Genomic DNA, 144,179 nt, shown 5'->3' with positions numbered 1-144,179 from the left:
ATAAAACCATGACCAGAGGTCAAAAGTGTCCCTTTCTAGATAGGCACTAACTATGGAAAAAAGTGTTGCGTAAAATAAGGTTCAAAAGAAGCGGGAACTACAGTGCAGCGCATTTCAGATTAATTATACCTCAACTTAGTGTGAGGCAGACGTGTTTCATGTGCAATATGATCAGCTTGGGTATCACTGTCAACATGTTTCAAGGTCACCGACTAGTAAACCAGCATGGGGCAAATCTGTCTGGACTGATAGCTGGACGGTTGATTGCACTTGATCTGAAGTCTAGCTGTTTTAAGTAGCAACCGCGGGCTGAAAGTTGGAAGATTTATCCCCCACTGAAACTGCATGAAATGGTACACATTTTAAAGCACTGCACCTCAAGAATAAATAAATAAGTACAAAATCATGTAAACATTTTTGAACATGTTTTATGAACATGAAGGAAATGTAGATTTAGTTTAGAACAAAACAAATAGCCACAGTGTACATCAAATGTAGTCAGCTATCTGTCGAGATAGACTAACCCCTATTCTAATTTGCCATAATCTATGAATGAGGCGATTGCGTTTAAATGTGTTGTGATACCCAAGTATTTAATTGTACATGCAGAGCGTCTGTCTTACGCAGAGCTGTGGTACCAATATGAAATGCAGTGTATAATGTCAAGCAGCTGCTACCATAACATTTGCCTATCTAGTTGGAGGGAGAGACACTACCTGTATTTAGTTACGGTGATTTATTGCTTCGGTAACATTAGGCCATCGACCTTTCGTTACACAAACTAAAGAAAAATAAGACTTTTGAAGGGTCAAAGATTAAAACATCAGCTGTAAGAATTACAAAGCTAAAAATCTACGAAAAGAGGGACGCACTCACAGCACCATACTTATATTTAAACTTGCTCTGGTTGTCTCTATACCATGGTGAATATATTTGCAATCCTAGGAATCACATACTTATCCCGATTTACTTTAATTCAATAATTTTTTACAATTTTAAGTGTGTTAAGCAGCTGTTGAACTCTGTTATCTGTTTTTGGTAATGACTACTATCAAACTGTAAACTAATCAGTTGCAATGGCCCTGTGTGATAAAATAAATATCATTAATTAATCAATTTGCCAGGAAGCCATTCATCATTGAGAATTGTATCCCGTTGTTTGCAATTCATAATCATCTTTCCATGGAGCGTCCAAAGTACACAGGAAATACAAATGCCCCCGCTTGGGAGTAACGCCGGTTTGCTATGTTGTTCGAACACGTTCAGTCACAGTGATACATCGTCTTGCTACATTTTCTCGCCATATTCTGAACTAATTAATTGCTTGGGTGTATTAAAGGGCTCAGTGTTGAAACATCCATCGTGCAGAACATCTCATGATTGGCTCCATTGTTTTGGTTTCACGACTCAGACTTGCCAATTTTATGAAAACGTGACATCGCTGCCGGGAAAAGGTCAGAAACCTGCATCTAATGTATTTCTCATCTCACTCTAACTTTTATTGTAAACACGATTGGAACTAATTTGGGATAATTGGATGGTGAAGTAATGCCGATTTAAAATGCAAATGTAATCTTATCTACTTTTCTTTTAAAGCTACAGTCTTAAATAGTCATGTTTTAATTGAGTAATTTGTAATATCACAACATTCAGCTATAGGGCACCTAACACTTTTGAGAAATTTGGAACATATAAAGATCTAATTATTCAAAATTAGTTCCAATCATGTTTATTCGTACTTTCTGAAACACAAATGGTTCTGATATCCACGTCTTAGATTATGAAATAATTATTAGTGTTATCTTCTCATCGATAAATCCCTTTGCATCACTTCGTCTTGGGTTGTTTATATAATTTGCTTCGATAGATGCTGCACCCATTAATACTATTAGCATTTCGGTAAGTTTTTATATGTAACCGGGCATCTAAGGAAGAATGTGCGCCTCGGGACTTTCAAATTTTTACAATACCTTTCTAGTCTGCCACTTGCTGGAGCTAATTGTAAAGATCTGTGGGCACAAAAAGTGTTCACCGTCTCAGTTTGAAATTCTTGGGAATCGAAAATTTTATTTTTCCCATAGAGTTAACTCAGTGATGGCTGATAATTTGAATTCTAATATCGGTTAATGTTAGGAAAGCTAGTTCTCTTGTACCAACTCTGCAAGGTGACCCTTGATTTTTATTCTTGATTTAGTCATTTAGGAAAGTTTGAGCAAAAGCAGAAATCTTTCACTTTCGAGGCGCATACTACATGTACATTAACTAAAGTTCCCATCGGTTTATCATTGCAATCAAACCCAGGGCGTAAGAAATGTAATGATAACCTATGTACTGAACAAATGACCTGTTTATATACCAAATCCTTCACAAAAAACTCCGATGGCTAATCTATTGCTTTTATTTATTTTCAATATAGCCATTACGTAGAGCACTGCACAGGTGTGCCCGCCCCTCAGTGTCTAATATTGTGAGCGAGTATACAGTTATCTTAACAGGTTCGAAAAATTGTGTGCCATACACATTGTTCAGACTTTTTAGGAGCATACATGAAAACGGAATACAATATTCTACACAACACGAATTTTTAAGATGATTTACCTTTTTCAGACAACGTGTGTCAAACTCGAGAAAACCAAGACTTCGGTGATCGGTAACGCACAGTTGGTTTACCAGACAGCGTGGAGCCAACATATTCCCTAGAACACTAGGCAGCCTAGATTCTAATTAAAGCATTACCAATAGAGCGCGAAGAAAGTTTACCCGAAGGGAAACCGACATCTCGAATTCAGCGTATGTAAAGCGGTAGGCATTTTACCGCCGGAAGGCACCATGCAGCATTCATGAAAACAACTTTGAAGTATGATGTCTTATAATGCAACACCGTAGGAGTGAAAATCTGACTTGAAGCAATCAATGGCAATATGAACTGAACAAAACAGCAGTTGGTGAAATTCCAGGCTCCACAAAATACGAAGCCAAAGGCTTCGTACAAAGATTCGGGGATAGAATGAAGTAGAGAGAGAGGTGAGGGTGTCTGCAGTCGTTCCCCTTAAAACTTCCATACACTTTTGACACTGCCCGGACGAATGTTTTAATCACTTGCCATCGCTTAGACTTTTCTACCAACGCAAGGGTAAAATAGGCTATGGTTAACTTCCATTCCTACCCTTTATTTCATGTTCAACAAGTCTTAAGCGATTTAAATATATCCGAAAAATCCAAAAAGGTTATGTGGCATCATATGTTCCCTCTCTCTCTCTCTCTCTCTCTCTCTCTCTCTCTCTCTCTCTCTCTCTCTCTCTCTCTCTCTCTCTCTCTCTCTCTCTCTCTCACACACACACACACACACACACACCCCACACACACATGTATATATACATATATAGGCCTATATATATATATATATATATATATATATATATATATAAAGAATATATATAAAGAATATATATAAAGAATAAACGAAGAAATTCTTTAATGTACCTTCTTGTTCTAAAAACAATCGCCCTGGAGCATCAAAGTTCTTGCACATCTGGGAACTAACATTGCTTTGACTAGACTTCTGTGCGAAATTCATCTTTCATCCTTTGCACGTGTAAACATCAAAAGTTTCAAGACTTGCTTCTTATAATGTAGTTTCTTAACACCTGCTGATAAGCAAAAACTGTGACTGTGTCAGAGTGTACTTAACCTTCTTAACCTTGGGCATTGTTCTCTCACAGCGCGTTGGCCGTTTCCATAGCAACCATTGCTAAAGCTGTAGCTTTCTTGGGTTCTAGGGTTTCATGAGAAAACGTTTCGTGTTCTTTTATATCCAACTGCAGATAAATCCAACGTTTTGTGTTTTATGAGTGTCTTGGCAGGCATACCTCGATAACTATCAGACCACTTGTGTGATTTTACTTGTGGCCAGTTCTCGGTTGGAATGAAAACAGGTGATAATTGTATTGACAATTTGATTGCCTTCTTTGCCAGACCGAAAGACCACAGTGATATTTACATTTCATATGTTAAATTAATACATTAAAAGACATTGCGTGCAATATACAGGACGTTTTAATTACTTTGTTTTATTTTCTGTTAATAATTGAAAGAGTATCAAGGGACTTGGCTTCGACTGACTAAATGTAATTTTAGAGTTAACGAAGTACAGTTCATAGTACGGTCGTAAATCTGCTTCCAAAAATTTCAAGGCAGTAAAATGTAGGCGTTGCTTTTACCGATACTCGAGATTCATCTCTAAAAAGCTATGCTACTATTTGCACGTTCCATCAAGGTTACATTGATACCTTTTTGTCACATAACTGAAACATATAACGAATTTTGCCAGTATCTGTAGCTTTTGATATATTTGAGGTACGTCTGAAATAATAAAAGGAAAATTGGTTTATTCTTAAAGCGTAATCACCTTGCTATTGAATAACAGTTCGCTTATTTATTATAGTATTATAGAATCCATATAGAATCTCCATGAATCTACATAAGTCATTAATATTATTAGAGATGAAATTTTTATCTTCTTACATGTTATCTTGTACAAATTTTATACTTTTACAGGGCGTATAAAGTTTTTTTTCTCAAGATTTGTGATCAGTTAGTAGAGACAGCGTTTACCATCAATTACTAGTAAGAGGGATTCGCTTAAGTTGGATGTAAGGTAGAATGCCCCTCGGTGACAAGTATTCGGACTATCACTTCGTTCAATACTATTCTGATCTACCACTTCCTATTAGCCTAAAGGCTGATTTTCGAGCTCTTTGTGGAAGAAAGTGTTCGCCATCTAAGTTTTCTGAAAATCAAAAATTATATTTTCCCCTCAAAGTTAACACACAGATGGCGGCCATTTTGAAAATCAAATATCGTTAAATGTTAAATGTTTCTGTAGTCCCAGACTCTTTTTGGTGACCACTGATTTTTATTGTTGAAAGCTTCACTGAGGAAAGTTTGAGCAAGAGCTGAAGTCTTTCACTTTCGAGGAGAATATTACTACCTTAATTATGGTGAATTTCAAAATAGATTGGAATAAAAACGTGCTTGGGTGATAAGAAAAAACGTTTTTCGCGATAGAAAATAACACTAACTGCATTCATCGCAAAGGTTCTCCTTTGATAGATTTTGCAACAATTTAACCCAATACGACGTCCACTGTCCTCACTCACAGAACACGGTCAGTGTACGAAATACCAATCGTTGTACCCACCCGTACACACTGTACCGAGTAAAAACCTATCTTTAGCGTTCTGTGCAGTATCCTAGCCGGAAATGTGATAAGGCAATATAAGAATGTTCAAGCTATCAGTTTATATGTGACTTTTCAATGGGAGCGCAGCGACACTTACGATGTTGACTGTGGCACAGCGAACGCCGTATTGGGTTAAATTGTTGCAAAATTTATGGAATGAGAAAGTTTGTAATGAGTGCAGGAGGCGTCATTTTCTATCGCCAGAACCGTTTTTCTTATCACCCAAGCACGTTGTAATTCCAAGCTTTTTTGAAATTCACTGTAAATACATTACATACCTTGAGCACCCAACGAAAGCTTTTTTATTCGTATCCACATGTTTGTGTTCGCTACCCTTTACCCCTTACGTGTCTGGTGTCTTAAGTGGATATACACCGATATTTTCACGCTCGATGCAATTCATGACTTGTTTATATCACATCGTGACATAAGGAAACGCTGGTATAGAAAACTACATATATACAAATTGCGGATACTCGCCTTTCCTTGCCATGGGTCGGGTCAAACTTAATCAATTATATGAGCTAGAATGGTCTGTTGACAATGCTAACTTTGCGATTAGAATTTATGACGTCTGGCTTTTAGAAGTAAATGGCCACTCGATTCCTTGGCAATGACCCGCTAAGTGGCACTGGGAATTTGCAACGTGTTGTAAGGAATTTCAGTCACAGCTAAGCAACACGATTGACTGCGGTGTGTACCTATCACAAACATCCGCTGAGCGACTTTCGCACTTTGTAACCAAGAAATCTCATCTCAAGCTGTGCCATTATCTGCTAATTCACTGTTCGACTATCAACGATAATGCGTCGCTGCATTTCTGTCTGGCGACATCTACATGTAAATACAATGAGCGTAATCGTTGAACAACGGCATTATGGGGTAACTTTGTTGGTCGCTAACACATGCTCGATTGCAAAGCCATGCAGGGCAGGCAAGTCCTGAAAAAACACTTCTTCCGAAAAGGGCGAAGTCATAGCTTTAAGAATTGACATGCCAACGTTGGAACACGAAATTGAAGATGTTTCTAAAACACATATTTGACAATACTTATCTATCTGTAGGTGAGAGGAGGAGGGAGTGAGAGGGAGTTTTCTATCAATTATCATAATTCCGCAATGATCATCTTGCAATGCATGAAGTTATTACAGCTTTACAAACAGACAGACAGACAGAGGTATAGGTATACAGGCAGACAGACAAGCAAACGACAGACAGAGATGTAATGAGTTAAAAATAATAATATATATATATATATATATATATATATATATATATATATATATATATATATATATATATATATATATATACAATAAATATGTAAATTAATAAATTAATAAATAAAAATGAGTAAATAAATAAATAAACAAATGAATAATTAGATATTTCCCTCCACGCATGTACTGGCTCCTCCCTTGATTTACACTCCATTTGGTACTTAGCTCAGGGTATTCTACTGTAATGTGAACTGGATAAAACAAATGCTGCAAGGCAATCATTCAAATAATCTGCATATTCAAACAGTGGCGTTCAGCTAAAACTACAGTGATCGAATATAATACATACCCGCAAAAGATATGGATTAAGAGTTCAAGGCATTGTACATATTTGCAATACAGAAGGCTTTGTGTGAAATGTTAGTTTCATGATGGAATTTGTGCCGTGCCTGCATAATAATATGTTAAGCCTTTTTTATAAAATGTTATTGGGTAACCGTTACTCTGCTTTTTGCATAATGATTAGATGAAACATACCCGCAAACATTACGGTTTTGTGTTTAGCATTTTTTCCAAAAATGACGACTAGGACGCACAGACATTACCATTACTTCATGCAGACTATGGTGAGACTGGTGACGTTTAGTTTGAGTGCAGTACCTAACTGCAAAACACATGCCTGTCGCAATGCACCGAATTGGTTTCCTCTCATTCATACACCGATTCCAAATGCACTCACAAAATCATAGAGAAGTGAAGGACAGTTGTAGGTACACAATTTCCGTGATATTCGCATATTTCCTAAGCATATTACAAAGAGTCACAAAAGCACTTCAAAATTAAACCCAGCCACAGCAATGCATATCTGCTATTTGAAAGATTGTGTATATCTCCAACAAGCATTATTCGTGCTCGATCAGTACGGTTCTCGCGTCACAATGCTTTGATAGCAAACAATCTGCTCAAAATTAAACCAAGCCACAAGAATGCTTATCTGGTATTTCAAAGTGTCTGTGTATTTAACTGGCATTATTCAGACTCGAGAGGTACGGATTCTGCGTCACAATGCTATGACAGCCAACGATCTGCTCAATCGCTCTTCTTCTAGCCTTCGGTATCTTATTTCAAATGGGAAACCGAAACCATGCTCCTCATCCGAAAGAGTTTACAGTTATACGTTGTCGAATAGAGTACACGTCAATGCATCAACACATTCAGATGTCCTCAATATTCGCGGACTCAACATTTCATAAGCTAAGAAGATCGTTTATAGCAGAGAGATTTCAGACAATTCTAGAGGCAATACGCGACGTAGGAGCAGTGAAATTGACGGCATACCCACCTTTTTTTAGGATTGTATCTGAAGCGAGCCGACAGCCTCGTTAATCCGAACCGAGGGACACAGCAGCCGTTCTAATACAGAAGATCCAAACAGGCGTCTGAAGCACTAGTCTGCCCGACTGTTCTGATATACGTCAGACTACCAATACAATTTCCGAGTGAATCTTTCAGGATAAATCTTGAGTGCACATGCTATCCAACTAGCGTTATGCATGTGTAGGAAAATGGTCAGGATTACGAGGAATGGAAAATGTCTGCTCACAAACACAACTGAATAAACAAACACTCAAAGAGACAATGGGTCATCAAACATGACCTGTCGCAGCCTGCGTTGTATCCAGTTCGTGCAATTGCATACATAATAGTGTATCTATCTACCTATTCAAGGATTTATAAAATGTATAAAAGGTTATATATATATATATATATATATATAATATATATATATATATATATATATATATATATATATATATATATATATATATATATATATATATATATATATATATATATATATATATATATATATATATATATATATATATATATATATATAAATACACGAAAAGTGATTTGCTTGTCAATGCAGGCAAAGTATAGTGCTCAATGCATTTCTGCAGGGCGGTAATACTGAGAATCTAGGAACTTGTAGTTGTCACTCTAAAGGCTGTTTCATGCGCTAAGCAATCATCAGGAGAGAGGGTTTGACGGGAATGGGGCTGTTTATATTGTGTTGCGGGTTTAAATAATGATACAAGGTGACCAAGGATATGGGTGGTTATAATGGTAGGAAATAGGCACTATACTTTATTGTCAGGCAGCCAAATAAAACAGACATCGTAATTCACCTTAGCTATTACCAGCTCGTAAATTATCTTGCAAGACTGGGGATATTACGGGGCCCTTGAAATTATAGGTACGGGCTGTGCTCTTGAAGGTTAATAAGACAAAAAACAAAGATAAATTATGTCGAAGGGGTCAATAGCCAAGAACTTGATATCCTACAGCCTGTTAATACCTTCCACAAGTGGTGGGGGGAACTGACGTGATGATATATATTTGTAAATTACGGCCATGGTATACACTGATAAGAACTACATTTGTTTATGCAGGAGGTTGTAATCAATATTTGGGTAGTTTGCGCCACGAAAGTGAAATATTTAAACTTTTGCTCAAATTCAAACTTTCCTTTAGAAATCTTTCAACCATTCTGTTTAGAAATCTTTCAACCATTCTGTTTCAAAATCAACAATAAAAATTGGGGGAGATCACCGTGCAAATTTGGTACTAGAGAAACTAATAAACCGAGATTTACCGATATTTAAAATTCAAAATGGCCGCCATCCCTGTGTTACCTCTGTGCAGCAAAAAAATCGAATTTCGAAAAACTTAGCCGATGAAAAGTTTTCTTACACCAACAGCTTCAAAATGAACCACCACAAGTGGTATATTAGAAAAGAATTGCAAGAGTCAAAATATCTGTCCTCGAGGCGCGTTCTGCTTTGACACATTAAGACGAAACAGTCATCTGACTCAGGTGAATTAACGGTAAAACCGCTGAACTAGGAATCACATGTCTTCATAAATTAATTAAACGCCGTTTCTTTCACTAGTTTTTCCGACTACCCGCCCCCTTCGGCCTCAAAACTTTGACACTGTATACTCCTGATTCTCAAGTGCAACAACAGAGCTATCGGGTACATTAAGCAACTTGTTTGTTTTGTTTTGTTGTTTTTTTTTGGGGGGGTGTTCGGTTATGAATATCATTGTGACCATATACTGGGTTGAATATTGATCAATATAGTATAGAAAGCACACATTATTTGTGAAAAAAACGGAGTCGCACACTACAGGCGCAATTCAGATGACCCCTCCCTTTAAATTATATATCTGTGCTAGACAACAAAATGATCAGGTATTACTTTATGACAAAAGTACAGTGATGCGATCTGTCAATTTGCCCATTGTCCATTAAAGGGTATTCCGGCTGGGATTCGCCCATCGATCCATACATAATTCAAGTTCATAGCAAAAATCATGCAAAATCACCATTTCCTCTGATATGTGCCATATCATATTCTTTTCAAATCGTGGAAAATATCGAATGGGTTTTCTAGAAATCATAGCCGATGAGCTGAAAGTCTTTTTTTCATTTCACCATAATTTCTATCAGCTACTCCGGCAGATAGTATATAACGGAAATGAAACATTCAACTGTGCCATATTAACCCTTTCGGCTGCATATTCCCTGTTTTTATTTTCAATGAGCAAAAAGGCTTTCAATTTTGAGGCAAGTAATAACTTAATGGCATATTTTGTATCTACAAGTTTCCCATTGTACATACATATGCAAATGGTAGTGCGTTTCGTGACAAGAAGATCAAGCGTTGAGTCATGAAGGTGCTAGAGTGGAGCATAGTACTCTTTGAAACAAGATTCGCAAATCTTACATATGAACAGACCAGGGCACATTCGACTCTTGGTGTTGTAGAAAATCGATTCGGAGTTCTTGGCTGCAAGTTTTCTGATCAACGTGTACGGTGTTCATCACAAGTCAGCATCACAGACAGGGAGTCAGTATACCCGTTTACCTGTCACGTTCTGTGTTGCTGATCACGAGAATGGCTGTAGGCACACTTTGGATCCTCGAAAGTTGTTTGTGTGTTAGAATCTAAGACACGATGTCGCCACTTTTCGCCCACACAAACCGGAAACGTGTGCACCACTGTTTGAATTTGCTTTCAAGAAGCAAGTTCACATTCTCAACTCTTGCGCTCCAAGACGTATCCTCAGCCATGAAAATCTTGGTGAACGGTCATAAAAGAACTTGCCATATATATATGAGGTTGGTTCACACACTATTTATGGAATTTCGTGGCTGCACCCAAATCATCTTGGCCAATGTAAATGACACAATTGACAACAACTACATTGTACGTTTTGTATGTTTTCCAAGAATTACAACCAAACTATCTTTTTCACCGAATAGTACATTTTCAGGGACAATAGCTATCGAATAAAATTGTCCTCACCGTGGAAAACCTTCACGGTCACGAATTGGTCGTCATAATCACAGGTAACTTGTGGTGTCACTCACAACAAAGGTGGTTAATATTCATTTTACGTTTTCGTCGGAATGTAACATTTTATGTGTGTGTACAATTAAATACATGTAGTTTAATAGATACCTACCTACACATTCATACATACATACATACATACATACATACATACATACATACATACATACATACATTATTGTGTTTTAAAAGCTGCAAGTTTGTAATTTGAAGACTCTAACTAGCATGTAAGGGTTAGGTAAGTAGTCTTTTTAAGTCAGGTTCGCTTCATCTCATCCTAATTGTAACATATCGTGCAATGAATATTTTACCTTGCGAAATCACTTTTCGTTTTGTTATTCTCTGGAAAAAATGACAGATTACACAGAGAGTTGCATTGTTATTATTCAAAAACGGTTCGCTTGCACGTAGAACAAGCTATTGTACCAAAATCTCTTATTATTATTACAAGACAATATTTTCCTGCTGGAAGACAATATTTCCAGAAACACGGATTGATTTCAATCAATGTGCTCATAATTTCTTAATATTCACAAGACAGAATTTGGTGTTCCACAAAAACTTACAAATTCTTTTATTCAACCCTCTCTTTTTTCCTTTGGAGAAATATTTCCAAATCAGTAAATCAAACTTTATACTCCTTCTCAATGGAATTAAATATGGAGTGATCAAATTATCGAACTGACGATAAGATTGCAGAGTTAATTGTACAAATTATATATATATATATATATATATATATATATATATATATATATATATATATATATATATATATATATATATATATATATAATTTTAAAATAGAATGAAAAACAGGGACCACAGTGTAAATGATACTTATAGAGAAACAAATTACCCTATATATAACGACATTTTAAATTCAAATGAAGGAGACTAAAATTCTCCAATATTCACCGTAAAAGCTTCAAAATGAGCCCTCATAAGTGGTAGGCCACAAACGATATTTTAATATTTGAGAGTCTGACTATCTGTCCGAATGAATAATCATAACAGCGCACACTCATGTGAAACTTGAACGTTCCAAATACTGGCCTTAAATGCAAAACGAAACAAACCTTCAACATGCGCCTGACAATTATTTGGCTTTTACAGTATATTTCAGGTCAATAAAATAGCTACAATATAAAACCTGCAACGAATAATCAAAACGTGCCAGCTTGAACTTAATAGATCATAATATTTAGTTTTTTTATTTTAAAGCGCTATCTAATGCGTAGTCCCGTGGTATTTTATTGTAATATATCGCAACAGCGAGCAATGTAATAAAATTGAAATGAATGATATTTATGACTGTACAACTACCTTTTTACGCAAATACACGTAGGTATACTTTGAAAAGAAATTCAGCCCGACAAATATTCCAAATTATTATGCAGTCCCTGTAATTTTTCCATTTGTATTGCTTAATTACGTCATCATGCGTAGCTCTAGGGTATGAAAATATGTATGTATGTGTCCGTAAGACATACAGCTGCAGCCTCGCTTGCTCACACATGTTGCGATAGAACGATGTTAAATAAACACGTTTTGAATATTTGTACTGAATCAAAACATTTGTGTAATCGGATACTTAATAAGCTTAAACAGTATTACGAGGTCAAAGCAGATCTGTGTATAATATGGCTAATGCAATATTGTACGATTTACCATGAGCCTCATAATTGCCACCATATGTAGATATGCATGTACCATTTAGAGCAGCGCTTGTGGAATTAAATCGTACGTTATCCTCATCATCTCAACGTAAATTGACATAATTGGCAAATTTTCACGGGGTTACCAATTGCCCATGAAGAAGCGGAACGCATGTCAGTTGAGCCTTTGCGTCTATTTTCAGCAAATGTCGGGGTTTTAGCTCACGTTTTCACACACGTGAGCTAATGTCGTACCAATGTCTGTCTGGGTGTGAGAGTCTGTCTGTCTGTCTGTCTGTCTGTCTGTCTGTCTGTCTGTCTGTCTGTTTATACAATATCTCAAGAACGCCTGAGCGGATTCATATCAGATTTGGTAGACATGTGCCATATGCTAATGGCAAGAGCAGATGAGAATTGGGTTAGTATAGCTTGCATATAATAAAATTATATTTTTTTTTTTCATATAATGGTTTCCTATGGAGACAGTAATGACAGTATCGACATATATTAAAGGAATACTGCACAACATTTCATGAAACTTTACACTGATGACAATCTCAGAGAATGATGATGTGAGTGTCATGTCAATTATCTGCTCATTTGCATATTGCAATTGCATATTGCAATTGCAATGAACTTTTGTAATTACTGATAAAACTCCGAAATTCCTACACCAAATTTGATGATACCTACTACAAATATTGACCTGATAGATCTTATTTTTCTGAGGAGCATTGAGCAGTGGCAAGTTAATAAACAGCTAATTTGAATATTTAATGAAATTTGAAAATAGTCATACAACTCTGAAATAGCTGCAGATACTGATCCGACAAATATCTGACTGTTTTGTGAAGCATGTAGTAGTGTGAAGTTAATTAATGGTTCATTTGCATATTTAGTGAACTTTGTAATTAGTGATATAATTCTAAAATTGTGGCACCAAATTTGGTGAAACCTGCTACAGATATTGATCTTATAAATATATAATTTTCAATCCAGAGGTACATGACTCAGGCCAGTAAACTATTTCGAAGCAAAGCGAACATAGAATATTATTACTATTTATGCAGGGGATTATGTTTTGATGGGGCCGGTTGATGATTAAAGAATAACACAAGGAATCAGGGTTGATTAAACGATTTGTTGCCTGCCTCGGACTGATGATAATGACAGTAATATTATATAGGGCTCAGCCCTTGGTGTGGTGCCAGGGATTTTTAAGATTAGCAGTTTCATTTCCGTCTGAAGATGCACAGTGGACTGTGACGCTTACATGGTCAATAATACAATTGATTCATGATAAGTATAAGAAAGAATAAAATATGATTTAATGTTACTTGCTTTATACATTAGTAAGACCACCACGCATTGCGCAAACAATAAACGTAAATACGAAATTTATTCTCTGCACTGATCTTCGATGTACTCTTCAAATGTAAACAACAACATGCTGCTGGTATTTCTCCCGCGATCTACATTTGTGTATGACGTGCAAATTTCGTTAACTTCAGTTGTCTGACATAATACATCCGCACGGAATGTTTTGAGTTTTTTGTGATTCAGTTTTGTCGCAAATGTATAGACGTTTGTATTTGTACATCTATACGAGAGTACTTTCATGCCTCAGTGCTAGTTTTCGCTACATCATTGTACAACAGCGCGGGTCAAATGCTATTTGCCATTTTATCTCGGTTTGGTCAGGTATCAAATACTGATCCAAGTACAACAATACATGAAGGAACACCTACAGGGAGTAAAATGTGAAAAAATATGCATTTCTGAAAAAAGGGTGTTAGAAAAATATGTGACTTACCAAATATCTCACACAATACTGTGCAATCTATTCTTGGTGTGTAGTGTGCTCTAAGTAATAGTAACTATAGTTGTGGTATTATTGCCTGGTTAAATTTGTTTCACATCAAGTTCATTGACAACACCAACAGTACTGAAAAAATTATAATCGATTGAGATAGTCTGCAACATATTTTGGATCCTCCAGAATAAACAGCGGCACGGTACATCTGCCAGGATTGCTCATTTTTATGAGAGGATTTGTCTATGTGTATCATTTGAGGATTTTTCGAGTGGCCCATTTTTAATTCATGCATGTTTAGAACCAGAGACTGAATTTTAACTTTGAGCAACACTGATGCCATGCCATATTGAGGTTCATGGCATTTCAGTTTGGACTTTCCACACAAAAATGCTGCGTCTGGTCCTCACGCTTAGCCTCAAAAAGTCGAGTTTTGAATTCCACGTTTCCATAGACTACGAAAATTATAATCCGAACAATGAAAACACAAGAGTGTAACGCCAGTAAGTTCGACAGGAATGACGTGAACAATTTTCAGAAACGACAAACTCGAAGCTGGTCACATAGCTATTGGTTCCATATGCATTGCAAATAGTCTTGCCTCTCCCCAACAAAGCCTGGCAAGCCAATGGAGCGTGACCGGGCGCCGACGAATCTCTTGGGCAGAGCATCCTGTGCGATGCCCGTCCTCTGCAACTAGGGTCGTGCGTAGTTGGCTGACACGACGTAACAATATTCATGCCTTTCAGATTCAGTTGTATTTTGCCTCAAAAAGTGACTTTCTTTGAGGTAAATTTCTAGGCCTCTACTATCTCTGAAATCGTGTATAACTTTGTGGAAAGCAGACGAAGACCAAGTCGGAACGTTTGGCATTTGCCCCCCGCGACCGAAGGCTGAACATTATTGACAATTTGCTCACGGCGTATGATATTATTCATTACGTAGTTCGAAGTTTAAAAACGGAAAAGTTCAGGAAAACCCCTTTTATTAAAACAAACAATGAACTCTTGGCTTGTGCATATGATAAGTATATTATTCCTCAATGCTTTTCTTCGTTCAGCTCGGACAATACTCATGATATAATGACCATATCACCATTCGTCTTCAATTCGTGGTGACACGGTCATTACGTCACCCGGAGAAAAATATTAGGAATGATATCCGATTACAAATGTTTTTACCCACGCCCAAGTGCAGTGAGCAGTTTCCAAAAGACAAGAATTAATGCTGCCATTAATTTTCATTTTTAATTGTTTTCCTGACCTTTAAATTGTTCTGATGACATTAATTGATTTCAAAAGGTACAATTTCGTATTGTGTACATTGCCGATGACCTTTTAGTGATATTTATATTGTACTGACAGATGATCATGTACGTACATATATGGCTTTCCATTGTTTAACTGAGAGTTGACACTTGTCACACACCCTTGCATCAATATCAATCAATCTTTTCGGCATGGCTTAGTGATGTCACGTCAAACTAATTGATTGCATACATTTGCAAAGGGCGGTATGATAAAGACATTGCTTAAAACTTTTAGCAGCGTCCAAACGTAACCCAGTACTTTTTGGTAAATTTGTCATTTCTGGAGTTCATCGCAAAATGTAAGAGATAAAGGCCTTTAAGCTTGGTAAAATGTGAATTTGTGTGTGACAGATAGACATCTAAACAAACGAAAAGACATAGATAGATAGATAGATAGATAGATAGATAGATAGATAGATAGATAGATAGATAGATAGATAGATAGATAGATAGACAGATAGATAGATAGATAGATAGATAGATAGATAGATAGATAGATAGATAGATAGATAGATAGATAGATAGATAGATAGATAGATAAATGTAGATAGATAGATAGATAGATAGATAGATGGATGGATGGATGGATGGATGGATGGATGGATGGATGGATGGACGGACGGACGGACGGACGGACGGACGGACGGACGGACGGACAGACGGACAGACAGACAGACAGATAGATAGATAGATAGATAGATAGATAGATAGATAGATAGATAGATAGATAGATAGATAGATAGATAGATAGATAGATAGGGTTACGATAATAAAAGGTGTGATTCGCTCGTCACGATTCACTGATAATTAAATTGTGAGTGTTGGATCGTGCCAGTGGATAATGATCAGTTAATCAGCAGCTTGACATTTGAAATCGTTATCTTCCTGTCAGTGTCCTCTTCTTCCATCATGATGGATATCACGATGAATAAATGAAATGATAATTACTGATGGGACTACTATTCGCTGTGGTGTGTGGTGGCAAATTAGTCTCCAATTATAGCCTTGTTTGAGGTAAACTGCGGGCAAACCAACAAAGCTGTCCGTTCAAAATGGTTTCTTGGAAAGCGGCCAATTTTTTTCAGCGCAATCAGGTTTTGCTATTGTATTCTAATTAGGGGCGGGATTTTCTCATTCTCTTAGTCGGTGAGAGAGCAGTGAGTAGGACTTCAATGGTTCACATCGTGCAAATTTTAGCACTTGAGCGCCCCGGGACTTGCGACGGCAATATAATTAATTGCGTTTTATGTTTTAGTAAGTAGGTTTTGAGGAAGCGGACAGATTAAAAAGTTGGGATTTGGGAGAGAATAATAGTAGCATTTTTGAAATCCTATCACAGTGACAATCAGCCATTATTTTTACCTTCATACTTAATTTTGTACGAAGTACATCACGATAGGCGTAGGACTTACACGTAGGACATCTCTGCGGATAATTTCTCAAAATCATTTGTTTGGTAAATTACCATACCATCAGCATAAGATTGAACGTATTCGTTCCCAGTTTGACACGATCCGTCAAAGTCGACGTCTTATTTGTGACACTTTCGCGCGCTTTGAGTGGCATTGAATGCGTGGTGTATCACCCCCACTTTGCATTTCACGTTGGCAGCCATTTGTGCAGGAATTCCACCGCCTGATCGTTCATCGTTAATTTTCTCTCTCTCCGCAGAATAATTTGTGTTCCTCTGCTGATTTATTCTTTGAAAATGATCAAAATTCCATGGCCCATGGACATGGACAGTGCTTCTACTTGAGTGACCGATACAAATACACCGCTTTTACCTCGATTTGACTAATATTCCCTCTAATGAACTATTATTGCCTCGATTTGACTAATATTGCCTCGATTTTTTGACTAATATTGCCTCGATTTGACTAATAATATTGCGATTTGATGACTAACACAATCAGCCTTGAATTGACTATTTACTATTTACTGAATTTGACTTCGCTATTGTAAGACCATGAAGTCAGTGTTTGAACCTCTTTTATGCTGTTGAGCCAAACGTTTCGCTCGGATACGTACACCCAGTCTTCAAAAGATCGAAAATCCACTTGTTACTTTGTTTTGTGTGCCGTAACAATGAGGAAACTATTCACAAAAAAAACGAAGAAAAAGAAGCGCGCTGTCGATGTAGAACGGCAAAGTCGGTAAAATAGGGCAACAGCGTTACAGATCGTGATGGCGATCACGCCAATCGTTCATATTATCTCCGACAGTGCCAGCTAATCTGCAACTGTCTTCATCTTTCACGTTTTTGCGATGTCAAATTACACCAATCGAGGAATTGTTCGTCCCCGTCGCCTAGCAACGCGACATGGCCGCAGCGAACGTAATAAGAGAATCATACTTAAGGATTCATTCATGCCTGACAACGTACTGTCGAAGCCATCAAATCAGTCCATTTTTCACACCTATTCCAAATGTACGGTTTCCACATGTGATGAAGTGTTTATGCGGAACACATCAGTTGCTGGAGAGAACAAAAAAATGAGCAGGAGTAATTTAAACTCACTTTATGGAATGATCCTACAGTATGAATAAATATGCTGGAAATACGTGTGCTAATCGAACTTTTGTCGGTATCTGAAATTGCAAGGTTTGAAATTGCATTCTGTAATATGGGAAAACAAGACCTTTGATACTAGTGAGGCTTCGATCGAACTTATACACCCGAGAGAAATATCAATTTCTGTCATCTATCACTTGCGTAGCCAAACTCCAGTATTAAATATGTCGAGGACGTGATAACCGCCGTCGTAAAGTGGGTCAGTGATGTCTTGAATGACATATTCCATACCTTTTTAAAATTCGATACTGTCTCTCATCGATATTAAACAAATCAAGAAGATCGATGCTCTCTCTCTGTTGTTTATTACGCTGATTGGAGTCAGGCTCGGTCGAGTCATGTCTTTTCGTTTAATCAGGCACAACACGAATCGAATCAATAAAGTCATTTGCAACTCGGTGCAATGCGCTGGCGAAGCCGTATGACGCCCTTCCCCTTCGGTGATTAATATCCTTAGCCGTGACAAAATACCAGAAATTGAACTGATACTGCAGATTGTACGCGCGTGTGAATCAGCCGCTGCACCTAGTAATTTTAGCTTTCATAACACTGGCTGCATAGAATTTGGAGGGGAAATTGCGCTGTATGATCGCGTCACCTCGTTGATACGTTCAATATGAGCACACACTAAGACCGAAAAATAAATAAATAAAATGTTTATCGTCCTTCGGTTGGTTCAAAAATGATGCGGTCAAGCGAATTAGTTTTTCTTCTTCTTTTTCGATGGGACAACCCCCTTTAAGGGGGAATTCAAACATGGCCGCCATAATGTAACATGGCTGTCACTGAAATAAACTGAGGAACATTTCAGCACATTTATTGAAACTGATCCATCACATTAATTCACATGTTGATTTTATGTTTCTTCTGCTGGTTCCGTTTTCACAAATTCAGTGTACATTGGTGCCTGCACTAGGATGTATACTGAGATTGAACCCTGGACTTAAAACAAGTCGTGATGCGCACGTTTTCAGGTGACGCGTGCGATGACGGAAAACAAAGCACTTTTTTGGCCTAATATATCACAGTCATTTGACCGGAACTTTGTTTGAAATAGAAAATGTGGTAGAGGTGGGTACTGACATACAGCGAACGTACTTTATTACATCGCTCAACAAAGTTAAATCTAAAGTGGAATACAGCTCAATGGAATCTATCAAAACAGATATTTCAGAACGTTTTACCTGGCGTTGTGGCTCTTATTATTAGAGCTAGAGAACTAGACACTATATTCACAAAATTCAATACACCCTTCTCTCATTCATTCAATTTAGCTACCCTCTCGAACTGGACACATGTTGGGTCCGTGTATTTTACTGTCGGTGGTGTCGTATGCGGTATTCTATGTGAACACTTATACATGTTGAGTGTGGCCTACAACCACAAACGCCGGAAACACAAAAAAAAGACCAGTTCATCTCCTATCGAAGAGAAAGCGTAGTAGCACGACCTAACAAATGTGTTACTGATGAATAAGGGGAGAACCATTTGATTTCGGGGGGGGGGTATGGAGGAAATGGGTATGGTAGCAATTTTTTTTTCCAGTCAGAGTGACAGCAATTTTTTTTTTTCTACTGTCAGACCTGCATCAATTTTTTTTTTCAAAATAGAGTAGCAGTGCAAATTTTTTTTTATTGGTTATCAAGTTTGTAATGCGTTGTTCATAACTATACCATGTCACTGGTTTCCTATACATATTTTATTCTGTGCAAGTAAAAAGAACTACCACTATACACTTCTGCTACCTAATTTTTTATGTACAGGAGGAAACTGATAAAATATCCCTGCGGGGCTAAATGGTCTTGGGAAGTGCTGTACTCCAGACCCTTGTCCATTCCTTTCCTTTAGGCCATCATAGAGGTACCAGGACCCAGAAGAAAATATCTTGCATGTGTAATGTGATCCATTCAAAAAAGTAACAGCATGCAGAACAAACCTGTGTATTCAAAAACAAAAAATAATTTAGAAGCATAGGAGTGACAATAAAAATGGTGAGATAACAAAACAGCTAGCAAACACTATGCAATATTGGCATACTCATAATGTATTGAAATATTCAAACAGGTAAATTTGTTCATGTGTATTTGTTTAAATGCTTGAACTAAATTCTGAATATCAGACATATGTGTTATTCAGCAATGCATAAGAGTAACAGTAAGTTTTCACAGAATCCATGACAAGGATGGAACACAAATAGTAAATATCAGTACAAATGAGAAATAAAAAACTTACTTGTGGCCAAATATTTTCAGGGATAAAGGAATGTCACTCATCATATTATTCCTTGAGAAATAGTCCACACTGAGAGGCAACAGAAGTGGAATTCCATGCACAAATGTTCTTTCATTCCAGGATCGGGTACCTGCACAATACCATTTCTCTCTGGCGTAACAGAAAGATGCAGTGTTTTATTTTACACACTTACAATATATAATTGTGTTATACAGATAGATGACATACTTTGCACTGACATTTTTTCTTGAAACAGTAGCACTACATGTATTAGCTTGTGATTTTGTTGAAATGTTAATATGTACTCACACTTCCTGGCCATCTTCATCATATGCAGTGTCTCTGACTGCAGCAGAAGTATAAACTAGATTTTCTCTGAAAGCTACATTGCATGAGGACTGGTTTCGAAGAGCCCAGTCTTTCAGGGCCATTTCTAAGAAGTTGTCACTTGTTGATGGCTTGCTATAACAGTAAAAATGAATACAATTTGAATAAGGATTATATAATTACATGCAATTTAGATTTTTCTTGATTTTCTAACATTTTTACAAACTACAAGCGAATGCATGTAAAACTATAACATGAAAATTTGTAAATATATTAAATTTATATGAGCAAATTTTATATATTTTTCAGTTGAAATATTCAGAGACAGGATTAGACATCTTTGATACATTTACTAAATGATTTAGATTGAACATCAAAAATTGAAATCTTATGGCATATTGAAGATATATCGAAAAGTCTCTCTGCAAATATCCTTCATAATGCATACCTTAACACGATTGCGCTGAATACATTTCTTGATATCTTTTTAGGACAGTTTGTTGAATTGCACTCACTTTGAAGAGTGGTTGACAGTAGAGGTTTCAGTCTGCTCACAAACAGGTCACCCTCATTACCATATAGTTTACTGTGCCATCTTGCATGGATGCAATCTTTGATGTACTTTTCATCAAAGAAAAATCCTTCACCAAAGTCATACTTTGGAACATGGGCATGTATATAGGATCCCATACAGGGATAGTTGTTAAAGCGTTTGCGGAGTTCTTCTGCATACTTCTTTGCAGCATTTCCTTTTCTCTTATTTGTATAGTCAGAGTACTGTTCCATTGTCATGGTTAAAGCTGCTACAGGTGACATTTCAGAAAACAAGGCATCTTCTTCAATGTTCACACTTCTTCCATCGCCCAGGGCTTCATTCAAGTGACGCATGTTTTTCTCTACTATGTGTGACTTGGAATCACTAGGTGCATACCAATGCCTTGACTGAAACTGTAAATTATTTATCATGAATGTCTCTGCCATTCGATGTTGGACCATCTTTTCATGTCCACTTACTCCAGGCCCTGAGTCAGATGACTGAATGTCAATAGGTCGATGATTTGGCATGCCATATTCTGAGAGTAGAGAGAGAGTTATTCTTAGTGTACGTTGAAGGTCAGCATACTCCTTGGTGATACATTTTTCATTTGCTTGTGAGCATTCAAGTGATGACACAATCTTCCCTGTCTTTGCCTGGCATTCTTTAATGTGACTAAGAATGTCAGATAAAGGTTGATCTGCAACGAGTTGATCAATACTGCTTACTGCATTAGATAGTCTCTGTTGAAGCACTTTTGCACGCAATAGCTCCCTTTCAAGATGACCTCCACCAATTCGTACTGCTTGTAAATAATCATCCTCCAAAGTCATCAAGTCATACTGTATAAGGGAATCACTTGCTATGCAAAAATGCATCTGTGCATTTTCTGGCAAGTGACTGAATGGCTTGGTTAAGTCCATTGGCAAGTCATGTCGGGATCGGTCAATGCTACGGATCATGTGCATGTCATTGTGCCAATTAGTTGCTGAACTGGGATACACATATTTTGGTTTGCAGATGACATTATGAACACTGTTATCAGTAGGGACAAATTTTTGTCATTGCTCTTAGTACCTGCAGAAACTTCCTGAAGGTCAACAATCATGACAACACCTGGTGATACCTCCTTAACTGTATCTGGATAATCTTGTGAAGGAAGTTCAGTTTTGTTCTCCAGTAAGACTATTGGGCGATGTTGAGGACGGGAAAACCCAGTTGATGTACCACAGATGACCTTTGCTTTGTCATCAATGGCACGACGTATGATATGTGAATGCTTCGGTTTCACAAGAGAAACTCAGTCGCTCAAAGTATTGGCCTGAGCTCTGTTGAAATGCTGATTAATATGTCTCTTAGCTAAATTCTTCTGTGGTTTCAAATGTGCCCAAAGACTCTTCCCTCTGTGCTGCTTTGCTTGAATGCTTCTCACATTTTTTGGTTTTCCCCATGAACGAACTGTCTCCGTAGACTTAATTTGCCTTGTAATTCCAAGTTTGCGAAGACATCTATTTGCAATGACCTTCAGATCTTTGTTATGAACTCGGTTGTCGTGTTCCAAATAACCTGTATTTATTTGTCCATGACGTCGCTCATGAGCTTGCAAATGTTCCGCAAGTACTTCATAAACAGCCTGTTCAGCTCTTCTATCAATTTTATATATGCCCTTACCCTTTCCTCTTTGAGAAAATATTGTAGACTTCCATTGTTTGACCTTTTCACTGCAGACTCTTCTCAAGTAGGGCCTGTGTTGGAATCGTAATTTCTCAACTCGGGCACGCTTAGCAGAGATGGTGCTTTCTAATTCATCAGAATCAGCTCCTCTCATTTCTGACAATTTTCTTTTTTTTCTGCCTTCAAGTTTCTTTAGTGCCTCTTCAGTGTTTTCTATTACACTCTTTAATTGTTGTTCAGCTTCGTGCTCACTTCTTTCTACCACAGACTCACTTTCAGTAGCGTAATTGATCATAGCATCTCTTGTTTTCCTGACATGATCTTCATGCAGATTAGTGATATACTTTACTTGTGTGTGAGGCATGAGCATAGACAGGATGCATATCACAACACTCCTGTCCCTTTGTGTAGTCAGAAGACTGTACAAACTACGAAAGTGACTCTGAAAATCATTCAAACGTGTCTGATCATCTTTTGAGTGGACTTTGTCTAATATCTTCACAATTAGCGTATCCAATCCTTGACATAATCTTCTGATGTTATCGCTATTTGTAGATTCTAACAGAACCACCATATTACCAAATTGTTTGATGTTAACAACTAGAACAGGTAAACCGTTTTTGGATAGCAACAAATCTCTGAATTCCCTTCTGGCATCGTGTCCTCCACTCTTTTGATTGTCAGCTGAAAATATAGCTCTGTATTCCAAAAAGAGATCTTCTAATTCGATACATTTTTCCATGGCAAGCGCATGAAGGCAGCATTTCAGGGCAACATTCTTTTCATATTCCATACTTCCAAAAGTCAAAGACATAATATTCTTGTCCAATTTGTCAAAAACATCATCAACTGATGAAGGACAAAGGGAAGGTCGTATCAACTGCAGGTTTAAAATGTCTTTTACACTGCGTATATAGCTTCTACTTTTGTTGTGAGAGGAAGACTCTCCCTTTTTAAGATGGGGCTGTTCCTGGAAATGTGAAAGAACACATTTTTCAAATCAGAAATCAAGTGGCAGGAACACAAAATACTGACTTAATATTTTAAGCATTGCTCTTTTAATCATTTGTTACTCTTCTTCCACTCAATTAATATGTATTCATCTACAAATACAGGGATTTTAACATACCTATATATCAATGGCTGATTTCTGAATATATACCCTGTAATGGTGATAATGTTATTTTGTTTTATGGCTCTAGATAAATGAATAAATAAATAAAGTCACTTACAGCTTGCATCTTGCAGCAATGTGTCTGCAGAACCAGTATCGGTGAAAATGCTATGGATTACTGTTGAATTGAAACAATTAAAAATGTTAAAATATAAAATGGAAAAAAAATTCCCAGCATTTGGGTCGGGAGAGCATTGTACATTTATCAGCATATAAATCTGAGACAGCTTTACTGCAGCTGTACAGAATAAAACTTCTTTATTAATATTTTGACATTTCTGCAAACCTAAAATGGGACAAAGTCTCTCCTTTTTACCTTTTTTTCATGAATTTCATTTTTTATATCAAGAGCTGCACCAGTTGTTTGAGTACTTGAAACATGCTGATATACTGGCAAATTGTACACAATCTCTTCTCTGCTTATTATAAACAGACAACACATTCACTGAGAAATATTATGGAAGGGCTCTACCAGATATTCATTGTTGGATGGACTGTTAAAATGGATAAGACTGGATAGCCAATTTTACATACTGCTCAGACCACATGAGGCTGAGATCTCAGAGTGTTGATTCCTTGCATGTAGATAGGAAACTGTCATGTACACTGCTTTGGCGTTGTTATATTTGTGAATCATCAACATCATAACAGGAAACAGCTCATAGTGCAGAAATTAATCAACACTCTGAGATTTAATCTTTAAATTTTTAACCAATTGTAGTTTTTTTAAAGTGAAATGTTTGTTTTACCCTGAGACTAGCTTTCTTTATATACGGATCCCTTTTGTCATTTTATTTTATAATAAAGCTAAATTGATAATATCGCTCAAATTTGATATTTTACATCTGGTGAAAAATATCTCACTTTGTGTTCAGTGCCATTGTGATATTATGTCTGGTCGTGTGATTTTTTTATTTGAAACTGTTGAATTATTAAAGGTTTAGAACATCATTGACAGTATTATATTAGATATTTTAACTATTTTTATCCATTTCTGATTTTTTACCGACATCTTGGCAATTATGTATAAACAGAAGAAAAACAGAAACTTGTAAGTACTGCTTCCAAAACAGATGATGCTCCAGGTCAAGTTAATGTGCCTCTCCCAGAAGGATATCAAGCCTTGCTGTCTACTCATGATGGTGGAAAAAATATATCTATTCCTGAAGGCAAATTAGAGAGGAAGTACCATCATGCATACTACACCACACCATGCAAAGTATCGCAAGTTTTTTCCAACCAGTTTATTCTCAAAATGTGTGATGCCCATGAGATGGAAAAGAAAATGTTAATGACCAAAAGGCAATTTGAAGACTGGGTGATGAATGAGAAGAGAGAAAAATCAAATATCCTGGTACAAATCGCTGATGAAGATGAGTTCCAAAGAGCTATACAATTGGTAGAAGCGGTATCTGGCAAAACTGTGTCAGAATACCATAAAAGTCAAAACATCCACTACCAGATGAAGACCATTCACTGCAAGTATAGCCACTTACTGCAGCTGAAAGAAGGTGACAAGCTTTCGGCCTTCCATCAAGAAAAACACCACCAGTTGTGGAGGGACCTGAAGGAAGTTTCCAACCAGGCTGAAAAACTGGATCAACTTTACACCACTTGTCTCACAGAAGTTGACAAACTTAACAGAAAGTCAGCATCCTACAAGGAAAGTGTGGTGTTCTATCATTCCATCAAAACCAAAGTTCAGGAAGTCACACAAATGGTACGAAGGAGAATGTCTGCTGTGTCAGCCATACAGGCGGAATTCACACGATTGTATGGACGAAGCCAGGAAGCTGCTGCACAAGAGACAAGATCGAGGAATGAAAAGAGAAAGAAAAAAAGAGCAGCTACTGCAACATCACTAAACAAAAACCTTCACGTGAAGGCCAAGCTAAGGAGAGAAACAGCGAAGGACATAAACTCACCCGATATTGCAGCACTGTTTAAACGACAAGACCGTAGAGGGAAAAGTACCGGTAGCAATGAATCACAAAAGACTTTCGGAATCTGTGTCTATTCAACCAGAAAACCTTTACCCTAAAAGGCTCACACTGCAACATTCCATTTCTCAGTGGAGACAGTTGCATTAGATTGGATTAAATTAGACAATGGATTTGATTAGATTAGGTTAGGTTAGACACATAGATTAGAGTTGAGTAATTGTTTTCTTTTCAACTTTTTATTTCTTTTAAAACAGAGACAAAACAAGAAAATCAAACTATACAAATTCTAGAGTGGCATTAAAGGAACAATGTCGGTCATTTTCATGAATGTTGTTTGATGCCAGATACTATCTATATTGTTTAACATGTTGAAAGATAATAAATAAATGGGTGACCGTGCATATGTTTGACCCCAGTTTTAGACAAATTAAATGAAATTATCGCGAAAATGAATTAATGGTCATGACATTGAATTTCAAGCTACCATAGTTGAAGATGGTAAAAATTATTAGCTCATGCAATTGGATTACTTTTACACACGGTCGATTCCTTCAACAGGCCGAAGTAATTACTCTACATTCTATAGGTATTTTGTCGCCAGAAATAAGACAGATTTATGAGTCGTTGTGTCAACGTTGGCTTTCAAATGTATTAATCCCGATACACTGAGCCACGCTGCCTTCTCGAGTGTTTCAAGCTATTAATTCTGTTCATTTGGTTAATCTGTAATCTGGTTTAACGGGACAGAAAAGCGTGTCGAAGAAGTATTAATACTCGTATACGTAGTGGCAATAAACTTTGAAGAGAATAAACAGTGCAGCGTTCTGATTACTGATGAAGTGAAGAATTCAAGTACGATGATTAATGTGTACAGATATAGACTCTAATAAAAATGTATAGCTGCGTGCTCAAATGCAGAGAATATTTACATCGACCGGAATGACTTACATTTTGTAATATAAATATTACTTAATGGTGACATTATTATTTTAGTCACGTCATATTTCTTTAGGGCTTGTCTTCTTAATGTCCTATTTCAAAGACATGTGTACGTTAAACTTTGGCACCCAAAGTAACTGGTAACGACGCACACTATGTTCGCCGTATACATATTGCATATGGCTCTAACGTATGGGGATTGGAGCCAGAAAACACGTGGTCAATCGTCCTCATCACGCCGGGAAAAATGGCCTCGTACCGCGACGGTCAGGAGGCCAAGCAATTCATGATATTTCTATTACATGTAAAGCCAAAGGTCAACTGAACAAGATTCCGAAAGACCACAAGAAACCACAAGACGTGTAGATTTAAAACGATATTTATCCGGACTAGTGCGGGAAATAAAGTAGTTCCGATCACAAGTTTCACCAGCCAGGATAACAATTGGCAACAGGCTGCGCGAGATTAAAATGGTCGACGAATTCACCGGATGTCCCTATTCTGTAACAGTGCATGAGAGAGCGTTCACATTGACGCGCGAAATAAAAAAATGTTACACAGCTTCAGTTGTAAGATGATAGTATACACTAATTTAAATGATGACAGAGGAGGTCCTTCAATGCAGGATATCCATATACCTAAATGTGTTTTATACCTGCTATGAAAGCAAATTCTCCGTGGGTGAAATCGTATCCATCTCAGCACACCGATATTCACAGGCAACAACATATAGCGATATTCGCATGGCCACGGCACCTCTGTATGAAATGAAACACCCAGAGAAATTAATTATTTCGAAATTAATTTTTTTAGCATCGTGGGTGTAATCCAATCTTCGTGCTCAATATGAAATTAAGTGGCATGACAGACGAGATGTGATGAAATATTGATGCTACACTCAGAACTAGAACACTTGCGATGGTATGACAGACGAGATGTGAAATATTGATCAAATTGAACACTTACGAGTGAAACAAACCTTAGGCTATGTACGTTCCTTACCTTTTCATGGACTGATTTAAGATCAAGAACGAGTGGAAGGGAAATTAGAAACTGAGCTAGAGAAACGAGCAGAAAGACAAACTCTCAGACGATACAGAGACAGAATTGGGGACACAAAAACAGACAGGCACTGTGTTAAAATCTGAGGCAGAGAGAGAGAGAGAGAGAGAGAGAGAGAGAGAGAGAGAGAGAGAGAGAGAGAGAGAGAGAGAGAGAGAGAGAGAGAGAGAGAGAGAGAGAGAGAGAGAGAGAGAGAGTGATGACACGGCGAATGAATGGAGACTTTTTTCTACAGTCTTCACATACAATGGCTTTAAAATAATAGACTCGGCACGCTCACAGGTTATGACAGCGTATGCGACATATACGACTGTGGCCATAAACGAAGGTGTTTTTTAACAAGAATATCATACGGTACTAGTAGTGTCGTTGATATAGTGGTCTCATAAACATTATCTGCATCATTAAGTACAACTTAGCTTGAGTAAGGTTCTCTCATGATTCGCCGCAGTCCTTAATAAACCTTTAGATTTGCTTTATTATCCTTTAATACAATATCTCTTCTCCTTTAGTAGTACACATGGGCACATTAGATACTAGACAAGCCTCCTTGATGGGAAAGTTAAAATATCAACGAGTTCACGAGGCGACTCGCATATTACCGTCTCTCTGTCGGTACATTGTTTTAAACGTCGTGGTAAAGATGTGATTTGGTTCAATGTCATTAGCATTGACATCGTTGGGTAGCTAGAACCATGTAGGGTATATGGCTACATCATAGCATCGTTTGCTTTCGTTTTTTATTCGCCACCAAGCCTCAATATATGGGTCTTTGTAAGCAATTATGTGACGTCAATACGCAGAGCGATTTGTGTAGTAGGAATCGAGTACACCAAAACGTCTCACCGCTGTTGACCAGTGAATAAGCTTGACTGTAATTCATTGCTTTTCAAAATGCAATTATATTAGCGGAAAGAGCACTTTTTCGCATGACCGTTATTCGCATGACCGTTTAAATTCCATGCGCTTCTACTGTGATAGGGTTTAAAATGTACTTGAAATCAAAGTGAGATCAGAGACGATGTTCCCCTCCAGTACAGTGCTGTGGTTAGCTTTGTTAATTTTCTTCAATGGTTGTCTATTAGTAAAACGTATTACCTTATGTGCTATGTGAGTCCGCTTAAATATCTAAAGTATGTATAGCTAAAGACGTATTGCATTACGAAGACACATGATTTAGAGTGTCATGCGATATATCACTTTGCGGTGTACATAATTAATCTAATAGTTTCATGTTACTAATCTGAAATGCATCACACTTGTGACCGTACTTGTTTGAATTAAACGGTCGGGTCGTCTGACATTGCAAGCGGAGCGAAAAGACAAGAAACTCGGAAGATGGCGACTATCTGATATCCATGCCGATATTAAAATATGGAAAGGGGTTTTCCGAACATTAACAAGTCAGATTGCACCCTGGTGAAGCTAGCATTGAGGAAGCAGTTGGTCGCAGATGACAAGACTTATCGATAACACGTAAAAATCATATGACAGCATGGCGAAAAACAGCGATCAATCTGGATCATACCCGTGTGCAGAATGAGGGACGCTGTCTTGCGAGGTGTGTTTTTGTTTTCACAATAAGATTAAGAGGTTTTGTACCTCTAACGCGCTTGCCTTTATCTTGCACTCACTCACTAGTGTGAATAATTTTATACCTCTTTTCAATTTTCAACTACCAGTATTGTATTATTTAATTTAATTGTGACTTATAAGCCCATTGGGCTAGGAATTTCGTGGAGTTGCAAAGCACAATAATATGCAATTACTTCTACCATCCATCGATGTCAGATAGGCACTATCCCACGCAGCAGTATAATTTACACAGTGACATTGAAGTCTGTGTGACTTTTAATGAAAAATAGGCAATTTGAAGATTCGCCTTATTAGTAATTGCATTTTATAAACGTTCTGATTACCCTGTGGTAAGCCAGTGCAATTTTTCTATTAATTCTTGCAAATACAACGTCTGGTAACAGTGAAGGTGAAAAAAAAATTGTCAATAATGAGAAACGCTTCCCTACACATCTCTTTGTAGGTGTTTATCAGAAAACACGAATTGAGCTTTGACAGTACAATTTCTTTACATACACGCAGAAATGCTGTGCCGAAGAGGGTTGAAGTTCTGCCAAATTATGATCTATGAGACACAACACGAGGAAGGTTTATTGAATTCCAGTTTAAGATTCTACATAACATTCTACGTAACAATAGTGTTCTGTTTAAATGACACCACCAAGGGTTCCATCAAATAAATGAACTTTTAATAGTAAAAAGGAAGTTGAAACATTGATTGCCAAACGTCATATTTATCCTGCAAAGCTTGAAATCAGAAACCAAATTATTTGCTTTTCAAAAGATTACTACAAAAGATACAGTAAGTAGAGGAAAAATCGACTTAACACAACAAGAAATGGGGTGGTATACAACCTGTGTGAATTTATTACATGTAGTTGGAAAATCGTATTCAATTATTTTTTTCCCATAAGCACATAGTCTCTGAGACTTATTGACTGACATTTATTGATATCATTGCATTGTAGTGTTTGTAATAGACCTGTATGTACCCTCCAACTATTGAGATTTATATTGATGACCTCAATAAAAACTTGTTAAAATGTTTTTATTTAAATAGCTCACTCGTCATGACTGTTGATGAGGAACCTGTTCTTTCACTTCCGTTTGGATCATTGAAGCCTTAAAACGAATGCATCACTGGCTCTGGCCACTAGACGGCGGGATAACATGACGACACGTCATTCTATGATAGTGAACACATCAACGGCGTGCGCCAGGGAAACATTTTCCCTATTCAGTGTAGGGCTTCTGTTCTTCAGAACCGTGTGACCTTTGACATTGTAAAAGCTCGTCAAATTCAGATAATTGGATTTGGTTCCAAGAAAACATCAGTAGAAAAAACATCATCATCATTAATTAATGAATTAATTTTGTGTGTAATTCGTCGCCGAGGGATATTTTTAAAAGCCTCACCTTTGCAACGTCAGCTGTGCAAATAAAATATGTAGATGCTATGTTTGCAATCACAACACTGTTCCATCGCTGGAGTAAATGAAATTAAATTTAATCAGTAATCCATTAGTGGAGTAAACATTTCAACGATTTCCCAGAAGAGTTCACCGTCTGATCTCGACGGGTCAGTCAACCAGGTCATGAATCATTCATGTAATGTCTAGGTTGAAACATGAGGATAAACAACAGTTTGTCTTAACAGCACTGTGACATTCCGCATACTTGACCCCTGACATACAACATTGTCATTTATTGTACGTAAACGACAGGAAAGTATACCGATATTTGCCTCGCAAGTTCAATGAAACTTCAGATGAGAGGCGGTAAACCCTTCAAGTTATTATAGGGGTGCAGATTTTATAGATGTGAATTGTAATAAATTGTATGGCAACGAAACAAAGTGTTTTGGAAGATGGAATTTGTTTCGGCCTGTTACCTTTCAACTCTTCCGTGACAGTCGTAATGATGCAGCCGCACCATGGACTTACGAATAAGCAAATTCTCATCACCAGAACACTCTAATTGCCAAACGTATATTCCCTAGGAAGCTAATGTGCTCCTCGAATCCAAAAAACAATCAATTTTCGGTAACTTTTCTTTGGAGACTTTTAAGAATTCTCATTCATGGAAATGACGAATTGATATCATTGGCCACTGCGCACAGTTTGGGATTAAAAGAAAAAATTTATTTGAAAGTCACAGCGGCCGCGCTTAACCCTTAGTGTACATTAACTGTACGCAGAAAACTTTCAATACTAACTAGACAAAACCGTAAAACATTTCACTGGTTCCACAAGCTTGGAAATGAATCCATTCAAGCAGTAAAACAGAAGCATATATCGATGTTAAGTATCAGATAAACTCTCCCTGAGGGTCATTCCATTCCAATCATGCATGTAATGTGTTCATCGCCGAGATATTCCAACATTGGGTCACTGCAGGCACGGGTAAAAGTTAGAGAAAACCTTGAAGGCGTGTCAATTATCATGTTTGTTACAAAATCTTGCCAATGTCAAGTTTCATGTCTCGACGCCAAGGGTATATATTTATATCAAAGTTGTGATTATATGTTGGCTAGGAATTCGACTGGTGTATGTTGCGATGCCGCATTCAATCGCCAGCCTCGTTTCGTTGCTGAGTTATCAGGCTCTGACGTCGAACGCTCGAAAAGGTCGAGGTAGTTGCAGCCACCAAGAGGTGTGCGACCTTCAAACTGAGACAAACTTATCGTATACGCCAGCTACGATTTCGGGAAAAAAACAAACACATAAACAAAAAGCGAGATTATCTCATAGGAAACGAAACCCCGGTTGAAACCGAAAAACAGTGAGACTGACGGATCTGAGGTTTCTCCTAAATAGCATGTTTACTCACTGTGTTCATCAGAACAAAGATATTTGCTGGTGTATTACTGGTTGAAGCTTTGTCCCCGATGTACGACGGAAGGAATTGTCATAATCATAACTATAGTCGTCCTGCTCTCAGGAATAATTGATAGAATATATAAAATTCCAATATTACATATATTAGGTTCCTCTGCAGTTCACAATTGTGGAACATAATGAATCCATAAAATTTCTCGAGGAAGATCATAACGATTTTGTTTTGGTTTCTGCACACGCAAGATTCAAAGTGTGACTATATATATAGTCTCTTTCGGTATCCTAGCCGAAAGCTGTGAGTCATTTTTTTCGACAACTGTAAACATGGGAAACAGCGATGGGTGGAGATACAAACTGTATGTTTGAGGATTGCAGACGACCAGACAGAGATACAACAAACCATGAAAAATATTGGAGGATAAAAACTACGGACTGCAAATATAAATGAGAGGTACATGGTTCATTGCCGTCTGCCAGAATGTGAAATACAGTGCACTGAGTGTCCTAATGATGACACTCAAAATCTTTCTATTTTTGCCATGCGGCAGGAAACGGACAAATTATTTACAGTTAAAGACAGTGTGCTCGGTACGTACATAAGGCGGGTATCGTAATAATTACTAGTCCTTATTCCAGATTTGTCGAAAAACTTTTGCAATACTCCTTCTTTGTACAATAAATCTGTCCTGTCAGTTAATCGAACCTTCCCTAAATATTAGAGAGCCGCTAATTGCTTCTGCATCGTATCCGTGTGACCAAAACAGCGACTCAACGCACACCGCTCTGTATTCCTTGCTATCATTAAATGATATGCACAGTAGATCTTCATTGGCATCTGTCAATGAAATTGATTATTTTTACTGTCAGTAAACGTACGCATAGACGTTTACATGGAGGTTGAATTTTATTATGAAATGTTAAAAAGATTTGTGCCTACCTGATATTGTTCAGAGACAAATAGACACTAAGTTACCGAGATACGCAACACCTGCGCGATCTTGCCTGACCTTTAGTGTCCTTACCCGACGACAGGGGTCATGTAAACATTTTCTGCTATAATTTATCCATCCCTCAGCAGCAGGAAAAAACTCTTGGTGCAGCCGTGGCACCCCCTCCCCGAGACAGATTTTGAGATAAAAATCATGCAAATTCGCAATGAATCGCACGTATCTGCTAGATTATATTTATGAGAAACTTCCCTGAAATGACATACGTATATAGACGTTCAGTTCGACACCCGAGATAAACAATTTTCGACAGCAGCATGTACATAATATGATCGCGTGAACAAGTGATGTCATGTCGAGAATTCAGAAGAGCATTCCCTGTTGACACATCAGAAATGAAACCTTTACTGACCTCCGATAAAGTGCAAAATCCAATAAATTACCAGAATCAGCCAGTACATCCAACCAAATCTGCTGCATAGATACATAATCCTGTGTATTAGGAATCGAAACTCAGTCCAGAGTCGGTTGATTTACGAGAGACTGAACGCATGATTGTCGACCAACCTATGCTATGTTGTGACATGTGAAGCGTTGAACATCAACCTGGCTTGGCTTAACAGATAAGATTCTTATCATGGTAAAAACCAGGATTCGTTTCTCGACTACAAAGAATAAAGCTTTTGAATATGCTTTGCGCGCACGTCAACAATGGAGCTAAGCGCGATATCAGACACAGAGACACACCGTCACAGAGACACACATGGGCAAATACATAAGGACGACACAGACAGAGAGACATATTATATATATATGTATCATATATATATATATATATATATATATATATATATATATATATATATATATATTATATGTGTGTGTGTCTGTGTCTGTGTCTATGTGTGTCTGTGTCTGTGTGTACTTACGTATATATATATATATATATATATATATATATATATATATATATGAGTGGAATGGTAATTGTTAAATCTATATTCAAAATTTGATATGTATCAAATTTTGATACAGATATATATATATATATATATATATATATATATATATATATATATATAATTATATAATTATATATATATATATCAATTTTGAATACAGATTTAACAAATTGCCATTCTCCTCATATTTATAAATCGTATCTTGGATTCCTCGTCAACTTGAGAGGCCATTCAATGTTATGCTTCAGGCGTACAATGCACGAACTCAACAACGAGAGGATGTCATCACGTTATGGCGTAGATTTAATCCTACTGCGACGAACAGACGGACGTCATAAATGTCTATTATGTAAAATAACAGCATGTAGGAACGTTACATCGACGCCATAAAAGTGTCTTTTCAAGAGTACTTAAACACGTTGAGAGAGAAGTTACAATGGAACCTTGTGATTAAAGAGCTGATAAGATTTGATTTAAGCTAGGTCAGCATAATTGACCCGGGTCCTCTGATCCTTTTCAAATATCATTGAATCAATGGCTGAATTATGAATGTAACACATTACATGGTGTTGGTGTATAACATGAGACAACAGCAAATAAGCATTTCCATGGTATATCAAGCAAAAATGGCAGTTTAGATTGTAGTTCACATCACACAGCCAAGCAGATATGCAGTTAACGATCGCGCCATCGAAGTCTAAACTAGGAAACCTTTCGTTTTACTAGGACTGCATTCTGCAATGCTACAACAAAAAAGCTCCTTTCACAGCCACTAATTTCCATGACGTGTCGGATAGTTTCAGGAAAATTTAAAGGTAGAATTTCGAATCCCAGGGCCTGATGTCAGCTGCTTCTTCGCCCCTCACTTAAAATAGGAACTTATAAATTAAGTTGTGATCTTGTCCGTCGTTATTACAATTTGTTTGACGGAGGAACATTAATGTGTAGTGCTAATGCCTTCCTTCAACCAACTTGAATCTACATCACTGCGAAGGCAGAATACAGTATACCAATGGACGTATCTTCGGAGAGGCCGAGTCTTAGAAATCCATTCTGCTCTATACGTCATCTTGCACTGTAATTCTTCTTAATTTGAAAAGATACGAATTTCTCCCTGTATATTCGTTGTAAGAAAACGTTCTAATATATTTCCGATAAAGTTCCAAGACGAGGAAGACTGTAAGATGCGATAGTGTGACGGTACTCCGGGACCTCCGACCCCAACCGGAGCGCCCTCAAATGACATAACATATTAATCTTATGGCAAGGGAAGGTTCTTTTTACACAATGTAAAATACCACAGCACAGTTGTATAACTTAACTGTTGTGCGTGCTGTCCACGATAGTGCACAGCATCAGCAAATATATGGACTAAATGACAGGTTGAATAAAGCAGTGCATGACTAGCAGTGACTGCTCTGTAGAAACAGCGTTATGTGCGATCCAGGTTTACAGTGTATACGAGCGGCCGATTCCCGCATCTGTGTTGTTCACAAGGGTCATTCAATTTGACTTTCACTTCCTTACAAAAACACGCCATTAAGGTAGAACGCCCCTGGGGGACAAATTGTCGGCCTCTCCAATTTCTACAATTCTTTATTGATCTACCACTTGTGGGGGCTCATTTTAAAGCTCTTGGAGAAAGAAATACTTTCACCTGCTCAGTTTTTCGCAAAAGTTAACTTTTCTCTTGTATAATTAACACAGGAAAGGCGGCCATTTTTAATTTAAAATATCGCAAAATGTTGGGTAATTTGTTTCGCTATTTTAAAACTTGGCACGGTGAACCCCGATTTTTATTGTTGATTTGGTAAGAGAATGGTTGAAAGTTCCATTAAGGAAAGTGCGAGCAACAGTTTAAATCTTTCACTTTCGAGGCGCACACTACCTTAAGCCATGTCGGAGTTTGTGTCTCACTTCTTTTTGACCAATGATTGTGGCCGAGTAAACATTTGGTGAATTCAAAATTAGACTGTCATTTCCGATGCCAATCTTCGCAGATAACATGCGTTCGTATCATTGTAAAACAAGAAGATTTACTGCAGAGAATGTTGGCAAATGTTTAACTCAAGGCTTTTGACTACCTTCCACTGCCGTACATATAGTTCAATGGGCGCTGTACAATGGCTATTACATTGCACAGTCAAACGATTTCGACACGTGTCATTTCTTCATTCATCCCATGCAAAAGTCCGATACAAAAAAACCCGCACACTCTCGATGACCCCGGCGCCCAATTTAACGCAAATCATCCCCAATCCGACAACAAATATAATAAACATAATATCTATAAGGCAAGCAGCAAAACTTAAGCTTAAGGGGTGAGTGCTTCCCGATGACGTATTTTCGTATATCTGTTACAATACTTTCCTCAGTCCCTGGTCTACTGCTTGTGGGGGATCATTTTAAGTTCATGGCTGAAGTTATCCGCTCCAGGGTTTAGTGTAACTCGAAAACTTATAGCGGCCAATTCGAATTTCAAGTGCATGTCGGTGAACGTTGTGTAATCTGTTTCTCTAGTACCAAGACATGCGCAGTGACGCGTGATTTTTTTGATTTAGAAAGAACAATTATGGTTTACATTTTCCTCGACGACGACCTAAGTTTGAGCAAACCGTCTAGGTCTCTTACTGGCAGTTTCGGGGCGCGTTTTTATCTCAAATGCAGTTAATACTTTTAGTGTAAACCTACAAACACATTGAATGATGTAGGATTGAAAAACGGGAAACCCTTGATGAAATCAGTATCGTACTACGGAAAGTGAGGCAATATTAATGACGAAAGTGTTTTGTTTTCGCTTTCAGTTTCACGGCATGACATCGAAAGATAGTGCGCCATTGTGAAATTAGAATGTTCAGTAAAATGGAAGTTAAAGAAAAGGTATACACACTGCTGAATGCGCCTTAATGAGTTTTATTGGTGTTTTATTTCCATGCAGGTCCTTCGAAGGCTCGCCCGTTGAACTGTGTCTCAGTCCAACGTTCCACACCATTGCACCGGATGTACATGACGAGCAAATGTTATTTGTTCATTTGAAAACGCTCGCGCGTTGATTGAAAATTGAGTGTTCGGTGGCACATTTTCAACGGCGCGAAAGTTACAGTCACTATTATAGCACATTGAGGTCAAGTTTTTGGCGTCACCAGCCCCCGATCGGTCTCGATAAACAACCATTCAGGCGGTTTTCTGAAGGTAGAGTTTGCTTGGCTATGTTTGTTGCTGTTACAGTTTGATTTGAAACTGCATGCGATGATATAGTGGTTCGCTTCTGAACTGTGGCTTAGCCGACTTGGGGAGCAGAGATGCGAAAGTGCCAGCGTCGACCTCTAGATTGTGCCACCACTCATTGTTTTGTTACATTACCTCAGGGAAAGGAACTTGCGTGGACATCACGAGTGGACGATCTCTCCCTGCGACTCCGGATGACCCCTTTCACAAACCATGTGCTAGGGCGATCAATGGTAAATCCGGTCGCTGTGATAGGAGTCGGTACTGTGTGTAGGTGTGTGCCTATTGTTTTGGCCTTATACTGTACGAATGTAAAACGATCAGATATATCCGGTATGGATTTACTGGTTATATGTTTTTCTTCAGAAGTTTTCGGAGGCAGTATTCTTGTAAGACTATACCGGTCCTTGCTTGCGAGTTTTTTTATCAGCGGTTTGCCGTGTTTTGCAGATCAAAACTCGTATAAAAATGAAATGACCGGAATGGTGGATCGCTTGTCACTTTCGTGACGTGCACCTCATCGAAAATGAACATGTAAAATAAAAAAGCAATAAAATGGTAATAGCAAATTTTGTGAACCCCCTGACAAAAAAATTCAAGTACTCTTCTAAATTACATGTTTTGCTGTTTTGCTGTATCTGCAGTGTTACACAATATATATCAACGTGTACATATTCGCAAGAATTAACTGTACCACGCATATTCGAAGGCAAAAGTTGGCGGTTTAATAATTTAATAACGGCGTGCTCTCTATACGCTTTCTTTGCTGGGTTTGCATGACTTCTGTTTAACCTTTACACAAAAAAATGCACAAACCTTTTAAGGAGTCGAACTCAGGGCCTAGACTTGGTTCAAGTCTGTGATTTGTTAATGTTTGAGTGGAGTGAACGCAATGTTTTGTATTTTGCTTTCATGTCGAAACGCGCGCTTGACTTGAGTGGACACTATGAGTTGGGTGAAAGCTATACAGGGCAGTTTCACTCGGTGAATCTCGGCAGAAACTAACTCACTACACTGCGCAGACTCAAAGGTAATGCATTCAATGGCTGGGAAAACCTCGCCTAGGCTACCAAATTCCGAATAGGTTTGTACGAAATAGGAGAGACACAAGAGAAACTATTATAAATGATTTTTTTTTAATTCACCGACTTGAACCAAGTCTACTCAGGGCCCGACAACGTTGTTGTAAACTTGAAATTCTGCACCATAGAACGATGTCATCTCCAAGTGTCCACTCAAGTATTGTGCGCATCTTTCCTCTCGGGTTTCAGTAACCTGTTTCCCTAATATCTGCCTGGGTATTCCATGGATTTCCGCAGCGTTCTATTGAACTGATCCCATTCTTCTCGTTTACAACTGTCATTTGATAACTGAATGCGGGAAAGGGCAGCCTTTCCAGGAAAATCGTAGCTGGGGGAAGTATCTTGTCGCAAAACCAGAGAGCTTCCCTAACCGTCGTGCTTCTAATTCGTCGGAACTGGACAGAAAAGTCCAGTCTATAAGTCTCGGGCATTTGTAATGATTTTGAAAAAAGGCAAAATGATATTAAAAGGCATAGTGATGAGGTTGATGCATTGGTTTTTCTACATTTACACTATTTCGGACACTGAGAGAGGCATCCTCAAAATTTGGAATATTCGCAAATTTATATCAGCAATTACCCGCATGGGATGGTGGTTCGTAACTTTGCAGTAGCTTCGACAATTTACGCTGTGTAGTAGAACAGATTGTATCTCAATATCCCTGGTTTCCCGCGCTGTTTTGAAACGAAGGGTAGCCGGATTTATACCTAAAATGCTTGTGGAAAGACAAAAGTTAATAATTATTTGACTTTTAGTACTTAGAGGTGAGGGAGAGACAACGGGTCAAAATATTGTTTACGCAAGCGTTAAGGGGCAATGGGCGCTATAAAGAACCAAAAAGTTAAGGGGCATAAAAAAATTCACAAAACTGTGTGACGTAATTCTTGAGTTTCGTTTTTAAAGTCCTATATCCGCTGCAGGTTTATCTACAACTATTGTCCGTCAGAGCTGACATTCTGTGTTCGGCAGGCAATCATGGACGACCACGAGAAGACTGTCTCGCAGACCAAAGGCGATAAATGGCGACTCAATTTGGAGCTGGGTGTGCCCCCAGGTAAGCTACACGGACTACTATGCTTCCGAGGCCTATGTTAGGCCAGGGAAATATAACGCGATCTGAGCGCTTTCGTTCGTAAGCTCGTTGAAAGTGACAATACTGAAGCTTGCTATGCGTAAGGTGTCTATGAGTGATCAGATTTGAATCGTAGCTTTCTGCACACTTTACATCATGGTTACGCTGTCGATCTTGTACATTATTATATCCTGTACCGGTTGCTCTGTTAAATTACAGTATGGTTTGACAGGCATTGTCTTGGTTACGTCAATCCAAAGTCCCTCCACACGCGGACTGCGGTACATTCACAGTCCCTCCACCCGTAACTGCATGCGTGTACATACACCTGGCTTATAGCGGGTGACCGAGAACCTGTGCTGGGGACTTTTTTTTGGAAAAAACCTGTGCTTGACTGCAACAAAACTGTTACACTTGTGTTTCACTTTGCTATGCTACTCTAAACACTTGTGTGTGCGTGTGTTTCACTTCTGGTCGACCCGCTTCAAACGAGCCGCTATTATATGTTGTTCAAACACTTGTAACCTGGCGTAGGGGTCGAGGGCTGGTTTAATATATGTGCCCGTGCACGTAAGCAAACAATAGCTTCGTATCTAAACCAGAAGTTCCGATAATCGGCGAAGACAAAAGCGGCTCCTGAGGTCAGGCTATCTCTGGAATGCTAGCGGTCAAACTGCCATCAACTCAATCACTGAGTAGCGTCACTAAAATGCATGCTGTCTTTCATTTCCGAGTCGTCTTGATGTTCGTATCCATCGACGCTGATACGATGCCCGAGTCACCCTCGGATGTTTAGTCGCGTTATCTCTAACTCGTAATCTGTAAAAAAACAGACAATTTTTTCTGCTCGTTTTGACTATTATATTGAATTTTGACATTTTTTTTCTCATTTCTGTACTTTTTATTGTACACTGAACAATAACCGCTTACATTTACCCAAAAGAATCCTAAATATCTCAAACGCTCCGCGACGAATACAAGGCCGTATCTGCTCAACTAAACTAATGTGTTCTTCATATTTCAAACTTGCATTGCACGACCCAACAATCGAATGGGTGGGGCTAAATTGGTCATTTTTGTGAGGCAAATTTATAGTTGCCAGTGTACGAACAAACCTCCGGTAGATTGACCTGGGAGACATAGGAAAACCACACGTTATGTAATGGGGCCATTACATCAGTTTTTTCACACTATGAATTGCTGTGCGGTGAGTCTGGCAAAGCACACAACTTAATGAATGCTGGTAAAGACATTAAAACAGTTACAGTAAACATATATACACACACAGAGGTAAAAAAATATTGCCACTCTCTACAAATTGGAAGTCAGAACGTCTGAATTGAATTGAAGCCATGGAGACTATACAACTGTATGTTGTGTTGATAAACAAAAGCACAGTTCCGATGGCAGGGGGAAGTGTAACCAGTTTCATTTCCCCTGTAAAGTAGATAAATCCATTTATTTATGTTAGATAGAAAGCCAGCGGTCAAATGAGGTATTACAAAATCAAAACAGTCTCGGTGGCCGTATGCCTCGTTCGACAAATTGCCAAGGCTATCGTCAGGTACGAAGTCTGTCGTACTGTGGGCCGTATTGGGGCATTTTTGCGCCTACATATTACGGTCATATCCAAAGGGCTCTAGTAAATCGGAAAGTTTGAGCTCACTTGTCAAGGAGTAGTGCAGTGTACGCAATAAGCCCAGTGCGCACACTTACACAGCTTTCACAGACAAGGACATCAATGCATTCTCCATAAAGACCTACATGAGACGATTTGGCAGTATGTATGCAATCGTTACTGCACTGATAATTTCGACATCTTTTACGCACATGATTATCAAAAGGGATTCATGAACACGATGTCAGCGGAAACGATATATTCGTTACACTGTCGATTGCACGATTTGGCCCTAAACGTGACACGAAGTCCTGGAAAGCCGGTAATCCGCTTTCTGTCCGGTTGTTCTCAAAACATCGCGTTGTGAAAACATCCTATTTTCTTGGTAGGGGAAACTGAGGTGTCAATTGGTACTTTTTTTTTGAAAAACAAACTGTGGCCTACAGCTTCCCCTGATAACAGAACTCACTTTGCACAAGCGAAATGTTTGTCTAGGCTTCGCTACGGCATTCGACTTGTTGGAAATTTGTGCTCAAGAGAGAGCAATCGAGACGATTTTAAAATACACCCATTCAATGTCATCACCTCTTATTGCATGAACTTGAGGATAAACGTTTTCTTTTTCATATAGATGTACATATCAACAAGGGCGAAGTTATGATGAATACGTATATTTTTTGGATCATATTGTATACACAGTTTCAAGTTGAGAACATACACTGTTTGAAAACAAAGTTCAGAAAATCTGGACATCCGCTCTGTCTATCTCTTAGGCTGTATTATATATAAAAATGTAGACATATTCATAAAAACGGACTTTTGCTATTTGAAGTTTCAAAAAAAAGCGAATTCTTTCTAGGGCAACTACTATCGCCTCGATGTAGAGCGCATCCACACATTTCCAGTCACCATCGTCTACACAACGATTTTTCTTATTGATTTTGTCAAACCTTGAAATTTTTGAATCGAAAAAGTGACGTTCATGAACACCTTTTGTGTGTTTATGTACACTATTAGGTAACGTTTTACTGTGACGTCATACACCTATAGTATACTTTCAGTCTGTTTATACCCCTTTAAGGACACTTTGCGAGCTTTTGCTTTCGACCAACTTTTGAAACCGTTGGAGCAATGTAACACGCTATGTGCTTGGACTCGAAAGGAATAATCATCCCGCGAGAATTCTGTAGAGTTTCGGGTAATTTAGAGACTTGAAAGGCGAACATCTATGACTGCAAAACGACCGAATAAAAGTTGATGGGTTGACTTGATTCCTTCATGCTACCCGGCGGTCCACTATGATACTCCACGATTTACTCAACTTCGTATGTGCTCTGTGCATTTCACACTTTTGGCACTATTGGAATATCAACTGGTCGCTTTCGTAAGTGTTTTTTTCTGTTCTCATTGACGGTTTATCCCTATCGCTGCCTCAACAGCGACCCAGGCGTGCGTTTACTTAATAAGGATCGAAAACGCAACCAAGCTGTTTGTTTAATGTTTTCCCCTCGAAAAGGCGGCAGTACAAAGAATTGAATAACGAAACATCAGTAAACGAACACACAGTTAATTACCACCAACCAAATATACACTAGCTATATATGGCAGCATGAAAGTCATACTACGAAAAAAGGACAAAACTTTCGAATACAAGAACATTCAATCTACACTCAAATGCGTAGGAGTAGTATTTGATCTATGTCTTTAATAAAAACAGCCGCATCACATTTCATGAGACAGAAATGAAAATGATATGAGAAGACACAACAAAATATCACTCTGGCTGAAATTTTGAGACGACTTGTGGTTTTTTGTCTGTTTGTTTATTTTTGCTCTGTTCTGTTTTTTATTTTTATTTTTATCGGAATTTAAGATTCAATTATTCGTTCGAAAACTTTCACAAGAAATAACATCTTAACACAGTTAATTTAATAACGATTTATGAGGATATTCATACAAAAAAGAAATTTATTCGACACCAAAACACAGTGACGAAAGCAACACATGCATTCAAACTCTTCGAGTACACAAAAGACAAACTCACGCCACCCTACCGTGACATGCAACTGTCTCATCAAAGGCAAACCATGCTGACACAGTCAAACAGAAACTAACAAAAATGATTTACTGAGCAAGGCGCAATGTTCAGCAAAACACAAGAACGATGATACAAACTACAGGATATCAAACAGATCGTCAGAGGGACAAACTGCACAACAAGAGAAACACAACTTCAACATAAACAAACAAACAGATAAACAAACAAACAAACAAACACAAACTACAGTCCTAGGTTTCACAATAACACGTAGCCCGTTAATAGGAAAGTCGGAAATCCTTTACAAATGATACAGATTGATTAGCGACACATACACTTACAAACGCAAGAATTATCCAACAAACAAAAACATGCGCATTGTACTCTCGACAAATTATCAATACCATTTTGTTAACCATAATGAATTTCAAAAGACGTAAGTAGAACCTGCTGTTTAATGATTTCGCAATGAAGTGCACCGTGGCGATCTTAGAAACGTAACACTATGGTTGTTCTTCTCGCCTTGGCTCAGTTAACTCTTAAACATCCTACATTCTATTCACAAAGTCAATGCAATACACGAAAAATTTTAATGTGTGGAGTTTTGCTTTATATATTTCATCTGCCAGATTTTGAGTCCATCGAGAAGGCGGTCAGTCTCGACACTGCATAAAAAGCCAATAATACTTACTGTATTTGCATGGATTATTTCCTGTATTTTAGCTGAAGAGTGCATATACAGATGAATACAGTCAATAATCCATTGCTTGTACTCAGTAAGCCTGTACACGTGTATTATTCAATAATACAGTCGACTCATTAATGTGAATTTATCTGTATTATTGCGTTTTCATGCAGTGTGAGTCCTAGTTGAAGCCACGGACAACTGTTCGGTTTTATTGGCCAGGGACTTTGTACTCAGGAGTTTTTACCCGGGAGTATGTGAATCTCTTCCGCTAGTGGGACTTACTGGCGTTCCCTATGTATGTAATTACAGTCAAAGTTAAACACTGATAGGGTCAGAAGATTTTGTGTGTGCATTTAGGTGTAAACAATTTTTCGTAGTTAACACGCAATTTCACCGAAAAGTGGTGAATGAAACGGCAACGATTTACGTTGTCCTGTGAAAACACAGAACAATCATTTTGGACCCCTCTCCGTAATTACCGCTCGACACCCTATTGCAATCGCGGAACCAAAGTCGAGGTGTTACTATTCGTTTTTTCAAAGGGGAGTTTGTTTGTTTTGTCTCGTAGACTCGCCTTGGCTTGCTGAGAGGAACCTGGGGATCTTCAGTGTATTGACTACACCAGACGTTCAGAGTTCGTTGTACTACATAGACTTTATTTCTCTGTAGACAAGCTTGACAGTCGCCATCGCCCAAGATACGCTTCTCCCATAGTCTAAATGTCTTGGGTCCGCTGTGTTCCTCTCTCAATGTTCCAATCTCACTTGTATTGTTTCAGAATGGGATTTTAAATTTATCTTCAAGGCGTGGCTTGGATCATACGATAGACATGAATTAAAGATAAAATGATACATCCAATCATAAACGTCAGTGTCACAATCAATATTCAAACGTCACTGTGACACATGTTCTTGTTTTTGTCTTGACTTCAGTAAACACCCTCGTAAAACGGAATTAGCATAATTGTGCGTTTGTCTAAAAATATGGTTTGTCTGCATATCGACTTATAATTGGGATCTTGTTGTTTTAATTAATTATTTTACTGGTGTCGCTAGGTTCATTAACCTTTGTGTGGAATAAACCATCTCCGTAACTGAGGACCCGGCTTTTTTTTTCGATAACAAGCTTTTGCATGCATTAAAGTGTGACCAAAAGTAGTGTGTGAAGTTTAAAGGTTTATGGATCGATGATAAACCAATCAAAGCTTGCAATTCAGAGAATACTTTGATTGTGAACAAATGTAACGCATATTTTTTTATTCTACACATATGATCTTGCTAATTCATGAGTACGGTTGTACGACGGTTTTGATATATTGACAATGCACGCCTCAACATTTTCAGCAAAACTCACTGTAAAATGTTCAAGTGTATAGACTGATACATCGGCGACAGAAACCGACACGCGGAAGGACTCGTTTGCTCCTTAAAACGTGCCTTGTACATGTTAGCTTCGATTTTAAGGCAATGACTAAAGACGATTAAGGTTTTTGTTTTCAAGTTATGGTCACCGCAGCGCCCAGTTTCGGCATCATCACCCAGGGACTGAAATTCAAAGCGAGTGGGCACCCTGCCGTACTCCACTGCGAGAACATCTGAGACTGTCATCATACCCACGCTATTTTTAGCAGTGCAGTGACGATATATTGATCATCCACTCCTCAGTGTTTTCAGAAGAACAGACTGTGAATGTTTAGGCAAACATGAACTTCAACAACAGACACAACTAAGTTTTGGCGAATATAAGATGTATAAGAATATTTGTGAAAGTACATTGTATCGTGCATGATGAAAAATGGTGCCGTGCATCGTATCGCGTCGTTGCGTCTCGCCTGTGAAAAACATATATTTTTGGTGTGTCGATATCACCACATGACAGGGTGAGACAATATTTGTGCAATCGGCTATCTTATGGTAGAATACACCTCGTTGACAGATATTCAGACTCTCAGACATTTACAGTAATGTGTCTGCCCATAACTTCGGGCTGATGAAGAAATTGAGACAGCGCGTTTAGCCGCGATCTGCTACCCAGAAAAAAAAACATATGAAGTGCCACTATGCTTATTTTGAAATTATATAATAATATTGATATTGAAAATAGAAAACAGAAATAGGAGTATATTTCAACATTCAATAAATTTTAATACCAGAAAAAAAATCTTTTTTGAAATTCCTTTTTTTAAAAACTCATTGCGGAAAATAGGTTGGCCACGATTTTTCACGGATTGTTCATGGCTTTAATGGTATTGCCCAAATTATAATGTCTAGGTTATCTATATAGAGAGAGAGCACCATTGACGATGAGCTCATGGTACGTCTCGTGTGTCATCGAAACACAAAAAGGAGAACTCTATCGTATGGTTTTGTCTCCACTGCTGGAAACCTTCACCCTTTGGCCTGCCTGCCATCTAAATATCCGCTAGCGAGTCTCACTTCTTCCTCCGAGCTTGTGGAATCAGATTAACACGTTTGAATCCTATCAAGAAAGGTTGACTTGCAAATGTTTATCGATTTACCAGTTAAACGTTCAAGCGTCATTTTCGATTAACAGTTTTCAAAGCGCTTTCGACACTTGAGCGACAACATAGATCTGAACTGTGATGGTGACACAGACTTTCAAACAATGCGGCAACTACGTCACTTTCATTGATTTGAACAGATATGCCCGGCAGAATATCTCTCGGTGGACATTGGTACTGCAAGGAGTTACATCATAAAGCAGCATTAACTGAACTGAATTAATGTCGAACACGCCTACGGGACAGATATTCGGACTCTCACATTTCGTTTCTGATCCATCACTTGTGGGGGCTTATTTAAAGCTCTTGGTATAACAGAGTTTTCACCATCGTAGTCTTTCGAAATTATATTTTCCCCGTAGAGTTAACATAGGGATGGCGGCCGTTTTGAATTTCAAATATCGGGAAATCTTAGGTCATTTGTCTCTATAGGCCCTAGTACCAAAGTTCGCACGGTGACTTCTGGTTTTTATTTTGATTGGTAAGAGAATGGTCGAAAGTTTCACTGAGAAAACTTTGAGCAAAAGTTAAGTCTTTCACTTTGAGGGGCATAATACGTTAATGCTTTGTGTGATTACTGAAAAGATAAAGAAGTTTCCGCATCCCATACTCGCAAACTGAAATTACGGAGACGATTCCTCGATAAAATAAGCTTCGATCAAATTTCCCAATATTTTCTCACCGACTTCAATCACTGTACATACATACATACATAATGCGGCGCATATGTATTAGGGTTGTCATTGTTTCATTTGTGAAGTTTTTGCTTTTTTTTTTGCTTAGCGGTCTTATACATTCTGACCCGAGCGACACTTACCGTACATGACCTTAAAATGAGACCGGACGTGCCGTCTGATAGTCGACCCTGGCAAATACCTCACGACTATTCGGGGGTAATAAAATTTGATCGAGACATCGCTTTGACCAAAGAGCGTGGGAGTTTCAGATGAGGTGTCAGAACTACATTTCGCTAAATACACATACGGGGTCAAAAAGACCGAGTACTTTTAATGACTGCTTTAAAAATAACTCCCAGTGCATGTGTGGGCACTGGAGTGGAAATGTGTTTTCAATGATCTCACACTCATTATTTACCAGTTCGCTTATCTATCTCATACCTACGAAAGTCTTTATCCCAGACTTACATGTAACATCTCCCTCATACATGTCGCGTTCTGTGTAAGAACGTTTCTCGAAATTTAATAACTTAAACTTTTGAACAAACTTTTCGAGAGGGAATTTTAAACTGCACTCTTTCAAAATCAAGAATAAGCATCAGGGGTCAGTGAGCTAAATTTGATACTAGAGAGAAAAGATACCCAATATGTACAGATAAACTGAAATTTGAAATAGCGGCCATCCCTGAGTTAACTATATGGGGGAACGTTAAAGTTTCGTTTTTCACAAAAACAAGCAAGTGAAAACTTTACTGGCTGCATGAGCTTCATATCAAGTGACAAACCAAATGGGGTCCCGGAGGCGCATTCTACCACAAATCATAAATATATTTCACACTGAAAGATCATAGCACAATTGCCACAAAGACGAAGACATAAATCTCTCACTGTTTTATTGTATAGTGTCATAAAAGGGTGTCCATAAAAAACCTGCGTTTAGTTGATATCATAAACACAAGCCCTTTTAGAGATCAAAATATAATCATTCTTTTACGACGTAAAATATGGGAAACCGAAAGTTGTTTCTTTAGGAATAAAAATTAACAGTGCAGAAAGTTGTGTGAGGAGAGGTTAAAAGATGGGTTTTAAATTATGTATTCGTGCCTATTATTTTGTGTTATATCGAACCGCGCGTTGCAATTCGCAAATTGTCATACATCAGCTAAGGTTAACAAAACTTTAAATTAAAAGAAATTGATAACACGTCTGATGATGTAATGTCATCAAGAACCAACGAAAGATTCGGGACTGGGCTCATCAAGATGAAACAGCTAATTGTAATCACCAAAGTCATGGTCAAGACTGCTCTAGATAAGTGGGGCATGGGAAGAAAAACTAGCTAATCTTGTTCACATGGCGTGGTCATGACGAGAAATTGTACCATGGGCCCGAAAAAAAATCAGACATCGCCTTATGTTGGTCATATTATATGGTATCCGTGGGTCATGTGATATTTATCACCAAAGGTCAGGACAACAGCAACATAACAGTGTTATTGTTACAACAAATCCTGATGGGCTTTGTGGCAAATGGTTTATGCTGTGTGCGCTATTGCTAAGTATGTAAAGGGGCACAGTGGAGCTAGAAGTCCGAATTCGTAAAGTGTGGGACCAAGTCAGTCATGGATTTAATCATCCTATATATGTGTAAATTCATTACAGTTCTTCTAAAATTTTCACTTAATCTTGGTTTATTTGTAGATGAAACTGTCTTCATGCAGTGTAAAATGTGTTATATCTTTCTCTGGAAGGTAACTTACTGATTTTACATCATGTACAGTTTATTGAATAACGTTTGTAATGCAGGATATATCATATTCAATTAAAGGGACAATAGCCATTAATGTTATTGTTTTTGTTGTTAACACGATTTGAACTAATTTTGGATAATTGGATAGTGTAGTAAAGTTGGTTTGATCAGCAAATGTAAGCTCATCTGCAGCTATTTTTTGCAACACAAATGTTTTTAATGGTAATTAGTTATATTGCAACTTCCAGCTAAATAGTGACTAATACTTGTGATAAATTTGAACATTTAAAATATCAAATTCTCCAAAGTTAGTTCCAATCGTGTTTGTTGTAGGAGGTAAAGTCCAAAAGTAAGTTTAAATACAATTGACCTCGCCAACACTCCACGTTGTGTAGGATCTGTTATGCCATTTTTGGCAAATGTATGTGCTATTACTGAATACAGTTTACATAACGTTAGAGCTCGTGTCGACAAGTTGAACTGAAGTCGTTTCGACATAATTTTAGTGGGAGAAAAAGAAACTTTATTTTACAAACAAAACAAAATAACGAACAATATATTGAAAAAGTTATAGCAACTTGTGCTTTATCAAAATGTATGCCAGCTGTATTAACTTTTGACAGTGTCAAGAGATTGGGCATAAAACAGGTTTACTATCGGCAGAGTAAGAATGTCTTAGGCCAAAGATAAAGATACAGCGTCCCCTGGACTAGCTCATATTATTAATCCTACGCGATTTGCCAGGGTATTTCTGCACCACTACATACCCCCTAAAGGCGTACTTTGACCTATTTGTCTCAATCAATGTCGTGCTTCATAAATTAACTACATTTATATGAGAGTTAATGAAAAATGAAATTTGTATTACTAGTGCTTGGGGTGTTATTTGTTTTTGCGATAAGAATGCTCAAGCTCAAAGAGCAAAGATTGACAAGGCTTAATCCCATTCGATCGTTTCGTAAATATAAGGTAAATGTATTGTAAATGTATTGTACGCATTATCTTTTAAAGTTGAACAGAGATATGAAATATGAAATACATTTGAAGGTGAATCTGATAGGTCAAAATTCAAATTCGTGGAAACTGCAAGGGGATAGTACCTATGTAATTACTAGTAGTCAGTAAAGATGCTATCCAGCTATGAAAATGCCGTACAGACACATCGAGTGATATCTCAAAGCATTAATGGACACATTTTGCTCAAGTTTTCAGTAGCGAAACTGTCAACTATTCCATTTAAAAGCAATCAGAAAAAAAATCAGGGGTCACGGTTCAAATTTATTGCTAAAGAAAATTGCCTTGTATTTACCGATATTTGAAAGTTAAAATGGTCGCAATTCCCATGTTAACTTTGAGGGGGATTAAAATTTTCAATTTTCACAAAAATAAACCATGAAAATTTTAATGTACTTTAAGAACCCAAACAAGTGCTAGATCAAGAACATAGACGCTTTATAGACATCGGTCATGGCCTATGAAATGATTGGGGTTTTTTTTCTGGTCTCAGGTTAATAGTAGCCGCTTTTCTCATCAGCATAAGAACAAAACGACCTCGAGGGTGAAGACCAAGTGTAGACCGACTCAGTTGCTAGAGAAGAACCTCCCTTTCTTTTGAAGAGCCACTACCACAACGATTCAAGCTCTCCACTGCCCTCTCCCCACTCCCATAACAGTTCAAACTCCCCACTGCCCTCTCCATCCCCACAACTGGCACAGCTTAATCTTTCCTAAAGTTCCATCAACCGCAGTTTCCCTCCCCCAACCATTTTCCGTTACCCACTGCAAGGAATTTTCTCCCCGCTCACTGTAAAACTTTAACCATTCCCTGCCCACAGTAAAATTAGTAAACCCACTGATTATTTTAAAATTTGCCCGCCCAATGATAAAACTGCGCACGAACACCTTATTGCACTAGCAGCTTCGTCGTTCTCACCTGTGTCGCGTTTCATTTTTATAAGTGTCAAGGTACGGCGCGCCAAATGTTTCAAAAATATTTATCGTCATAGAGTAAAAATAAACTTTCAAATTTTCTTTCTAAACAAAGTCTTAAAAGTGTATGAATGATAAAGAGAAAGGTTCCGTCGTCCATATCATTGCATTTTATTAATGTACTTTTTCATAAAAATAACATTCATTTGAAAACATGTGTCACTTAATATTTGAATGTGTCTGTACAGTACTGTACTCAATGTACACTTGAGGTGGTAAGCCAGCGGCGGCGGTCCCGTCGCTAGTACAGTATCCCCTCGGTTTACAGTGTAGGGCCGCCTCTCCCAAACCATAAACAGTCTGTGCCCAAACCATGGAGTCCTACCCCAACAAAACGATGGCTAGCCGTTATATAGCCCACGGTTACGTGTGTGATTCCATACATAGCGGCCGCCCTGTGGTTATGTATAGTAAAATTGCATACCACGCAGCGGCCGCTACGTATCGAACCACACGTAACCGTGGGTTTAGCCTCTAAACGGAGTGTGGCAAAGGCAACAATATTCAGGCGAAAACACTCCGTTTAGATTCAAGGCAACGTTTTCAGTGGTACATGTAGAACGCGAACGGGCCCGACTTGACAAACACTGATCAAGCAGCCGCTATTTCTCTGAATACTGTCTGTACCTCTGGGTGGCAGGGCTGTGAGTTGGCTGGTCCCCGCCTCAGTGACAAGCACAAAGAGGCAGGTAATGGGAAACCGCCATGTATCGAATTACGAAATCTGATCGGTTAAATCATGGAGGCGCTGTCATTGGCTGTTCAATTTTACTTTGAAGTAAGGCTAAAATTATCACAGCGAACGTGGCTAGAATTAATCAAGGATTTAATTAACATTCTTACAAGTTTTGAAATATTGGCAGGTACCAGACTAGACTAAAAAGCAGGCGATAAAACATGATGCACTATGTGCGGGCATGCGCAATTAACAACTTCCGGGAGACCGAAAACTGTCTCATTTCAAAATGGCGGTTTGCCTGTATCTGCGTCTTACTACGTGCTGCGTGTAGCTAGTCCCGTGAGACGCAGTGATCAGCGAAGGCTGTGAGTTACCGGCGTTACACGGCCAGGCCGTATAACGCCGGTAACTCACAGCCCTGCCACCCAGAGCTATGTATAGGCCACTGCACAAATATCGTAGCTCCATATATTGGACTGTGTGGAAATAAAGCTTTCTGCAATGGGGATCGACATGTCGTGTATGTGCCGGTCAGGCCCTGCGAGTATAGTGAGAGTGTATGGCGTTGTGAAGGCCGGACACTCTCGCCATACTTACTCGTTAGGCTTGTGCCGGTCCTGAGGGATCGAGGTTGCATGTTTATAGTTGCGTCGCTCGTCTTGTCGAACACGGAAAACGATGGACGTTCTCTAAAACACGCGGCAGATTTCTTAAAAAACTATTCATTTTGAATGATTTGGGTGATCTTTGAGGATAGACGAGAAATTACCAAACAACGAGGTGGTTTATCATCATGGTATTGGAATTCATTCCATCGTAGAAATCCACGGTCACGTGTGGTTCGATACATAGCGGCCGCCGCGTGGTATGCATACCACGCGGTGGCCGCTATGTATCTTTTGCTATGTATCGAAGCACACGTAACCGTGTAGAAATCATATAACGGCGATGACAGAGCGGCTCGGTGGAAGGCCTGCATAGCTGCAGTGGGCCCCTGCCATACCGCACCTAAGGCATCAATATGTTCGCAGTGTTGCTATGAAGGGACATGGGTTGTACGTCTCGCCCCTGATCTGAACTGTGGACTGTCTCAAATTGGCTCAGTTAACTTGACTCTCTGGAACTATTCACTGCTAACCTGGACGTTCGTGTGGTGATCATGCCCACTTCATTTTATCAAGTACGGTTTCAAGTAGCTCTGCTTGGCAGGGCCCATCCAAACAGAGCTGGGATTCAATATGTCAAAGTTATCACTGAAATGCTCAATTAATAATGGAGTATGTGGTGATCGGATTCCCAGTGTTTGGGATTCATCGATCGAAGGAAACGTGAACCATGAGTTTTTTGAATAAATTAGTTGTAATTTCGCGCGTTTGGGTTTTTTTTGGCGAGTGCTCGTTTTTTTTTTTTTTTTTTTTTTTTCTTTTTTCCTTTTTTTGCTGTGGGGAGTGCACATTTTTTCTTTCCACAGGCCCAAACGTTTTTTGTATTTGCTGTTGTCCATGGCATTTTTTTTTAATTTTTATTTTACTTTTTTATTATTTTTTAGTAGATGATGTCCACTTTTGTCTAGAGCCATCACTGTCGATTTTTTTCTCTGATTTCCTCTCTTTACTGTCAAAGCGGCTGGTGGTTCATATTATATTTTTGATTGTCTGCAATACGTACTGCTTTTAATTTTCTTAAGTACATAAATAATTTTATGTATCCATGGCTGTTTTTGTCTAATTCTTTTAAAATGATGTTCTGTATGTGGTTCACATTTTAATTTTTTGTAATATTTTTTCCGAGTGGTAGCGGTTTCTAATGATTTTCTTGTGATTTTTGTGTACGTACCACTGTAAACATATTATACTTTTTTTTTGTAAAACAGCACTAATTGCACCTTTTACGCGAACTATTATACGTATATTTACGTCGGAAAGTGTGGATGTATGACTTTTTCAAATCGTTGAAAATTGTGTATTTCCTAATTACGCTTTAAAAAATATTCTCAAGTTAAAATGAAATATTAAATGACATTTCTGTCTTTTGGTTTTTAATTATACTTTTCTTACTTATTTCCTTCCGTAATGACACCGACTTGTTATATCAATCGAGAAAGACAGCTTATTTTTGCACTGAATCGATAAATTTCTTTGAAAATTTGGCGCGCCGTAGTCAAGGCCACAGCAATGCAATTGTTGGGGAGCGGTATTTGCAAGTCAAACAGCGCGCTCTTTCTCCTTAAGATAGTACGATGTGTTACTTTAAGCCTGCATGGGCAACATTTTTGAAGCTTAACAGAAATTTGGCCTGAATGTCATGAAGAATTATGTTCTATTATCGTCTACTTAAACACTAAAACCTCGTGGCCTATTAATATTTGCACCAGTCAGGTCAAGAATTTCGTTTCATAATTGTTGACAAGTGAAATCCATGGTGTTGTTATTGAACAAAAACGAGAGAGTGATAGTTCATGAACTAGCAACCGGGCCAACCTCCTCTTTTTTTTTATTTTCAAGATCCGTGTATCTGGACGGTGAAGGAGACGGCGACGTGGTTGAATTGGATCAGCGGGTCGCCCGGAATGTACAACCCCCTCGGCAACGTTGTCGTAGAGTCTGCCATCGACGGAAAGAAGCTATGCCAGATGACGGAGCAGGAGTTCGGAAATCTCTTCGGCAAGCACGACCACAGATTTCAAATGTATTACCGCCACCTACAGTACTGGAAGACAGGTAACACCGCACTGGATTATTGCATTCTGTGATCAACCATATTACATGCCTCGTACTATGATTTCGCACGTTGTGCGTTCCATAGGATTCAATGGCAATCCGTCGATGACGTCGCTGGCTGCATAGTCATCATTTGACTGAAAGTGAACCGGAACTATTTTCAACTTGACAATTTTGGGATGGGTTACGTGCTTTACAAAGGAAATCCAATTTTTAAAAACTTTTGCAGGAAAAATCGACAAACCGTATTAATCAATGCGCCATTCAACGATGAGAATCTATCAATTTTTAACGGATTTTCTGTCTGACATGGAATTAAAGCATATTATAGGCATTTACAAATAAACCTAAACATTTGGAGTGAAAACTGTGTAAGAGAGGTATGTAAAGAAAACATTATTGCCCAAACAAGGGACTATGTACCATCGAGGAAGGAGACCTTCGGCCCTCCTAACGTCGGGCAAATGGTCAATCACCCTCGGGCATATAGTCCCTTGTTTCGGCTGTTATGTATAATATGACAAAGTAATTTTTCAATGAAAACTGAAATATCTGCGTGTTTTAACTAACTCGGCTACTTCCTAAAAGACCTAAACTCTGTGCATCGCACATAATTTGTCTTCTACAGCCCGAATATGATCTATCAACTCATGTTTCCTCACAGCTGCGGGTTGCCGTGAATTTTGTCTCACTTCCGAAAAGTTTGTCCTCATATTAATTTGATCATTTCATTCTTTAGTGCCTCCATTCACCCCATCCGATGAGTGCAACGTTTCACTCATGGGGAGTGCTGCCCAGATGATGTACTCGGCCAGGCTACAGAAGATCGACCAGGACATCAACAACAGTCAAATGAATCATGTAAGAGTTTACGAATACAAATGAACATTCAGACAATACATATGAACTGACAGTTCAGACAACGGAAAATTTCGCTGAATATGCTTGCCCTTCGGCATATAACCACATAATATCGCCCTTCATTTGCTCCCATTTCGATAAGGGTCCACATCCGCTAGCGTTCCCATGACGCTTCAAAACCTTCTATTCCCGAGTAATCTAAAGTGTCGTTGCAATTTACGGCCACATAAAGTCAAAACGAAGGCACGATAATACAAGATTAGATCGATCGATTGATTGATTTGTTTATTTATTTAGTTATCTGTTTATTTACTGCATATCTATGTGACAGTATAATGTTTCGTTCGCCTACTGTTTTTTTTATTTGTTCACTGATTTGTTTGGACGTTTGTTCTTCATTCCTCCAAATTATGGTTCATTCATTCATTCATTAGGCCTATTCGCTCATCCATTCATACATTTATTAATACATACATTCATTAAACTTCGAAATTGTGCATTTCAATTGAAAACTAACCGCCAAGGAAATCAACCGCTTAATACAAGAATACCAAAGTGCTTGATATAACCCTTTAGCTATAAAATAGATTCATTATAACAGTATTTGATGTTTATTCGATTTTTTTCCTTATCTAGGTGTTTACAACATCGGGAGATTTTTGTACTCAGTCAAAACTTTTCGTGAATAACAACAATGAGCAGAGCTACTTCAACGACTTCAGCGACATAAGTGAGTATCTTTACGAAAACCTTTTGCAAGTTGAAGACACCAGACCGGTACACTCAATGTCGCAGTATGGTAAAATGTCTCACTGTAACGACAGCATAGTGAACGATTTCAAGATGGCAGCCGACAACAGAATTGACGAATCGCCACCAACGGTATCCGGAAGTAACCAGCAGAGGCAAAGTGAAAGCTGCAACCAGACACATTACCAAAAATCTACAGTGACGGAACCGCCCGTAAGGAAACGTGGTCGACCCCCAAAGCCGAAGCAGTTTGACAAACCAAAAGGTAAGCTTACGTTGAAAGAGTCAAAATCTCGCTCTGAAGTTTAGAATCGTAAAATATCATTATCCTGCCAACTTTGTTTACAACTCAATGTAAGCTTTATATAGCCATCAAATCAAACAGACGTGTCGTTTTGCTCGATTTTCAGAAAGTTATAGTACCTTATGGTCAAACATAAAACTTCTGAGAGGTTATGGAGCGCAGTTTAACAGCAGTTTCGACGACTGATGTACATGGTTTATGAATGTAACTATTTACACGAAAATTTCCATATTTATGCATGTCGCGGGATAAAATTTCATGTTCTTCCGTTAAAAATTCTTGAGAATTGTTCATTCGTCGGCTAATGCCTGTTATCTTTCGTTCCCTGTATCATAAGGCTATTACAATGTAATCATTTGCGCCATCTCTTGCTGTGTCAGACAAACTTGATAATTTTAGCATTTCTCCAATGTGTAGAGGAGCTTGTTCCGAGGAATTTCCCAAAGCGATGGCCTAATGCAAGAATGGCGTAACCCATGTTTTGGTTAAAATTGAGTTTCTTTATATTTTTGTGCTCAAGAAATATGTTAAATGCATCTTTTGCGGAAATATTGAGTAAAAAAGGTTACTATGACTCATATTGTCATGGGAACGTAACTTGAGTTACGCCCCTTTTACACAACGAAGTCAGTGCACTAAGTACGTATATTAATACTTACGCCTGTTTTGCAAGGGCAACAGGTAAAAACATCAAAATGTAAAAACATTTTCTAATTGGGAAGCTATTCATGAATATTTCGTCAAAACAAAAAATCGACTTGTGCATTAAGGAAGTAACGTAATTACGCCCTATAAAGTGCGTAACTCATGATAAAGTCAACATGCGAAATCCACGCTAACCCGATGGCCCAAGTCCAGCAGTTTTCATGCCGGACCAGTAACTCTTGAAAGATGTCCTGCTGTTCCTAAAGATGCGGGCCAGTAACTTTCCCTATATGTACAAAAGTTTACCAGAATGTTTTGCTAAGCTAAATACTTGACAAAATTATTCAAAGACACGAGATTTATTCTTTCAAGAGATTTGCAAAACGTGAAATTCGCAAATAAAAAGTGAACAGACCAATTGGTACTGCATCAAAGCGAAAGACCTTACCTCACGTTTTCTCGCGAGAGTAGTGTCGCTATTCAATATGCTCCCCATTTGTTAAGCATGTGTTAGGTTTGAGATCTCGTTGTGGTCATAAGAGTCATTTTTTAGCGTATCGACCGTGTCGCATGTGTCAAGGCGAGGTAAACTGGATTTCGAGGACACGGCAACATTGCACTTTTATATGATATCGGATATTTACAGATACTGGACAACACAGTATCGAGGTTGGTCAGGTATGTCAGGTGGTGAAATCTCCGATATAGGATATTTACCTACCGTTTCAGATAAGTCTAGTATCGCATAATTTAAGTTAGAGTCGGACTACAGAAGTCGGGCTTGGCCAGATCAAGGGGATAGGTCTGTAAGGTAGTATCTCCCAGATATACTTTGATTATTTGCTCGCGATTTCACAAGTATAGTATCGTCTAGTATCGAAGTTAGAGCCGGATTGAGGAAGTCGGGCTTGGCAAGATCTGTGAGGTGGCAAAATCTCCGACATATATATTGGACATTTGTCCCAAAATCGCCGATAAACATAGGTGATTTTACATAGACCAGACGTGCCCGAGACACAAGGCAAGTCATTCTAGTGTCGATATTAGAGTCCCAATCGCCGATAAATATCGAGTAAATATCTGTGATTTCAGAGATCCGGCGTGTCGAGACGCAAGGCAAGTCGTTCTAGATATTGTCTAGTATCGATTATTATAAGAGTGCAAAGTCGCCGATATGTGTCAGCCTGAGGTAAAATATCGGCATTCTATCGTCTAGTATCGATATTAGATCCGACATATAAATTGTTATGTATGACAGAATATGTTTTTGACGTTAAATGTCCAATATTTACACAAAAGTCGTGAAAAGTTGTGAAAGTTGTGACAAGTCGCGTCTTTATTGTGATTTGACCTTGATCGCCAATTGCCTCAGTAATCTGTAAAGCTTACGCTTATATTTAAAATTTGTGATTCGTCTTTTAACGTGGTTTTCAACACTTCAGCGTTTATTTTCTCCATCAGTTGCCCTAATTTTTTGTATTCCCTTCCTTGAATTTGACATGAGTCCCTCAAAGAGGAGAAGCCAGAATTGTTTTTGAAAGAGTCAACTGTTGTATTGACTCCATTTGCGTGTGATCCGGTGTTTGTGCTGCCAAAACTTACCCATCCCCGGCCTGATCAGAGTTCTGGACGCTTAGCATTTCTGTGTCGGCACATATTTCACGCCCAAGCTTGTGCTCGTTTTCTCAGTGTTAGAACTACTTGTTGTGAGAGGCTGTGTTGGGAAATAAAAACGTTTTATATGTTTCACTGATTTCATATGTTTTTGGCACTGAGGTCAGTTGCCCAAACTTTTGGTTTTGATAGTCATCTTCATTTGCTTTGCTCTAAAAGAATTAAAAGGCATAAAAAAACAGTTTGGTGCTAGGATTTTGAAGTGGTGTCCTTTTATTTTTTCGATCACATGTTTTTGGCCCCTATACTGAAAGCGAGTAAAATCTGCACCATATTTGGATTTGACGAACCAGTTAATTTCCTCCTTGGTCAGTGATTTTTAGCTCCCATAGCCATATGTATATATGGATATGGATGCTATTCTTATAGGCTAGGGAAATGTCTGTATGTATGTATGTCTGTATGTCTGTATGTCTGTATGTCAACATCAAAAACTCCAAAACCGCTGTACATTTCATCTTGATATTTGGTGTGTACATGGATGATGGGCTGTAGATGAGATTTTGTTCAAATGAAGTTGTCATTGCCAAAAATATGCAAATTAAGTGAAAAAATGTAAAAACAGTCAAAATTGAAAAAACTCAATAACCACTGAGCAGATTACATGAAAAATTAGCATGTATGTACTTTGGGCTGACATGAAATGATTGTGCACATCTTGGGTCAGTATCTTGGACTTGCTATTTTTCATGAATTTTTTTGTAATTTTCTCCCATTTTTGGTCAAAAAATCTCCTGCTCTGAAACCACAAGTCCGATTGATTTGAAACTTGGTATGGAAGTGCATAGGAGTGACCTTTCCAAAATTTGGGCAAATCGTGGTGAAATTTGCATATTTTTAGTTTACACGTCCATAGACTCCCATGTATAAGGCAGATCTCCATAGACTCCCATGTATAAGGCCACGAAAAATAAAAATTTAGTTTCTCATCGTATTCATATTGCAAAAAGGATGCAGTGACACAATTTTTTAGTCCCCACGGATGAAGTCCAGTGAGCTTATAGATTGGGTCATGTCCGTCTGTTCGTCCATCCGTGAGTCCATCCGTTCACGCAGATATCTCGGATATTTTGACAAAATGTCATGTGACCTTGATGACCTTTGATCTCAAATATACATATTTGTCCATAACTCAGTAACCACAAGTGCTACACCCTTCATATATGGTATGATGGGACACCTTATGACGCCACATATTGTACCTCATTAATTATGCGCATATCTAATTTTGAGCAAGCCAATAGAGCTAGAGGTCTGATTTTTGGTATATAGGGATAACTTAGCAAAACAATTTTTTTTTAACAAAATGTCACGTGACCTCGGTGACCTTTGACCTCAAATATACATATTTGTCCATAACACAGTAATCACAAGTGCTACAGCCTTCATGCATGGTATGATGGGACACCTTATGATGCAACATATTGGACCTCATTAATTATGCGCATATCTAATTTTGAGCGAGCCAATAGAGCTAGAGGTCTGATTTTTGGTATATAGGGATAACTTAGCAAAACAATTTTTTTGACAAAATGTCACGTGACCTCGGTGACCTTTGACCTCAAATATACATATTTGTCCATAACTCAGTAACCACAAGTGCTACAGCCTTCATGTATGGTATGATGGGACACCTTATGACGCCACATATTGGACCTCATTAATTATGCGCATATCTAATTTTCAGCAAGCCAATAGAGCTAGAGGTCTGATTTTTGGTATATAGGGATAACTTAGCAATACAATTTTTTTGACAAAATGTCATGTGACCTCGGTGACCTTTGACCTCAAATATACATATTTGTCCATAACTCAGTAACCACAAGTGTTACACCCTTCATGTATGGTATGATGGGACAGCTTATGACGCCACATATTGTACCTCATTAATTATGTACATATCTAATTTTGAGCGAGCCAATAGAGCTAGAGGTCTGATTTTTGGTATATAGGGATAACTTAGCAAAACAATTTTTTGACAAATGTCACGTGACCTTTGACCTCAAATATACATATTTTTCCATAACTCGGTAACCACAAGTGCTACAGCCTTCATGTTTGGTATGATTGGACACCTTATGACGCCACATACTGTACCTCAATAATTATGCGCATATCTCATTCTGAGCGAGCCAATAGAGCTGGATGTCTGATTTTTGGTATATAGGGATAACTATAGGAGAGAAATTTTTTGACCAAATGTCATGTGACCTCGATGACCTTTTACCTAAAATATATGTTTATGTCAATAAATAAGTAACCACAAGTGCTATGTCCTAAGTGCTAGTAGGATGGGAGACCTTATGACAACACACGCTTTACCTCATTAATTATGTACACATCTAATTCTGGGCAAGCGAATAGAGCTAGAGATCTGACTTTTTGGCATATAGGGATTAATTAGCAATATAATTTTTTTTTTTTCAAAATGTCATGTGACCTCGATGACCTTTGACCTTGATTATACATATATATGCATATTTCAGTAACCACAAGTTCTATACCCTCCAATTTTGATAGGATATTAGACCTTAAGATGTCACATCTTGTACCTCATTTATAATGCGCATATGTATTTCTTGGCTGGCCAATACTGCTAGAGGTCTGATCTTTTTTCCCGATTTAGAACCATAACTTAGACATGCCTCATGTGTTTCAAATTGGGAACAACGACATAGACCTATGTACCCATAGATCTCAACATATAACTCTCCAGTGATACTTCTTAATGACCACATTTTCCTGCCCCATCAAGACTAATACTCCTATTACAAGTGGGGACTATGTCATTGTAAATGACTTGTTGAGTTAATGGGTTGTATCACAGTATTCGATATATCTAATTCTGTATTTTTCCATTTTATATTCTGAATAATTACATTAAACATATTTCACTATCTCCAGTACATTTCATTTAAGTATTTTCACTTCATGCACTTTATCCCTTTCACACATGTTCAAATATCTGACCAGAGAACAAACACTAAATAGTCCAGGATGGGAGCTACAGTGTCATTGACGCTATTTTTAAAAGACGCTGGCACGCTTGGTCAGTAGAGATTTTGGGTGAGTTTTGCACACTGGATGAGGTCCTTCCCTTTTTGCTCAAAATGCTAGTGCAAGACGAACGTAACTCCAATTTGTTTTCAAATTACGTAATTTAAAAACTGATTACATAATTATAACTTTCATTTATGTATTTTATATATCTATGACATTACCTTTTCCCTATAAAACCATTAACTAAAAATAAATTGAATTACAGAGTTAAGGGCTTTTAAAACCTTATTCCCCTCTGACTTAGTTTGTTGAAAAAGTGAGTTACACCAGTAAGCTTATCGATGGCCAAGTGAACTTGGCAATCCATTTGTCATACTTCGACGTACTGCAACGAAGGTGATTTTGTCTTCTAATTTTCCTTGGTGAATTAGCGTGATAGCAAAATGCTTGCTTGACAGCTTACCATAATTATATTGTCCAACACAGTGCCTATCAGGCATTCTCAGTGACATCGGTAGAAGATCCATACAAACTTCTCTATCTGAACTAAGTTCTACTTTACAGCATTTTTTGAATCGTATCTAAAACTGGATGCACGTGCAAAAAAACTGTACTCGTTTTGCAATTGTGGAATTGATACAGTTTATAAATTTAAAGGAAAGGCAGTGGTGATGTATAATAAGACAGATTTCCTCATTGCAAAACCGCTCGAAGCCGTCATTTGTTTGTTTGTTACTTGTTTGTTTGTTTTTTTCTGCAAAAAGGTGAGAGTTCAGAGCCGCATCGCGCGAAACGCCGAATGCAGCCTCTACATTTGCATGATATTCTGTCACATTTTACTCGCCCTTTTGTCATTGTAATTGTCTCTAGATACCGCGGAAAACTGCAGCTACACAATAGTGACCTTTCCCAGTCAAGGACATAATGACTTACGTATATGGATACAGACAGACAGGTATTAGGGAGGTGTACTATTCGATTGAGAGTTCAGACTAATGAGACGCATTGCACACGTACGTTTTTATGATCGGTTACTCGACGTAACTACAATAGGACAGTGTATAGTCAGCTTTGTGAGGCGACTATAGCTAAACAGCGTTTGTACTTATATGTAGGGACCGCAGGCCTGAGTATAATCTTGTTTTCATAGTGAGTCGCGAGGAATATACAGTTCCTTTTAGATGTGAGTTCTGAGCATTACCACAGTTTTATATGCGAACTGTACGACGCTAAGGGACTGGACAGAAATTACAGGGGGTCGGGAACCGTTGGCTAGTATTTTTCGCGGTTGGATTTCACCGAAAATGATTAACTATATGTGGCAGTCTATGATAAAGCGATTAATACTTTTACAATACAAAACAAACAATATCTGTAATTTTATAAACATTTGATAATTGATAGAAATGTGCTTGGTTATAATGGGGTGACTTCAAGTGCATGCTATGTGTAAAATAAATTTGATTTTCACCGAAAGTACTAACTATACATGACAGTCTATGAGAAAACGATGAATGTATTTTTATAATACAAAACTAGCTAACTCAGTGTTGTCCTAAATGTTTTACAATTGATGTAAATGTATCTGATCAGAAAACGAAAGTGTGAACAGCAAATAAGATATTAAGTTGGAATTTCACTTGAAAATATTCATGGCAGTCTATAGGAAAACTATTAAATATTTTCTCCCTGCAAAACTTGCTTTGTCTGCGCATTTATATGTATATTTTGTTATATATTGACTTTTATGCTGTAATAAGTTTCTTGACAAACAGTGATAGTTCATTCTGTACATTACAGGCCAATCATTACTATAAATTAAAGTAACATCACAGCTTTTTGCCATACAAATTTCTGCAAGAGCGTTTGCCATCTTAATGAGTTAGTGCGTGTGTGTCAATATGTGCTAACTGATAACAATGATTTTTAAATTTGGCGCCTAAACCAAGCATGGCCAGTGATTGGACAGAAACGCCGTTCCACTTATCACGAACACCCCCACCAAGTGTAACATTTTGTTTATCGAGTCCTAAACGCTATGTTCACACGTAAACACAATCACCTAAGTTTTCTATAGATAAAGCATAAAGAAAATTTCACTGGCGGTTTACACAGTGTCGCATGACTATGCTTTCTCAAAGAATCAGGTCTTTAAGATATTAAAACTTCAGTACTTAATGCTGAACGAATATGACTAGAAAGTCTATTCCACAAGGAAGCAGCAGCATTCAGCTGTGCAGTCGAAGCTCTCGTTTTCCGGTCGAATTTGGATTGCAACGGGGAAAATTGGAGGAGATTGGAGAAAATTGAGACATGATTCTTGAAGTTGGCCGGCAATGTTAGCCGTGAGTTGCGTACAGCCTCCGTGTGTTCCCGGCGTTACACGGGCTAGCCGGCATGTAAGCATTTTTTCTGTTTGTCTGTGAATAAGTCAGCATATCAAAATTAGACTTCAATATATCAAAATTGGACGACTGACCTTACTCTAGGCTTACATAAAGGATAAAAACAAATAAATAAAAACGGCTAAGTACAAAGCTGGGATAGAGGTACAGGCCGGGGTACGGGCGGAGTGAATCCTTGTCCCCGGGAACGCTAGCGCTTACAAACAGGCAAAGTTGGTCAGTTTTTGTTTTAGTGTTATGTCCCATTGGCCGAAATGTTCTGCACCTGTGAATGCCGGACCCTTGTCCATAACAACGGAGAAAACATCAGTTTTGTAGTCATTCAAGTCACTTGAACTGGACCATTGATACATGTCATACCGTCTATACCGATCGACACGATCGCAAGCGTAGCACTCGTCGCTGACGTGTAATGCATACCCACAATGTCAGCTTAGAATGTACGGACATACGCGAGCGCGTTCATGTATGGCCGTGGTTTGAGGGACTGTGGGGCTTAAATACTCGAAATTATCGTGTGTCGCAACGCATTTCTTTTCATTTTCAACCAAAAATGGTGACTTTGTTATTTTACAACATGACATGCACTTTTAATAGTTCGCTAGTATCCATTTCAACTCATTGGACAATGGAAACATCGTTTGGTGTCGCCGTTCTGAACTACGGAAAATCTCGAAAATCCAGTCGTTGTGGACTGACCAGGTGGGAGTGCAGAGAAACACTTACAAGAGCCAAGTGTAGAATTTGGGATAGAGTGGGGATAATTTGTTTGCGTTCCTGTCAGCCTTATCCGAAGCATTCTTTGTAGTTTTATCGCCCTCGTTCACGCTGAATATTCATAGACGTGGGCACTATCCGGTTCTCGGGGCCTAGACCGGATATCACAGTACTGTAAATTTCCCATAATTCATTGTGATTTGTATCCTCAGAGATTCCCCAGAGAAGTCTACCAGGTCTCCCATGTGTAGACAAATTCATTGACCAGCTGTAAAATTTCTGAAACCATACTTTTAAGGACACCATTCTTCTCAATTCTCATTTTAAATGACTTGGAAAATAATGCAAGATTTAGAGAGAAAAATTTCCCCTGATTGTGTCTTCAGCCAAACAGAATAATGTGATGGAAAGTAGGGAGACCAGTTGCACCTGTTTTTTGAAACCACAAAAGGATATTGATTTTTCTCCAAAGGAAATGACAAAAGAAATTTGCATTCTAAGTTTTCTCAGACAGTGACCCCTTCAGCTTGTCATAACTTGCTGCCTTAAAAGTATGGCATTTGTAGTACCTACAGAACATGACTTCCATGGTTGTTCAATGGTTATTTTGAAACTTCTGCTAAAATTTCTAAACGTACTTTTACAGGATATTATTTAACAATTATTCTGATGCTGAACATTATTGCTTACATGCACAACTGAAAAAGTTTTTAGAAAAGTAACCTTCATGGATACAAATCAAAGAGAATTGTGGGTAGTTTATTGTACTGTGGGATAGTGCCCACGTCAAAATTGTATGGCCAAAAGCTGTAATGAAACATTCCAGCTATTGTCCTTTAGATTTTGAATAGCAAATTGTGGCATAAGTAGTTGATATAATTTTTTATTGTGAAATGAAATTTCTTTGTTTATCAAGGTTCAAATATTCTTTGAAAATTCAAAGGTCACATTGTAATTATGGCCAATTGAGATATGATTAATATTGACTGTGAAAGCAAGGCAAGATTCACTGTTAATTCTTGGTTTGTTTTTTGAGCATGGAAATTGGAGAGGGTCAATTTTCGAAAGGTCACTATAATTCGCGCTGCGTCACTTTGAAAAAAAACCGGCCCCCCCTCCCTGTAATTTTTGCCCAGTCCCTATCCCAAACGCAAGCACCGTGCTCCAAAAGTCTACCAGCTTATTCCCTGGATTGCTTGGACAGACAAATTAAAGCCAGGCATTGACGCTGCGATGATGTGCTCTGTTCACAAAGAGCTATGTCACGGTCCAATAAATTACATGGCCCCTGATTTTAAAGCGAGATAGCGGAAGACAATAGGCTACATCTTCATCATTCCGGCGAGTCTGGTATATCTATTGCATCATACCTTTCTGTATTGAATTTAATCTTGCTACTTTTGGTTCCGTTAAAGCCGCACTTTTCAATCCCAGGTTCTCGCATTAGTGGAGTTCTCCTCCCAGTCAAACACATGGCCAGTATGATGTTTGATTTCTATAACATTAATTACACAAACTGATCTCAACCTTTTGTCACATTTTGCTAATCCTGCAAACAGAGTTTATGCAAGCTTTTGATTGACGGTCGGTATTAACCACAGAGTTCGATTGGCAGCAACATCACGCTGACAGCTTGGCAGTCTGTCTGTGTTTTTGCGGCCGGGGAAAACTAAAAAGTGACATTTTCTGGAGCATGTGCCCGCGTGTTGCCTGTTTGGTGTCCACTTACACAGTGAACGCCGCCATACCTTGGCGTCCTTTTAAAGGGAGGCTCCGCCTTTAAATGTCGTACACGTATAGACACACATTTTTTGACACAGGCGCGATTCTTCATGAAAACTTTTTGCCATACGAATTTCTGCTAGAGCTAATGCCAACTTAAAGAGTTAGTAAGCGTGTGTGTCAATATGTACGCACTGAATATAATGAATTTTAAATTTGACGCCTGAACCAAGCATGGCCAGTGATTGGACAGAAACGCTGTTCAATTTATCAAGGACACCCCCACTGTAAGTAAAACCTCTTGTTTATCGGGTCCTGGACGCCACTTTTTGTACAACTTCAGACTTGATATTTATCGGCGATTTGGGGACTCTAATATTGTCGGGAATGGAAATCCGACAGAAATAGGGCCTAATGCAAAACAGATGTAGTTTATTTCCTGTTAAATTATTATCCAGGGTTCTCTATACGCATACTGATGGCGATTTCACAGCATCAGTTTATCTATTAGGCCTAGTTTATTTGTTAGTTTACTGAAGCCATAATATGCAAATCTGACCTTTCCGTTGTTAATTTTATGCCAACTTTGACATTTAACTTTGGTGTAGGCCTATAGGCCTATGAGAACCACGGAATAAAGTGACGTGTGTTGCAGCAGAATTACAGAACACATCATGTCTGCTTGTCTATCCATCCGTCACACAAAGCCGAATTTCCCCTCGCCACAAATTTCGATACTGGACGATACTAGAATAACTTCCCCCGTGCCTCTGCACGCCAGATCTGTGAAATCTTCGATATTTACCCGATATTTTTCGGCGATTTGGGGACTCTAATATCGATACTAGACGATACTAGAATGACTTTCCTTTGGGCCTCGGCACGCCGGATCTGTGAAATCTCCGATTTTTATCGGCGATTTGGGGACTCTAATATTGTCGGGAATGGAAATCCGACAGAAATAATGCAGAACAGATGAAGTTTATTTCCTGTTAAATTATTATCCAGGGTTCTCTATACGCATACTAATGACGATTTCACAGCGTCAGTTTATCTAATATTATATAGGGCTCAGCCCTTGGTGTCGCGCCAGGGGTTAAGATTGGCAATGTTATTTGTATTGATTCATGATAAACTGTAATTGTTACTTCATAAACGTTTATATTACAACTATGCCCAGTTTCCCTCTGATGAAAGCAGTTCACGTACGTACACGACGTCAAACCCTGCAGCAGGGCAGGTATAGATTTGCTGTAGCGTGTAAAAATTTTGGACAGAAATTGGCAATTTTTACAATGATAACAGCCTATTGTGTTAAACAAGGGACGTATTATGCAATCATTATTATTGCAATCATAACCGCACTGCCCACCTTCCACTTGCAAGCTGAAAACTATAGCGTTCCGTCTAAAAACTGGCAATTTTTGAATCAAATTATTGACACAGGGGGGCGCTCTTCTATAATTCAATCCCAGCATTCTTTGCGATGCCCCGTTCATATGCACGACAGTTTTCTCCCTTTATCTATATTAACGATATTTTGTATCAGCGACAAGGTGCATAATAACATTTACTGGCTAATAAGTGAGGTATATTTATAAAAGGCATGTTATATAATAGTAATTTGTTTCGTATTTGTTAATTTAAGAGTACTCAAAAAAAAATGGCGGCGCCCATGAAAGAAGGGTACACTTCCGGTTACTCGCATAGTATATTACGAATAAGCGAGACTAGATTCTGTCAAATCGCAAGTAAATAGCCGATATAGGCCTATATCGGAGATTTCACCACCTCACAGTTCTGGTCAAACCAGACTTCCAAGGACTGACTCTATAGCTTCGATACTAGACGAGACTAGATTCTGTCAAATCGCAAATAAATATCCGATATATATCGGAGATTTCAACACCTCACAGTTCTGGCCAAACCCGACTTTCAAGGACTGACTCTAGCTTCGATACTAGACGAGACTAGATTCTGTCAAATCGCAAGTAAATAGCCGATATAGGCCTATATCGGAGATTTCAACACCTCACAGTTCTGGTCAAACCCGACTTCCAAGGACTGACTCTATAGCTTCGATAGACGAGACTAGATTCTGTCAAATCGCAAGTAAATATCCGATGATATATATCGCAGATTTCACACCTCACAGTTCTGGCCAAACCCGACTTCCAAGGACTGACTCTAGCTTCGATACTACACGATACTAGATTCTTTTAAATCGCAAGTAAATATCCGATATATATCAGATCGAGATTTCAGCCCTTTTTAGATCTAGCTAGGTCAATCTAACTTATATATTGTATTAGTCTAGTGGCCGTAAATATCGGATATCATATAAAATTAAAGTGCAATGTCGCAATGTCCTCCCAAGCACGGTACCTCTATACGTACGTGGGTGGAAGGACTGTGGCGCAGTCAGTGACAAAATACTGAGAGAGAAAAAAGAAAAGAAAACCAATGTTTCATCATGGAGGTACTACCTCCATGGGTTAATGGGCAGGCTGAATGGTATATGATATTCGTAGCAGTGTCCATCGGAAAATTTTCACTAGCTATTTACACGTGTCGCATGACCATAAGTTTTCTTTCTCAAAGAAGCAGGTCTTTAGTCAAGATTTGAAAACTTCACTACTTGATACTGAACGAATATGTCTAGAAAATCTATTCCACAAGGAAGCAGAGGCCTTCATACGTGAAGTCGTAGCTCTCTTTGTTTTCCCCCAGGCGAATAGGGGTTGCAACGGAAAAACCCTGAGTCGTGCAACGACAAAAAGAGTCATTGTTTTTTCCTTCGCACGTACGAGAGGAATGGCTGCTGCTACAGCGACATACAAGAAAGAATGATCCTTATAAAATTTGAGTCTTGTTCGTTTAGTTTTACATGTAAGAGAAACTTCGTCACTTGAACGGACAGATGAAATCAAAAACATTAGTATATACGCTGCCCCGCATATAAACAAGACTGGTTTATAATATTGTACTACTGTGACCGTCTTGGGTTTAGGCCTATTTGAGGAAAATCTATTTGCATTTTTTGGCATTCTCTTTTATCGATTAAACTTTTCTGTGCAAGCAGCAAAAATACCCTAACATCAAAAATAAGCCACAAACTAGGAAAAAATGCTAGAAGGGTTGTGGATAGTTTCCCTCGCCTGAAGAGGCAGAATGAGCCTGATGGGCACTGCTACAGCTGTGCCACTGTCAATCGCGACGTACTTGAAGTTCGCCGGCAATGTTAGCCGTGAGTTGGGTACAGCCTCAGTGTGTTCCCGGCGTTACACGGGTTAGCCGGCATGTGAGGGGTATGTGAGCATTTTTTGTGTCTGTTAACATAATTAATAAGTCAGCATATCAAAATTAGACTACAATATATCATAATTGGACCACATCAATATCTTACATGGATATATTATACCTACATTAGATAAAAAAAGAAAAACCCGTTTATAACCGCACGCTACGTATAGGGTTTGGGAGAGAGTTGCCGCAGCCGGTGTACGGGCGGAGCAAATCTTGAACGCTTGCGCTTACAAACAGGTGAAGTACGTCAATTTTTGTTTGGGTGTTTATCCCATTGACCGGAATGTTCTGCCCCTGTGTATGCAGGACACTTGTCCATAATAACGGAGAAAACATCAGTTTTATAGTCATTCAAGTAGCCTGATCATGAACAGGACCATTGACACATGTCGTACCGATCGACTTGATCGCAACCATAACAGTCGTCGATGACGAGTAATGCCACGATGCTACTGTCAGCTTAGAGCGGATGACAGCGACCGCGTTCACGTATAGCCGTAGATTTAAGGGACTTTAGAGGGGGTGTTAAATACTCAAAATTATCGTATGTCTCAACGCATTCATTTTCATTTGCGACCATAAACATGGTGACTTACATATTTTACAACATAACATGCACTTTTGATGGTTTGCTAGTATGCGTTCGACTCAAATGACACAATGGACCATCGTTAGGTGAAACTACCGAAAATCTAGTTGTTATGGACTTGTCAGGTGGGAGTGCAGAGAAATACTTAGAAGAGCCAAGTGTAGAATTTGGGATAGAGTGGGGATAATTTGTTTGCGTTTCTGCCAGCCTTATCCGAAGCATTCTTTGTAGTTTTATCGCCCTCGTTCACGCTGAATATTCATAGACGTGGGCACTATCCGGTTCTCGGGGCCTAGACCGGATAGTGCCCACGTCAAAATTTGTATGGCCAAAAGCTGGAATGAAACATTCCAGCTATTGTCCTTTAGATTTTGAATAGCAAATTGTGGCATAAGTAGTTGATATAATTTTTTATTGTGAAATGCAATTTCTTTGTTTGTCAAGGTTAATATATTCTTTGAAAATTCAAAGGTCACATTGTAATTATGCGCCAATTGAGATATGATTAATATGGACTGTGACAAGCAAGGCAAGATTCACTGTTAATTCTTTTTTTTTGCGCATGAAAATTGGGGAGGGTCAATTTCGAAAGGTCACTATAATTCGCGCAGCGTCACTTTGAAAAAACAGGCCCCCTCCCTGTAATTTTTGTCCAGTCCCTATCCCCAACGCAAGCACCGTGCTCCAAAAGTCTACCAGCTTATTCCCTGCATTTTGCTTGGACAGACAAATTAAAGCCAGGCAGGGACGCTGCGATGATGTGCTCTGTTCACAAAGAGCTATGTCACGGTCCAATAAATTACATGACCCCTAAATTTAAATAGAGATAGTGAAAGACAATAGGTTACATCTTCATCATGCCGGCAAAAGTTTGATATATCTATTGTATCATACCTCTCTGTATTGACTTTAATCTTGCTACTTTTGGTTCCGTTAAATGTTGAGTACGTAGATACACATTTTTGACAGAGGCGCGATTCTTATCTTGTTTTCCCTAGTCGATCACAGTAATGAAACCAAACCGGGAAACATTTTATTTTTTTCGAACTTTGATGTAGAAATGATAAATGCATTTTTAATATTCAAAGACGCTATGGGGCATTTACAAATTTAGAGCGAAGTGACCTGTTCCTGTGTCATATCAGCATGAGTGTCGTTTGTTTATTTTGAGTCAGAAACCACACGTAGTCTAGTGTTTGATGGAGTAAAAATGACATGAAAGCTGACATGACACAGTGGAAGTGGGCTATTAGGTAATAATCAGTTTATCATACAAATATACCTAAAATTTTGCAGAGAAATGGGAAGGATGAAACTTTATTCCGCCGCGCGCATAGACCATAGAATTTCATGTGAAAATGTTACATTAAAATTGTATAAATTTGCAATAGCTACCTGTAAATTAGACCCAAAAATTAGATAGATGAGATAGCCCATAATTATTATTTTATAATTCAACTATTTCTCCAATGTGTGTCCTCATAGACTGTTAGTTACTGTGGGAGTCGTGTTCGATAAAGATGGAGAGAGAACACGGTCCCTTTTGTGGAGGGACCGTGGAGAGAGAACAATATCTAAACTATTTACATATGCTCCAGCCAGCCGTGGAGAGTGTTACACAGGAAACGAGAGCTGCTAGCGAAATCTTTTAAAGCAAATAAAAACTAGCGATGTTATCAGTTGACACGACAGAAGTAATTTACAAGCTGGTCTTTACTTTCCTCTCGGATAACCAGCAAAGACCAACATGTATAGCCATGTCAGTCGTAGCGTAGATTTTCATGTTTCAACTTTATAATGACATTAAGAACAGAAACGGGAGGGTATTCTGTGATGGTCCATATTAGAGAAAATTTTGGGTAATTTATAGTAAGTATCAAGACAATACGAATTTCGGCGAAGAAATATATTCGTGACGTAATGACCCTGCCACTACGAGAGTTGAAGATGAGTGGTGACTGGGTCATTACATCACGAGTATTTTCCTCGCTGAACGAAGAAAAATATTAGGGAATAATATACTTATCACATGCACAAGCCAAGAATTCGTTGTTTTTCGAAAAAGTAAAAGATTTTCCCGTGTTTAAACTTTCGAACTACTTTCAATTGATCATTTTGGAAAAACAAGTTGTAAATCATTTCTGGTTGTCGGTCGCATGAGCGAGGAACACGGCGCTCACGTTCGTGTATGGAGCAAATGCCGGACGATCCCTCGGTCAACATATGTGAAGTTATACATGATTTCGAAGATAGCATAGGTCTAGAAATTTACCTCAGACAAAGTTTCGCTCTTTTTCGAGAACAAAAATCGAGTGAATCTCAAAGGCGCTATCACTGTAACTTTGATCCAGTTGGCCGCGTTCTACCCTTGTTGCAATGCTTACAGAAACCATGGTAACGTGACCAGCTTTGAGTTCCTTGTTTCCGAAAATTATCATGTAATTCCCTTAATGCAAACTGGCGTTACACTCTTCAGTTTTCAATGTTCGGATTATTATTGCTGTAATCTATGAGGATATTGACTTCTAGACACGACCTTTCGAGGCTCTACTTGCCACCCGAACGAACCACTTGACTTAGAAAAAGTCTTTGAAATATGACTGATTTTCACGAGTTTTCCAAGTCAGAAACAAGTTTCGATCGTTGGAGGTATACGGGCTACCATGTTGTTTGTTTCATTGACGAGTACATCGAAGTCGACGCAAAAAATCAGAGGTGCCAGCATATGATGACTTATATGCGGGTTGTTGTGACGCGGAACGACCAGAGCATAAATCCCGTATTTTTGTCAAGAGATGACAAACTTTGCTTGTTCATGCAATAAACTGGGTCGTTACACTCAGAGAGAGTATAAACACTGTTTGGTCCGCGCCGCTCGGGGACTTATAACTAGGTTTCGTCTGTCTGTGCGTCCCTTTGTCGTCTGAAACAAGATGATTTCTGAAGCAATATTTGAATAATATTCTTCCAACACACATATGGACGTTAATTTGTGTTCAGCTGTCGGGTGATCATTTTCTTACAATTGTTCACAGAGCCATTACTTCGATGTATAAGAACCGATTTTATTCAAATTTGGTAAAATTATGATTGTGATTTACATATGCACATCAACTTATGTTGCGATACAATTCAATGTGGCCGCTGGGCGATCATTTTGTTACAATATTCCACGTGTGGAACCATTACTCATGCTCATGATTAGATTCTATTAGACTATATACATTGACAATGTACTGTAATGTGTACTCCTACATCAACTTGTCACGAAACTATCCAACATGGCGCTGGGCTGCCATTCTTTCTATGATTTTTTACATGTGTAGGGAGCAAGATTTAAATCATTCTTGGTATACGGACAGTGAACTAAGATACTCATCCGCATGTCAATTATTGTTACGAAATGATCCATTGACTATGACATACATCAATATCATGCCGTAGCCAAACATAACCCAGGCGTTGCTAAGCATTATTAAGTACCAGCACGTCAATAACAAAACTTGTGTGGGCTTTTTTCAGCGCCAGTTCCGAACAACTAAAATAGATCATGTTTAACTTGCATATGCCGACGTTTACTAGGAGGCATCAAAGTTGATATTTTACGGTAAAAGTTACAAGGAAGGCGTGTACGGGCATTGTGTATGATCATTTAATGCCAATTTGACTGACGGATTTATTTATTTATTTATTTATTTATTTATTTATTTATTTATTTATTAATGACGTAGTTACTGATATAGTCAGCTACTTATTCAGATAATTATTTTTTATGTTCTAGTCAAGAAATGCCATCCTATCCTGTGGAGATTTTTACTGGAAAACCTGAACGACCCTAAGATGTCGGACTGTCTGACCTGGGTGAACAAGAAAAACGGCATCTTCAAGTTTGAGTCCAGCAGGAAAGAAGACATCGCCCGGAAGTGGGGGGAGCAGAAAGGCAACCGGAAGTTGATGACCTACCAGAAGATGGCGCGAGCCCTGAGGGATTACAGCAAGAAAGAGATCATCAGAAAACATCGAAGGCGACTCCATTACGTCTTTCTTCCGAAGTATATCTTTAATGACAGAGAAACAACATTCGGTGTGACACCAACGCTATAGTTCAAAAAGTATACGTCCATAAATCAGGAAGTATATGCCTAGAAGGTACAAGATCTTCCGCTTTTGTTATTTTATTCATTGAACATATCTGCAGACCGAAAGAGAACGATTAGATGGTCATTGACCATATATCTAAATCGTGCGCTTAATTATTTTCAACAAATAATTTTGCGTACATTCATAATGACGTCACCGAATTACTCGCCTGTTAAAGTATATACGTAGCTGAAAGTTTTGACATTCATTAGTCAAACTTCTTCTTTAGTCAAACGTCTTTCAACCAACTGACCAAAATACGTCATTTTTTCACTGGAGAGAATAATAAAGACACTATTATCAAAAGCGAAAATTTTAACATCAGCTTATGAAACCAAATAAGACGGCAGCCATTCTTTGTGTTCGTCATTTTACCATTTTTTCATTACATATTTTTTACCTTTTTTGAATGCCACGCATTAATTTCAACAATTCAGTATACAGTAATAAAACCGTTCGCTCGCATTTATACCAGGGAGATAATTACTCAAGATATGACAAGTATAAATCAGCTCCACAGATAAGTCTGTGTCAGCTCCAACATGGCAGTTATCGTAGAAAAAACCATCACTTCATTGTCGTTTAGAAAGGAATGACATCGCAAGTGTTCTTGCTGTCGTCGTTTATCTGGCTTACGAAAAGTGATTCACGAACACAGTGGTCGAATTCCTGTGCAACGATTTGTTCCCGAAATCATTAACACATACTCGGAATCCGTCCGCGCCTTCGGGGTGCAGAAAATAGTTCTTTTTTAGACATTGTCAATTCGGAAGCATAAACAGACTGCAAAATAAATATGTAGAACGATGGCTGTTTCATTGCCAAACATGACATGATACTTTTAAAGATTTGTAAAGAGGTCGTTATCTATTACACACACGTACTTACATAGATCAGACATAGATCAGACATAGATACATGTACATACATACATACATACATACATACATACATACATACATACATACATACATACATACATACATACATACATACATACATACATACATACATACATACATACATACATACATATAGACAGAGACAGACAGACAGACAGAGACAGACAGACAGAGACAGACAGACAGACAGCCTATAAGAATAGCTCCCTTTACAGTACATACATAAAATATGTCGTCACTTTCTTCCTAAATTGGATATTAAAAGAGATCCTACATATGTAATGTTTTTTACTCTTATAGGTATTAAATATTTTCCATTTATACTTTTTTACCTCATATTCTCTTGGTCTTTGGCTTCAAGTTGAATTATGAATGCTCAAAACGGACACACAGTAGAGAAGTAGAAAATGTGCAAACAGAAATGTGCGCCACCACACGTTCGACTGATCGTATCATCTTCCACTCGTTCATAGAAACTCGAACCAGCTCATGGCCATGTTCATCTTATCGTTTTCACAGTCTGGAAGGAAAAATTAAACGCCCTCAATGTTTTCAATCAAAACCACGACTGAGAGTCACAACTTGCTATCATGTAAGTTGAAACACGAAATATTCTGAATGTTTCTGTCTTTGACAAATGTCTTAATGCAAAGTTAAAACTAAAAGATATCTATAGCAACAAGTGAATTATGAGTCAGTCGCTTTTTGCTTTCAACTTTTGAAACTTGAAAATTCAGCGACTCATCCTTTTATGAAGTGACCCCGTCAACGTTCGACTATTTCTCCAAGAACTAGAATCCTTTAAAGTAGTGCCGTAAAAACGACATTATGCATGGCTGCAGATGTCACATTGACGTACATACAAACTATTAAAAGCTTACTTACTTTACTGTCAACTGAAACAAAGTCGCACGCATCTTTTTTAACTTGACACATAACATCAGCGACATTTTCAAAATTCAATATTTAAACTCAGAGTTGGAATTCCCCTAAGTACGGCAACAGATATTCAGACTCTGTAATTTTTACAATAAATTACTTTGTGTGCTGCAGATGTTGAGTGCGTTCCAAGTTTGTGGAAAATGACGCTTTCGTCACCTTGTTTTTGTAAAATAACAATTAAAGCTCCAATAGCTGCTAATTTTATGCAATTTTTCATGATTTTTATTTCAAACTAAAGTTGGTTCATGTAAATGTGCTAAGTGAAGAATATGTATAGAAGTATCACTGTTTGCTGATTTGTACCAAGTCTACGCGTTTTAACAGGTTAAATAATAAACGAGTGGCGCACTCATAAAATGGCTCCCCACCGTGACGGAAAAGTGAAAAAAATGCATTATTTCCTGCAGATATAAATCGTGATCATAATAGGAAACAAGCATAATGCCATTTACTTGAATGCACAACGCACGATGACCAACAATCTAATTTTCTCTGTACCATGATAAGTTTTTAAAAATGGCGGGAAGTCTAAAATGATGTAAAAACGTTTGTATTTACATGCCATTTTCGACACTTATGACAGCGTATACACTTTTTTTGTCTTTAGCGGGTATATTCAAAGACAGCTTTTGAGATCGCTTTATTACACATTCGCAGCTATTGGGGCTTTAATATACTTCCCCTATCTAGCTAATACAAGCATACCGGTCATGTTTAGTATCAACTATCGGTAATTTTACGTAATTTGTTTCTCCAGTGCTAACGTCTTTCGTCCCTAGTTGTTTAAGTAACAGTATAAATCTTTCGGTTCGGAGGCGTACACTGCACATATTGATCACACAAAGTAAATACGTGACACTGAAGAATAGAGGAGTGGCTGTTTTGAGGGGATGCATTGGCAATATCGAATTGATACTATTAGCTGTAAATATTACATTATTTACATTTCTTGAAAAATTACTTGACAGTATAATAATAGGTACGGTGTAATTGAGTGAAAAATGTTAAATATCTGTTTAAGTTTTTGTCTTGTCAAGCCTAATTGTTTGCGACAAAGACATGTGTGCAGGCAAAATTTAGTTGATTTTCTCCCTTCTCCCATTCTCATATTAAGGATAATGTCGATTTACAATATGATTCAATTCCTATTTTCGAAGTTGTTCAGTAATCAACAAGGAACGACTGGACGAAATGTAGTGAACATTTTTTCATGATCACTAATCTTTATTCTTTCAATCATCAACGATATTGCGAACAGGCTTGGTTGGGGGCAAGGATTTAAAGGCAAGATTGGTATGGCTAAACCTAGCTCTCTCTCTCTCTCTCTCTCTCTCTCTCTCTCTCTCTCTCTCTCTCTCTCTCTCTCTCTCTCGGCGCTGGCAGAAGTGGTCAGTAGAAAGGCGATGTAATATGGTCTCCGTGCACCACAACCTTTGCCTCTCGGGTACGCTAGTATCATATAATATAGAAAAGAATCTCACAGAATAGTAACTAAACTCTTTACCCATGTTGGCAAGAACGGATCATGAGAAAAAGTGAGAGAGTAACACGCTTACTTGCCGGCATGTCTTCCAATTACTGCTTTATGCGGTAACTCTCTTCAGAGTTTTACATTTTGTAATCGAGGGCAGGCATTTCTGTGCATTTCACTTGATAAGTTTTAGAGCTCAACAGTTTCAATTATTGCGAGTCGTGATTGTGGCTTACATAAAAATTGCGCACTTGCCTTCAGGGTTCTGCACGATTCGCCATTCTCAGAAACTATTAGACCGTAAAAAAGTCGTAACGAAGATAGCGCATTCAATTGCAAATAAAAGAACATTTCAATAGAATTTCTTTCTTTCTTTTCCCTCAGCTGTTCTTGCTCTGAAGAATAATACTATCACAAATTTGCAACACATTAAATTGCTCTAGAGATGTGCTTCTTTGAAGTAATAGGGTTTCGCATTTTCAGACGCCAAATGGTGTAGAATTGCAGCGCGGGAATAATGCGCAAATTTGATACTGAGCGATCGCATGGCGTCTGTCTCATTGTCTGATATTAATTTCACTTCTGAGAACACGACAAAGGAAAATTTCAACGTTTTGATGCACAAAGAAACAGATAAATACCCGCATTAATCTAGAATGACTAAATCTGATACTTGAGTTATTGAAACTCAATATAAAGACATTACTAAACTCTGATGTTCTCTTGAATCGTAAAAACATCGAGAGTAGAAACTATCATACTAGTTTGCGAAATATGATTAAATCACTTATGCCTAAACGGCGTCATTTCAACTCAAGGGAAATAGTATTCTTATGCAGACTTTTTACCAAGCTTCAAATTTCAACAGTTTGGAGAAAGTTTGGTAGCAAGTTTTTTGGGGGGTAGCGAGGTGAAACTCCTGTCAGACGGACAGACAGACAGACAGACAGACAGATAGATAGACAGACAGACAGACAGACGACTGCTGTGCATGTTTCTGTGTGGATGAGTGGGTAGTGAACTTTGCAAGGCACCACCAATCGTGCACTAATATCGTCGACTCAGTTGACCTCAGAGTGACCTTAACGATGCCCTTTTCAGCAGTGTGAACCGTCCAATGTTTCAAGCACAACAAAACAGTTTGCATTCACGGCAGATGTACTCGGTCACGTTGCTTTCATGCTAACGAATGGAAATACCATAACAATCAAACAAGTGCTATGATATTCATAGTGGTAGTTGCCAGCGCGACCTACGTAATAAGTTATTTGCATATGAACAGTAATTGCGTGCCAGTCGGTGACCGAAGCACATTCTCTACTGACTCTGGTAAGTTTAAGTCTATACCGTCTGGCCATGGGCTCTCAACAAAAGGAACTTTTCGGGTTTTGAATAGGTGTATTTTCTTTGTCATGAGATGGTGTACTCGTCGTATTTGATAGGCATTTAAGTGCGACATAAGAGACTTCGCTTTAGTCTCTACCGTTTGAATCAATTCACTTTCGATACATGCCTTGGAGGCAGCACATCAAATACGAAAGTTCAATGGTCGGGTTAGTTACATGGTTCGCTGTAATCAAAAGACATTGTTCACTCAACCTGAAAAAAATGATAAGATCGGTGAGGAGGGAGGGGGTGACAGTTGATTTTAGGGAGTCTTTCAAAACGCTATTATGCACAAGTACATGTGTGTTCAGCTCCTTCGAGATACATAGAGTCTATTCAGGTTAACAAAGTCAATATGCTCCCTTTCAACCTAGAGCCGGCCCTCTGCAAATTCTACGGCCGCGAACTGATGACGTAACAATTAAATACCAGAGACAGAACACAGGTCGCGCTGACTCCTGCAAGTCACCATTGTTGAGACGTCGTCAGATCTGCACACTCCGTCGTGAACTTTGCCTGACATATAGCTGTCCCAGCGCAAGTGTCTTCAGTCGATAACGACAACAACCATTATCATGAACAACATCTGGAGCTCTCAACACATGTAAGTGTAATTTTTATGAACGTAAGCAAACTTATTAGTAACAGCTGGGTAGGTACGCGCATGTAGAACACATAAAGTTAGGGAAAACGCTTGGTTATACGACGTGTTTGTGGGATCATGTTCAATTCTAATCGAGTGCATCTTAGACAGCCTATGGCGGGTGCTTTGTCAGAAAAAAGCAAATTGCCAGCTTGGCGAAACATCCCTACATCTGCTGAATATTCATGACGTAATATTTAAAGCGCAGTGGTCGTCGCGCTGCGCATCCTCCTGAGGGGGTCCCCCTCTGTTGTAAACAAATCCAAGAACGCCGCACATGTTACGGCTTGATTGTAATGTTTGCGATATTGCCGCTTGTTAAAATGGCGGCCGAGCTGTCACAAGCGTACCAATTAACCAAATGTAACACGCAATAAAAGGTCAATTAATCTTAGTTGAATATCTGCTGAATATTGAACAATAATTGCACGCTGGATTGAGATCACATTTGCTCATGATTTTCTTGAATCAGTTGAATGGGCTCGGCTACTGTTATCGCTCGAGCCATAGAGCTAGACGTACGCATGTACGCATGTATACGCCAACAGACTATCAACGACCGAGCTCTAGTTTTCGACATCGCTAGCAAGGACGAGAGCTTTCATTTCAAGAGGCCCGACAGGAGTACAAAGACAACAACCCAAACTACAGAAATCTACAGCTCGCAGAGCAATGCCCGCTGCAGCAAGAAGCATCTCTGCATCTGTTCCGTTCCGTGGTCTGTATGAACGTCCGTGTCAAACCGGGTATATGGCGCGCTACACTCGGCTGTGGAGAATCCAACTCAACTACAATGTTTACCCCGTTTGGGGTGCAAACGAGAATTCCGAGTACAGGTATCAAGTCAAGCGAAGGACCTTTCATAGGTCTTCTTGTTATGTGGGGGTTATCTCACTTGAAAGAGGATTCAGACCTACCCGGCAATCAGGAGGTACAACAACGAAGTTTGCCCAGCACCGCTAGGCCTAGCTGTGGGTCCATAGCTGTGGTGTTTTCGGACGGGATTCCTGCCTTTTACGGGCTGGTTTTGACTTTTTACGATTTTAACCCCGCCACCACAGCTATGGGAAAATGCGTAGAAAAGCGTCCATGTTACGCCCGACAGCACCCTTGTCGCAACTTTGTTCGGCGATATTTCGAAAAGTTTCCATCCAAATTACAAATTGCCAACACTCATCGACAACTTGGTTATTAGGGACTCGCCACGACCAGAAATCCGCTTAAAATTCACTGAAATATCGCCGTTTGTTCTAGCTTCAACCGACATGACTACGCGGAGACCGCCATTTCGCTGGCGTAAAACTGTTGTTACTCTCTGCAGAACGTAACTACAGTGACGTAGCGGTGACCTCTCAAATTATAGAAAACAAACTGAGAGATTACAGCCGGCATCCGCGCCGCATAAACAATCACAGATCCCAGGACTGAACTATTTTTTTCCCAAGTTAAAGTTTGATTTCAGTATGTGAGACTGGCAATGTCCATAGGACAAACGATGGTCATCGATATCACACGATGAAATACTCAGTTTGTTTTCTATAAGTTGAGAGGTCACCGCTACGTCACTGTAGTGACGTTCTGCAGAGAGTAACAACAGTTTTACGCCAGCGAAATGGCGGTCTCCGCGTAGTCATGTCGGTTGAAGCTAGAACAAACGGCGATATTTCAGTGAATTTTAAGCGGATTTCTGGTCGTGGCGAGTCCCTAATAACCAAGTTGTCGATGAGTGTTGGCAATTGTAATTTGGATGGAAACTTTTCGAAATATCGCCGAACAAAGTTGCGACAAGGGTGCTGTCGGGCGTAACATGGACGCTTTTCTACGCATTTTCCCATAGCTGTGGTGGCGGGGTAAAATCGTAAAAAGTCAAAACCAGCCCGTAAAAGGCAGGAATCCCGTCCGAAAACACCACAGCTATGGACCCACAGCTACGCTAGGCCTACAACAGCTAGCGGTTGGATCACTGCCCTGACCGTGCACAGGACCAGGGCACAGGATCTCTCGATACGTCTATGCACGGTGTAGCCGTGCAATTTCCTGCCAAATGCCGCGAAAACCGCTCGTTTTGTCTAATGTTTCCTGTCATTTTAGTATTTCTTACCACGTAATACTAGGAGAAGTAACAGTTGGTTGTGGGCCAAGTCGTCGCGGGCCGGTACGTTGTGGGACCGGATTCTCTATATCCGTGTATACGTCAACGCGGTGACCGTCTCCCAACAACATCTCCCGTGTCCTGCTCTGGCTTGCCGATCATGGTCTTGAGTGTAACTTTTGTGTTAGGCATTGTGCTTGTTGCTGGTCTACATATATAGGCAATGTTGATCATTTTAGTTATGTATTTTCACTTTACTGTACATAGCATTGTGTAAACCAGCGTGATCGCGCGCGATCAACGCTTTTTGTTCACTGTGTCTGCGTGCAGTAAACTCAGCGACATACGTGCTGAGTGTAGTGACCCAATGTTCGTAGCTCTACACGAGTTTATAGATAGAAATACACCACTGAAGTTCGTTTCCGATCTTAATATTTTACTATTGCATGATGTTGAGTCTTACAAAGGCCTTAACAAAGTGGGGGACTGCTCCCATCTCACTCCTATTGAAGTTGAGAAGACTTATGTTTACAAAAATTTATGTTTATCAACAAAAAAATCACGCACGCGCAGCGCGACGACCACTGCGCTTTAAGAAAAATATTGATTACAAAATTGGGTGGCTGTTTTTACTAACATTGTGATATGTGATGCATGAAATCTAAGTAGTGTTAAGATCTACAAACTGCACTAGGGCATAGTGTAATCTGTGACAGTAACTTTATAGTCACCCTCCTAAGACAGAAACACTGTGAATAACCTATTCAATACGCATATCGACATCACACTACAGATTCACTGAAAACCAACACTTAGCAAGGTTACATTGTCAGTAATACGCGTCTTGCGACAACTTCGGGGACCCGGAGCTTTTAGGAAGCTTTTGCGTTTTAAAGTTCAGCTTTGTAAATAGGTCACCAAGCATAGAATAGTGGTACCGTAGTCTCGTCGAAAGCTGAAATGACGCCTTGACCTTTCAGAAGCACTGCTTTCTTTAGTCGACGGCAATGATTCATTGTTTATGCTTCATATTTTAACATCGATCTCCAGGCAAAGGATTTTGGGGAGGCGGGGAGGGGGGTTTCGTAGAATAAAAATATTTGACATTGACGTCTATGCTATACCTTGTGGAGGGTCTGATGATAGACACAGTCAACTTAGCGTCTTGACCTCTTTTAAAAATTAAAACAATAAATAATGTCTGGCCAAAGCATACGTACGTGCATGTATACTTTGATGCGTGGTTCCACCATTCGAAATGAGTAACCCTTAATAAGAGATCTAGCATTAATAACTTATGAAGACAAACAGCAAATTTTAAGTAAAAAAATTACAAAAGGCATCTGCTACAGTCCGCGTCTCAATGTGATCATTATCTCTAGCGAGGTGTATTAAGCTATGGGGAGGTACATTAATTCTAAATTTTCATTTAATGATTGGCAATAACATCTGGCCAGTTGCCTTATACAATTTTTATCGACTGGATGAATTCTAAGTATCAAAAGTTGTATGCACCTCGATATCGAAAGATTCACCCATTGTTCAAACTTTCCTCGACGCGACCACTGTCGTCCGAAATGACGAATAAAAAGAGGTGGATCATCGTGTAAAATGTAACACTGTTTTTAAATTCAAAATAACCGCCATCGCCGTATTAATGCTACTAAGAATTTCCGATTTTCACAAAAGTAAGACAGGGAAAACTTAAGTTACTCTCTGGACTTCAAAATAAGCCCACACAAGTAGTAGACCAAGAAAAAGATTACAAACGTTTGACAGTCCCAATATTTGTCCATGAAGCGCGTTTTCTCTGTAGCGGGAGATACTGCATGCTACAGTGTGACAGAACAAAAACGCTAAAAATTGCAAACAAAAGAGATGACGGCTTTTAACCTTTTCATTCCAATTCCCTGTTTATGGGTCCACACTTACCATTGATAACAATGGCTTTGGAACAAACCATGGTGGTGAAAGGATAAGTTATAGAAGTATAAGTATTTGAACACATGACCATCCTGGAGCTTTCCATTGAAGCAAACTTCTTGAATGTTTAGAAAACTCGTGAACGATTTAATTCAACAGCTAATCAAGATATAAATAGATTGCAGGAGCGTACATAGAAATCTTAAATACTGGTGCAGGAGGCCAACATTGAATATTTTGAGGCATTTATATTTCAAGATTCAATTTACCAATAGCATTGGACAATGGTGGGCTTGATGTCTTCAATCAACGTATCGTCATATTTACCCTTGGATTGGGTACTTACGATTTTAGCTGTATTCATAATTTGGTGAGTACTCTTTCAAATCCTTTTTTCATGTATGTTGTAATAGGGCGCGCGTATGGGCTTGCACATCTGTGTATGTGTGTGTGTGTATGTGTCTATATGTGTGCTTGCTTGCAAGTATGCGTGCGTGCATGTCTGCATACATGCACGCATGCACACAAACAAACATTCACATACATAGATACATACATAGATACATACATACATACATACATACATACATACAGACAGACAGACAGACAGACAGACAGACAGACAGACAGACAGACGGACAGACAGACAGACTTGTAGCCTATAAGAATAGTTTTCATTAACGTTTATACAGACGCCATATGGGAGGAATAAACGCTACAATTGTTACTTCACATTCGGTGTGAAGGTGAATAAGGAGATTTGGAAAGATCTTGGACATTTGTATGCCCTATATTTCCATGTTTTCAACAACTTCTCCAAAATGTATGTAAGATAGCTCTTAGATTGTAATGAAATGTATGTATATGTTGATGACATTTGCAAAATTTTAATTAAGTTTTGCTAAGTAAACATCTGTTAAGCCAAAAGATATTCTGAAACTATCAAGTAGCTTTAAAGATTGCTGGGTCAAATGTTATTCTATTCTCATTAAATCTGAGCACAGCGTAATTGAAGCACACTGCATCTCAATGGAACACCAGGTATTTGAAGCTCTTGAAAGGCTAAAGAACACACTGTAAAGATTTCATAAATCCAAATTAATCATATCTGGGCTCTCCCAATTTTTAATTGACATGAGAAGTTCATAAACAGATCCAATTCTTTTGTACGTAAAGAAGATTTGGCAAAATGTTCTTGATAAGCTTATAAAAATAGACAAACTTTTCTTCAGGAGTATCGAAGAGCATGAGGGGCACTGAGTCAAGTTGGAAAACCCTTGTGACTTCATCCATGTTCTCAAAGTGAATATGTCTTCATTATAGTCTTCTGATCGATTAATTGATAATTGATCAGTGTTACTTTTTGTTTCAATTTTTCTAGGTGGTCCATTCGTCCCTATACATTTCTAAATGACTGCAATTTACCGGGTCCAAGACCATGGCCCCTTGTTGGAAGTTTTTTCCTACTCTATGGTGGTGGACGCAACTATCACGAAAATGTGCTAAAGATGACACAAAAGTATGGAAAAGTATTTTGGTAGGGTCGAAGTTCAAATTATTTTTTATTACATTTAAGAAATATAATGTAAGACGAACACTCTCTTCTATTTTATTAAAAACGACTTTGTCAGTTTGTTATGTTCCCTATAGCAATAGAAAATGTAAAACCCCAACCGAAAGGTGAATCCTTCTTATTTGAAATGGTACAAATGATAGGTAGAATTAGAGTTTCGATTTAAGATAGTATGTGCCTCGAAAGTGAAAGACTTAAACTTTTGCTTAAACTTTCCTTAAGGAATCTTTCAACCATTCTCTTTCAAAATTAAGAATAAAAATCGGGGGTCACTGTGTAAATTTTGGTACTAGAGAAACAAATAATTAAAGATTTACGGATATTTAAAATTCAAAATGGCAACCATCCCTGTGTTAACTTTATTGAGAAAAATAACATTTTCGAATTTCGTAAAACTAAGCCAGTAAAAAGTTTTCTCACACAAAGAACTTTAAAATGAACCCCACAAGTGGTATATCAGAAAAGAATTATAAAAGGTTTAGAGTCCGAATATCTGTCCCCGGGGCGGACACAAAAAACCGAGTAATTATGTATCTAACATTTCTTTAGAGGTTTATTGGGTGGCTTTCCTCACAATTTTCTCAATTATTTAACCTGAGTAAGGAATAAAATTACGATCAACTCCAGGGAACAAGGCTTTTCTTTATGTTGTTTTGATATACGTATTAACAGCTGGTATGAAGGTAGAACCCCAACGATCACTATCACTGATCCGAAGCTGCTGAAAGAAATACTTGTAAGAGAATTCAGCAAATTTCAGGACAGAAATGTAAGTTTTGCTTAAATGAAAATTAGTGTTGGGTATGTATGTATGTATGTATGTATGTATGTATGTATGTATGTATGTATGTATGTATGTATGTATGTATGTATGTATGTATGTATGTATGTATGTATGTGTGTGTGTGTGTGTGTGCGTGCGTGCGTGCGTGCGTGCGTGCGTGCGTGCGTGCGTGCGTGCGTGCGTGCGTGCGTGCACGTATGCAAGATGTATGTATGTATGCAAGATTTATGTATGTATTTATCTATATATGTATCTATGTATGCATCGATGTATCTGTGTATGCATCTATGTATGTATCTACGTACTTCGTATATATCTGTGTATGTATCTATGTATCTATGTTTATATTAAGTTATATAATAGACAAGAAGTGTGTACTGCCATAGCAGGCAGGTTATTGTGCTCAATGCATGTCTGTACTGTAGGACAATAATGCCGAGGATGAGGAATTTGTATTATATACTCCGACAATAATCTAAATAATCAATGCTCATAAATCCATGCTGTTGAATAAACTTCATTTTGACGGACTAATTTTATCATGGAGGGGCTTTGCATCGAAGTTTGTTATTTCCTTCTTTCCTAGCACCCGATGGGTAGTCCAAAGCGACCCAGCGTCACGACAAGTACCCTATTACGCTTAAATGGAAAACGATGGAAAGATGTGCGGACAATTGTTTCACCAGCATTCAGTTCTGGAAAAATCAAGGAGGCAAGTATCTTAAATTTTCGAAGATATCTGTAGCAGTGAATAATGAGAACAGCTTTACTTACATCGTTTTGGTGAAATACATGGATATCCCAACATTTTTATGCTTCTATATGTGTTTGTGTACACACACCGACGCTTCTATAGTGCAGGCTATACTTACATTTAGTAGGCATCTCTTAAACATTTCTCCTATATCTTCTCTGTCATTTTAGATGTCAAATCTTGTCAATGATATCACTGGAAGATTGATGGGTGTATTGGAAGGTTACACTGTCAAAGGTGAACCCATTGAAGTGTTCAGGTGCGCTTTCCTCCATCTTCTATTTGTAAGGTTGAATGTGCCTCGTGGACAGATTTTTAGACTCGAAAAGTTTCAATAACTTTCTGGTCTACCGCTTGCAGGATTTGTTTTACAGCTTTTTGGATAAGAAAAATTGTCCCAAATGTAGTTTACAGAGCGTTTGTATCCAGTTTGACTTTCAAATATCGGGTCAATGTTATGTAACTTGTTTCCCTAGAAGGAAACTTTGCGCGGTGATCCCTGATTTTAATGCTTGATTTGGTGACAGAATGGGTGGAAATTCCATTTAGGTAAGTTTGAGCAAAAGCCAAGTCTTTCACTTTCGAGGCGCATACTACCTTCAAATCAAATGTAGTAGATTGTATATGATTACACCAGTTTTTACATTCAAAACTATAAAATATCGGCTTTTTTTCAACGGGAAACGAAATTATTGTAATCATTTCTCACAAACTGACATTACAAAGCTATCACAAATTCAATGAACTAAAGGAGGGATCAAATGCTGAATATTCAATCTTTCTTAACTGTGTAAAGAATATCATACATGAACAACACACTAAGCTATGCAATAACAACAGTAGCAATTAGAATAACAACGACAAGAAGAAGAAGAAGAAGAAGAAAGAGGAAGAAGAAGAAGAAGAAGCTTAAAGATAACTAAGGATGCGGGACAGAGTACATAGCTATAGCCCACGAATCAGCTAAAACATTTATATTCAAAAATGTATGTACAGATCTCTACTCTAGACCGTACAGAGCATAAACTACTCTTACCTACATACTTGAACATTTATCTATTTTTTGCTGTAGGGTCTTTGGTAACTACACTCTTGATGTTATAGCGACGTGCGCATTTGGCATTGAGACAGACTGCCAAGGTCAGCTCGGTAGCCAATTTGGAGACAACGCCAGACGGCTGATGTTGAAGTCAATGAACAAGAATAAAGCCGCATTCGTCTTCCTCGGTACGTTATTAAAATGACGTCACCGTGACTGGAAATATACCATTATATAGCTTATAGATTTTATACATAGAAAGTTCAGTTATGTTACTACAGATTGAGGAGAAAGCTTAAGTATCATTTGACATGTCTTAGGTGATCTTTGTGAAATTGTCAAGAATCATTCCTACCACGACTTTACCTTACTTGTGGAAAAAGTGCTTGAGGCATTTAATTAATTGTTATACGAACAGCATACTACCATTGCTGCTGCTGCACGTATTTATCTAACTCCTTTCGTTATGCAGTGTGCATTGCTTGTTTATTTGCCAAAGGTATTGAATGAATAACTCTTTATATACTTTCTGAGATATGACATTACAATAGTGCCATGGCTGATTATATTTAGCATTCTCGCGCCAGAACGTATATGTCGAGTGCACGTGTCGAATGTTAACTGATTGACAATGTCGCTTGCAGTGTGATCGGATTTCACTCGCCAACTATAAGTAAACTCGTCTAAAAGTATGTTTAAGCTTACAGAAACACTAATAACCTATGTCATGAATTTTTGATAGGAGTAAATAGAAATAGTGGAAAACATTGTCGCCACAGGTAAATGTATTGCATTGTGACATTTACAGTCCAATTTTTTTGCAATATCGAAATTAAAAATTCATAATCTGAAATTAAATAATACTAGGCAAGCTTAGAAGTACTAACAACGATTCGAAACTAAACGTTTGTTGCCTGTTGCTCAAGTAAGGGACATTTGAGCCAATTTGTTTTTATTTGATGTAAGCTTACTACTAAACTCATAGCAGTTTATGCTATCTGGGAAAGCCACTTTCAAATTTCCATGTAATAGTATGATAGTATGTATAATAGCACCATGAGTCAATGGTTTTATGAAGAATACTTTCTTTTCACTTTTGCTTACCCTGTTTTCGTCTTCAATGCAGCTGTATGCCCGAGTGTAGTTGTTTTGATGAGAAACTGGGTGACAAATACTAAACCATTTCGGTTTTTCTATCGAGTACTCGAAGACACACTAGCTCTAAGGAAGGACCCCGGAACAGTAAGTTTGCGATTTGCAGCGGCACGTTATTGTACCGAACAAACCTTTACGTTTTAGTTTAACTCGGCTGGTTTTGAAAGGACTGTCTTAAAGAGGCACTCCCACTTGGTAACATTTTCAAAACATATTTTTTTAATGCCAACGGTCGATATTTGACGTGGCGACTGCGTGCAGATCGTGAGATATCGATGAAAACATGTCATTTTCCGAGCGTGATTTTCACATCCCGAAGGTTTACGATCGTTTCTGAGTTTGAACCGAAATCCCCCGAAGGTTGTTGTTGTGCTGATTGACGATATTCTAGGGAGTCCACAATAAGTTCGAACGACGCCATTAATTTACTTCCCACTGCAAAGACTTTGTATACAGCATTATGCCTTTACCTCAGGTAAGTTTTTAAAACTTCTCCTTAGTTTTTGTCGTTTTCATTATTCTAAATCAGTTGTATTATATTTTTAACCAATACCACATAAAACATCAGTTTTTACGTGTCAAATATTAGCCGCCTCTGATGACTACATTTTGTCGTCTGCCATACAGTACGCCACGCGCGTGGTATGCGTCTATGCATACCACTCGGCGGCCGCTATGTATCAACCGCACGTAACTGTGCTAGTCACCTATGCGAATTCTGGTGGAATCAGCAAAAATTGTTTTTCGTTTTTACGCCAAGTCAGTAAGACTCAGCTTTCTCCCATGCGGCATGACCGATCACCTACGCCAGTGGTACTGTGGCGTACAGCAGCGTCAGCGTAGACTCGTACTCCATAGCTTAGTTGACAATGGCCCCAGTGCCGAATGTTCGATGTTCGGAAGCTGAATTTAGGTGGGCCACCGGAATTCAAACTTTTACTTTTTTGAAGACATGTTTTTATCGATATCTCGCGATCCGCGCGCAGTCGCCACGTCAAATATCGACCGTTGGCATTAAAAAAATATGCTTTAAAAATGTTACCAAGTGGGAGTGCCTCTTTAATAGATGTTACAAACGTATCTCTTTGATTCCAATTCGATGGACATCCTATTTTGATGCCTACCTTCTCAATTGGACCTTCAACACATGGGCTGATCGTACGTATAATTGAGAAAAGATAATTTAAAGGTGGTTTAAAGGCGCATGTTTCAGATTACGATGTTTAAAAATATTTTCCGTGTTCAAGAGCACGCACTTCGAAGATGTTTGTCGACATCAACATATGTCGACATATGATTTTAGACAATGCACAAGAAACACAATGCACGCCATTGCACTGATCGTTCCACTGCATCGCTAATTGATCATGTTCGTTCTTCCGTAAAGCCCGGAAAAGGGGTGCCACTGGCGAACCTTCGATCTTCGAACTCAAAAAGCATCCGGTTGCAAACTGCTGCGAAAACGTCGGGATCTGTTGTCAATTTTGAAAACTTGAGATCTGCTCAAAGGGGACCTACAATTAGGTTTTAATCTAACACACTGAAACGATGCTGGAATGAAAACGCCAATCTAAGCTTGATCCCTAATTGGTTTATTGACATTCATACTATTTATTTCGGATTAAATGAATTGGATGAAACGCATTCGCTACATTTTGAATCAAGTTTACTGTTTCATTAAATGTATATAATGTAGAAAATACTTATCGTTGAAGTTGAAGATTATTTTCTTTAACCGGCTTGTAGCATGCTTAACTGGTTGGGAAAAGAAGGAATCACTGAATATTATACTAAAGAGAAGTAGTAAGCGAAGGTGATACTCCCTCAAGCAAAAGTATAAATATATATATATATATATATATATATATATATATATATATATATATATATATATATATATATATATATATATATATATGACGTTCTGTCAGGCGATCTGTACAAGAAACTAATTACTTTGATGCAATCCACCTTTAATCAGAGCATGTTGCATAAAAAATTAAATATTTCCTCGAAATTTACGCGATACACTAAACCATACTGTTTGCATACTTTGTTCCCCCTTTTTATGATATCATTAATGCAATGCATATTAAGTAATTTTTAACTTTTTTTCCTTGCTTTGACAGGAACGACAGGATTTTCTGCAAATGTTGCTTAAGGCAGCGGAAAACGGCGATGAAAAGGGGGAGAAATCTCACATAACTGACTCCAAAACCAAATTAACAGAAGTTGAAATCATGGCCCAGATTCTGGTTTTTCTGTTAGCAGGTACAGACGTTTAGTAAGCGTGCATGTATTGCTTTCTTCAATTACGTTTAAGCAGTATCTTGGCAAAAGTTATGCACGACGCGAATTCCAACAAATTTATTGAGTAAATCTAAATATATCCGCGACTTAAATGCCATTAAATGGTAACCAATCTGGGGCGTACATGTTTATGGCTGTTATGATCGTTATTCTGTGATGTTCATCATTGCCTTCTTTTGTGACTTATTTGATTTTGAAGCTCCTCTTTTCATTATAATGAAAAGGGTTACTCCATGAACGTGTAAATCATGTATATTCAGCAACTTACAAAATTCAACAGCCTTAATTCACCTTGCGTGCTTTATATGTTGATATCAACATTTATATGTAGCCCCGCTGTGTCATACTAAAAAAGTAAAATAAAATCGCAATCGGTATGGCAGTTCTCCGTAGAATGATTACAAAATTCTATATGCATCGTTTCCAAGGTTATGAAACAACCGGTGTTACGCTTACCTTCTGCGCTTACGAGCTTGCAACTCATCCAGAAGTCCAGGACAAGTTGATTGAAGAAATTGACGAAAGACTAAAGGGAGAGGTAGGAATTTTGCGCTTTTTTTCCAGGTAGAAAAACCAGGCCCCAGCTACGTAATGGGTTTAGACAATCTCTAAGGTGCACTTTTATATATTACAAGGCAATAACACATGTGACGTGTAGTTGACATACACTGTGTGGCGAAATGAACAAGTATTGTGTAGAGGAGGGTTCTTTAGGTGCCATTGTAAACAAATTGAAACGGATAACCGTTGACTACAGTGTTATCCAACTAACTGCCTTGCTCCTCAAAAATGTCTTCGCAACGACAAGATGGCATTATATTTTAAATTACTTATTTATTTTTAATTATTTACCTCCAACATATCTGCACAAACTCAACCATCAGTGTTTATCTCATACGGACGACATTCAAGTGCAACGTTAGGTTTTTCGTACAACCGAGCAATAGAAGCACAAACGCTTGAATGAACAGAATCATACACCTGATGTTCTGGTACGTCAAGATTAACATAATGTGTAACTAGGGAAAAGGTACTCAAACAATTGTGCTTATTATTATCTCATGGAGAGGGCGCAGTGAATAGATTAGCATTGTTAGCTCTTATAAGTCATGTTCACGTTTACTGCTATTTAAGATGCGAAACTGTGCATGCCCAGGTCATTTACTTAACTTTCAGACTCAATTAGACCTCAATGCAGTTCAAACGCTACCTTACATGGAAATGGTGATTTCTGAGACGATGCGTTTATACACTCCAGCACCAAGGTAATTCTAACAACCAATAATATATAATCTGTTTATATACTTCCTGTCGCCCACCTCTTCTTTGGTCTCTCTGCTGGTCCGTGGGATTGATATCACATCTAACCTGGCTAGCTAGATCTGACTATAAACTTGAGCTGAAAACTCGTCGTTCTATATTCACAACTAAGACTTGATTAAACAATTTAATAAAATAGTCCCCAACTATCTAACAAAAGTGGATTTACGGTATGAATATAGAATATCGTCTTCTAAGTGCCATTGTGTCACGACATATCATTAAGTTTATTATACATTTTCCATTAGAAAATGTCCTCCCACCGTTTTTGTTTCTTGGGAGAGTATCAATTTAAATCGATAAGTCATACTTAGGTATGTTACTGTATCTGTGTCAGACTTGTAACAAGCCTGTTACATAATCTTTCGACTAGTGATACAAATTAAAATACGACCGAACAAAGTTTACGTAAAGCAGGCAAATGGGTTTATGTAATTTTCATCCATGGAGTATGCACGCCCGTAAGTGACATTTTGTAAAGCATATATACAAGTAAGTGTCTCGTGAGCACGAGAACATACTTTTTTCGTTTTCTTTACAAAATGTCCCTCATCGGCTTTCATAATTACTTAGAATACTGGCTTTGTATATGCATGCATGCGGACATGCATTTATGCATGTATGTGTGTGTGTTGAATTCAACTTACAGGTTTAATCGCAAGTGCCTACAGTCCTGCACCATTAATGGAATAAATTTTCGTAAAGGGGTCGTTGTGGATGTACCAATCTACACCATCCATCATAACCCTGAGTACTGGCCAGAACCGGAAAAGTTTAAACCTGAGAGGTAAATTCACTTAACATAATGTACACGATATTGTATCGAAGAGAGGTCGTTGTTCGTCTAACGCCAAATTGAGGAATTCCTGCTGTTGAAAAGATGACAAACTAAACCCTGATTTTTGAATGCTCTTTTAGTGTCAGACTGTCATTTCTAAGTCAAACCTACATTGTAGCCTAACAGTTTCAATCGTGGAACATCGAAATAATTGTTAAATTTGCATATGAGAAATACACAATCTGACATGTCATTGTGAACATGATGCATTGTATTTTACTAGACATCATTCATAGATTTAATCTTTACGGTATTAGTGTTATGCCTATGTGCCGTAACTGGACATGATGATTATCAACAATCCTTTTAGTATGACATCCTGAGACTATAATTGGGTATCAAACAATAAAATGAAAGAAGAATGGCTTTACTTCGTTCACCTCAAAAGGACGTTTGCTCTCATTTTTGAAGTTTAATCGCAAAACTGGATGCATTATAAATCATATGCCGACTCTCGCTTTGCCTTCCGGGCTTATAATTCTTTCACGATATGCTGGCTGATTTAGTCCCAAGCTATGCTCATCAGGGTTATTTCCGTCCAATAACTAGGTGAAGGTCAATACAAAGGAAGTCGTAAACATGTTTGAAAGCAGCTTTGATAAGTCAACATTTACATAACTTTCACCACCACTGAACTAGTGGTTCGAGATAAGACTGTTGATTTTGTCAGTGATTTTGTTGTTGTTGTTGTTGTTGTTGTTGTTGTTGTTGTTGTTGTTGTTGTTGTTGTTTTGTTTGTTTGTTTGTTTCTTGAACCTGGTAGTTTACTTGCCTTGAATGATAACGATTTCTGGAATTGATTTGATGTCATATTTCAATGTACTATAATATTGATGGTTGCGTTTATAATTTTCAAAGACTAAAAGTACATCAAAACGACAAGTACTTAACGTTCTGGTGAAAAGTGAAAACATTTGTGCAGCATAGTGCCACCAAGCGATCCCATTGTCGACTGTTTTGCAGATTTACAGCTGAGGCGAAAGCTGAAAGAGACCCATACACCTTTCTCCCGTTCAGTCACGGTCCACGAAGCTGCATAGGGATGCGATTTGCACAGATGGAGATGAAAATAACTCTGGCAAGAATTTTACAGAAATACAGATTTAAGACATGTGCAGACACCGAGGTGGGTTCTGGTGTACGGGCTCACAAGTGATACCCGATTATATGTGGAATTAGGAGTGAGTAACCATGTTCCATTTTAGACTTGTCAAACGTGAATCCCTAATATAGTGTTGGTTTAAGACGAATTGATGAAACTGGTACAGGACTCATACAGAATGCTTAGAAAATTGGAACCATCGTGACTAAGTAATATTGATGGCATACAATAACACGGTAGACGAATCATACTGGGAATCAAACGATTCCCTTCTGCGTTGATAACGATGGTTCTCTTTCATGACCGTTTTGTAAATATAATATTGATAAAATGCCGGATGCTTTTCGGTGTTTAAGTATGCAAATGAAGCAAAATTGTATGCTTCTGATCTATTTTGTCATTGCTTAAGGTAGCTATATACCTTATGGATACTTTAAGATTTTTATAGTTTTTCTAAGTCACAGAAGTCCCTTACCCCAATAAAGTATATATTTTCTGAAAGCCCTGATATTAGGAAATCCGACCGTGCACAATACACAGTCATTATATACATAACAGTCACGTGGCAAGCGTTTTCCAAAAATTGGTTTTTCCTCCCTTTAGTGAACATGCAGCTCGATTTCCGGTTGAGTTTATGCATTGACAAGCCTTAGCAGTACCCTTCAAATCCGTGTCAGCGATTTTTTCTCCGAGTCTTTATTCAAACTATATGGCGCGATGATTACAATTCCGTGAAAAGCACCTTACTTTAACACATTTAGTTGCGCATAACAAAAAAAACAAAAACAAAAGCAAATAAAGGAAATCCCAGACACGAGTTTAAAGGGTATTACCAAAGCTTGTCGAGGCACAAATTTCAACCGAAAATCGTGCAGTGTGTTTGCTAAAGGGAGGGAAATCTGATTTTTGGAAGGTTCAGCAAAACACTTGTCACGTGGCTATTATGCAAATAATGGCTATGTAGTGTGAACGGTCAGATTTCTCAATATCAGGGCTTTCAGAAAATATATACTTTATTGGGGTTTGGGACTTCTTTAACTGAAAAAAAAATAAAAATCTTAAAGTGACGATAAGTTATCTAGCTTCCTTAACATGATCTCTATGAACCTATGTTGTTGTTTGTTTTTTTCCAGATACCATTATCCCTTAGACCTGGAGTAGTTACAACCCCTATGAATGGCGTAATGTTAACAGTTGTTCGAAGAGAAAACTCCGCGTAAGATGGTGCAATGAGACTGGATAGTGTGTGGGGGATGTTTGTGTGTGTTTCTCTTTTCTTTCCCTTCGCACTGATGTTTTGTATATTTGGAGATAGGTTGTGTTACATTAAAGAGGCACTCCCACTTGGTAACATTTTTAAAACATATTTGTTTAATGCCAACGGTCGATATTTGACGTGGCGACTGCGCGCGGATCGCGAGATATCGATAAAAACATATCATTTCCCGAGCGTATTTTTCACATCCCGAAGTTTTACGATCGTTTCTGATTTTGACCCAAATCCCCCGAAGGTTTGTTGTTGTGCTGATTGACGATATTCTAGGGAGTCCATAATAAGTTCGAACGACGAAATTTTACCTCCCACTGCGAAGACTTTATATACAGCATTATGCCTTCACTTCAGGTAAGTTTTTTTAAAACTTCTCCTTAGTTTTTGTCGTTTTCATTATTCTCAGTCAGTTCTATTATATTTTAACCAATACCACATATACATCACTTTTTACGTGTAAAATATTAGCCGCCTCTTATGACTACATTTGTCGTCTGCCACATAGTTACGCGTGGTTCGATACATAGCAGCCGCCGCGTGGTAAGCGTGCATACCACGCAGCGGCCGCTATGTATCAACCGCACGTATCTGTGCTAGTCACCTATGCGAATTCTGGTGGAATTCCGTTTTTTCTCCGAGTCAAGACTCGAGACTCGGCTCTCCTCCACTGGGCATGACCGATCACCGACGCGAGTGGTACTGGCGTACAGCAGCGTGCACGTGAGCGTAGACTTCTACTCCATAGCTTAGTTGACAATAGCCCCAGTGCCGGACGTTCAATGTTCGGAAGCTGAATTTAGGTGGGCCACCGAAATTCAAACTTTTACTGTTTTGAGGACATGTTTTTATCGATATCTCGTGATTCGCGCGCAGTCGCCACTTCGAATATCGACCGTTTGCATTAAAAATGTGTTTTTAAATGTTGCCTAGTGGGAGTGCCACTTTAAGCTTGATATTTTTTTGTTATATGAGGTCAATCAAACGGATTTGTCCGTGTCATTTCCTATTAAACAATTATTATCGCACAGTATACAAAACCTGTAAAACTTTACAAATTTAATGTTATAATAATGCACTTGCTTGTACGAGTGTCGAATCTTGGACATACAACTACATTTAGCTCAAAGTGTATGGATGGTTTATGCAGGAACGAATTCGAATCTCCTATTGTCAAGCGCCCTTTCATATTCTTTCAATGTAAAATAGAAGAATTTAAAAAAGCAATACTCGAGTATGAATTATTTAAGCAATAACCCCGCCGCAGGAGGGTATGTCCACGAGATTTTGGTACAATGTACGACATATAGCACGAGCCGATAGGCGAGTGCTATATGGAGCGCATTGTACCAAAATCGAGTGTATACCCGACTGCGAAGGGGGTTATTGCTATTATATTATATCAACTTGTGTGTCTTTGTTGTCTTACTTGGGTATTTTCATCGTTTCTAAGGGACGGACCATTAGATCTTGGGAGGGGGGGTGGTCAAAAACAGAAAAAAAAAATTTTCAGAGCAGAAAGTTAGGAAAAAAAAATCTTCAAACTAGTTTGCAAAATAAAAAAAAATAAATAAGAAGACAAAGGCGTAAAAAAAAATCTGCAAAAGTCTTTAAAATTTTGAATTTTTTTAGATTTTACCAACATAAAGCAACTTTCTGTATTTTTTAGTACATCCTACCGGCACATTTTTAATTTTAATTTATACATTGAGAGTGACTGTATCCCTTATACTGGAAGTTGTGATTATCTTATCTTTTCAGGACTTTTGTATTCTGATCACTTGAAAATTATGAAATTATAGAGCCTGTTTTCTACTTGTATCCTGCGTACAAACCAAGCAGGTACACTAGGTAAAAAATTGAAACTATGGTATGGTTGTCAAGACAGAAAGTTGTGTTTGCCTTTTAAGATCAAGGTAAACAGATGCAGGCCACATCAGTTTCATTTTTTTCACAGCATTTTATTGCAATGATGAATGCAAGAATGGGTGAACAAGTAGAAACACGTCAATAATGATAAAACAACATATCAAGTCATTATGTATTATTTTGCTTTTAAAAAGGCATTTTCAATTCTTTTTTCTCACAGCCTCAAAAAACAACAGCAACACATGTTTTAACATTCAACAATACACTACGTAGAATACCATCTATCCAACAAATCCCAACACAAATACATACAAAAGGGTTAAACTTTGAAAGTTTCTCGATAGCAAATACTGAATAAATCTGCATGAATTATCGTTTTTGTGTAGCAAATTTCAAAGAAATTGGACAAGCCCTTTCAGAGAATACAGATTTTTTGACCATGAATGGCATAAATTGTCCTAAAAAGACAAATATTGAAATTTCAACACATCTATACACATCCAATCAATTTGGACATGCTGCTACAGAGACATAGATGTTTTGATCAAAAAAGGGCAACAATTGCTCTAAAAACACAAATATGCAAATTTATCTATATTATTTAGCTTATTTTAGCTTCTCAGCTTGTCAAAATCAATTGTAAATCATGAGATATGCATGATGCTTGGTGGGGTGAATGTAGGCATTTCACCACGCAGTAGAAAGGGAAGCCAGGAAACCAAAATAGTCAATTTTCAAAACTAAAGGAAGCTACTGGGGAGCAAGAAGACCATGTTTCAGAGGAAGATGTGTAATCCGAAAAAAAAGCTCCCAAAGTGCTATCAAATAACACCATTTTTATCTCTATTTTTCGAAAGCTCCAACAGCAGGAGGGGGAACACCCCCTCCTGACCTCCCCCCGCAAAAAAATACTCCCCAAGTGCCACCAAACAACACCATTTTAATCTCTATTTTTCAAAAGCTCCAACGGCAGGAGGGGGAACCCCCTCCTCTGACCACCCCACCCCCGCAGAAATACTCCCAAGTGCCGCTAAATAACACCATTTTAAGCTCTATTTTTCAAAAGCTCCAACAGCAGCAGGGGGACACCCCTCTCCTGACCTCCCCCCCCCCCCCGTGACCGCTTGCGTGGCCGCTTGTGGTGCTTGGCACCACATCTTTGCCCTCTTTATCTTCAGACAGCGACGAACTAAAAAAAAATTATAAATTTGAAACTTTACTCTGAAAAAAAAAATTTGCACAGCTAATCTCAATTGGAAAAAAAAAATTTCAGAAATTTACAATAGTAAAAAAAAAATTTTCACAATTTCATTGTGACCACCCCCCCTCCCAAGGTCTAATGGTCCATCCCTAAGCCCCAAATGCTGAAAACGATGTCTTTGAGATCGATCGTCGGAAATTCAGCGCCCGGGACCGAGCATTTTATGAGTTTGGATTACGTTGACATTACACACACGCATTACGTCCATTCACTATTTTTATTGAACATCGCAACGCGAACACTAACGTAAACAAAGTATAAAATGACCTGCTGCAGACACAGAAAACGGGTCAATAGTTCAAATCACAAGAAAAAGTAACAATTTTTTTCTTAAATTTACATAAGAACAATAGTCGGGCTGTTTTTGCTCAACTAAAAATAGATTCGTCTCATATTGTACTGTACGCATCAACCGTCGGAACACATTCAGAGTTGGTACGGTGAGGTCACACATGCTATTTTTGATGGATAATTTGGAGGTTAACAGAGCCAGAAAACGTGCATCTTTGAAATAACCCTGAAGTGGTGGCATATAAGCACTTGTGCAGTTTGTGTTGCCGATTTGAACAGCGAGCGCTGGACGCTGACACTGCTCGTTGCATCTGATGTCAACTTTCGTCTCAGTCGCAGGAGTCATCACATTGTTATTTTGAACTTTTTGGTCTACATCGTTAGAACACCCTGGTCTGCTATAGCCCAAACTTTGGGAAAGAATATCTGACATACCTTTACTCTGAGGAAGTGTCAACTTATTGGTGTATGAACGAACACTAGCTTCGTTTTTGTGAGCGGTGAAGTACATTATGTGTCGCGTCTCGACTCCCGCTGAATCAAGCAATGTACACGCTGTTGCCCTAATGCAATGATTTGTGTACACCATACTCAAGTGGGCTGCTTCGGAGATTTCTTTCATCATCGACCCTAACTTATTTTCACCAAGAGGTGAGTTACAATACCATACTTTATCTGTGTATTGAAAGTCAGTCTTCGGTCTTTGAAACAAAGCGGACTGTTTCGGATTTAATTTAGATAAGTAGAGTTCAAATGCAGCGACTGGGCAATTTTCGCCACCGGTTGCGTACATTTTCGCCTGAGTTTCGTAGCTGTCATCTGGATGGTTTTTTGTCTTTTCAGATATTGTCAATTCAACATACTTGTCGCAATCTCGCTCAATTATTCTATAACTCTCTCTTGTCAAATTTCTCAAACCTTCTCGTCCTCTTCTGCCAAAATGGAGAGTGAGATCGAACCACACTTTACGCACCAGTGATAGTGGATTTTGGCTGGATAGAACACCGCTATTGGCGAGCTTCGATAGATCTCTTCGGGAAATCGGTTTCTTGTGTTCTACCCTGTCAAGGCCTTCCGACTTCATTTGCTTTATTAGTGCCTTGAAGATGTTGTTGGCGCCCTGAAATTCCCGATCACGTATGATGTTAATGTTACGGTGGAAAGCTGGCGAATTCAAATGGCGGTTGATGGCAGCTCGAAGGCCGGATAGGGCGGATTTCCCATACCTCCCGCCATCTCTATTTCTAGCCTCCGCATAAAAATCGGCGTAAGGTCGAGGCCAAAAACGTAGATTCTTGGTGTTCAAATGCGGGATCTAATCCCTTCTCTGCAAGCCATTCTGTTGGAAGAGATTGACAATTGAAATAATATTACAATCATATATCCGTAATCTTTAAGTACTGCTACGCTTTCGATGTATAGGCCTAGAGCTAAAAATAGAAATTCAAACGTAAACACTGAACCGTACTGCACTGACCTTTTAAAATTTTCACACCCCACACCGTTTGTTTAGCAGTTGACTTTTCGTCTTTCAAGAGTTCGATTCTATCCAAATCTTCGTCTGCAAAATTTGCGATTCTGCTCCGTTGCACTCCAACCAAGTCAGCTGTTTCGTTCAGAAAATCTTTCTCTGTTAACTCAGTTGTATATTCGGCCATGATGTCAAGCGATCATGAATCAGACGACAAAAAATGACAGTGCAATCATGGAAAAGTGCCAAAAGTACAGTGAGGCATTTCTGTAACGAGGATGAAAAAGTCTATACCTCTGTTTGCAAAAGACTTATCATTAAATTAACCATTTATTTATTTATTTTATTTAGTCATTACTCCCCTCCCCCCATTTCCCTGCAACCTAAATGCTGTCCCCCTTATAGTGTCCCCGGCATTAACCCTCTATGCCGGTTCAGGGGCCCGTTTTAGCACTGCTAAAACAGTATTTTAGCATCGCTGGAATGAGCTCTCGTCCAATCAGAATGGCGCATGGTAGCATGATATAATATAATTTATAATAATGTTGGGCGCCCCTTATTCTGCGAATTCCGAACATTTTCTAAGATGTGCCTAATGTCCTAAACAGAGATGTCACATCTTATTCGGAGTACTTATTATCAGTACATATTGGTCAGTAGTCTTCAGTCTTTCCATGTATAATTGTGAACTTTCAAGTATAAATCTAATAGCTTTCTGAGGTACATTGCTCAACGGATTTGGCTGGCGACAAAAGATATACTTCTACGTGATATATTTCACTTCTTAATTTTTCTTCGCCATTCATTAGTATTTAGCGTTCGGAAGACATAATCTCAAAAGCTGAAATAACATCTAATAATCGTCGGGAATAATCTACATATTCATAACTATTTTATGGAATACATCAAGAAAAGAAAAAGAGGATTTGAAACGACCCTCCGGATTCACGCCAGGCATGTGCATAGCCGAAACTAGTTTTACTATATCTAATGCGCGCTCTTTGTGATGTGTATTTTAAAAATCTACTAGTGTGCTCTTGAATGTATCTTAACCACTAATGCTATTGAATGTATCTTAACCACTAGTATGCTATTGAATGTATCTTAACCACTAGAATGCTATTGAATGTATCTTAACCACTAGTATGCTATTGAATGTATCTTAACCACTACTATGCTATTGAATGTATCTTAACCACTAGTATGCTATTGAATGTATCTTAACCTGTAGTGTGCTATTGAATGTATCTTAACAACTAGTACGCTATTGAATGTATCTTAACCACTAGTATGCTATTGAATGTATCTTAACCACTAGTATGCTATTGAATGTGTCTTAACCGAGACCCTTGGCATGGAGTCACCATTTCAATTATCACTTGCATATTTAACAACATACAATAATGTATTGGTGTATTACTTATAGTTAATCATAGGAAACCTTCCTAACTGATTGATATTAAATAAGATTTATTCCGCCTTTTTATTTCAACGTAGAATGAACTGTAATGGAAGGAAAAGAAAATAAATGCAGTCGGATTTTTTTACCACTTGGCCCTGCATTTTCTGCAGATATTGCTGCTAACTTTCAAGAGTAGAAAATGGCAGGTTCCAGACGCGAATCCAGCCATATTCAACATTCATGAATACCAAAGAGATAAAAATGTTGAACATGAAGAGAAACCTGCTAGAGATTGGACGGAGCCCGAGTGTGGAACAATTACATATAACCAAGTTAGTCTTGGCAAAGATTTGTCGGCCGCATGGTACAAGTCATCATTTGAAGGGTACTGCATCAATACTTGTGAAGCTCCGCTGCTGTGGAAACGATACCTGGGTACTTAACCAAATTGAATTTTAGAGTTAGAGGCTTATAAAACCTTTCTTCTCTCTAACTCAGTTTGTTGAGAAAGTGAGTTACGCTCCTCTTGCACTGGGCTATCGAATTGTATACTTCGAAATATTGCAACAAAAAGAGGTGATTTTGTTTTCTAATTTTCAGTGGTGAATTATCGTGAGATTTATCTAGTGAGGAGATAGCAAAATGCTTGCTAGACAACCTTCAATAATTTTATTGTCCAACACAGCGCCTGTAAGGCATTCTCAGTGATGGCGGTGAAAGGTCCCCAAGGATCCCACTCTCAATTCTCTATCTGAACTACGTATCAAGTTTACAGCTTTCCTTGAATCACATCTAAAAGTATTAGATAGGTGCATGTGCTGAATACACCCCAATCATTTTGCATTTGTAAAATTGATAAATTTAATATTTTGAAAGAACAGGCAGGTTACCTTTGTAATCAGACATAATTTGTCATTGCAAATCCATTCTGAAGCCGTTAGTGTTTTTTTTTTCTAGCAAAAGATGATAGTCAAGAGTCGCACCGTGCGCCACGCCGAATATAGGCTGTACATTTGCGTGATAGTTTGATACATTTTATCTCGCCGTATTGTCATCATAGTTGTCATATCTAGATAGCGCGGGAAAAAAATTCAAAGAAGTCTTTATCAATTACACACACATATACATACATAGATAGATACAGACATAGATAAATAGTACATAGATACATTCATACATAGATACATACATAGATACTTGTACATAGATACAAAGATACATACATAGATACATAGATATATACATACATACATACATGTACATACATATTACATACATACATACATACATACATACATACATACATACATACATACATACATACATGTACATACATATTACATACATACATACATACATAGACAGACAGACAGACAGACAGACAGACAGACACACACACACACACACACACACACAGACGGACAGTCGACAGACAGACTATAAGAATAGCTCCCATTACCGTTCATTCATACATGTATATTGCGCCAATCACTTCCGCCGAATTTGATATTTAAAGAGATACTACGATATGTAAAGTTTTTTACTCTTATAGGTATTAAATATTTTCAATTTATACTTTTCTTCGTCTTAGGGTTGAATTATGAGTGCTGAAACGGACACACAGTAGAAGTAGAAAATATGCGAATAGGAATGTGCGCCACCATATGTTCGAATGACCGCATCACTTTTCACTCGTTCACAGAAACTCGCGAACCGACTCATGGCCGTCTCCATGTTCCTGTTTTTACACTCTGGAAGGAAAAATCAAACGCCCTCATGTTTAAAATCAATAACCATGACTGAAAGCCACACATTGCTATCATGTAAGTTAAAACACGAAATAGCCTGAATGTTTCGTTCTGGCTTTGACAAATGTTTGAATGTACAGTTAAACTAAAATATATCATAGCAACAAGTGAATTATAATTCAGCCGCTTTTTGCTTCAACTTTCAACAAAACTCAGTGAGTCATCTTTTTATTAAATGACCCCGTCAACGTGCGACTATTTGTCCAAGGACTAGAATTCTTTAAATAGTGCCATAAAAATGACATTATGCATGGCTATAGATCTCCCTTTGATGGACATACGCGTCTTTTAACTTGACACATAATATCAGTGACATTTTTTAATAGTCGCGCCAGCGGCTTACTGACTACGCATGCGCTTATTCATAATATACTGTGCGAGTAACCGGAAGTGTACCCTTCTTTCTTGGCGCCGCCATGTTTCTTTTTTTGAGTACTCGTAAATAAACAAATACGAAACAAATTACCATGATATAACATGCCTTGTATAAAATATACCTCTTTTATTAGCCAGTAAATGTTATTATACACCTTGTCGCTGATACAAAGTATCGTTGATATAGATAAACGGAGAAAACTGTCGTGCATATGAACGGGGGCATACGCAAAGAATGCTGGGATTGAATTATAGAAGAGCGCCCCCTGTGTCAATAATTAGATTCAAAATTGCAAGTTTTTAGACGGAACGCTATAGTTTTCAGCTTGCAAGTGGAAGGTGGGCAGTGCGGTTATCATTGCAATGATAATTATTGCATAATACGTCCCTTGTTTAACGCCATAGGCTGTTATCATTGTAAAAATTGCCAATTTTGTCCAAAATTTATACACGCTATACAGAAAATCTATACCTGCCCTGCTGCAGGGTTTGTCGTCGTGTAAGTACGTGAACTCCTTTCATCAGAGGGAAACTGGGCATAGTTGTCATATAAACGTTTATGAAGTAACAATTACAGTTTGTCATGAATCAATACAAATAACATTGCCAATCTTAACCTCTGGCCCGACACCAAGGGCTGAGCCATATTATTCAATATTCAGACTCAGAGATGGAATTCCACTAAGTGCGGTAACAAATATTCAGAATCTCTTATTTTTACAATAAATTTGTTTGTGAGCAGCAGATGTCGAGTGCGTTCCAAGCTTGTGGAAAAATTACGCTTTCGTCACCTTGTTTTTGTAAAAATAACAATGAAGGCCCCAATAGCTGCTAATTTTATACAATTTTTTTATGATTTTAATTTCCAACTGAAGTTGGTTCGAGTATATGTGATAAATGAAGAACACGATTGTATAGAAGTATCCCTGCTTGCTGATTTGTACCATGCCTACGCGTTTTAACAGGTAAATAATAAACGGGTGCCGCACTCATAAAATGGCGCACCTTCGTGACGGAAAAGTGAAAAAATGCAGTATTTCCTGCGGATACAAATCGTGATCATAAAGAAACAAGCATATTGCCATTTACTTGAACGCACAGCACACGATGACCAACAATCTTATTTTCTCTGTACCATGAATAGTTTTTGAAAATGGCGGGAAATCTAAAATGATGTTAAAACGTTTTAATTTTCATGCCACTTTCGACACTCATGACAGCATTATACACTTTTTAGTCTTTAACAGGTATATCCAAAAAGTGTGGATATTTGAGATCACTTCACATTCGCTGCTATTAGGGCTGTAATGAACTTTCCCTATCTAGCGTAGCGGTCATGTTTAGTATCCAGAATCGGTAATTTTACGTATTTTGTTTCTCTTGTGTGAACGTGCTTAGTCTCTAATTGTTTAAGTAACAGTATAAAACTTTCAGTTTGGAGGCGTACACTACACATATCCCTAATGCAAAGTAAATACGTGACACTGAAGGATAGAGGAATGGCTGTTTTGAGGGGACGCATTGGCAATATCGAATTGATACTATTAGGTTTAATATAGTACATGATTTACACTTCTTTAAAGATTACATGACACTATAATGATATGTGTAATTGAGCAAGAAGAGTTAAATATCTCTTTAATTTTTTCTTGTCAAGCCTTATTGTTTGCGACAAAGATAGTCTGCAGGTAAAATTTAATTGACTTTGTCCCTTCTCCCGTTCTCACAAGGATAAGACCGATGTACAATGTGATTCAATTCCTATTTCCAATTTGTTCAGTAATCAAAAAAGAACGACTGGACGAAATGTAGTGTGAACATTTTTCACGATCACTAATCTTCATTCTTTCAATCATCAACGAATGCGAACAGGCTTGGTTGGGGCAAGGATTTAAAGGCAAGATTGGTATGGCTAAACCTAGCTCTCTCTCTCTCTCTCTCTCTCTCTCTCTCTCTCTCTCTCTCTCTCTCTCTCTCTCTCTCTCTCTCTCTCTCTCCTCTCTCTCTCTCTCTCTCTCTCTCTCTCGATGCTGGCAGAAGTGGTCAGTAGAATGGACGATGTAATATGGTATCCGTGCACCAATCTATGCCACCCGGGTATGGTAGTATCATATAAAATATAAAAGAATCTCACAGAATAGTAAATAAACTTTTTACCCATGTTGACAAGAACGGATCATGAGAAAAAGTGAGAGAGTAACACGCTTACTTGACTGCATGTTTTTCAAAACTGCATTAATGACAGAAGGACATGCGGTAATTCTCGTCAGAGTTTTACTTTTTGTAATCGACGGCAGGCATTTCTCTGTGATTCAGTTAATAAGTTTTAGTAGAACTCAACAGTTTCAATTATTACGAGTCGTGATTGTGGCTTACATAAAAATTGCGCACATGCCTTGAGGGTTCTGCACGATTCGCCATTCTCAGAAACTTTTAGTCCGTAAAAAAGTCGTAACGATGATAGCGCATTCAATGGGAAATAAAAGAACATTCAATAGAATTTCTTTCTTTCTTTTCTCTCAGCCTATCTTGCTCGGAGGAATATTACTATCACATATTTAGAACACATTAAACTGCTCTAGAGATGTACTTCTTTGCAGTAATAGGGGTTTGCATTTTCAGACGCCGAATGAGTGTCGAATTGCAGCGCGGGAATAATGCACAAATTTGATACTGAGCGATCTCATGGCGTCTGTCTCAAAGTCTGATATTAATTTAACTTCTGAGAACACGACAAAGGAAAATCGCAACAAAGAATCAGATAAATACCCACATTCAGAGACGAATGCGTGTACGATTCGGTGAAATTGAATGCTATAATATGCCAAACTGTGGCGAGTAGGAGAAGACGCAAGCTCAAACAACTTGATAGAAAGAACGCTGAAACCTTAAATGACTAATCTGATACTGGCGTTAGTGAAACTCAATTTAAGGACATCGCTAAACCCTGATATTCTCTCGAAATGAAACACGCATCGGAAAAATATCGAGAGGGTAGATACCGTACTAGCTTGCGAAATATAAAATTATTCATGCCTGAATGGAGTCATTTCATCTCTAGAGAAATAGTATTCTTATGCTGAGTATTACAAAGTTTACTAAATTTCAAAAGTTTGGAGGAAGTTTGATTGTATCACAGAGAAACGTAGACAGAGTCGCAACGGCTATTGTTTAAGGCGTGAAGCGGTTATGTAACCATCCATGTTCGTCTCGCCTCAGGTTGCTCTCGCCTCTCTTTTCCGAAGAGTGCCGACCATGCATCCTTCGGTAATTTTCGGATTTTCGCCAATTGTTAAGCGAAAGTATGATCGGCAAAGTTTGTGTTGTTGTTGTCGTGTGGTGCTGAGCGGAATTGACGTGCTGGCGAAAATTAGAGTGTTTTGAGCTTCAGGAAAGTGAGTTTTACCGTTTTAAAATTCCTCCCATATTTTTATGAATATATAATGAGTGTTTTTGAACCAAATTTGAATTCTTTTATCGATACTGTCTGGTTTTACTCAATGGTTTACAGTCAGTCATACCGTCTTTTACACATGAGTCAAGAAAGGACATGTTTATGAAACTGTTGGCGTGTTATGTTTTGATTTGCATGAAGCAGTGTTTCTGACCTGAGAGCTCACAAAGTAACTATGGTTGCTACGCGACTGGCAGTACGATGCCATCTTGTCGTATTTTTCGCATAATCTCTTGTAATTATCAACCACAAACAAAGCCTCAAAAAAAGTTTAACACCTTTGAAGCTCATTTTAATATGAAAAGCCAATAGTCTACCGAGACGACCATGGAACAAAAGGCATGCAAGCGTTGCGACTCTGTCTCTGTTTCTCCGTGATTATATATAGCATTTTTTGTAGGGGAGCGATAAACACCGACAGACAGACAGAAGACAGGCAGGCACACACACAGATACACAGACACACAGACGCTGTGCATTTTCTCTGTGGGTGAATGAGTGCCGAACTTTGCCAAGGCACACCAATCGTTTACTGATTTAATTGAGTCAGTTGACCTCTCAGTGACCTAGGCGACGTTCTTTTCTCTGAACTGTGCATGCGTAAAGCTGCACAAAATAGTTTGCATTCATGCAAAGTGTACGCAGTCAAGTTCATTCTGTGCTGACTGCATGGAAATACCATGACAATCAAGTGTAATACTCATAGCAGTAGAGGCCAGAGCGACCCACGTGATAAGATATAATTTTGCATATGAGCAGTCACGGGGCCGAGGCATATTATCTACTGTCTGGCCAGGGGCTCTCAAAAACAGGACTGTTTGGGTTTTGAACGGGTGTCACTCTGTCGACAAATTCTACTTTCTCTGTCATGAAATGATGTACTAGTTGTATTTGATAGACATTTACGTGCGACTCGAGACTTCGCTTTTTTTGTCTCTACTGTTTGAATCAATTCCCTTTTGAAACATGCCTTTGAGGCAGCACGTCAAACCCAAAGGTTCAATGGTCGGGTTAGTTGCAGGGTTTGCGGTAAAACAACATTGTACACTCAGTCTGAGCTGATAATATATTATCATAAGGTCGGTGAGGAGGGAGGGGTTTGTCGGTTGATTCAAGGCAGTCTTTCAAAACGCTGTCATGCACGACAGGTACACGTATGTTCAGCTCCTTTACAGTGAATTTCAAAATAGCTTCGAATTACTACGAGCTTGGGTGATAAGTAAAGCGTTTCTGGCTATACAAAAGGATGTTATCTGTATTCATTACAAACGTTCTCCTCCGATAAATTTTGAAACAATTTAACCAAAAGAACGTTCCCGAGCCACATTTAACATCGTCACCCAAGCACGTTGTAATTCCAAGCTATTTTGAAATTTACTGTAAGATTCTATTCAGGTTGACAGAGTCAATAAAAATTCTCCTTCCAGCCTAGAGCCCCCGGAAAATTCTATATGTGGTGCGGCCACGAACTGATGACCTAAATACCAAAGTCAGAACACAGGACCCGCTGACTACATACTGCAAGTCACCATTGTTGACGTCATCAGATCTGCACACAACGTCGTGAACTTTGCCTGACATAAGCTATCCCAGCGCTAGTGTCTGTAGTCGATAATATTAATAACAACAATCACTATGAAGAACAACATTTGAAGCTCTTTACACATGAAAGTGAATTTTTTTACGTAGGTGAGTAAATTTGTTAGTAACAACTGGCTAGGTATGCGCATGTAGAGCACAATAGTCACGAAATGTTTGGTTATACGATGTTTGTGGGATCCCCGTTCAATTCTAATCAGGTGCATAGACAGTCTATGGCGTGTACTCGGTCAGAAAGTTGGCAAATAGCCAGCCTGGCGAAACATCACTATATCTGTTGAGTATTCATGACTGAATTCATACGAAAAATATTGATTAGGAAAGTGGATTGCTGTTTTACTAACACTGTGCTATGTGATGCACGAAACCTGAATAGTACAAACTGCTCTATAGGGCTACTGTAATCTGTAGTAATAACTTATAGTCACCCTCCTGAGACAGAATCACTGTGAATAAACAAGTCAATACGCATGTCGACATCATACTAAAAATCCACTGAAAACGAACACTTAGCAAGGTTACATTGTCAGTACAATATAACACGTGTAGTGCGACAACTTCGGCGTCTAACGTCACCCGCAGCTTAAAGCTTTTGCATTTCAAAGTTCAAATTAACATATAGGTCACCAAGCCAGCATAGAAAAGCGGCAGTCTCGTGGAGAATTGAAAGGACACCCTGACCTTTAAAAGCACTGCTTACTTGAGTCGACGACAATGATTCATTGTTTATGCTTCACGTTTAACATCGATCCCCAGGACAAGGACTGGGGGAGCGGTTCTGTAGAACAAAATGCTACACCTTGTGGAGGGCCTGCTGATAAATAGTAAACTTACCGTGTTTGTCTTTTTAAGTATTAAGCAATAAATCAGTGCGACTAAATTACGTGCATGTATTCTTTGGCATTTCACTCCACCATTTGAAATGAATTACCCTTAATGGTGGACTTTAATTACAGATAAAGACATCTTGAAGAAGATAATTTTGAATATAAAAGGCATCTGGTACAGTCAGTGTCTCAATGTGATCAATATATTTAGCGAGATATAGTAATCTGTAGGTAGGTACATTCATTCGAAATTCATTTATTGGTAATAACATCTGACCTTATACAATTTGCTCCGACTGGATGAATACTAAGGGTCAAAGGTTGTATGCAGCTCGATATGAAAGGTTCAGCATTTGCTCAAACCTTCCTCGACGTAACCATTCTCGTCCGAATCACAAATATAAAGAGGTAATCATCGTGTAGAATTAAATACTGTAGAATTCAATTAAATTCCTGAACTTTACCGATATTCTAAATTCAAAATGACCGCCATTGCCGTATTAATGCTAGTAGGAAACATCAAATTTCCAGTTTTCACAAAAGTAAGACAGCGAAAACTTGAGTAACTCTCTTGACTGCAAAATAAGCCTGCAAAAAATGAAAAGTTTCACAGTCTCAAGATTTGTCCCCGGAACGCGTTTTCCCCCAAGTGGGAAATACTGTAATCTACAGACAGAACAAAAACACTCAAAGTAAACATGTACAAACAAAAAAGCTGACAGAGCTTTTGAATATAGAAGTATAAGTATTTGAACACATGACCATCTTAGTGCTCTCCATTTGAAGCAAACTTCTTGAGTGTTTAGAAAACTATTGGACAATTCAATTCAACAGCTAATTAAGATATGAAGGAATGTATACAGTAATCTTAAATACTGTTACAGGAGGTCATCATTGAATATTTTGAGGCATTCTTATTTTAAGATCCAATCTACCAATATCATCGGGCAATGGTGTGCTTGATGTCTTCAATCAAAGTATCGTCGTATTTACCCTTGGATTGGGTACTTGCGATTTTAGCTGTACTCATAATTTGGTGAGTACTCTTTCAAATACTTTTTTCGTATGTTTGTAATGTATGTTGTAATAGGGCCCGCGTATGGGCTTACGCGTCTATGAATCTATGTGTATGTGTCTTTGTATGTGCTTGTGTGCAAGCGTGCTTGCTTGCCTGCATACATACATGCATGCATAGACATATACATACATACAGACAGACAGACAGACAGACAGACAGACAGACAGACAGACAGACAGACAGACAGACAGACAGGCGGTCAGACTTCTAACCTTTAGGAAAAGTTTCCTTTGCTATTTATATAAGCGACACATGGGAGGAAAAATGCTTTCATTCTTTCTTCAAATTTGGTATGAAGATATATAAGGAGATTTGGAAAGATCTTGGACATTTGTATGTCCAATATTTCCATGTTTTCAACAACTTCTCAAAAATATATGATACATAGCAATTAGACTGTAATGAAGTTTTTGTATATGTTGATGACATTTGCAAATTAATTTTGCGAAGTAGACATCTGTTAAGTCAAAAGATATTCATATCTGAAACTCTTAAGTAGCTTTGAAGTAGAATATTCTTCTATTCTCATTAAATCGGAGCACAGCACAATTGAAGCACATCTCAATGGAACACCAGGTATTTGAACCTCTAGAAAGGCTACAGAACACGCTGTAAAGATATCATAATTCCAAATATCATATTTAGGCTCTACCAAGTTTTGTTTGACATGAGAACTTCATAAAAAAATACAATTCTTCTGTACTTAAAGAAGATTGGACAAACTGTTCTTGATAACCTTATAAAAATAGACTCACTATTCTTCAGGAACATCAAAGAGCATAAGGAGCAATGAGTCAAGTTCGAAAAATCCTTTTGCCTTTTTGTGACTTTATCAATATTTCCAAAGTGAAAATGCCTTCATTAGAGTCTTCTGATCGATTAATGGTTATTTATTAGTGTTAAGTTTTCGTTTCAATTTTTTCTAGGTGGTCTATTCGTCCCTATACATTTCTAAATGACTGCAATTTACCGGGTCCAAGACCATGGCCACTTGTTGGAAGTTTTTTCCAACTCTATGGTGGTGGACGCAACTATCAGGAAAATGTGCTAAAGATGATACAAAAGTATGGAAAAGTATTTTGGTAAGGTTGGAGTTCAAATAATGCTTTGTTACAGGAATATTTAAGGCGATACCGAAGGATTCAACGCACGCGCGATCACCAAGTCTTGCAGTGTTCCAAATAAGCGCTATTGCACGTGAAAATCGCTTTCATCTGCATAGTTTTCTGGTTACTATCGCCTTCTTCTCTTGTGCAAATGTTTAACAGCTTTCAAGTCAGCCAATTTTCCATCCGTTGAAATGATTTTGGCAGAATATAGACACCGCTAAGACAAACAAGGCTAAGCATGCGTTTTAGAAAATTCCCAATAGTTTTTGAGATATGGCAGTAATAGGATTAAAAATTGTAAGAAATTACAAAGTAGATTTTTGCCATTTCAAAACATAGTGTTTGTTTCACGGCTGATTAAATCTATGCCTGGAACTGGGAAGGGGTATGTCAAGTATCACTGGGTAAAATTTCAGGGGATTTGGAGCAAATATGGAGTGGCTTAATCTTTTTAAAATATGCTGTGCTAAACTACATATCTATGACGTTACGAGTTCCATGACCGGCGACCATGCCCTGCTTGGTTTTTATGCCATTGTTTTGCATCTTCGGGTCAATAAATGCACAAAAACTCTTATTTTCGGTGGATTTGACAAATTTTCCTTAGCAACCGTTGCCTAGATACTTGAATACTTCGGTATCGCCTTAAGAACTATAATGTAAGACGGACATTCCATTCTATTGTATTGAAAACGACTGAGTGAGATTTTATGTTCCCTATAAAATATAGAAAAGTAAAACCCCAACCGATCGCAAACGGAGTCTTTCTTAGTTGTTAATTGTACATATGACACTTTGAATTATAGTTATGATTTAATGGATACAAAAACAACGAGTAATTATGTATTTACCCTCTCAATAGTGATTCATTGGGTAAGTTTTCACATTTATTCAACCTGACTAAGGAATAAAATAACGGCCAACTCCAGCGACCAAGGTTTTTCTCTATGTTGTTGTGATATATGTATTAACAGCTGGTATGAAGGTAGAACCCCAACGATCACTATCACTGATCCGAAGCTGCTGAAAGAAATACTTGTCAGAGAATTCAGCAAATTTCAGGACAGAAATGTAAGTTTTGCTAAAAAAAAATAGTGTTTCTTACGTGAATATATGTATGTATGTATGTCTGTATGTATGTATGTCTGTCTGTATGTATGTATGTATGTATGTATGTATGTATGTATGTATGTATGTATGTATGTATGTATGTATGTATGTATGTATGTATGTATGTATGTATGTATGTATGTATGTATCTTTGTCTATCTGTCTGTTTGTCTGTCTATCTGTATGCACATACGTACGTACGTATGTACAGTATCTATGTATCTATATGTGTTGTATATATGTTTATATAAAGTTATATATAAAAGAAGTTTGTGCTGCCATGGCAGGCAACTTACAGTGCTCGATGCACGTCTGCAGGACAATAATGCCGCGGGATGTGGAACTTGTTTGTATTAGTTAATCTGTAGTGTATACAGTGACCACGTGAAGTTCCACGTCTCAATGCCAAAGTAGAGGGTATAAATAATCAATGCTCATAAATCCACGCTGTTGAATAAACTTCATTTTGACCGACTAATTTCATCGTGCAGTGCCTTTGCATCAAAGTTTGTCATTCTTTTCTTCCCAGCTCCTATTGGGTAGTCCAAAGAAACCAAGCGTCACAGGGAGTACCCTATTACGCTTAAGCGGAAAACGCTGGAAAGATGTGAGGACAATTGTGTCACCAGCATTCAGTTCTGGAAAAATCAAGGAGGCAAGTATCTAAAAAATTCGAAGATATCTATAGCAGTGAACTATGAGAACAACGTTAATTACATTGCTTTGCTGAAATACATCAGTTCACACCAAACATTTTTTTATGAATAGATATTATGTGTTTGTATACACACATGGACGCTTGCAAAAGTGCAGGCCAAACTTACGTTTGATAGGCATCTCTTCAAACATTTCTTCTCTGTAATTCTATAAATTTAGATGTCAAATCTTGTCAATGATGTCACAGGAAGATTGATTGGTCTACTATTGGAAGGTTACGGAGTCAAAGGTGAACCCATTGAAGTGTTCAGGTGCGCCTTCCCCCTCGTTTCAAGTATCTTCAGAATCTTAAGGGGACGATGCGCTTCGGGGGCAAATATCAAGACTTATAAACTACGTTGCACTAATTTCCTTGGCTTCCTCTCGCAGGGGTTCATTTTGAAGCTCTCGGGGTAATAAAGATTTTCTTCATTTTCTAACAAGTTAATGCAAGTTCAGTGAGGTAAAGCAGGAAAAAAGCTTACTTGTTAGTTTTCCTGTAAACTGTGAAGTGCTATATCACAAATGAGATATGCACTGAGTTATGCAACAAATGCAACAAATGAGTTATGCACTGAGTTATGCAACACAAAACAGCGATAACAATAACCATAATAATAATTAATTTATGGATAACTAAGGATGCGGGACAGAGCGCATAGCTGTAGTTTATACCGATCAGCTAAAACATCTAGTTCTTTTTCAAACATGTGTACAATGCTTTAATTTCCGCTCTAGCCCGTACAGAGTATAATTTACTCTCATACGCAATTACTCGTACTCGACAACCTATGTATTCTTTGTTGTAGGGTCTTTGGTAACTATACTCTTGATGTTATAGCGACGTGCGCATTTGGCATCGAGGCAGACTGTCAAGGTCAGCTCGGCAGCCAATTTGGAGAAAACGCCAGACAGCTGATGTCGATGACGATGAACAAGAATAAAGCTGCATTCGTCTTCCTCGGTACGTCGTTAAAATAACATCATCGTTACGTGGAGTATAACATTATATGGCTTGCTTGACTTTACAAATAGAAAGTTCAGATACAGCAAATTGAGGAAAGTGTATCATTTGCCTTGTCATAGGTGATCTATGTAAAGTTGTCATGAATCGACAACGCTCCTACCAGCACTTTACTGTTCCTCTCGAAAAGTGCTTGAAGCCGTTATAAATTAATTGTTATACGAACGAAAAACTACTACAGCTGCCGCTGCTGCACGTATTTCTCTAGCACCTGGAATAACGTCACCAAGTGTGCATTGCTTGTTTAGTGGCCAAAAATGTTTGAATGAATAATTATTTGAGCTCTAAAATACAATGGTCAAACAACTGTTTACATTGATCATTTTCCCGCGACAACGTCTATGCCGAACGCACGTGTCGAGTGTTAACAAAGTGACAGTGTCGCTTGCTGTGTGATCAGATATGACACGCCAACTATAATTAAGTGCATCTAATATATGCTAATAGAAATAGTAACCCATATCCTGAATTTTCTATATTACAAGTGAGCAGGAATAGTGGGAAATATTGTCGCTCTGGGTAAAACTGTTACATTATGATATTTACAGTTCCTGGTTTATGCAAAATTAAAAAAAATCATTTTCTGAAATTAAATAATAAGCAAGCTTCATAGGAACAACGAATCGCAACTAAACTTTAATTGCCTGTTACTCAAATAAGGAATTCTCAACCCATTTTTTTTACTTGATTGTATGTTAACTACTTATTTAATATCAAGTAACGCTATCTGGGAAAGCGATTTTTTTTAACTTTACAGTGTTGTAGGTGTAATAGTATGTGTAATAATACCAAGATTATATGGTAGGACAGGAATATTTCCTTTGAATTACTTTTGCTTACCCTGTTTTCGTCTTCAATGCAGCTGTATGTCCGAGTGTGGTTGTTTTGATGAGAAACAGGGTGACAAAAACTAAACCGTTTCGGTTTTTCTATCGAGTACTTGAAGATATACTAGCACTTAGGAAGGACCCCAAAACAGTAAGTTTGCAATTTGCAGCAGCACGTTATAAACAGGGCGTTTTGTATTTCAACAAAGTAGCCGGTTTTAAAGGGAATATCTTTATGCCTGTTCTGCTTTGTCGCAGGTGTCGTAAGTGAAAAGTTTTTTATAAATGTATCAGTCTATGTTTGCTTTGATAAACATTCTCCTTGGTAATTCTACTCTCGACATATTGGCTGATTGTACGAAATTGAGGCGCATCTCTCAGACTCCTTTGTCTAAATCATTTTCCGATTTCTGCTTTCCGAAAGATTAATGGAACTGATCGTTCCACCTTGTCATGTCCGTTTACCCTTAAAGCTCAGATCATTTTTTTCCAAATAAACGAATTGAAAGAAATGCATTTGCCACATATACGGATAGATAGATAGATAGATAGATAGATAGATAGATAGATAGATAGATAGATAGATAGATAGATAGATAGATAGATAGATAGATAGATAGATAGATAGATAGATAGATTGAGATAGATAGATAGATAGATAGATAGATAGATAGATAGATAGATAGATAGATAGATAGATAGATAGATAGATAGATAGATAGATAGATAGATAGATAGATAGATAGATAGATAGATAGAGACAGAGATAGAGAGAGAGAGATAGATAGATAGATAGATAGATAGATAGATAGATAGATAGATAGATAGATAGATAGATAGATAGATAGATAGATAGATATTTCGATCGATCGATCGATAGATAGATAGATAGATAGATAGATAGATAGATAGATAGATAGATAGATAGATAGATAGATAGATAGATAGATAGATAGATAGATAGATAGATAGATAGATAGATAGAAAATGAAAAAATTAAATGCTTCCTCGAAATTTACACTATATACTCAACCACACTCTTTGCATACTTTGTTCCCCCTTTTATGTATATTGTTAATATATATTTAATCATTGTGAACTTCAAGATAAAAAAAATCGTTGTTCTTTGCTTCCGTAGGAACGACGAGATTTTCTCCAATTGCTGCTGGAGACAGCGGAAAACGGTGATCAAAAGGCTGAGAAATCTCAGAAAACTGACTCAAAAATCAAATTAACAGATGTTGAAATCATGGCCCAGATTCTGGTTTTTCTGTTAGCAGGTACAGACGTTTAATAAGCGTGCATATATTGCTTTCTTCTATTTTTCAACCTAGCTGCTGTTGATGAAGAAGATTTGCACATACAGTAACATATCATGGATGTTTGTGGTTACTAACGTTTTCTTACTTCATGCGTTTTCCACATATTGAAAAGAAACAAATATTTATATTCTTGACGTTTGACGTCGTTGCTTCAATTACGTTTATCGTATTGGCAAAAGACATGAACTACGCGAAACAATGCGATTTCAACAAATCTGTTAGTAACTCTGAGTAAATCCACAGTAAATGGTAGCCATTTTTGGGTGTACTAAGGCATGTAATAAATTATGCCTCTTTTAATCGTAACTCTGTGATGTTCATCATTGCCTTCGTTTGTGACTAAATTGATTTTAAAGGCTTCATTTTTATTGCGATGATGAGCCATTTGATAGTAAGAATTACTCCCTGAACCTGTCAAAAATGCCCTATATGTAAAGGTTCAACATATATACACGGCTATTTATGAATTTCAATCATCTTTTAGAGTGTGTGTTCAAAGGCCAGAGATTTGATTCGTGGGATCAAGTTTGTTGTTGTACGTAAGATGATTATGGAGTGTTATAGCCTTTTGTTTTCCATTGAAATTGTAATCTAGTAATCAAATTTCCTTGCGAGACAATAAGACTCCCTTAACAAGGCGATATCGACGTTTATACATATCGAGGCTGATATTAAGACATAGACAAGAAAGTGAAGTAAAATCGAAATTAGTGCGGCGGTTTTCACTGTCAAAATGCTTAATATACAACAGTATACACATATACTTATTCTGTAAATGTGTCAAATACGTTAAGTATACACGTACGTATACTAATAAAATGCAAAACTACAGTGTACACTTAGTGTGCAAAGATCTGCATTACGTATACTCATGATCTGCATAGAAATACGCTACGCATATCAACGTATTTGAATGTTCCATATACAAAGATATACGTTGCGTATGCAATTAATATTTGTGTTCCATATACGTCAATATACGTAAATATGCTAGGCGCATATCAAGCATTTTGTCCAGTGTTTCCAGGAGAATGATTATAACATTCTACATGCATCATTTCAAAGGCTACGAAACAACAGGTGTTACACTTACCTTCTGCGCTTACGTGCTTGCAACTCATCCAGACGTTCAGGACAAGTTGATTGAAGAAATTGACGGAAGACTAAACGGGGAGGTAGGAATTTTTTCGTTTTATTTCCTGGTACTTAAACTAGGCAACAGCTGAATACCTGATTTCGAAAATCTCTTTGGTGCACCGTTATAAATTACAAGTCGGTAACCATGACACGTGAGGCGGACATACTTTGCGTACCCGGATAAATAAGTATGGTGCAGTGGAGGGTTCTTTAATGTGCCATTTGTACACAAAGTTTCACCCCGTTAATTACACCTTGACTATAGCGCTCTTCAACCAATTGCCTTGCCCTTCCTCGCGGATCCTTTCACGGTAACAAAGTGGGATAAGTTGTAATTTTGATTTTTTACCTCCAACGTAGCTGGACAAATTTTTCCATCATCTTTTTATTTCATGTGGACAGAAATGCAAGTTCAACCTTAGTGCTTTCTAAAACCACTCAAAAGAAGGAACACAGCCTGCACATATTTGAAGTTCTGGCACACCGAGATTAATATGATATGTACAACAAGAGAAGGGTGCTCAAATTATAATTATTCCTATCAGACGAAGTGGGCGCAGTGAATAGAACAATACGATTGTAACCTTTTACATAAGTGACTTTTCGTTTACTTCTATATCATCGTCATCCGATTCAGTGACCTTTTCCAATTAAAAATGCGAAACTTCAAATGCCAAGGTCGTTTACTTAACCTCCAGACTCAGTTGGACCTCGATGCAGTTCAAACTCTTCCTTACATGGAAATGTGATTTCTGAGACGATGCGTTTATACACTCCAGGGCCAAGGTAATTATAACAACCATTATATCATAGCTTAGTCAATACCAGTGAATTTTGTAACGTCATACCCTAACATTATCACTGTTAATGTACCCGATTGTCCATCATTGTTATCCAATGTGTTTCCTACATCTACAAATTCACTGGTCTCGCCAAAACTATGAACCATAGCAACAATGTACCCCATCCGGACTATTATTGCTTAACTAATGTACAATCTGTTCATATACGTTTTATGTCGTCTACATCCTTTGTATTGGTCTGTATGTCGGTCCGTGGCATTAATATCGTAGTTATCTAGCCTTTTCGACCGAACCATAACATGAGCACAATGATTTTCATTCTATATTCTTAACTTATATTTTGATTAAGCATTTTAGTTTCAATGAAATAGTACCCAACTATCTTACCTACATAGATACATTGTATGATTATAGAAAAGTGTCTTTCAAGTGCTATTGTGTTACAACATATGGAGTATGGAAGCCCGCAAGGGACATTTTGTAAAGAAAATAAAAAAATAAGTATTTCGTGAGCACAAGAATATCCCTTTTTCATTTGCTTTAAAAATCCCCCGCAGGGGCTTCCATAATAGAGAATACTGGCTTTGTAAATGTATGCATGCGTAAATGCATTATTTAATGCATGTATATGTCTGTGTATTCAATTCAACTTGCAGGTTTAATCGAAAGTGCCTACAGTCCTGCACCATTAATGGAATTCATTTTCGTAAAGGTGTCGTTGTGGACGTACCAGTCCATGCCATCCATCATAATCCCGAGTACTGGCCTGAACCGGAAAAGTTTAAACCTGAGAGGTAAGAAATCCACTCAGAAGTAAAAAAATCCACTCATTATTATTTACGCGATAATGTTTTTAAGGCAGATCGTTGTTTGTGTAACGCTAAAATTAAGGAATTCCTACCGTTGAAGAACAGATGACAAAGTTCTTCTGATTTTCGAACACACTTCTAGTGTCATACCCTCGTTTCGAAGTCAAAACGACATTCTAGGCTCAAGGATTCACTTTCAAAACTCAGAATAAATTTTGAATTTACATAAGAAATACACCATCTGAGATGTAATTGTAAACGTATGATGCATGTAGTATTTTTAAATTACTAAAAATAATTCACAGATTTAACCTTCGCGTCATTGGTGCCATGTCTATCTGCCGTAATTGGATATAATGAATACAACCATCTTTATTTAAGGTCTTTATTTAACGAGCGTTTTCTCGTTTTTGAAATGTAAATCGACAGCCTTTACATAATATGTAAATCATATGCCGACTTTCGTTTTGCTTTCTGAGCGTATAATTCTTTCGCGAAAATACTGACTGATCAAGTCTCTTGCTTCTTTGATCAGTGTTATTTCCATCCAATGATAAGGTGAAGGTGAAAACGTACGTAGTCGTAAATATCATTGTAAGCAACCTTGACGAGTCAACATTTGTATGACGTTCAGTGTACTTTATTGATGACTGCATTTACTATATTCAAAGGCTGAGTTACAGCCAGGCGTCTGGTACTAAACGTGTCAGTCAGAAGGTTAAAACGTGTATAGCAAAGCGCCACCAAGCGACCTTATTGTCAACTGTTTTACAGATTTACAGCTGAGGCGAAAGCCGAACGAGACCCATACACCTTTCTTCCGTTCAGTCACGGTCCGCGAAGCTGCATAGGGATGCGATTTGCGCAAATGGAGATGAAAATAGCCCTGTCCAGAATTTTACAGAAATACAGATTTGAGACATGTGCAGACACCGAGGTAGGTATATCCAGAGTCTTGTGAACGGCCACAAAATTGCAACCCGATAACATGTGGAATTAGAAGCGACCAAGTAGGTTCAGTCATGCTTATCAAAAGTGAATCTCTAATGTAGATCATTCGAATGTCAGTGCATGTGTAAAATAATAGTGTTCACACAGTACTATCAAGAGTTGATTTAAAAACGAATTAATAAATGCAGTACAGAACTAATGAAGAACACTGAGAACACTGGAACTTCAGCGTAACTAAGTAATATTGATGTCATATAATAATACCGTCGACGATTTATACAGGGAATGTCAAAAACTATTCTCTTCTGCGTTGAAATGATGGCACTCTTTCATGACCGTCTTCTTCAACTAAAATTGCTAAAAATTCGGAATGCTTTTCGGTATTCAGAAATGCAAGTTTAAGAAAGTGCATACTTCTTAACTGTTTTGTCACTGCTTAACATGATGTCTGTGAACCTCTGTTGTTGTTGGATTTTTTTCCAGATACCGTTATCCCTTAGATTTGGAGTAGTTACAACCCATATGAATGGAGTAATGTTAAAAGTTGTTCGAAGAGAAAACACCGCATGAGATAGTGCAGTGAGACTGGATTGCTTTGTAAACGATGTATTGGTACTAGATAAACCTGTCTTTCAGATTTCTTTCAATTCCTTTTACCAAGCGAATTGAGTGACAATCTTGACTTCATCACTGGTGGCGTCCTTTCCAGTAACATATTTTTTTCTGGAATAGATTTGTGAACCCCTGGGCAATTTCTATAAAGTATTGTATAATGATTACTGACTGCAACATATAAAATTGGAGCGATTTCCTTTTTCACGTTGAACAACAAATCTACAAATCGAACAGTCATTGTGACAGATTCAATAAGGTCCATGTGGAAATGAATTATTGAAAATTATTTCGGATAATTTCAGGTTCAAATTTTGCTGTATTTTACTTCATCTTTGGGATTGTGCGGTCGCCAATTTTTCATTGGTGATTGCTTACATTTGATATAAATTAAGTACAGATTGAATACATCGCTGTTACAATCTGCAAAAATGTTATCGATAAACGAGTGATAAACGGTTTTTTGCATGAAATTAATGATTCAGAAAGAATGTCAACAACATTGTCCTAATCGCTCAAATCATCAAATCCATTTTTTATGTGGCATGGTGGTTAGCAATATATTATATATAGATGTACATAGATACGTATATATATATATATATATATATATATATATATATATATATATATATATATATATATATATATATATATATATATATATATATAATGGTGGTATCATAATTGAGAATATGCAAACGTGTGTTATTAAGGCTTATTTTGGTCTGTACCGAATGGAGCATCCGGAGGTGTGAGTTTCTCAGTCGAAACTTCGATATGCGATAATCTTCGAAAATGCTATGCAAAAATGTATTCCCTCTGAGACAAACGTAGGTACCGAACGTAAATCAAATAAGACTGACAGACGTTGTTTTTGCGGTGACAGGGACAAGCGATGACAATTTGATGAAATGCGTTAAGACCAACCACATTTCATCATTACGATGGACAGCTCACAACTCAATAATGCAAATGTCTGTTTATTATGCACAGAATGATCTTTCACGGTAAATGTCGTCTGAACTGGAGGCGATTTTCGCTGCCTTTTTTACTAACTCTTGAAATTTGCAAGAAGAAAAATGTTTAACAATGTCTAATAAATAATAGAGGATGTTTTACCCTTGCTGGTGGGTTCGTCGTTTACTTTGTCAAAGTTAATCCGGTGATAATCTGGTGACAGCGTCCACAGATTAGTAACTTACCCTTGCTTGCTTTGGCGCATTAGGCAATCAAACTCATCAGATAATAACAGCAACACAGTGACAAAACTTCGCGTAAGATTGCCAAAGGACATATATTACACAGTGAAGGAGAAAAAGAAATATTTGCAAAATCCGTGCTAACATAAGACCAAGACTCAAGAGATGGGCAGTACTAATCGTTATTGGCAATACATATCGTAGTTAAAAGTATTAAAAATCAAATGACGATATAGCAAGACGAAACCAGTTTGGAACCAAGACACCTCTACCCCGCCCTCACCCCAGGGCAGGGCATGTAAAAAACTCTCTATGGCGCAGCCGTTGTCTTTGTATATCCGACTTATCTAAAATCATTAATTATGCAAATAAGAATAAAATATGCAAGTCACATCATTTAAAATTAATCATTTCTTCAGATTTGCAAATTGAATCCATATACCAGATATCGATAAGGCGTTCTTGAGATATCGCGCTACCAGACTGAGACAGTAACACAGGTACACAGAAAGACAGACAGACAGACAGATAGACAGACAGACATCGCTGCAGCATCAGCTTACGTGTGTTAACATGTGAGCTAAAAGTGATAGTTCATCACACATGATCACAAAACTGTTTTTTATCTTTCATTGTTGTTTATTGATTGTGATGTATAACTAGAATTCAACAACACTGCTTTAGCATTTGGAATTGCCTTGTATGACATAACTAGTATTGCCTATAATTCCAACTACATCCGAGTCGTTTAATTGATGAAAAATATTTTAAATTAGAATTTAAAAGTCAATTCATACCTTTGTCTTTTTTGAGATAAAAAGAACAATATTGCGTACGTGCAGCTGCACAGTCTTAATAGAGCCGATTTGAGCAGTAACCAATAAACAATATACTGCTATTGATTTGATAAAAGAAACTCCAGTCCACGCTACTTCAGCTTCTTTCGATAGATTTCGTGTATTTGTCGGTAAAACGTACAATTGTTCTTGGTATCTCTCCTTAGTTTGTTCTCCAAGACATACACTGAAGATTTTTTCAGGTTTTTTTTCTGTTATTTAATATTTCTGTGACAGATTACCCCACAGATGGTAGGAAAATCGTTATTGATAACACTTCTGTTTGGTACACCAAATTTCAAAAGTTGCTAGGCTACTAAACCTTTCTGCGCAGCGGGCGCTGCCCTGACCCGTTTGTTCTGACATAAGCGTGATCCAATAAAACATAGACAGGTCTGATTGCTCAGGCACATTTTCAATTAAAACTTTCTCCTTTAAGTCGCCACTAATCTTTATTCAGCTGAGTAACATATGAATTGAGCTTAGACAGCTGAAGGCTGTCATAAAAAGTAACCAGACATGTGTTTTATATTGCAAATGTCAAAAGATATATCAGCTTTCGAATGTATGAATATTTGAAGAAGCTTTTGAATAGACACCCGGTGGCCAGCTAATGTTATTGAACACGTCTTTGTTAGGGAGTGCATTACTAACTTAAGCTTGGCTTATTCTGTCGTTATGTATCTGAAAGTGAAGAATGGGATAAAGACTTATTCTCCATGAGTTTGTTCTCGGCTTATCCTTCTGATGAAATTACTGTATTTAAATTCTTGAAAGTTGTGATTTCCAGTAAAAGCGAATGGCGATTTTAAGATGCTTTTTCCCTTTAGTTGATTTGCAACCTTATTACATTACCAATTTAAATAACTCTGATATATCAACTCTGATATATCAACAATGGAGATAACCAACAACCCGGTGGATAAATGCAAAACAGGATGTCAATATAACCACATCAATTCAATAAAGAGTGTCTGACAAAATTGGCACACTGGTCATTGCTCCTTTCCATATCTTTCCCGTCTTTGTCAATCTTCTTCTTTTGTTATTTCATCGTTTTTCGCCTGTCCTACGTTGTATACCTAAAGCTCAGAATCTTCCGGTATAAGTGTAGTGTGTCTTTTAACGACTTATCAGAATGCGTTCTGTTTCTAGCAATCTCTCAAAACATGTCGTATATTAAAATCACGTGTACAATGTTTTGAAAAATGTGGTTGTTCACCATCAGTCATTTAAAAATATCAAAACAGATATTTTGAGGTGAAATGGTTATAAAGAGGACTGGTTTGCACTTAAAGTGTTCTTTATAAAGAAAACGTTTTAAAAGAGTTGTGGCCGTCGTACGTATAACCCTCGTGTGGACTCTTTCTTTCTGGTCCAAGCTTTGAAAGTTTTTGGTCATTCGTGAAAAAGTTCTATACTCAGAAACTTACAGTGTAATCGCTTTTGCCTCACAGAATTTGTTTGTAGGCTACGAATCTTTTCAAAGCGTGTGAGAGCCTACTTTGTTTTCTAACTTCTTTCAAAGCACCAAAGTAAAATTCTCATTGCCACATGTTGAACGACACCTCACTACGTAATATTGGAGGCGCTGTAGCCTGCATTTCACTGTGTCACGACTGGCCTCCTCGATGACATACAAAATAACAAATTTACCTTTATAGCAAGTCACGCGCTAATCAACGATCTTCTTGTCAAGATGCCTGCATCTTCGAAATCCACTTTAAGACTTTTTAAAATCAGAATGGCGAATCACGTACTGGCGATTTTATCACCTTCCCAGAATTAAATGACAAGCGTTTAATGACTTGCTGGATGCGCTCGTCATAGAGATGTGCCGCCGGTATACTACTCAACCCTCTATGATTTCGCTTGAGTCCCTCTGCGTATCTTGCAATCACAGCTCAATTTTCCCACCATACGTGTATGCCAATAAATTATGTTGTTGGTCGCATCCGTGTACCATCAATCAGTTTTGTCGTCAACAAGAGCAAATTAAGTGACTAAAACCTTGACTTTAATAGATTTCCATTTACAAGTAAGTAAAACTGAAACCACGGCTTGGAAACGTTAAAAGGTCATTGTAACCATGATATGTAGCATAAAATTATTCTTAAATACAAAACAGTATTCAATTCGTCCCGTTTTGATATGTGCGAATTTGTAGCCATCATCTGAAAGCGGACTTAAAATGTGATCCTTTATGAATGTTTCATTGGGCTCGATGGATGAAAAACTGTAGACCAAGGTAATCGCCCGGCCCTGCGAAGCAATTGCTTCATTAACGTACTATCCCTTATCTCGTGGCAACGGCAATTAACGTGAACAGCTCCGAGAGATATAGACAATACACGATTGTTTTCATCAATATTGTACAACCACTATCACATCCACGGCCAGCCTTCATCAGCAGAGCCGATACAGCACTTGTTTTTCAAGTAAGTTCAACGAACCCTTTTTGGTTTATAAAGACTACACACACAAATTTTCACAATATTTTCGCGGTTTTCCTGTTGCTTGTCATAAATATATATATATATATATATATATTATATATATATATATATATATATATATATATATATATATATATATATATACATCTGGTGTAATAGATATAGCTCATTTAGCTATAAGTAGCTGTATTACATTCGTCTCATATTATCGATTCGATAGTGACCTGTGAAGGTCATGGCAGCAACAATGGATATTCTGTCGATTTAATTTGTCATGCAATACAAAAATATATTTGTTAACCTAATTTCAGTGGATTTTGACGGTGAACTTTGATTTGTCTTCTTCCATCAGTATTACCTTGTGGGCAGTCTTTCGGAAATTTAATTTCAAGGACATTGATTTTCCTGATCACAATCGCGACATTAATACGGTGCCCGCGCCTCTTTCATCATCGCACTCTTAACGCCACCGTTTGTGTCAACTGAATTGTGCTGAGTTGATATTGCACTAAACCACACGTTTCATTAAAAAGATGATATATAGCAGGATGACATCGCCTTAAGCTCGAAGTATTCAATGTGTCTGACAGTCGACGCCAGACGGAAGGGGTTTAAAAGATGGGGGATGCGCGAGATAGTGGGCTTTGTTAAATGTCCAGATATGAAATATTCGCCTCTCTTTCATCCCTGTCTTATTTTACATCAACGGACAATACCTTGAAAGGAAGATTTAGAAAAATGACTGATGACCAAAGCGCACCAAAAATCGAGCGGGAAACTGTACCAGGTAACTTCGAGGTATGGAGAAACTCAAAACCCAACGTCCTCGATGCATATCGTGTAACTCTAATTTAAAACTGTTATATTTTTCTTTCTTTGTTGCATTTTCCGATATTACTTCTTTTACCTGGAGCTGTTCATTATCAGACAATTGATCTCCGATGCCCTGTAGTCAATTTCAATCCAACAGAAAGCTTATTTACATGTTATCTCAAAATCAGCGTGATTTTTCTTACTCGCAGACTGATACAATTTGTCGTCCCTCAGATGAGTTCATTAAAAATGCAATGATGGTGATCTCTTCAGAATGCTATACAATATAATAACATTCGTCCTTTCCAAACGCAGTGATTTTGCACCAAAACTATGAATATATAGATTCTTTCCTAATTGGCGTGCCTGAACTTCAACGTGTAAAAGGAACAACATTTTACTGTAGTTGTTGATTGTGTCTTCATTTATTATACTTTTTTTTCGAAAGGAACGATACATTTCCATCTTCCTCTTCTCCTAAAAACTGTTCTAGTACAGAATTTTACCCTTCTAAGGGCCATGCATTTGTAAACAACAATGTGCTTGACTTGAGAAATCTAGCTCGGACCCAGATTCTGTTGTCAACACGGACGTCGGATTTTGCATAAAGGCATTAACCCTCTGAGCGCCAAAGTCAATCTTTGTCACCTTTAGAAAATACACTCCAATCATTTTTTTCAGATTTTTGTCAAAATTTTGATAATAAACTGTAGCCAATGAGAGGTGATGTCCATTTGGTCCATAATTATCAAAAAATGTCTGAAAAATTCTTAAAAATTGGCAAAATGTGGCAGTAAATCTTGGTTGGAAAAATTACAGCACTCAAAGAGATAATCTCACACAAGTTCAACACCGGACCTAGCACAGAGACAGTCAGTGTTCAACACTGAACATTTTCAGATCATTTCCGAAGTGGAGAATGGACTTCAATTTTCAAAATACACAAAAACTAACAATAAATGCGTTCAAATTTATCTCTAATGAAGCTCTGAGATGGGACGCAAAAGTTGTAGCTCTACACCGACAGATTCAGACTTACGTACATGTAAAAGATTAAATATGCATTATTAATTCATATGCCGAAGGTTGTTTTTACCTGTAAGTAATTATAGTTGCTTTAAATTTTAAAACAGCGCAGTAAAAATTTAAGTCCCTTAAATATTAAAAAATAGTAATTTGAGTAACTGAGACTCCAGAAAATGGGAAAAGTTATCAGTATAACTAGTAAATATAAGTTACAGGTATCATTCGATGTCCCAGAAAATGGGTAAATTATCAGTATAACATATTACAGGCATCAGATGTGCGTCGAAGGTAAAACACTTTTCCGAGAATTTCTAGTCACTTAAGAATGGATCCTTCTCGAAAAGTGTATCTTTCAATACCAAACTTTCTTTTCATAGTTTTGTGTTTGTTATTCAGCCAGATACGAAAAAGGGAGCCGGCATTAAGATCTTGAAACTTTTCAGACGAAAACATGGCAATGTTACCGCTGAGTCTCCAAGAGATTTAATACTACCGTGGCACGTAAAGATAAATTATTTATTACTGAATGGCATACTTTTGTGCAGTTAAATTCTCATAGAAAAACTATTATTCCGATGTGTGTATACGCTATTGTGGCGTATATCGATATTTACTGTAGCAGAATATGTAATGTGAGTGCTTTCCGTGATCAGAAAACAATCAAACTCGGTATTCTCTTCAAATCGGAAAATAAAATATGTTGTTGTGCTTTCGAATCACTGTAAAGGATCATTGTTCTGACTCTTAAACGATCTGTTTGCGCAAATTGGTTTCTTTCGAATTTGCGATCTCCAACCTGTTCAAAAGATATCCGATGTGAAATTATACTCCGCAATAAGAGTATATCATCCTCAGTGGTAAGGCAATTAGAAATTTGAATCAATCCCATTAAAATTATTAATCCGTGTTATTAACGCGAAATTTAAGTCGTAAATGTATTCATGTAATATGCATCACTGCTTGCAGTATTATTGAACTTTACTTACTATTGATTTCGATTCTTTTTCTTTATTGGATTGTGTTTCAACCGTCGGGTGCGAGATGAGAAGCATTTTAAGGCATGGTTGCTTATCTCATATTATAGATAGACATAAAAACTTTTTGGGAGATTTATGTTGATGTCTTATAATGGAGATATCGAGGATGGAATTAATTCACATCTTTTTCTTACATTGCTTGTATTACTTGATTATTTCAGCCTCATATAACTGTTATAAAAAAGTGGACAACGATTGAAAAAAGTCATACCCAATCGAATCGATCTCATTGTCTGACTAAGACCAATCTAATACCTAAAATTTTAATGGAGCCTCTCTTAGGTATGCATTTCTTGCCATTTACTGTACCAAGGCAAGTAAATTCTTAGTACCGTCTATTGAAGGTATCAACAAGACATTTTATGACCATTGAAGGGAAGTTGTTTATCCTAGGATAACGTTTGTCATTGACGATATAAACGGTTCTGATTTGGTGTAACCCTGTTTTTGCCTTTTGTTTTTCCTTGCGAACGGAAATTTAGGTCGAAATTTGCTAACAGACAAATCACATAAATAACACATGCCTTACAGAATCTGAGACCGTTTTGCATGTGTGCGTGTTTTTGTTTTTTACTACCAAAATACTTTTCGAGAAGGAACTTTCAGTGATTCATCAGTTAATAGCGGCCTACTTTGGCTCGCATCATAATAACTACAGCGATTACATGAGAGACAAGTTGCATATTTTCATTATTCATTTCTAACAAAGTAAGAAAAATATACAAAGGATGAATGCAATAAGCCGTAACAGAGTCTTCACAAATTTTCACTGTCTCACATTCGATGATGTGTTCTTTCTGGTTTGAGTACTGTATTGAAATCAACCAGCCGCGACAGCACCAATGCAAGGCGCCATTCCCAATACCTTTGCAAAACTTGCTTCTAAATGCGATAATTTTAATTTCTGAGATCTGTGAATGGGCGTAATCACCACATGATGTTATGCAGTGTCTAATCCGGCCATGGGGAAACTATAGATTAACAAACTTGGGTTTAATTTCTTTGCTTTCAGGAAGGTAAATTGAAAATTTTCAGCGGATATGAAGAAAAAACATGGGTATAATTTCTCATTAACAGGTATTGAGATCGCAAAGGAAAGAAATCATTGAGATTAGTCACGCTGCCGATTCTATAGCAACAACTTGTCAGTATCTCGTGGATGTGAGCCAGTGAAACGTGTTTCACAAGCTGCAGAGGGGTTTTGCTATGATTGACGAAGCAATTAATAGGATCGTTGGAGCGACTTTCGTTGGGAATTGTGAAGACAGCTTCATGTAACATTATCCGAAGGGAATCCTTGATCACGGTCCAGCGACTACGGCGTGGTAACTAACACTGTAGATTTGCAGGTTCAGTATCTAAGGCGGTCATTCTGATCGGAAGTTTGTTTTCACCGATCACATAGGACAGGACTGTTATTTACTTCTTTCATGTAAGAAACGAATACATTGCAAGGAACCAGCAAGCGATCTCACACACAGTACGATATTTGCTAAAATAACCGATGCTTTAAAACCTGGCATTATTATTTACAAGTACAGCGTTTTAATTCCAGATCTGAACACTATTCTTGATTATGAGAGGGAGCAATGTAAGGCACATTGCGCAAGTATGAGCAAACATTTTAAAACTATCGTTTTCATTACTGAATTGTGTAATTGATTAACGATACCTTATCCTGTAAACATGCCTCTCGGTCATTGGACGATGGAGTATTATAAATAATAAAAACACAATAAAAAATAACAATACAAAATAATAATGAAACTACTACCTTGTTGTACCGAGCCGTGTTGTCGCGTCGTTTGAAAACCCTTTATGAGCAATTATGAGCAATTACCTTCAATTGAGATTCAGTTTGCTAGACGGGTGAATAAACCAGTTTGATGATGTCATTTTTCAATATTTTCTCGGCGTTGCTCTTCTCTGTGCCACAAATGAACTTTACAACAGAAGGGCATTGAATAGCTTGGTGAAAACAAAATACAAGATCACATAATAAAAATTTGTGCAGGATCTCCACGTCCCTGAAGGGGTTCAGCGCGAAGTAGTCTTTCTGTGGTTTGGCTACAGCATACCAATGTGTACCGTGATTAGGCTAAGCGGTTCTCCAATTACAAAAAGGTCATCAAACACTGACAAAAGAAAGGAAAAACATAAAAGATAAAAATGGCTGTCTTCCCACATTTTTCAGAATTTTAATTGCGATTTGCAAATCAGCAAAAGACTGACATCGATGTAGATGTGACACTGCGTTTATGTCCGAAAGTTTCCAATCTTAACAACCTTATTTCTGATGTATTGAACTCCTTATCAAGTTCACCAATCCGTGCTGTCATTGCGCCACCAGTGTCCTCACTTGAACTGCGTTTTAATAAATTGTAGACAATCAGCCTCAAGTACAACTTAAAAACATATCAGTGTCAGCCAGAGAGCAATTAGTTTTCTTCATAAGAATCTGCACAATATCTTCAATATTGGCGCCCAGTATGCTAGCTTAGTATACATATATATATATATATATATATATATATATATATATAATATCAATCATATCACACACACACACATATATATTATATATATATATATATATATATATATATATATATATATATATATATATATGAATGTAACAATAAAAAACCGTGTTCGATATTCATCGCAAAAATTAACTCTGTAATTTATACACCTTTCCTGACAAAGATAATGTCCAAGCCGACAGGTACTTAATCGAAAGGGAGTTATCGAAACCATTGTTGTGCTATCTACTCTCGTCATATGATACAAGCCAAATATTGACACCATGAAGGAAAGCAAAGTTGAAGTCATCGCTTCGGTATCGGCTCCTTTTATGGAAACTTAGAGCATAAAGTGCATTGGTCGACGGCTGTGATTTCACTTCGTACTATTTGACAGGCCGTATTGACAGTCTCTCGCTGCAAGTACAAGGCATGCCACGCCTATATTGGCTACTTTGTCCAAAAAGAGTTCCCCGTGATACCAGAAATCTTTTTCCTGCCGACTGTTCCAGAAAGAAGAAACGTTCCCTCACTGTCCCAAATGACTGTCGATCTGCCGTTTGGAACCTACACAACACCCCCCCCCCCCTTAAAAATGCATCCATGTTGAACACTACTATTCAAAGCAAAGACCGATCTATAGAACCAATCATGGCGAAATATTTCTTGACAATAACATGTTGTAACCATGACGATAGCAACCAATTAGACCCAGTTTGCTTTCAAGACGTTCAGACTCTTCTTCTGAGATGATAGCTTCCTGAGAACAATAAAAGAAACTGTAGAAAGTGAAATAGGAAGTGTTTTGTGTATTGGGTCGTGTTTGCGGGATTCCTTAAGTCATATCCGCAGGGTCCTAGGTAATACTTGCCGGTATAAAAGTTACAAACACACCCTTATACACTAGTACAAAGTATCCAACAGACAGCCGACAGTCGCTTCCTACTTTAATGCAGGAAACGCGGGGTTTTGATACCAAGACTGCTACTAATATATCCCCTGAGATACAAATTGCCGTCTGATGATTCTAAACTGTGTAGTCTCCAGAACAGGGGGTGCATTTTAATGCAAAAATAGCATCCTGGATATAAAAGAGAAAAGCCGACAGGAAATATAAAAGGACAAGTTATCGCCGGGTATCTAGGTGTCTTCACCAGCAACAATACAATGTAAGCTGTAAAGAATGTCATCTCGCCAAGGACGAGATTCTCACACTTCCTCGTATCGGCTCAATCCCTAATTAATTGCTCTCAGCAACACCTGGTATCCACGATGATTTTATTTCACTCTTTACGTCAAACTGTCTCTATTTAGAGTTACATTCACTCAAGGATAAATGCAGAAATGCCATGAAAGAAGTCGAACAGTGACTCTCTGTGAATTAAAGACTGAAATTGGACAATTATAAGATTCCAAATAAACAGAAACTTCTCTATGGTGTTCGGCAAAATATGAATCGTAATTATTTAAAGTGCTGCCGGTATACTAAATTTTCAAGATGGCGATATGGCTTTGCGAGTAAATTTCATGCTGTCAGTATGTCTTTATCAACTATTACAAAAGCGATGGTCAGTTCGAAAAAATAAGTTACAGAAAAGTGAAAGAAATAAAGTTCTTCCAACCTGGCTGCATGAGAAACTGGAAGCCTAGTGTTGAATTTATTTACAAAAAAGTTTGATAATGATAATTGATAAACATGATTTATCTCGCGTTTTAGCGTAAGTTGTGAAAATGATGCGTGCCTTACTGTTCTCGGAATCACAATACTACGATTGTAATTCGACACTTGGTGTTTTGGAATATAAATTCATCACAGACTCATTAAACGTTTATTCATCGCCGTGTAACGATCAAATGATGCCAGCCCAAGTACCCATTATGTATATCCGATCATATCACACGGGCCTATAGAGTCTGCAAAACGTGCCACAAGTAGTTAATAGTTCTCGTTAGATATACACCTACTCGAAAATAATGTTTCAGTTTTCTGTAGTATATAAGTGAATTTAATTTAAGGGCATAGTTATATTTAATATTTTTGTCGGAGATGTATTTAGTGTCATGAATATAGCACTGCATATTAGCTATACTCTAAAACAGGAATAGAATGCATGTTTACAAAGTGCAAACCGTTATAAAGAATAATTAATGGTTTTTCTACTGGTACAAAAATCTCGTAACATTTACCTGTTTTTCTTTTCGCTTGTATAGCAATACTAAGAACCATGTGCGTGTTCTCTTGCAAAATTATAATGTCCTTTTTCCAAAACGGCTTGTAAGGAAAGTACCGAAACTAGTTAATCTTAAAAACTGAGAAGTTGGCTTGAATAGTTTCACTCTACCTTGACAATTCCTATTTTTCCAGAGCCGATTAATCTACAATGCATATAGTGACAAAAAGTGCGTGAATGAAAAAAGAAGCTCGGATCTTTGCATTATTGTCATGTGTTTCCTTCTTTTCTACTTCCATCGTCATCTTTCTGAAGATGAATAGGGTTTATAAAGTGCTGCTGTTGAGGGATTTTTTATACATCATACAGCGACCAGTGACAATGCAAGCATTTTGAGGAGAAGCTACCGTGGCCCATGAAAACGAATGGAAGTAAGACATAAATGCATGATCGTGACTTCTTCAATACAAGATTGATTTCTGAATCACTTTTTAATACTTCACAGCGACTGAATTATTTCATCATAATTCGTGCACCCCTCGATCGTCTGCTGTGTGAGCGGCCGACTTGCGCGATAATTTCACTCCATCGAACTTACTAATGCGCTCTTAGATGCAGTTTCACTCTTAGTCTTGTCCCTGTCCTTTGGAAAAGTGTGAAAAACAAACCAATCGCATACATTTCTACAGACGTAAGCTAAACACCACCTTGATGCTAAATAGCGATCTTTTATCAGTATTGTTACGGGAATGTACAATTTGCGCATGATGTGAAAACCGTTTTTGCTATTGCTTTCCTGTGAACGATTGTACATATAACTTTTACATTTCCATGTCACCATAATACAATGATATATGTCAGTTTCTTATGATAAATTGTTTCTTTATTTTAGAAACTCTTTGTTGAATAAATCAAATCGAAAAAAAAAGATATTTGATGTCACAAACTAATAACACACAGGCGTTTGTGGCTAATTGATATGTACATTATTCTTTATATGAATATTCATGAGCAACCATCATGAGGTTTGCATTTTTGCATACGTGAATGCAATTCAATAGCGCGTTAAGTGTTCCAACTGTGCGCGGGTAAAGCGCACGGCTAAATTATTCATGGACTTTTTTATAAATCGTATCTTCTCTCTGTCTCTAACTTCCCCGTAACTCTTTTTTACCTATATGTCTGAGTGCCTGCTTGTACCTCTCTACGTCCCTCTCTATTTGTCTCTACCTCCTTGTCTCTGTGTGTCTGTCTGCCTGCCTACCTGTCTTAACCTTCCTGCATCCATATCATTCTCTCTCCGTCTCTGTCTGCACCTATTAGTTTCTTTCTCCCTTTATGTCTGTCCGTCTGTTTGTCTTTCTGCCGTTAATTTCTTACTTTTCTCCCAATATTCCTTTGTCTACGTCCCTCTATCTCTGTCTGTTTCTAACTCCTCTGTTCTGTTAGTTTCCCGTCTGTCTTTCTCTCCTACCTGTTGTTTAACTTTAAAAATCCCCTACATGGACGGGGAAAGGCATATAAACATATGGACAGGCAGACAGCCATGCGATATCTGGACCAAAGAGACGGCGAGTCTAAGGGAGAGAAGAGAGGCAGAGACAGAGAGACAGAGAGACAGAGAGACAGACCATCTCTCTCTCTCTCTCTCTCTCTCTCTCTCTCTCTCTCTCTCTCTCTCTCTCTCTCTCTCTCTCTCTCGTGTTTATCTCTGCATACCCGTCTGCTAGATGTCTTCTCTCACATTATTAAACATATCTCCGTCTCCATTACCACCAGCGCGAAACAATTATCAAGCAACCGGCCTGTTTTTTTTTGTAGATAGTAAACATATCTGATGGATGATTTTAATACAGCAGTTACCATGGTGAGCAAATTTATAGGATGTCATCGATCAGCGACTTTGATTACAATCTTCAGAGAGTCCCCCTCAAGCGTTTTTGTTTCACTTCAGCAGGCAGAAAAATTTCCGTTAGACTATAAACAGATTCCATTTTATGTCCCAAATGGAGCGGTCTTGATAGCCATGTTTAGACGAGAAAGAAGTGGACTATCCCTCGGCTTTTACCAGATTACACACTTAGCAAACTACAATTTATTCCTTGCCCACGAGGGTAACAAAAACGACGGTTTCTCCGTGAAGTGTTCACTTAAACGGCTCTGGTCGGTGCGAATGCACGATTTGCCTATTACTTGTGTAAGGTTTAATCATAGCTGTTTTTTTCATAACGCTATCAGTTTCAGTCGCCAGTTTAGGCGCTACTTCGCATTCTGCAAGAGATATGAGTAACAGCCGAAGCTGGGTTTTGCGCGTGTCATGCCTCGTCGAGAACTGAAGCCAATAACATTTGTATTCCTCCTTTGTGACTCTCAACGACTCTCATAGCCTGCGTCAGTACGTACAGACAACCGCTAATGCTTCTCTAAACACACCACAAAGTCCGTTTCATCAAACTCCAATTTGCGATATTAAGCGGCCGCGACGCGCCGGTGTTACACAATCGAGTCCAGCGGTAGTAATACCTGAAATTGAATTCACGATGTCACTATGGAAACAAGACAAACTAGCTTAAAGCTGTCAGTTGATCGAATATTTTATTCTTTAGAGTGGCGTTCGCGTGAGACAGGTATAACATGATTCCCTTCGCCTTAATAAAAAGATTCCATCTACGTGTGTTATGACTAACAGAATAACTGACTGTAAGTCTGTATGATTGGATGTATATAGACAATTCGATCACCGTCTCTTTCATAGATGATTTCCTTGGCTCAAACTTAATATACATCACTACACGGTGCTGAAGATATCACACCGCTGCTCATTCACTTTCAGCACACTGATTTATCATTTATCAAGGTGGCAAAGGTCCAACTCTTTGACTCAGTGTGTAAATAACCGTGAAATTTGAAAAACCCACGCTCATACTAACACAAGCTCGCAAACCATATACAGGAATAGGAACTCCTTCCCAGAGACCCCTTAGTTTACCGGTGTTTTCATGTTCAGATAAACAGTAAGCTAAGAAGCCATGTATTCTTATAGACAGGCGATCTGCTTTCTTGGGGTTTTTCTCCGGCAGACGATGTAAGAAAGAGATTAGATGGTGGCAAGATGGGACGTATTTAGAAGAATCTGTATAAGCTCTACGAGAGGTAAGCCATCGTTGTACATGTGCTCACCTGGATTCTTCCCCACGTTTTGTGCGATGCTTTTCCGTCAATGGTTATATCAGCTGACGCTTCCAAAAGAAAACATTCCAAGTTCAACGCCGCATGCCTGTTCACTATGGGCGTATATTCACCTTCATGCTGATTTCGTGGCAAAAAACGTGAAAATTCAGTAGTTTCCTGACATATTTTGGTGATCCCGTCTTAGTCCAGCGGACGGTTTTAAAGTGGCATTGATATATCTTAGCCTTTTCAACATCGAATAACTATACAGATTTGCCAAACAAGACTGAGATTAGTAGAATACTCGATGAAGGTACACGCAGCTTCAAACAGCTTAAAATATCCATTAATTGAGTGGAACATTTGTTTTTCGACGTTAGGAGTATTGACGCTTTCAAGAAATATGCTACATGTCCTAAGTTTAGAGATAAGAGGATTTTGTATAAACTAGTGTCAATCATAGTAGACCGCGACTTGAAATCGGAAAAGACACAGCACGCAGTCCTGCCGTGTGAGCTAAAGCACAGAACACATATATTGTCACGCACGTAACTGTTGATTGATTGTGATCACGAGTATGTGAAGCTATAAATGTTACGATGATGCCGTTTTCTTGTAGTTGAATGAGACGTTGTGACTTTTCTGTTGTGAGCTTTTAACCCTTAACGTTTTTGACAAACACGAAAAAAAAATCGACAATTAATTGAATGACAGCAGTAGTTCTGGTAATGGTACTTCGATGAGAGAGTTTACTTATTTCACAGGAAAAAATATTTTGTGTGTTAAATGTGTTCTGAGTTTTACTTTCCTTAGTGAAATTCAAACTTTTATCCTGTACAAAAGCTCACTGTTAATTTATACAGTGTTCCTTATTGAAAAATAAGTGAGTGACATGTACACTCCAGCCTTGCGTACAAATAAACTCGTGCTAGTCTGGCAATTTCTCATTTGTAACGTCTTCCAAGCGGCAATATAGCTATGGGCATGTTCTCATAAAGGTAGAATGGGCCTCGCCACAGATATTCCAACCCTCAAAATTTCATAAAACTTTAAAGGTATTCTACTTGTGTTCAATTACAAATATCGAATTTTTTTAATTAATTTCTCCAGTATCAACACTTACTTATTATACTAAATTTGAAAAAGAAGTTAGGTCAAAGCTTCTCAGAAGAAAGTTTGTAAAAACAGTGTAAATGTTTCAGTTGCTGGCGCGTACCACATCATTTGTCTTTCAAAAGCGGTAAACTATCTGCTAGACCACACTGTACACAAATGGCCACGCGACTTGTATGCAAGAAAGACGCTCGAGGAAATGGCGAAAGGAAATTTAGAGAAGTCGGACTCTTCGTAAGCAACAATCACAGGGTTCTTCATTCAGAGAATGAATGTAAAGTTTCCTTATGGACAGGTTTAGCAACAGTTCAACTATTTCAGTTCCAAGGGGAATATTGCTTTTAAATTAAGATATATTAAATATGTACGGTAAGAATTGCACTTGGAGCATTTGTAAACGTTTAAGAACATGCCAACCAACACACTATTATACTTCTCGAAACTGATTGTTAACGAATTATTTTTAAGTCAGTCGTATGTAATTAATATCAGTATATTCGCCGAAGGATGTGGCAATGTAGAGTTATGAGAATGGAAAGTGGTTTATTAAGATGAGTAAGTCTGTATACGTACTTGTAGAACATGCCACATTCAAAGCAACTTTAATTGCTGACTTAAGTTCCTTCTGGAGGAAAACATTCAAAATGTTGATGGTGAAATAGTAGGTCGTGCAAAGTTTGTGAAAGTTAGTGTATTCCCTCTACATCGTGCACCATGGCCACAACGCCGTGGTGCAGTTAATGGAAGGAAACAAATTACATACTTTTCCAAAAAAGAAACTGAAGCAATAGGAACTATCTCTTCAAGTTAATGTACGTGTTTTATATATGCGAAATGCGAATGTTTTATTTATGGGCAGTCAAGTGAACGATTGACTGCGCTAGAAAGTGGTGCGTGGGTGAACGTGTTATTCGATATGTGACGTAACATTCGACTTCTTGATCTCATGTTGTAGTGATTTCATGCACGTTTAGCCAGACACGGTGAACTGAGAGAAAAAGCGCAGTAGTTACTGTCAGATTTCGAAAGACGGAGTAAACGGGACTGCGTGTCATTGTCGGGCAAGCGTTACGGGTCTCCGGCTTCGTGGTGGATGTCTGCGTCTTCTCAGCTGCCTTGAAAGGTTTCGAAGGTCAACACATCGTTAGCTGTCATTTTTGTCTTGCCTGTTCTCAAACTGGCACGTCATTTCTAATAAAAACTGTGGTTTTCCACAACCAGCGGTCGCCGCCCTTGACGCCGTAATGGCACCACTGTGTATAATAATACTAATACCAGGTACTTGGAGGGGGTCCATCGATTTCCGAAATCCGGTTACCCTGTTGACGTGCTGTCAAAATATTCGATTAAAACCCCCATTCTGATTACATTAGCTGTCACACTCTATCCCGCCGCCTTTGTTTGTTCTAAATATACTGCATTTGGTGCACTTTTTGTCAAATATCTAAAAGGGCAAGTTGTAAAATAAACACTATCTGTGTACAAGGTCAATTGCATTAGGTATAATGGTCAAAGTCAATAATATGGATTGCTTTATCGGCAGTGATGTGTCGTTTCCCCAACCGTGCATCTTTGTGTTCTTATTATTCAAGTTCTGGAGTGCACCCAAAACATACCATCGTTTTCTATGGGATATCTTAAGTGTATTAATATTTAATTTGACCTGATAACACCGTTACAGCTTTCACCCTCAGGCAATCAAAATGAAACAGTGCACTCTTTTTTAATGAATCTTGACACAACGGGGTTCGCAAACTTTGAAGTTATATCTTAGGTTCTTTTATACTTTCTGAATTCACGCGTCATTGGCACACTGTAAAGTGGACTGGTGTTGTTACTTTAGGTACAATCAAAGTAATTACAACACTAGACCCACGAAACCGTAAATTGCAATGCGTACGCATGACGAAATAAAAATAACGCATAAATGGAATCGAAATTTAGCATGAATCAAAATACAGTATCATAGGTCGCTTGTCGATTGTCGCACTCAAGAGCAATTTTATAGGAAGAGGAATTCTAAAGCAACATTTTACATAACTCTAGAAATGCCCCTTCTCACAATGAGTTTATTCTTCAGAATTTTACATTACAAGTGTCTTGTCTGCATGTACATATGCATTTGTGTGTGTGCGAGTCTGTATGTATGTATGTATGTATGTATGTATGTATGTATGTATGTATGTATGTATGTATGTATGTATTATATATATATATATATATATATATATATATATATATATATATATATATATATATATATATATTAAATATTTGTATAAGGTATTAAAGTTATTTGGCTATTTGGCTCATCAAAATTACGTGCACTTTTAGGTTTTAAGATGCCAAAATATAGGGCAACTTACCTGTTAAGTACTTTTACATACTGTGCTTGATTTATGTATGTATAAACGTCGGGTTCTTAGAATAGATGTAGCTTGGCTTCGATCGCTGGTGGGGTGTGGGGACACCATGTCGTGGTTACGATGGCGACTTGACCAAAATTCATGCAGAAACTGCGATGCTTATCATAGCATTCCGTAAAGGTTGATCCAGGGTTTATATTTTCGCTACTCATAATCTGAGGTGTTCTTTCAAGCATTTGTGTGGACGCGAGTAATAATATCCGCTGGCAAACATTTCAAGCGTGCGTTAAACGACCGCGTTTCAATTATTGGGCAGCTTTTCTCTCGGAAATTAAAACGTAGAAAGACAGTAATGCACGATTCGCGCTTCTTTAGCGATTTGAAGGTTTGTGTTCACGGCTTACAGAAATACCAATATTCTCACCTCTGTTAATTTCAGAAATGACCTTACCAATGAAGTGAGACGACTCTATTTCGAAACCACCGAATCATTACTCAGACTGAATATTACGACAACCAAACAACCAATTAAAACCGTTACATTTGAAACATCTACCCATAATTGCGAAGCTTTAAATTGAGCTCTTTCTTCTCCATCTCTTTGAGAATTATCTGAACGACAATTTCATCATTTAAGGTAGTTCGCGCCTCGAATTTAAAATCAATTTTTGCCCAAATTTCCTCCTGGTAACCCTAAACCATCCTCTTTCAAAATCAATAATAAAAATCAGTGTCACTTTGTAGAATTTAGTAAAAGAGAAACAAATAACCCGGTTTTTACCTGAATTGTAATTTAAGATGGCCGCCATCTCTGTGTTAACTATACAGACATGGAAGGTTCGTCATCACTGTTACAATTTGATTAAATGAAACCTGTAAAGAAATAACGTTCTACAGGTACATCTATTTTAAGCAAAAGGTATAGATGACTGTACACACTTTACTTTAGATTAATTTTGCTTTTCTGATTAAACGTAGACCTTGAATGATTCAGCAAGAGCTAAATGACCGAAGCCAAAATATAGGCGATAAGAAGTTCGTCGCCTTACAAGCCTCGTATATCGCGCGTCCCGCACTTCGTAGGATTTATTTGAAACTCACTAACGACGTCGCAGACCGCATAGTCATCATTTGACTGAAAGTAAACCGGAAATATTTTCAACTTGACAACTTTGGGAGTGAAAAATGTTCAAATTACATGTTGTACCTAGAAAATCTGATTTTAGAAAATTATGCATGGATCATCGATAAACCGCATAACCATGATTTGAATATATCAATGCGCCATTCGACGATGAAATTTGTTCTATTTTAATGGGTTTTCGTCCAGCGGGGAAATAAAGCATATGGCTGTTATTTGCAAATAAAGTAAAACATTTAGAGAGAAAACTATATGAGAGAGGCACGGTATAAAAAGGTTATAGCTCAGCGGGGATTATGTACCCTCGAGGCAGGAGACAAGTGCCCTCGGGACGTCGGGCAAATGGTCTCCCACATGTGTCTTCGGGCACAGTATAGTCCCTTACGTGTTTGGGCTATAATAATTGTGGACCACCCGAACGTAATACCGCGGCCCTCGCAAGTTTAACTGAAGCGATACACGATAACATTTTTATTTCTCCTAAACAGCATTCGTCCACATGACTTCATTGTTTACCTGATTTTGTCGGAATTGCATCTTTTTCTAGGTTTAAATTGCTCGACGTACGACCTGTTTCACTTCTTGACCTTAATGACGACTGAACTGGATATATAATGTGTGCACAGGGTTTAAGATCATCTCTGACACAACACAATTAAAACAATAAACCAGTTTTGAATTTACAAAACGGACTCTGGCACTGATAGAAAAGGGTTAGAGTGGTTGGGTAAACTGGTTGAAATCCTTGTTTGATTTCCTTACACAAAGAAATTCTCAACTGCAAAATAGTTCGATCCCTGGTCCGCTAGTAATAGTTGTCGTGTCTTATTAACGCCCTCACTGATATTCATCCGGCCTGCCCTGTAAACTTTCATTTATGTTTTGAAAACAACTGCGACTTGACAAATAACAACATAAGACTGCGCGTGATCGGTGTTTTGTCGTCAGATATGTCCAAAATCACGCACTTCTATTTCCCTCCAGAAAACAAAGCGCTCACGACAGCTCCAGTAACTCAAGGCGTTTATTGACTTTAACAGAGTATAGACTCCGTTGCCTTGGCGTCAACTCATACAACTCTAGGCATATATGTTCAGTTTGGCTAGGCAAAGCGCATAGTCTCGGCTAGATATAAAGTCACTATTACCTGCCTATCAATGATCTGTGAGTTTATTATCATCGTTATTTGTTCGTGAGTTTTGATTTTTTTGCACCTCGAGTGCTTATTACTTGATATTCGACTATAATAGGCCATGTTCCAAACCGACCCTTCCTGCTGCAGGCAGAAGTTGTTTTAAAGAATTGCGAAAACGCGAGTCGGTTCAAGTTACTGAGCGACAATTGAGAAGGGTCGTCTTGTCATAATTCCAAACTGCGCGGATTTTATGAGTTTTTGGAGCAGCAGAAACAAACAGGGTGTCGATTTCGACGTCAGTTAATAGGGTAGTTTCAGTGACAACACATTGTCATAATAATTCCATACTTAATATTGTTGTAATATATTTCATGATCATGCACGAAGCATTTTGTAGAGTACGAGCAATGTTCTCAAGGCGATACATTTTTATTCGAAAAATAACACGTATGAACATAGTTTCGCCGACAATAAGTTTATGGCATTTTATGCAAACATATAAAGGCAGCTCCGTGGATAGCTGACTGTAGGGCAAATTTGATGGTATATCCACTGCAATTTTACAAATCCGATTAGCAAATTAGAGTACTGAAAATGCAATAATGAGGAGTGACGAACGGACAGGCTGGAAATCAGAGGGTCATTAAGGAGACTATGATATATTCTGCCGCATAAATAATTGATTTACAACACATCATTACCAAGAACAAACATTTTGAAACATAAGTGTGCACTTCTTCATTTTGATGGTATTTACATTATTTCGTCGAAGAGAACGTAGTATCATTTCTAAACAAAAGCATATTATTAGTTCCAGAAGAACAAATGATTCTCTAAATATCAGGAAAGAGTGATTGATGTTTGATAAATCTAAGTATCGAAAACAAGTATCATGATATGAATATATTCTTTCATTTTGGTGTTACAATTTATCTTAAAATGCATGGTCGCACAAATGTACGGATCGTTACCGAAGAAACGGAACGAACGGGGGTGTGTGTTAAGGATAAATTTTGAAATCAAAATTTGGCATTGACAAAGAAAAATTTTGAAGGCTTGTATTCAGTTTCCTATCGAGACGTTGGGGGTTATAGTTTTTGATACTGATGAATAGGCTAAGTGCACGACAAGCTAGCCCAGACACCTGATGCCAACTCTTTGTCGCCAGCTAAATTGTGACTTTGCTCCCCTGCGGTGATTAATGTTGCAATCACTTCAATATCACATCCGTATTT

At 38.0% G+C, this 144,179-nt stretch overlaps 3 protein-coding genes and 1 long non-coding RNA gene across 4 annotated transcripts; all 4 read left to right on the top strand.

Annotated features, from left to right (window-relative positions):
* The first annotated feature begins 39,679 nt into the window (after positions 1-39,679).
* LOC139135414 (transcriptional regulator ERG-like) lies at positions 39,680-75,462 on the top strand. Its single transcript, XM_070702795.1, has 5 exons — positions 39,680-39,809; positions 54,291-54,506; positions 55,246-55,367; positions 56,004-56,382; positions 74,261-75,462. Exons 1-5 carry the CDS (start codon positions 39,731-39,733, stop codon positions 74,581-74,583), a joined length of 1,119 nt encoding a protein of 372 aa, XP_070558896.1. The 5' UTR covers positions 39,680-39,730; the 3' UTR covers positions 74,584-75,462.
* A 3,762-nt stretch (positions 75,463-79,224) lies between these two features.
* Positions 79,225-97,347, top strand: LOC139135398 (cytochrome P450 3A31-like). Its single transcript, XM_070702775.1, has 14 exons — positions 79,225-79,263; positions 84,254-84,348; positions 85,360-85,515; positions 86,224-86,320; positions 86,922-87,047; positions 87,260-87,348; positions 88,162-88,316; positions 89,255-89,370; positions 91,413-91,554; positions 92,022-92,131; positions 92,770-92,858; positions 93,563-93,700; positions 94,715-94,877; positions 95,987-97,347. The coding sequence occupies exons 2-14, from the start codon at positions 84,263-84,265 to the stop codon at positions 96,071-96,073; spliced, it is 1,554 nt and encodes a 517-aa protein (XP_070558876.1). The 5' UTR covers positions 79,225-79,263; positions 84,254-84,262; the 3' UTR covers positions 96,074-97,347.
* A 15,139-nt stretch (positions 97,348-112,486) lies between these two features.
* Positions 112,487-114,429, top strand: LOC139135407 (uncharacterized). Its single transcript, XR_011552983.1, has 3 exons — positions 112,487-112,637; positions 113,639-113,735; positions 114,304-114,429. It is a non-coding gene; the product is annotated as an uncharacterized lncRNA (long non-coding RNA).
* Positions 114,430-114,650: 221 nt separating this feature from the next.
* Positions 114,651-118,913, top strand: LOC139144163 (cytochrome P450 3A2-like). Its single transcript, XM_070714822.1, has 5 exons — positions 114,651-114,742; positions 115,280-115,434; positions 116,357-116,472; positions 117,460-117,601; positions 118,709-118,913. Exons 1-5 carry the CDS (start codon positions 114,651-114,653, stop codon positions 118,867-118,869), a joined length of 666 nt encoding a protein of 221 aa, XP_070570923.1. The 3' UTR covers positions 118,870-118,913.
* The last annotated feature ends 25,266 nt before the right edge of the window (positions 118,914-144,179 follow it).

Source organism: Ptychodera flava, chromosome 1 (genome assembly GCF_041260155.1).
Source record: "Ptychodera flava strain L36383 chromosome 1, AS_Pfla_20210202, whole genome shotgun sequence".
NCBI lineage: Eukaryota > Metazoa > Hemichordata > Enteropneusta > Ptychoderidae > Ptychodera > Ptychodera flava.
Note: the sequence above shows the minus strand (reverse complement) of the source record. Positions and strands in the feature narration are given on the sequence as shown.

Bases quoted from the DNA above. Each gene is read 5' to 3' on its own strand.
- LOC139135414 (XM_070702795.1), top strand. From the start codon at position 39,731: ATGGACGACCACGAGAAGACTGTCTCGCAGACCAAAGGCGATAAATGG. The intron at 55,368-56,003 runs GTAAGAGTTTAC...TTCCTTATCTAG, and splicing joins ACAACAGTCAAATGAATCAT to GTGTTTACAACATCGGGAGA. The intron at 56,383-74,260 runs GTAAGCTTACGT...TTTATGTTCTAG, and splicing joins GCAGTTTGACAAACCAAAAG to TCAAGAAATGCCATCCTATC.
- LOC139135398 (XM_070702775.1), top strand. From the start codon at position 84,263: ATGGTGGGCTTGATGTCTTCAATCAACGTATCGTCATATTTACCCTTG. The intron at 84,349-85,359 runs GTGAGTACTCTT...CAATTTTTCTAG, and splicing joins TTAGCTGTATTCATAATTTG to GTGGTCCATTCGTCCCTATA. The intron at 94,878-95,986 runs GTGGGTTCTGGT...GTTTTTTTCCAG, and splicing joins AGACATGTGCAGACACCGAG to ATACCATTATCCCTTAGACC.
- LOC139144163 (XM_070714822.1), top strand. From the start codon at position 114,651: ATGTCAAATCTTGTCAATGATGTCACAGGAAGATTGATTGGTCTACTA. The intron at 115,435-116,356 runs GTACGTCGTTAA...TCTTCAATGCAG, and splicing joins AGCTGCATTCGTCTTCCTCG to CTGTATGTCCGAGTGTGGTT. The intron at 116,473-117,459 runs GTAAGTTTGCAA...TTGCTTCCGTAG, and splicing joins TTAGGAAGGACCCCAAAACA to GAACGACGAGATTTTCTCCA.